The 110,173-nt window shown below is 42.5% G+C and overlaps 2 protein-coding genes and 1 long non-coding RNA gene across 6 annotated transcripts; 1 reads left to right on the forward strand and 2 right to left on the reverse strand.

Moving 5' to 3' along the window:
• Positions 1-12,501: 12,501 nt before the first annotated feature.
• On the reverse strand, positions 12,502-22,393 carry eaf2.S (ELL associated factor 2 S homeolog). 2 transcript variants are annotated; one of them, XM_018237247.2, is made up of 6 exons: positions 22,153-22,393; positions 17,253-17,347; positions 17,023-17,159; positions 16,030-16,178; positions 15,633-15,854; positions 12,502-13,672 (listed from the first exon to the last, which is right to left on the reverse strand). In XM_018237247.2, exons 1-6 carry the CDS (start codon positions 22,265-22,267, stop codon positions 13,626-13,628), a joined length of 765 nt encoding a protein of 254 aa, XP_018092736.1. In that variant the 5' UTR covers positions 22,268-22,393; the 3' UTR covers positions 12,502-13,625.
• An 83-nt stretch (positions 22,394-22,476) lies between these two features.
• iqcb1p.S lies at positions 22,477-24,603 on the forward strand. The gene is made up of 3 exons (XR_001933390.2): positions 22,477-22,642; positions 23,540-23,616; positions 24,418-24,603. It is a non-coding gene; the product is annotated as an IQ motif containing B1 pseudogene S homeolog (long non-coding RNA).
• Positions 24,604-32,778: 8,175 nt separating this feature from the next.
• Positions 32,779-95,044, reverse strand: adcy5.S (adenylate cyclase 5 S homeolog). 3 transcript variants are annotated; one of them, XM_041578503.1, is made up of 22 exons: positions 94,963-95,044; positions 92,337-94,110; positions 62,128-62,277; positions 56,387-56,508; positions 49,329-49,440; positions 48,170-48,297; positions 46,207-46,365; positions 45,292-45,433; positions 43,915-44,055; positions 43,126-43,148; positions 42,219-42,363; positions 41,780-41,877; positions 41,512-41,599; positions 41,189-41,305; positions 40,947-41,111; positions 38,743-38,918; positions 38,505-38,531; positions 35,808-35,940; positions 35,456-35,719; positions 34,967-35,171; positions 34,698-34,822; positions 32,779-33,410 (listed from the first exon to the last, which is right to left on the reverse strand). In XM_041578503.1, the coding sequence occupies exons 2-22, from the start codon at positions 93,270-93,272 to the stop codon at positions 33,282-33,284; spliced, it is 3,585 nt and encodes a 1,194-aa protein (XP_041434437.1). In that variant the 5' UTR covers positions 93,273-94,110; positions 94,963-95,044; the 3' UTR covers positions 32,779-33,281. The 3 variants fall into 3 exon arrangements, with proteins under 3 accessions (XP_041434437.1, XP_018094157.1, XP_041434438.1); XM_018238668.2 differs by lacking the exon at positions 94,963-95,044 and adding an exon at positions 94,646-94,952; XM_041578504.1 differs by lacking the exons at positions 38,505-38,531; positions 94,963-95,044 and adding an exon at positions 94,646-94,952.
• Between the last annotated feature and the right edge of the window lie 15,129 nt (positions 95,045-110,173).

Here is a 110,173-nt window from a genome sequence, read left to right on the forward strand (position 1 = left end):
CGTGGTAAACTTGTACTAGCCAATAGGGCAGCCATTCAAAGCTGAAAAAGTAGAAAAGGCAAGATACGCAACAGATAATAGATAAGCTCTGTAGTATTTAATGGGATTCTTCACAACTTATCGTTTATCTACTGTGTATCCTGTACATGAATGTCTGCCCCCATGGCTAAACAGCAGCTTTCTTATATAAACCATTGTAGAGTTTCTGAAGGAAACACGCCAGTTTTATCAGTACAGGGCACCGGTACATTAAAATACTTTTTTGGTTTTATTGTTCCTTTAATGGTACATCACCAGCAGGGTCGTATTGAGGAGCCAATAGTTGTTCTGATTACTAATCCATTGAATATTCAAATTAATCGCTTGCCATAAACTACGGATTGATTGCCATTAATTGTTACGATGTCAGAGCACTTCTCCTTTCTGCATTCAGCCTAATTAGCGGCCAGAGCTTCATTGCACATTGGAATTTGTGGTTTCGTTAATAAACTGTTACTTGTGAAGCAACTCAGGGACACCTTGCCAACGTGGTGACATTTTCCACTGGGGACTTTCCAATAAAGAGACCAACGTTTCCCTATTGATCCGCCAAGAGCCGACATCGATGAGATGAAATAGTCGGATTTACTATCTGCATGAATTAGCGGGCTATTAGCTGCAGTCCTGCTTTGCATAATGAGGTCCTTTGGAAGGAATGGTTTGTATTTGCATAGAATTAGCATAATCAGTAAGTGCTCACTGACCTGCTGACTGAGGCGAATGATACATATAATGCTGAGTCGGAATCAATCCATGCGCACGGTTTGAGCTGCACTACAGCCTCTATATTCGCTATATAAACAGCTGCTTCTTCTTATTCATTTGATTGATGACATCATTGGTCATTATTGCATGGGGGCAAAGTTGCATTGCAGTAGTAACGATAGGTGGTTTTGTGAGCTCTGCTTTAGCTGATCTTACTTCCCTTGGATTCTGCTTTAATTTATGAAGGTCTCTCCAGTCTCAAGAGCTATTTGTATCAGGTCTCGGCCTTTTGGCTAAGATCAAGTGTTGTATCTTCGGTGATCAGCGAAGGGGGGCATTCTAGCTAAGGAATGCCTGGTAAGAATCCCTTCACTGGTGGAGGTAGAGAAGCACTTGATCCTCAGGCCAAAAGGCTAGCATTTGATTGAGCCTGAGCTGCATCCTAGGCTGTGCAAACGTGTGGTGCCAGAAACCACTGGTGGAGAGGAAGACCAACGGCACAGGCACTTTACGGCACTCTTGCACTTTCATTTGCACATGCTCTTATGCCCTGGGCCTTTTGGCTAGGAGCTACAAATTTTTTAAATCCGGCCGATAGGCTGGGATGCACACAGCCACTTTTTTATGAATTTTACTCCCATCCCTTTTTTACTTTATAATTCTGTGCACCTGGCCTCTTGGGTTAAGCATGAATCTAGGGGAAGGATGTGTGGCCATCTGGTTCCTTCCTCCCCTGAACCCTGGCCCTACGAAGGCGCATTCAGTTTCGGGGCCTCTTTAGAGATCCATTGGTACCCTCTCACTCCCGGGATTTGGAAAAGAAATCCCCCTAGCCTTGCGGCGAAGGGAATCTGAAGACCCTTGCCCCCTGCCTATGCCTTTTGTGCCAAGGATCGGGGATAAATGGTCCCCCCCTAGCTTTGGTGAAGGAGAGTCCGAAGACTCTGGATCTTTTGTGCCTTTTGGCTGGGGACCCGGGAGTTTTTATTGGAATTTGTCTTTTTAAAGGAATTATTCAATTGTAAATAAATAGGCTGTGCAAAATAAAAAATGTTTCTAATATAGTTAGATAGGCAAAATGTAATGTATAAAGGCTGGAGTGACTGGGTGTCTAACATAATAGCCAGAACACTACTTCCTGCTTTTCAGCTCTCTTGATTTACACTGACTGGTTACCAGGCACAGGCCCGGATTTGCGGCAAGGCCGCATAGGCCCGGGCCTAGGGCGGCAAAAAAATAGGGGCGGCATGCCGCCCAGCCGCATTATGGGGACGCGTGCGTCCCCATTCATTTACAGCAGCTGCGCCGGCGTTTTTTCGCCGGCGCGCTGGGAAGGTGAGGTGAGGTGGGCGCTAGGACCACGCGGCCGCCTGGTCGGACCGCGCGGCCTAGGGGCGCGCCTCAGTGAAATCCGGCGCTGACCAGGCATTAACCAATCAGAGACTTGAGGAGGGGGCACATGGGTCATATATGTTACTTTTGAACAGCTGAATGCTGAGGATCAATTGCAAACTCACAGAACAGTTATGCACCATGTGGCCCCCCCCTTCAAGTCGCTGACTAGCTCAGATTTATAGAACTAAAAAGCAGGAAGTAGTGTTTTGACACTGAACTGTTTCTGTAAGATTTAGTCATTGCACACTTTGCACTTTTTTGCACTGGGTGAACGAAGCACATTGGGCTTCAAAAACAAAAGTTGTCCCCTATGCCTGTGGATGAACAGATCAGTCACCCTCTCCTTCACACCCCAGAGTGGGCTGTTTGGGTGCCATGAGGCATCACTCATGTAGTACTGCGCAAAACCAGGCAGCGTTCCCAGTTATTGGGATAATAGGAAATGAGCCAGGCACTGACATTGGCGCTGCTACGGGCAAACCATTTATAGAAAGAATAACAAATGAAGACACAGGGCACAAAGAAAATCTAGTCATTCGGTTTTTAGAGCCCACAATAAATTATTATCTTGCGAGCTAAAATTGCAGCACCCCCCAGAGTTCAATTTGCCTTTTCATGTCGTTACTGCGGCACATATGGAAAAAAAAAAGATCATATCATAGATTTTAATCTAAGTGGCCATCTGTCTCTAGTTACAGCCAAACTCACAGACTGGGGCCTCTCTGCCCCTCACCTTAATTATTCCCATGAATATGGAAACAAAGAGGGATTCTGTGAGGATCACAGGGCATCGCGGACAATGAGCATTGCTTTGCTATGGAGACATGCAGAAATCTGGAAGACAAGACAGTCCTCTGCTGTCCAGATGGGAAAACTGCACAGCGCTAAATTGATTTTGTCTGTATAGGAGGGTACAAAGGACAATGACATTTAACAGAAACTATTGGCCGTTTCAAAACATTTGAATATATGGAGGTCCTAAGTAGTTGGGATCAAAAAATACACATCCACCAAGTTCAGCCCATTCCTCAAGAAAATCCTTGGTAGCTTCTATCTACTGTACTCCGACGCTTTTGGTCTACAACTCAACTCCCATAATCACAGGGACAGCTGGAGCTAATCCCTCATGCTCAGCTCTCTGTACTTCTGGCACCTGCTCACTTTCCTTTGCTCATGTTTTACCAACTTCTTCTGTCTACCACCACCACCACTACGCAATGCCCACAGGCCCACCTGTAATTCTCACCTACTTATCACTTCTACCAACAGATCTTTATCTGGATATAGCTGGCCATGGATGCAAAGATCTGATCGTACGAATCATCGTACGATCGGACTTTCCCATCTCCCGACCCGCCACTAACCATTCAGATCAAAGTCTTACCAGTCAGATCAAATAAAGAATAGATCAGCAATGTTCTGCCCCTGACAGCAATCGTACGATATCTATGTCCAACCAAAGCTAGTGACAGTCTCCCACTGAAAATCGTACGATCTGCAATACACGCAGAGATATTATCGGCAGCCGACAGAAATCTTTTAACTTGTCCGATCGACCAAATGACCGATCTCCGCCGGACGAAAAATGACGGCACTCTCCACACACGGTTCGAATATCGTACGAATCCTCGATTCGTACGATCAGATCTTTGCGTCTATGGCCAGCTTTAGTCTTGGGGTGGGGAAATCGGATCCTGTCTGACCATGGGGAAAGAGTGCAGAGCAGGAGCATAAATACAGAGAATCCAAGTTTACACCAAGGTATGTATTTCGAGAGAGACTGGATTTAAAGGAGAAGGAAAGCCCCAGGGCGCAAAACCCCTCCCCCCCTCCCCTGTGTTGCCCCCCCTCCCTCCTCCCCCCTGGCCTACCTGTCCCCCTGGGCAAATGCCCCTAACTTGTTACTCACCCCTCTGCGCAGGTCCTGTCCACGGAGTTCGCAGTCGCCATCTTCTCCCACGCGCGTCTTCTTCCTGCTCTGACCGGCGTCTTCTGGCGCATGCGCAGTAGGAACAGGTACCGGTACAGCTCTATTGCGCATGCGCTGAATGTCACGAAGTTTTCCGATTTCACTTCGTGACATTCAGCGCATGCGCAATAGAGCTGTACCGGTACCTGTTCCTACTGCGCATGCGCCAGAAGACGCCGGTCAGAGCAGGAAGAAGACGCGCGTGGGAGAAGATGGCGACTGCGAACTCCGTGGACAGGACCTGCGCAGAGGGGTGAGTAACAAGTTAGGGGCATTTGCCCAGGGGGACAGGTAGGCCAGGGGGGAGGAGGGAGGGGGGGCATCACAGGGGAGGGGGGGAGGGGTTTTGCGCCCTGGGGCTTTCCTTCTCCTTTAAGCTCCCTGGGGGCAGATCCTGCCAGACATAGAAGAGAACGACAGACAGAAGAAATTGGTAAAACATGAGCACACAAAGATGGAATGATTTTCTTACAAAAACAAAAGGGGAGAGTAGCACTTGCGATTGTCTATTTATTGTCTTGCTGACTCTTGCAGAAAGGGTTGAGGTGGCCATAGATGTAACAATTACAATCTTTCTTGGAAAAGATCTTTCCAAGAAAGATCTTTCATTTCAATACACACGTTTAGAGCTGAATCATCAGATATACAGGGAAACAATAGAAATCTACCTGTAACTGACGATTCAGCACTAACAATGGCCGATGTTTGGGTGCCTTCAAAGGCACGCAATCAAAATTTTCTCGTGATCAACGAGCCGACCGATATCCAAATCTTCTGCCGATATCAGGCAGCTCTTTTCCCACCATACACGCACCGAATATCATACAAAAATTTGTTTCATACGATATTATCTGTGTGTATGGCCACCTTTAAGAAATGCACAATGGGAAAACAGCGGCACAACCTTAAAGTCAATTAAAGATGTGGCTCACCCGGTACAAAGTAGGACCTGGGTGTGCAAACCCCGGGTCTATCGTATTCGGGTGCAGCCTTAACCAGTATAAAGCATACGATTGTAAGTTACAAACTTCTTGCATAAAATAGCTTCCAAACTCACCGAAGATTCCGGGTGGCTCAGGTGCAGCACCCCGAACCCGTAGCAGGGGGAGTAATAGCAACAATCTGTGAAGAAGCACGCACTCCAGGAGCCAGCCGATGTGGTTAAAAAGCCTTTATTCCAAACAGCTATCTGAAGATACTTGCTCATAGGCAGAATCAGTGGTGTAACTAAATATCACTGGGACCCACAGCAAATAATTTTATAGGCCCCAAAAATGTCTAGAGATTGACCTGTTTTACCAAGTTGTATTGAATTTGTATATGAATTAGAGCCTCGTGGGGCCCCTATACCTTCTGGGCCCCCCTGCAGCCGCAGGGTCTGCTTCCTCTATAGTTACGCCCCTGGGCAGAATTTAAAACAGCCGTGACCAAAATTTAAACAAGTAAAAAAGCATGTGACGTACAAAGCCAATCATCCTAATATTAACCCCAAAACCCTAATATTTTAGCTAAAGTGAAAAAGTCGCTTTTTTTCTTAAATCTATAAACAATGGACAATTGAATGCTAAAGAATTTAACAGTAAAATATAACAGTAAAATTAGCGCTTACATACATATTAAATATTTGAAATGTTGTCAGTTTATCGCTCTAGAAACCAGAGAGCCAGAAAGCATAAAATGACAAAAAAATAACAAAAACTTAGAATAAAGTTAAATTATTCTAAATAAACAATATATGAAAAATTAAACATTAAATGTTATAAATGGTCAGAATATTACCCAGTCTTAAATCGATATGAAATACAATAGTGCTGGTATTAAGCAGTAACATAACTAAAACCAGTATATATTTAAATGCGAGGTTTAGCACGATGTTAATATTTCCAGTAAATGGGAACATGCTCCAAGAGAAATATATCACAGCTAACGTAAATCCAATATATTGCGAAACCTCCAGCAGACCAAATTCATTCAAATGTTCCAAACATGGATTAGACATTTAATTACGGGATACCCACCATAATGGATGTTTTTAAATGCTTTAAATATGTGCCTCAATTCATTTGATTAATCAATTATTTACTGTATTTTATATTGAACCTGCAACCATCCAGTACAAAAAAATCAAAAATGACACACGAAATTCTCCATTGCGCCTCTAAAAGAATTGCTGATATAGGATTCTCCATAGCGACATAGATCTAAATCAGTTGTCACAAATTATCATAAAAGACGTAAAATAACTTACATGATCTTCTTGGAGCATGTTCCCATTTTACTGGAAATATTAACATTGTGCTAAACCTTGCATTTAAATATATACTGGTTTTAGTTATGTTATTGCTTAATACCAGCACTATTGTATTTCATATCAATTTAAGAATGGGTAATATTCTGACCATTTATGACATTTAAAGGGATACTGTCATGGAAAACATGTTTTTTTCAAAATGCATCAGTTAATAGTGCTACTCCAGCAGAATTCTGCACTGAAATTCATTTCTCAAAAGAGCAAACAGATTTTTTTATATTCAATTTTGAAATCTGACAAAATCTTTTGAGAAATGGATTTCAGTGCAGAATTCTGCTGGAGCAGCACTATTAACTGATTCATTTTGAAAAATTTTTTTTTTTCCCATGACAGTATCCCTTTAATGTTTAATTTTTATTCTAAGTTTTTTTTTTGTTTTTTTTTGTTATTTTACGCTTTCTGGCACATCCTTTTTACTTGTTTAAATTTTTGTCACGGCTGTTTTAAATTATGCCTATGAGTAAGTTTATTCGGATACAAAGCGCGTAAGGAACATTTGTTTTAGCTGTTTGGAATAAAGGCTTTTTAACCACATCGGCTGGCTCCTGGAGTGCGTGCTTCTTCACAGATGGCACCTTTAAGAGAACCTGCATCCAATGTTAGAACGTCATTGACTTCTGAAAACATGGCCAGAGACCAATAAAGTACTCATCATATTCCCTTAATCCTTCTGTGAGCACAGCAGCTTGGAGATCAGGACAGATTGGCTTTTGGCTGGAGATTTTTAGAATCAGAAGATCTGTGACTGGGAACATTAAACTGATTTCCTGGGCAGGAGTCAATATCAGATTATACTCACCTGCCACTTGTAACTTGTTATGCACATTCCTTATGCACAGGGTCCAGATTATTATATGTACTAGAAGGTAAATAAACAATGCATTTGATTTGTATTAAACTCAAGCCCACTTACATGAGTACCCACCGGAACCTCCCTCTGGAAAATGAAGATGGTCTGCCCCTCTGAAATACTTATCATTGAACAGAGCTAAACACTTTTTGCTTTTTGGTTGCTCTTTCCCATGGTGAAATCACACCCTGTGCAAACGAATACATCCCCCAGTACTTACCCAGGTACAGATCTCGGTCTGTACTTCCTTCTCCTGGGCTGCTCTCTTTCCAATGGCCAAACAGAAGCTTCCCTCGGCAATTCCACTTATTCTCCAGGATTTATCCTGGTATACAGTACCTGGATTCTCCATACTCCCTGCTCCTGGTCTGTTGTCTTTACCATCGCCATGTATGAGCTGTGGTAAAACCCACCTCATTCATTTGCCAAGGGAAAGACAATATCAGTCAAAGCAACTTCCCAACATACATTAATTAGAAGGTGAATTTAATATTGGGTTAAACAGGAATTGCTGAAAATAATGCATCACTCTCAATGAATCAAATACCTTTCCCACAATGCATTGCAACTGCTATTCTCCTCAGTGTATCAAATACAGTGCATGGGGCAGTAAAAGGATCAGAGGAGATTTGATTACGGATATTGGCGGGTATCGCTTTTAAAGGAACAATAACACATAAAAATGAAAGTATTTTTAAATTAATTAAAATATGTATTGTTTCCCTGCACAGGTACAACTGGTGTGTTTGCGTTAGAAATGCTACTATTGTTTATATAAACAAGCTGCTGTGTAGCCATGGGGGCAGCCATTCAAAGAACAGGTTACATAACAGATACCAGATGCGTTCTGTAGAATCCCATGTATTCTATTAGAGGGCTTATCTGTTAAGTAACCTGTGCCTTTTCTCCTTTTTTATCTTAAATGGCTACCCCCATGGCTACACAATAGCCTGATTACTATAGTAGTCTTTCTGAAGCAAATTTACCTATGTTAGCAACAGTACAATATATTTGAATAACTTTAAAAGCTTTTTTTTGTGTAACTGTTCCTTTAAGGGGGTTTTCTCATCGCTTTGCAGTGTCTATACAAATCAACGCAACAGAGAATCAGAGCTATGTCCTGGGTAGATTAGATTCAAAGATTGCATTCACTCACCCATTGGGAGCATGAGGAGGATGTATGGAGAATCACAGCTCTGTTCCTGGGAAAGTAGAGGGGAGACTGAATTCAGTTTCCCAGAGGGAGGAGGTTCCTGTCTGACCATGCGAAAGAGAGCAGCCCAGGAGAAACTCTAGACTACAGACTAATATTAGGGTACATAGATGTCTCTAGGAGCAAAACCAAAAGTGTGAGTTCCTCCAAAAAAATTCAAAGTGTTTATTAGGACATGGCTTACCGCGTTTTGTGCCTGTTGGGGCAGTTACTCATAGAGCCTAAAACACGTCAGGCCATGTCCTAATAAACTTTTTGTATTTTTTTTAACTTGCGGTTTGATCATTTTTTTTTTGTTGGAACTCACACTTTTGGTTTTGCTCCTATGTGCATGCACCTTTGGACTGGGGTGAACAGAGTATGTCCTCCTATTTCATATTCTATTTTTTGAAATTGCATTGTAGTGCTTATATAGGCTGAATGCACCATCTCTTTTTGTAGTGGGCACAGAGTAGCTGGCACTGATGAGAGGCAGACTCTATAGGCACAAACGTTATTTATCGTGGAACGAGGGAGCCCATTTATCTTGCCTGACCGCAAACTCCTGAGAGAGTCTACATTGTGCCATCCAATCAAATGATTAATGAGCTCTGCCTTCATTTCTATACTGTAAGTTTAGATACTGTTTGTCACTGCTGAGCCCATTTGTAACTGCCAAGCTCGTTAGCATTATGCAAATAAGACTGAGTATTTTCTTATTTTCTGAGTATTTTCCATTTGGCACTCCACCCAGTGAAATAATAAGAAAAAATTTTGGTAAATAAAGGAGAACTTTGTGAGCCATAAACTGCTCTCTGCTGCAGGACCACGAAACGCACAGGCTAAATGTGCAGTTTACTGCTCCCCCATCTGAAACACAATACTTTCAGAAGTTATTATTGAAAAATAAAAGCGTGTTCTCCTATTTAGGGTAAGGACACACGAGGAGATTCAGGGAGATTTTGTCGCCTGGCTACTAATCTCCTTGTCTTTTGAGCAACTATCTCCCTGGACTGCCTCAGCGTTTTTCCCCATAGGCTACAATGAAAAGTTGCCTGCGCTAATGCACACAGGGCGATGCGTTTTCAATAGTTGCCTGAAATTGCCTCACTGAGGCAACTTTGGGCAACTATTGAAAACGCATCGCCACGTGTGCATTAGCGCAGGCAACTTTTCATTGTAGCCTATGGGGAAAAACGCTGAGGCAGTTCAGGGAGATAGTTGCTCAAAAGACAAGGAGATTAGTAGCCAGGCGACAAAATCTCCCTGAATCTCCTCGTGTGTCCTTACCCTTAAAGGACACTGCACCCCGGTCTCTGTGTCAAACTACCCTTGCCAGATTTAAAAGGGATATAAACATCAAATGACTAACTACTTACCAATATCCATTCATTCCTCATTCTCACTGGGTTTATAGTTACGTGTAAATGGTCATTGGTATTAAAAACAGTGACCATCTTTCTTTAATTATGAAGTAAACATAGATAAATTGCAATTTATCTTCAGAATAAAGGCAAGCAATCCAAAACCAGTAAAAAAAAAAAAAAAAAAAAAAAAACATTTTACAACTGCTTCCATTTATTTATTTCACTGATCCAACTGCTATGTGAACTAGCAGAGAAGTATAAGGATATTGTCATGGGCATTTATGGGGGTGTCACAATTATACTGGAATAGTTTGTTTTATAGCTCAAAGTCAAAAGATAGCAACACTCCCATCTTGTTAAGATAAAATGTTCTATTATATTTTCATACGGCAACTCCAGCTGGCTGGAGTCGCCGTATGAAATAATAAAGGCGGTTTTATCTTTACAAGATGGGAGTGCTGCTATCTTTTGACTTTGAGCTATAAGGTATGTGAATGTTAACATCTTTTGAGTGCACCCTCCAGAAGAAAATACATATAATGTTTGCTGGAAGATTGCCGTTTCTGGTGTATTGTTTGTTTTATACTCACTAAAAACTCCCCCAATTCGAAATGAACCCATCATATGCCCATATAATGGAATTTGATTATTTCTTCTCACTGCTCTTTCATTGCTCAGTGGGAGCTTGAGCACAGGCCATTCAGTGGTTTTCAGTCCACATTAATCCCTGTGGGCAAGGAAGTAATTTGGCCCATAGAAGAAAAAAAAAACTGCAGTGGTTGCAAAATCCAAGCTCCTGCTCAACTATAGGAAAGAGAGCAACCCAGGAGCAGGAGGAATCATAGCTCTATACCCGGGTGAGACTAAAAATACTTGTTCAGGGGAAAATGCGAGTCAGCTCAGTCCAAACTGAACCTTTTAAATGCAATTGTGGAAAGCACTTTACATTAGTTCCAGCAGGAGCTGGTGGTAACATTATGACACAAAGGCAGGTGATACAGTAAGATCACTGATATCGCATTGTATGATATCACTCATTCCTGATAGAAGCAATGGGAGGATAGTTTTAGCTGATCAATACTTAAGAGAAATGTCAAAGTTTACAAATTGTCTGGTACAGGAATAGTTGTGCAGAGGGTTGTTAATGGCATAATTGTAATAAAGGAAATACAGATATTACACTCACTTACTCAAGGGGAGGTTCCTGTCTAACAATGGCAAAGAGAACAAGATGGCAGCCCAACAACAGGTAATACGATATGTAGCCGAATAGTGGGGAAGGCTGGATTCACTCACCCAGATGAAGGTTCCTGCTTGGGCAGAGGAAAGAGAGCAGCCATGTACAGGAAGAACAAAGAATCAGAGCTCTCTGCTTGGGTAAGTAATGAAGGGGTTATTAGATTTACTTACCTAGGATAAGGTTTTGTCTCATTGTGGGAAAGAATGCAGGCCAGAAGCAGGAAGAACAGAATTTAGAGATCTGTACCTGGGTAAGTGTTATGGGAAAATTGCAAACACTTACTCCTGGGTGGGCCTAAATAAAAGAATGGTAAAGGTCCATCATTTTATTTAGTTGTGCTCAGAATAATAGAAGTCCGACATCACTAACCTGATCAATCACTGTTTTTGCTAAAAATGTTATTTCTGTATGGCAAATAATTTACTAGTAGGTGTAGTAGAGTAATAGAACCCAACAGGCCCAACAGTCAAGACATTCATTCTGCCGATTCTGTGTAACTGAATCATTAATTGAGGCTTGTTCCAAATAATAGCAGTGAAGCCCCCACAAAGTCCCATTGTTGAAAAAAAGACATGCTGAAGACAATTTGCCAAAGAACACACTGACTGGCCTAAAGAGAAATAATGCAACATTTTGTGGACTGATGAAAGCAAGATTGTTTTGGGTCTAGGGGCCACAGACAGTTTGTCTCGTGAGGCAATATCGGAAATCCAAATCGATCCCGCCGGCAATTAGTATTCTTGCTGGAGGAAAGGCAGTTCGGGGAAATTATTGGCCCCTCAGTAGAGGAGATTTGCTGCTGGGCGACTAATCTCCCCGTCTGCCACTACTCTAAATGAGCAACATCTTGGTTCCAGACCCACAAGATTGATGTTATGGAGTGGCCAGCCCAATCCCCAGACCTGAATTCAATAGAAAACTTTTGGGGTAAAATGCTGTGTTTGAGGCAAAACCAAGAAATACAGAAGAATTGTGGAATGTAACAGGTGCCAGAAGTTGGTCGACTCCATACAACACAGATGTGCAGCAGATCTCAGAAACACTGCTTATCCAATTAAATGTTATTAATTTGGAATAGAATATGCAGTGTTCCCGATGCATTTTGTGTATGGAAATAAAAGTATAAAAAGATTTTGAGCTTTATTCTGAACACAACTGTTGTTGATTTGCTCATTATTTATTCTTTGTTAAGGCGTGAGTCAGCAGGTCAGTGGGGTATGGGAGGGTCATTGGGATCAATGCTCTGGATTTAGCTCAGTCAAAACAAAATGTATCTGAATGTCGCAATAGGAAACAGCGCATAAACATTTCTAGAACTAGTAAATCTTGGCTCCAAGTGCTTCTCGTTACAGATTTACCCCATGGATTTATTCTCCAACTGAAGAACAGAGCAGCGATCCAGCGGTTCAGAAAGAAAATAAAGAGTTTGAGGGTAAATGTTAAATAGATTTATTTCTCTTCACATTTCTTTGCTCGTGGTACTGGGGGAAATCCAGTCGACAGTGAGGGTCCAAAGCACAAGGGGCCACAAGCGCCACAGTGAGACAAAGCCAAGTATCTGTCAGCTTTTACTATCCGTTACAATATTATTTGTTGAAAAATAACGCAATTGTTGCCAAAACAAAACAAAAAAAGCTTTACATAACAGCTATTCTGTAGCCAAATCTCTCATTCCTGGGCCCATCAATACTAGAATTCCTGTGATCTGAGTAAGCACTGCAAAGAGATGATCAGCTCTCCAAACAACTCACAGGCAAATAATGCAACTGGACTTTACTGGTTTGTGCCATTTATATTTAGTGAAAATCTTGCCTCTCAATAAAAACCACAAAAATGACTGCAAAACTGCATGGATTGGATCAGCATGTATCATAATAAAACTCAATTGAAAGGTACATTTCCCCTTTAAAATCTGTCATCATCTTTCTTTCCAGGTCTGGGTTAAAAGGGGCAAGCACAATTACGGCCAATCAGCAGATTACCGTAACTATCGCACTTTGGTTCAAGTTTATGAGGAATAAGGATGATGGCAGGTGTGTGCATGGGGAGGGGGGCAGTGACTATCACTTTATGTTTCACTTTGTTTCTACCTGCTACTTTCATTCGTTCAGTGTCTTAGTTAGGAGTACAAACCCCCACTACCATAATTGCATTAAGTTGCAAGGAACGTGTTAAGGTCACCTGAGTTTTGGAAAGTGAGTCAGCTAGCAAAGAGTTAATGGCTCCTGATTTAGTAGTGAAAGCTAAATAACAAAATGTATCTAAACATTCCAAAATCCCTGATCTGCCAGGCACTGAGGGAATTTCTTCTGGAGGAGGAAAAAGAAACATTTCGCTATTCGCTCACTGATAGGGCAGATTCGCTATAGAGAGTTGTGCTGTGGAACTAGGGCACCAATTGGCGACATGGTATTTGATACCCACGTATTTAGCAAATAAATTTGTCTTTTATCAAAAACCTGATAATCCTTTCCCTCCATCACATAGAAAAGTCAGTTCTAGTGCAAATGGGATGCTGGCTCGTTACTCCATGCTGCCAAATCCAACAGCCCAATCATCAGTTGTCACTATCGCTCCCAGATTCACTGAGCTGTAAGTCATTGCCTGAAAGAGAGAGGGGTAGTCAGTATGGAGGTCGGAGGCACTGACCAAAGTGACAAAGTAGCTCACCTTTAAACAAACTGTTAGCATGATGCACACAAGTTGCTATCATTTCCCCACCCTTTTTTTTAATTTTTTTTAACATAGCAGCAGTTGTCTGGTTGCTAGGGTCCAATTTACCATAGCAATCAGGAAGTGGTGTGAATAAGAGACTAGGTGATGAGATAAGGAATAAAAACATTGTAGCCTTATGGAGAAATTGTTTTACGGCTGCTGCCATATAGCAGCTTTTGCACGTGTCTTGGGTTATAGTAAATGACCCCTATTGGGTTTCTGTGAATTCCCCTGAGGGAAGTCAGTAGTACTGAATGCAGCCAGAATGCATTGGGATAGATCTTTGAGTGGCACAAGTAACTAGGCTTACACAGATGGGCCCGATCAAACCCAAAGTCAGACCAGACTGTTACAGTTCTATGATAAGGGCGTTGCCTCTGCTTCTATAGATACATGACAAAGCAGGGGATGCTTCATTATCTCTGCCCAGAGACTGCAAGCAACTGATAAACTGCCTCCCTATCCAGAAATGGGCACAGGTTGAAAAACACTTAGAGCGAGGCCTATGTAGGTGCCCCAAAGTGAAAGGCAACTGCAGAGATGAGATGTGGTAGCAAAGCGTGCACACAAGAAACTTTTTGCATATGTGACCTGCAAGAACTCAGCAGGAAGAATTAATGGCAGTTGGCAACAAAGTAGAACTGAATGCTGCTTAGGTCAAAGTATTCATACGGTCAGCCTTCCATCAATGCAGGGTCACATACACATCCATGAAAGTATACCATAGGGTGGACTGTCCCAGAAGTACCCTTTTGGGAGAAAGAGCTGCCACTGGTTGTCACAGACCAGAGCAAAAAAAAAAAGCCTTCCTGCAGGCTAGTGTGATGGCACTCAGAGCGCTTAGTATTCCGAAGTCGCCCGAAGTTTCCTTGTGAAGAAACTTCCATCAAACAGTGTGACTCGCTTAGCTCCTTAACTGCCTCCCAACAATTTTGTTGTGGTTAAATCAACATCATCTCAGACTGAACCTAGCTAAATGGAGCTCATGGTCTTCCAATCCAAACCTGGCACATTATCCTCTTAATCCCTGGCAGTGTGCCGAATTATCTTGAACCAGTCCCTTTTTTTTTTTTCTCTAACCTTAGTAATGTCACTGCCAAAACCATCTGCTTTTTCCTATGCAGTGTTGCTAAGATATGCCCAATTTTTTCACAGGTAACAGCTAAAACACAAATACATGCCCTTACCTTAGTTTAGACTACTGCAATCTCCTACTAACCCTATCCCAAACTCCCACTTCTCTTCCCTGCAATCAACCATAAACTCTGCTGCTAAAATCCTCCACTTCATCTGCTAGAATCCTCCAATTCATCCCCTGGTTAAATCCCTATCATTGCTGCCTGTTGAGCAAAGGACAGCACACGAAATCCTTGTGGAAACATCCACAGCCCTTCACTCCTGCACTTCTCATTACATTTCTTTACTGGTCTGGCTGTATGTTCCTGGATGTCTCAATCTCTCTTCTCAGAGCCAATATCTTTTTACACCATCCACACCTACTTGTCTAAAACCTTTCAACCAAGAAACTGCTTACGTCTGGAATTCTATCTAAGTCAGATCCAACCATTAGAGCATTGAAACATTGTCTTGTCTGATCCTGGCATGACACTTAATGGTCAGTTTTCCTTCCATTTGTTTCTGTATGTTATTCACTCGCTTACATTGGAAGCACTACAAAGCATAGAGCGCCTTCCTAACGTGTCTTCTAGCACTAAACAGAGATTATTTATTACATCCTAATTATTTATTTAGTATTTTTTATTATGCTTGTCCCCCCGTGTGTACTTTTACACTTGTTTAGCTATGCGTATTCATGCAGCCCTTTATAAACAGTTAAACATGTACTTACGCAAAGTACTCATCATCTGCCCTCCATTGTCCCGAGACTTGTGCATGCTCTCTGTGCTGGAGCCTGAGTGATGTCTCTGCAGTATCTGCTTGGAGTGGGACGACTTGTTTCCCTCGACCTCTGAATCACTGGAGCTGTCGTCGCTACTGGAGGAGCTTTTGGACTCCGAAGAACTGCCCGAACTGCTCATTTGGTCAATAACACTTGCTTCTGCCATCAGTTCTGGAGGACAAAATAAAACAAAAAATTCATAGCCAGTTAATGAAATGGTGCCATCCGAAAGTCGCATTTTCTATTGAACTATGGCACACTCAGCATGTTCTCTCATTAGTCCAAACCAGGAGATTTGTAGCCAGTTGTATCTGGCTTTAGCCTACTTATGGTAAAGTTCACTTACCCCTCTCTATATCATCCATTGGGGACGCTGGAGACATTTTCTCCATGGGTGAAGAAGAGTTTTTGGCGCTGTTGGGCGTTTTGCTGGCATTTCGCATTTGCTGTTGTTGCTGCTCCAGACGTGACTGGATCTTGCTGCTTCCTTCAGCCCTTGAAATAAAGTGTCATTATGTATCATATTTAGATTGTAAACTCTTTTGCCTAGGGCCTTCCTAAACTCTTGTACCAGTATTGGTCGTGATGTATGTAACTCTGTATGTTTTATGTATACAATTCATGTGATTTCTTTGTATTAACACATTCATCTTACAGCGCTGCACAATTTGTTGGTGCTCTAAAAATACATGTTAAGAATAATAATAATCATATCATTATGTATCAGCATGGAATACAGACAGCATCTGGCACAGAGATAAGCAACCTCCCGTCCTCCAACTTGATTTGTCTACAACTCCACAACCAGCATACAGACAATGGATTGTTTCAAACTGCCCTCATGTATAACAGTAGGATACAGAGACAGAGCGGAAAGTTTGATGAGATTGCCGTTTACGTAAGGGAAAGCCTCAAGTAACACTAAAAGGTCGAGGACTGGTCACTGCATACATATTCAGCTCAACTGAGAAAGCAAATGCACACCAACCGACAGCAACAAGCATTAGGGTTAGTAAGTGTTCAGTCAAATCCTTACACAGTAATATCTGCAGCCATTCAGAGTTACATTGTCTCTTAAATGGGATATTCACCTGTTGCAAACAACTTTGCAAAAGATGAACATTCCCTTTAAGAATTCTTCCTGCTGAATTGTGCTTAGTACAGAAGAATAACTATGCTGCCATAGTTTGATGGTATCTCTTGCTGAATTGTGCTTAGTACAGGGGAATTATTATGCATTATAGACACTCAAAGGTAAAATGTTCACAGATGACTGTTATTTAGGTGCTTGAAAAAAAAAATTGTTGAATATAACAATAAACATGTGTTGTGATAGTACCTGGTCTTTTTGACACTAATATTGCTGCTTAATTTCTCCAGCCGACATTCCCCTGTGTTGTGATTCACGATCAGGATACATTCTCTCAGGTATGGCCTTTTGGATCCTTTGAACACAGTAATCGGGGTGGTAGAACCCTGGTAGGACAGACAAACATTTAGTCCCAAGGCTGCCAGGGAACTCTGGGAGATGTAGTTTAAAACATCCCTGTGATAGCTGGATAAACTCACTTCAATGTTGGGGAGAGTGATGGTCACCTGTTCTCCTTTGCCCGCATCCAGGTTCCCCTCACAGGAGGTATCAATAGACGCCGGCTTGAAATCATCTACAGAAAGCAGTATATCTCTTTAAAATATCCATGTTGATTCTTTTCCATCTACCTCTATGCAGAGGTCTGTAATGAGACCCTCCCCCTTCTGATATATACAGACCCTAACATGCATAGGTCACTAACCTTGCTACACACAGGCTGCTTCTCTCAATGACACAACCACAAATCTAATGTATTGTTTCAACTTTGTACCGGCAGTGCTCACCTTATTCTCCTCATATAATTGCATTAAGTCCCAGCTCCTGGCCTAACACCACCGCAACCATCCCATTAAAGAGTGGGGTGCACAGTACATTCCTCAAGGAGGAAAGAGAGTGGAAAGGGAGAGATTAGTGAATATGTTGTCACATGAATGACAATGCCCTCACTTTAATGGACAGGAAGATATTTACATTGGGGTACAGGAGGCATATCTAACCCCCCCCCCCAGGCAAAACTGGACAACTTGGCAATACAATCCCAGGGTTGCTAAAGTGGCAGTTTTATTTTTTAAATATATGAAATTAGCAGAGAGGTCTGGATGACAATGAATATAGACTAAACCCTGCCCCTGTTACACTGGACTGCCACCTTGTCAGACTAATTTTTCACTCCCACTGCAGTAAAACAGCCTCAAAAATAGGAGGACATTTTATTTCTTCTGAAAAACAATCCATAATCATGCCACCCCAATAATCCTAGACACCACGTGTCTGAACAAGATTAAATACAGAGTCACATGGCAGTTGAGCCAGTCTGTCAGGAGTCTGAGACATGGAAATATCCGATCCACCCAAACAAACCCACGCTTCAGGAACTGTGCAGCCGTCACCAGAATGAACAGATATAGGCTTCCAAGGAGCAATATGGCACCTCCTTCCCATATGTATAAATTTAAATATACAGAGAAGGAATGTTCTGGGCACACATTAAGCTATGCCCTCATACTGCACTGTCTATGGGGAAACAATATGGCACCTCCTTCCCATATGCATAAATACAACTATACAGAAAAGGAATGTTCTGGGAAAACAATATGCTGTACCTTCATACTGAACCCCCTACCCATTAGTATAAAAACAAGAATGTTTTGGGTGATTAACAGTTAACACCCTTTACAGCTTGAAGACTACAATATAGCATCATATTACAGACTTTCAGATGTAATTCAGTGGGTTGAACAAAAATATTGCATAAAAATGCAAAAAATAAAAAAAGCCTTTTTCAACACTTCACTTCATTTCACAGGCTCAAACAAGTGAACAACACTCTCCAGGAGGTAGGCATATTGATATCCAAGTGTACCATAAAGAGAAGACTGCATGAAAGTAAATACAGAGGGTGCACTGCAAGGTGAAAGACACTCATAAGCATCAAGAATAGAAAGGCTAGATTGGACTTTGTAAAAAAAAAAAAAAACTTAAAAAAAATTTAAAATTCATTGTGGTAATGTACAGAACCAAAATTAGAAAAAAAAGTTGTCTCTGTCAAAATATTTATTGACCTCTGTGTATTTTATTTATATATATATATATATATATATATATATATAAGTATAATAAATGCTATTGCATATGTACCCAAAACAGGGGTTATTTTGTTACAAAGTTATGATCATAAAATTGATAAGCCACCATACCACGTCAAGGTAAACCCCGAATGGCGGTCCCTAACTTGTTTTATATTTTATGTGCATTTTAGCATTACCTGTAATCAATGTCCGTTGAACGCTGTTTTTTCAGCCCTCAGTGAAAAAACAGCGTTCAACGGACATTGATTACAGGTAATGCTAAAATGCACATAAAATATAAAACAAGTTAGGGACCGCCATTCGGGGTTTACCTTGACGTGGTATGGTGGCTTATCAATTTTATGATCATAACTTTGTAACAAAATAACCCCTGTTTTGGGTACATATGCAATAGCATTTATTATACTTATATATATACTTCAAAGCCTTTAGAGTGCTCCCACAACCCCCCTGTTTTGATATTGTATATATATATATATATAATACACAAAAGCCATGAATATCTTGTAAATAATATCTGTATAAACGGTGAGTTCTGATGTCATCAGTTATAAACGGTGACTCACTGAAACTTGTGTATTATAATAAATAAAGTACCCCCAGTTGCAAAATATGAGGATATTAGAAGTTCGGAGTTCCATGATATAGCCGTGGGTCGGCTGAAACGTCAGACCGTGTTTTAAAAATAAAACTTCAATTTTAATTAGTAAGACCTGTGAGTGTGGATTCTTCTGGATATAGATATAGATGATATAGATATAGATATATATATATATATATATATATATATTCCAAAAAAAGACCAGCAACACCAGGATTTCTGCAACTAACTAGCTGCTTTCAAAGCAGCTAGTAAGTTGCAGAAATCCTGGTGTTGCTGGTCTTTTTTTGAAGTATTTGGATTTTTTACCGTGCACCCAGGGAACACGACGTCAGCAGGGTGCTGCCCTAGTGAAGAGAGAGAGATAGATATATATATATATATATATACACACACACACAAAGTTGCCCAGGTAGTAAGGAAGGAAACAGCTGCTACATGAGACTGCACACACCTGACAGCAGAGCTATAAGGCAAATCTCAAGAGCTCAATGTCACAGGCTTGAGCCCATATTTAGTAAATCCCCTCTCTCTATGAATACAGCTATTTTGATTAGTACACAGGCTGTACTACATACATTTCAATTTGGCGCTCTGGGCACCTCAAACCCACAGCTGTTTCCTTCGGGGTCAACGAAGCGTTGAAAGTGTGAGGACTGTGAAACCAGGGTCACAGAACTGGCGCCAAAGCCTACGTGCAAGTCAGGGGCCAATTTATGGTGCCAATTCCCATCTCAGTGACGAGGAGCAGCAGCCAGAAAAGATTAGGTTAAAACATGTCAGTTTAAGGACGCCTAAGTGCAGTTCAAAGTGACATAACCTTAGTACCAGCAATACGTTCCCTCTGCTACTGGGCCCGTAGACCCCAGAACTGTGGGGCAGACTGTTTGTTGCTAGGGGCAAAAGGAATAGCAGCAAACAGAGCACAAAGAGAGGAGCTGGGTAAGGGTTTGCATGTTCTCACACATCTAGTTGAACTTCATCTGCACCATCTCCCTAGGGGCAATGTCTCCAAGTTACTTACTGACTTAATTGGGGCACATGTCTAGAGCTGGCTGCAGGGGCCCAAGGTTCCACACCAGGGAGCAGAGCAAAAGGGACACGAAGCAAAAGGGACACAAGAAGCACCAGGAGCCAAGTTTCCACACTGACAATAATAGGGTAAAAAGGGGCCCAATGGGCCACACTATGTGTCATAAGTACAGATGCCTCGGGTTCCACAGCACAGAGGACTCAAAAAAGATAGAGAAGAGGCACAAGGGGGGCTAAACTTACAGTGATAGGGGCTTAAGGGTATACACTATAACAGGAAAAAAACTGCGACCGAAGGGCCAACACTGACAGCAAAAGAGTAAAAACACAGGGGCCCCAAGGCCACACTAAAGGGGAGAGAAAGGAGGCCAGGGGCCACACTAACAGGAACAGAGGAGCGGCACAGGGGCCACACTAACAGGAACAGAGGAGCGGCACAGGGGCCACACTAACAGGAACAGAGGAGCGGCACAGGGGCCACACTAACAGGAACAGAGGAGCGGCACAGGGGCCACACTAACAGGAACAGAGGAGCGGCACAGGGGCCACACTAACAGGAACAGAGGAGCGGCACAGGGGCCACACTAACAGGAACAGAGGAGCGGCACAGGGGCCACACTAACAGGAACAGAGGAGCGGCACAGGGGCCACACTAACAGGAACAGAGGAGCGGCACAGGGGCCACACTAACAGGAACAGAGGAGCGGCACAGGGGCCACACTAACAGGGACAGAGGAGCGGCACAGGGGCCACACTAACAGGGACAGAGGAGCGGCACAGGGGCCACACTAACAGGGACAGAGAAGCGGCACAGGGGCCACACTAACAGGGACAGAGGAGCGGCACAGGGGCCACACTAACAGGGACAGAGAAGCGGCACAGGGGCCACACTAACAGGGACAGAGGAGCGGCACAGGGGCCACACTAACAGGGACAGAGGAGCGGCACAGGGGCCACACTAACAGGGACAGAGGAACAACACAGGGGCCACACTAACAGGGACAGAGGAACAACACAGGGGCCACACTAACAGGGACAGAGGAACAACACAGGGGCCACACTAACAGGGACAGAGGAACAACACAGGGGCCACACTAACAGGGACAGAGGAACAACACAGGGGCCACACTAACAGGGACAGAGGAACAACACAGGGGCCACACTAACAGGGACAGAGGAACAACACAGGGGCCACACTAACAGGGACAGAGGAACAATACAGGGGCCACACTAACAGGGACAGAGGAACAACACAGGGGCCACACTAACAGGGACAGAGGAACAACACAGGGGCCACACTAACAGGGACAGAGGAACAACACAGGGGCCACACTAACAGGGACAGAGGAACAACACAGGGGCCACACTAACAGGGACAGAGAACAACACAGGGGCCACACTAACAGGGACAGAGGAACAACACAGGGGCCACACTAACAGGGACAGAGGAACAACACAGGGGCCACACTAACAGGGACAGAGGAACAACACAGGGGCCACAATAACAGGGACAGAGGAACAACACAGGGGCCACAATAACAGGGACAGAGGAACAACACAGGGGCCACACTAAAAGGAAGGGGGAGGGGCGCCGGGTCCAAGGGCCACACTAATTGGTTTAGGGTAGAGACACGCGAGTCCCACACTTTCACTTACTGCCAGGGCCACTTACAGCGGATTGTGTGGTACCCGCTCCTTGGCTGCTTCTCGAAGCTCTCCCCGAGCACCAATGGCCTCTCCTTGGTATCAAACAGTGGACAAGCTGCTCCATTCATCCTGCCGGCCCTGCCACCGCCACCTCTCAACTACCCAGCACCTGCCCCGACCCAGCCTGGGACTCCCAACTCTGCCTGCCAGCCGGGGGCGGGATCAGCCTAGCGGGGCGCATTCCTATTGGTTGTTTCGAGCTATTCAGACACTGATTGAGCTAACAGAGTTGAGATCAAGCGCTTGGCCCACCCTCCAGAGCGAGAAGCCGGCAATCAATGGTCAATCAGCGAATAGGGAAGAAAGTCCCGCCCATAAGTGATGACGTTGCACTAAGTGGCGTCGTTTGACCCAATGTGCTTTGCGGTCCGGGCCTTGGCCAGTGAGGAGCCTTACTGGAGTAGCGTACGGTTGCTAGGCAACCTGTCAGGGTCAGATGGTACTGTTTGTGTGTGTGTTTGTACATCCGCCGACTGACTGTTGTGTTATGGGGCCCTCTGTAGTAACTAGTTACAGTTCTGCAGCCTTTCTGCCGCATTATCACTTTACTGCTCGGATAAATACACACACATATGTATGTATATTTTTATTTGTATAGCGCTCCTTGTGGGCAAAGCATTGTACAGCAAAACAATAAATCAGTAGTAACAAACAAGGGGTCATTGAACTAAAAAGTTACAATAGCTGCATTATTAGAAATACAATTCACATAAATATAAAATATAATTACAATACAGATTAAGTGCTCGGTGTCCAGGAAAGAAAAGGCTAGAGGACCCTACCCCGTAGGGTTTACAGTCTAAATGGAAGGGTAACATACAGACACAATTCAGAGGGGTATACCCATATAATACACAAAAGCCATGAATATCTTGTAAATTATATCCTTATAAATGGTGAGTTCTGATGTCATCAGTTATAAATGGTGAGTTCTGATGTCATTTCTGTCACATGACTCACTGAAACTTGAGTATTATAATAAATAAAGTACCCCCAGTTGCAAAATATGAGGATATTAGAAGTTACCTTGGAGTTCCATGACCTGTGTAAAAACAAACTCCTCAGTAACTTATAATATCCTTATATTTTACAAGAGGGGGTACTTCACTAGTTATACCTTCCTACATACACACCGACATCATTCTCTGTAGCTCTCTTCTCTCACCATGCCTGTTGCACTTTATTCTTCCTTCACCAGAGGCAGAGAGAGGTGCCAGTACATCAGATAGCTCTGTCTGTCCATTGGGGATTGTGTTGGACTGTAGGCTATTAATGCCCCCTCCCCCCACAAGGGAATTTGTTCTTTGTGTCTCATGTTTGTGTCTCCTCTGCACAGAAATTAAGAATCCTCTTTCAAATGGAACAGACACAAAAGTGAGAGTGTAACATACTCACTGCAGCCCTAACCTAATGGTAAATTCTAATTTAACAGAAAGCATTTCTATTACTGGCCAGCCAGTTGTGTGTCTGTGTGTGATAAGGCAGGAGCTTGTTCTAAGTCAGGGGTCCCTAACCTTTTTTACCCGTGAGCCACATTCAAATGTAAAAAGAGTTGGGGAGCAACACCAGCATGAAAAAGTTGCTGTGGGTGCCAAATAAGGGCAGTGATTGGCTATTTGGGAGCCCCTATGTGGATTGGCAGCCTACAGGAGGCTCTACTTGGAACTATACTTAGTTTTTATGCAATTAAAACTTGCTTTTAATCCAGGAATTCAAAAATAAGCACCTGTTTGAGGACCCTGAGAGCAACATCCAAGGGGTTGGAGCGCAACATGTTGCTTACAAGCTATTGGTTGGGAATCACTGTTCTAAGTGCAGTTTAATTCTGACTCTTACTAATAGTAAAGGTTAATCCACTTTCTAGGAAAATATGGCTGCTTAGTCTAAAGGAAAGAAATTGAGTTGCACTCGCACACCCTGGCCTTCAAATGTGATGATCCCTGGTAAACCTGATGAAAGGTTGGATAAACCAAAAGCCGAAACTCTATTGGCAACACATTTTTTTACACAAGGACATCAATTGTCCCAATTTAGATGGCAGGTTTTGGAGAAGTTTAATTTTAAACCAGGCATGGATAGGAAAAAACAATTATTGCAAAGGGAATGTTTTTGGATATGGGTGCTCCAATCACATCACCCTAAGGGGTTAAAGAAGAGTTTAATATGGCCTGTTTTTTGTAATTGCATTAATAAACATCCTTTTTTCTATTTTAGATGAGCAGTTTTCTGGAGCTGAATCAGGGACAGAATCCCTTTCCTGTTTAGGGTAAGATAGTGATCTAGATCAATTACCCATATTGCTACATTTATTTGTAAAATGTTTCTGTTTAAATGTTATCTCCTCACCTGGATACTTTGTTTAAGTAATATTTCCCCTCCTGGATACTTATAATAACACAATTTCTTATCTCCTCTCCTGGATACTTTTAATAACTAAATCTCATATCAAAGCTATTGCATTTGTATTGTTTTTATACAGGATGGTCCTTTTCTAATGGATTTTTCTAAAAGGAGTTTTCCAAAAAGACTCCTTCTATTGGACTTTTTTCTAATAATAATTTTTTCTAATGAAACTTTTTCTAATGAATTTTTATCTGATGGACATTGAATTTTTTCACTAATGTATTTCAAATTTTTTTTCACATTGATATACTCCACTGAATATGATATTTTACGATTAATCTATGTATTTATTGGCTAATGCACTTTATGTCTAGATTATTTTACCCTAACAAATTATTAATTAATTAATTGATTAATGTTAACCATGCCCTCACTTCAGGTCACGTTACCTTCTCACGCTTTAAATTGGTATGTGCATAATGTGTCTGTATGCTTGATAAAGGGGGTCACCCCAAAACGTTGCATGCTGCAAATCATTTAATAAATCTGCAAGGGTTTACCCTGCTAGCAGTACCTGTATGCCAGTGAATTCTGTTTGATCCGTTGCTTAGTCTAAAGGCACATGTTGTGTTTCCCTGCTGGCAAATAAATGTCTGACCCCACTGGCAATACCTACCATGCACTTTCTCAAGAGTTCCTTCCTGTCTGACCATAGGAAAGAGAGCAGTGAAGATGCAGGACGAGTCAGACCTCTGTACCAAAGTAGTATTGTGGGCTGATTGGATTTACTTACCATTCGCAGGTAATGACAGTTGTTAAAATATGCCTTTGGCTCCAAACAAAAGGATAGAGCTGAATAACCCACACATTTTCCCATTTCCTTTGCTCATGTTTTAACTGCAGCTGTGGGGTTCATGCAGGGGCCTCTTAATTCACAGGCAGAACAATGGCTGACACAGTGGATCCCAGGATACTGCAGCCAGCCTCTGAATATACAGAGAGCAGCAATGAGAAGACCCCTGAATTGCTGCTGCAGCTGAAAGGTACAAAACGGCAGACAGAATGTAATCATAATTTCTACTAACTGTTCCACCTGCTAGCCTATCCCTCAACGACACTTTGTATCCTTTTAGATATTGTAAAATCAGCCCTTGCCAGGAGCAAAGAACTGAGGAAAGTAACAAAAGACCTGCACCATTATAGCTTGTTTCAGTCCTGCTAGTAATTGTGCAATTATTGAAAAAATAATTGTGTAAATGTTGTTTTCCTTTAATTGCACCTGTAACTAATCAAGTGCTCTAATGAGCCATAATGTAGCAGAAAACAACTGGGCTATTTTCCTGTCTTGACCCATTACAGGTCTCAGAGCCCTCCCAAGCAAATAATGGACTGGGAAAGGCTTTGGGCAGGAGCTTGGGCAGCTTCTGGAAGTGCTGTACTTTTACCAGCAGAAGGTCCTGCAGGTAGCTAGTACATGAGATATGGGAATAACTATTAATAGAGTAAGTCCTGACTCGGTCTAGAAGTGGGACAGGATCAGAGCCATGTGCGAGAGGTTATTTAGCTGAAGAGACAGAGAGAGGAGGACGTTCTACTATGGCACCAGCTGCAGCTTCACAGGCTCCTGGCAATGAGAAGGTTCTTTGAGAAGCAACACATTCTCCTGGATATGGTGCATGCAGGTATTGGACTCCTAATGGTGCCACATGTGCATCTGTGCGCAAGTACTGATTGTGTATAACTACTAGGTAAACACTTTGTATGTACTGGATTTTTAATTGTGCAACAACTGTGCCAAAGTACTTTGTACCCATAACTGCTTGGGAAACAAAGTCTGTGCAGGTACTGGGTCTGTATGGTGGTGTAATGCTAGTTGGAGAAGCAAGTGGTAAACACATGAGGGGGTATAAGGAGCATATTAGTGCTCCCTCCTCATGTGCAAGTTTGCTTTCCCTTCGAATGGACTGTGTCCTGCAGGACAGATGGATAAACACTTGTGGAGAAGGCATCACTGACCATCCAGAAGAGCTGGTGCCTGGTGGGGGTACAAAGAGCAAAAGCAGAAGATCCATCTCACAAAGTACAAGGCGGCCATCTGCATCCAGAGAGCTGTGAGTTGTTTCATTGACAGGGAGAGCTGACCACTTGCGGTGGTGAGATTAATTAGTATATGGGTTCTTATAGCTCTGTGCCATTGTCTTGCTGCTGCCCCTGCTTTAGTGAAAGTGCTACACACTACATGCCTCCACAGAATACAGCAGAGATTGGATAACCTGCACTCTGTGAGTGATATCTGTGCATTTTCTTATATATGGGAGGACAAAGAGAATGTAGGTGGCAGGTCTGGCAATCCATGGATTCTGGTAAACTCCAGAGGGGCTGCTGTTAGATTCCATAGACTTTCACTATTTATTGTGTTGGTGTTGGAATCCTACTGGTGCCAAATGTTTGGGTTTCTGTGTACTGGAAATGTCAGGGCCTATTTTAATCCCAGACTGGGTTCAGTGGGGGTTTTGTTTCTTCCACCAGTGGGCCGGACAGAAATAAAATCAGAAAGTTTTCTTCCCTCCTTAATCAAGCCCCTGGGGAATTGTTTGGAAATGTATTAACTGTCTCAAGGCTGTTAGAGAGGCGATGCACCTGTGAGGCTACAAAGGAAACCTGCTGGGAGCTCTGAGTGTCCCTAGGGGGGGTTGTGTTGTTTCGGTAGAAGCAGCTGTCAAGGGCCACTTGGTTAATTTTCTAAATGAGCCTGTAAATTCCATCTCAGTGATTAACGGTTTCTTTATTTACTGTGCATATGGAGTGTTGCCTCTGGGAATGGCACTTCAGGCTATGTGTGTTTCTAGTCTAATCCTACAGTTCCAGCCCATAATGAATGCCACTGCTGTATTTTGGGGCTGTGCATATTCACTGGGGTCATGCAGAGCAGCAACTGCCTGTAGAATCGCTGGGCGATTTATCTCCCCGTCTGTCACCACAATAAGAAGTGGAGTAGGCTTACTATAAGCTTATGTTTACTTACCCACTGGTGGAATTAACAGAGAAAAGGCTCAAATCAATTCTAGGGCTTACTGTCCCTTTAATTCATGTGTAATGATCAAACAAACAATGGGAAATCTTTATTGCACCAACCACCCAATAAAATAACAGAACCAATGTGGTTTATTTGGGAGGAGTCGGCAGCAAGCAAGGTGTGCAGGTAGGTGGTTGGTTAAGTAGGTTGGCAGGGGACAGACTGAAATGAAGGCCAAGTGATAGGAAATGAAGTAACATTAATATTACAATTTAGAAACAAATGTGGACCGATATATATATATATATATATATATATAGGCAGGATCAAACGGCACTCACTATCCACAAGTATTCTCGCCAGGTGCTGACCAATAAATCAATAAAAGTTCAAAGAAAGCACTCACGGCATTGCCCATCGGATGTAATTCAAAGTGCATTTATTCGTGTATGGTGCATCAACGCGTTTCGGCTCTCACAGAGCCGTCGTCATGATGAAAAACAGGAAGTGAGACAATTCACTAAATAGTCATAATGTCCAATCAACACATCAATATGTAAAACACATAAAGTGAGTAACAAGTACCACCTGCCCACAAGTGTGTTAGTTAATAAATATGTTCACACCCCCTTGGGTGTCTAAAAACCCATATCATGTGACAATATCTTATAGAAAAAAATCATGTATCAAGATTAAAACATATTAGAGTATATTAAAAGAGATTTTTTTACAAAAATGTGTGCAGTGTGTCAAATATTAAAATACCTTGCTATAGCAAATCTACCCATATAGAGGAATAAATAAAAACATCATGATCAGGGAACAGTATAACAAAATAGCAACAATTATAGATTTCTTAATATCATACTGCGCTAACCCCAAGCCTTAAGGGGCTATATATTTCTACTCCAAAGTATCAATATCAGTCTAAAAGGGTCGATAGTTATATTCTACTAACAGAAAACCACTGAAATCGCCCATTTCAAGTTACAGGAAACTAGCTAAAGAGTACATTTCGTTAAGCCCTTTAGGGGCCACCGTGTCCAAAATCCGCATCCATTTGGCTTCTCGCTGTAATAGAAGTTTGGATCTATCTCCACCTCTATTCAGAGGGGGGATATGATCAATAAGGACTGCTCGTAGTGTAGGCAATGGATGTTTCTGTCCCAGAAAGTGTCTAGCCAGAGGGGTATCTGCCCTACCGGTAGCTAAAGCTGTATGTATAACAGAACGATGATGATGATTATTCATTCGCATCCGGAATGTTGTGATGCACTTACCTACATAATAGAGGCCACACGGGCATATTATGCAGTAAACGACAAATTCTGAGATGCAAGTCAACCTATATCCAATTCGAAATCGTTTCCCACTATGTGGGTGAGAAAAGGTTTCACCAGTAAGTAAGCACCCACAAGTTTTACACCCAGAGCACCTATAGCACCCATTCTTACTGCTCCTAAGCCAAGTACCAACATTCGGGTTCCTCATATCAGTTCTCATAAGTAAGTCCCTTAGAGACCGACCTCTTCAATATGCACATATTGGGGGCCGCATATGTGTAAAGGGTAGATTGGTGTCCATCTGTAAAATAGGCCAGTGTCTCTTCACTATCGTATTGATCTTTCGACTCGCAGGTGTATAATCCGAGACAAACACCATTTTCTCTTTATCAGACATTATGCCCTTCCCTGACTGTTCACCGTCAACTACCACTCTCTGTGCCCGATCGAGTTCAGCATTGAGGAAAGCTGCTTTATACCCTCTCTCCAAGAAACGATCCCGCATCTCAAGCGCCTGCTGTCTAGCCGTAATCACATTGATATTCAATCTAAACACCCTCAAAAATTGTGTGTAAGGTATGGAGTTCAAGGTGGAGGAGGGATGATAACTATGGGCATGTAAGATCGTATTCCGATCCGTATTTTTACAAAATAGCGTAGTGCCAATTCCCCTCTCAGTACGAAATATCCTTATATCCAAGAAGTCAACTTCATCCTTATCACAAGTCAGCGTGAATTTGACAGGGGTAGGTAAAGCATTCAACTCAGTTACAAACGCCTGGATTCCAGCGTGGTCCCCTCGCCAAATCATATATCTACAATACAATATAAGCTGTTCAGAATATTTGGAGTAGATATATGTCTTTTCAAACTGATCCATATACAAATTGGCATAAGAAGGGGCCACGTTGGAATCCATCGCTGTCCCTGTTTTCTGCAGGAAATAGGTTTGCTCAAATTGAAAATAGTTACATGTTAACAGCATCTCCAATAGTGTGCACAAAAATTCGGCAGGCGGATCCCCCTTGTGAAATTTACACAATGAGTCCCTACAAGCCGATATCTCCTCTTCAGTCGGAATAATAGTGTATAGGCTACATACATCAAGTGTAGCGAACACAGTATCATCAGGTAGAGGTCCTATGCGGCATAGGATGTCCAATAGTGATGGGGTGTCAACAATGTAAGATGGCATCTTGGCACATAGAGGTTGTAAGAAGCTATCCAAGAATATAGCCACATTGGAAAACAATGATCCTCTCGCCAAAATTATCGGGCAACCAGGTGGAGCAGTCGGACTCTTGTGTACCTTAGGAAGTGTGTATATAATTGGCCGTTTAGGGTATTCAGCCGTAAGGAATTGGAAACAATTCTCACTGATCCAACCCGAGTTAAGTGCCAAGGTCAACAGGGAATCAAGTTGTAATTTAAAACGTTCAGTTGGATCACTGGAAAGTCTTTCATACACACCAACCTCTGAGAGTTGTGACAGAAGTTCCTGTCTATAATATGAACGATCTAAAAGCACTATAGCACCACCCTTGTCCGCGGGGCGTATGATTAGTTCACTATCATCCTGTAGAGATTTAATTGCTTCTCTCTCAACTAGTGATAGATTAGAAAAATAGTTACTCAGCTGACGGAGTGTTTCAAAGCATTCATTTTGTACAATTCCACAATACGTTTTAATAGACACAGCAGTATTTGGTGGATCGAATGTGCTAACCGGACGAAAAGTCTCACTCTCCGTATTCTCACTATCCTTGAAGTGATCCTTCAATTTTAATTTCCGTTGGAATCTAAAGAGATCCACTTCTAAATTAAATGCATAGTTTTTATTGACTGGCACAAAGGAAAGACCACGTGAGAGTAGAGACACCTCGCCCTGCGTAAGCACATGCCCACTCAAATTAAAAATCACTGTGTCAGTTTCCTTGGTCTGCCTCTTCGGGCCCCCACCACCCCGCCTGGTATGTTTCCTTTTCCTACCCCCTAAAAAACGATCTTGTGTCCTCCAAATGGAGTAGAATCCTGAATAACACATTGTGTAGCTATCTGAGGGGACTCACCATCCGAGGAGGGAGAATCACCAGAACTATCAACAGTGGAAAACTTACTTGGTTGTTTGAATCTACGTCTATCTCTTCCCTCCGCAGTAGACTTGCCAATTAACCAACAGTATACCCTACGATCCTTATAGTCTTGATCTACCTTAATAACCTTGGCTTGTTTAAATGTAATCAATTCTTGTCTATACTGCTGTATACTCTTATCCAATTTCTGCAACCAATTATTAGATTGGTCAGATTTCAAAATTGACAACGATTGTTCTTCGAGTTCACTGATCTCAGTTCTAACCTTTTGCAATTCCCTTCCAGATTCCTCTATTACAAGCAGCATAAGATCAAGGGAACATTTGTTTAATATGCCACACCAGCGGCTGCAGAATTCTGCACTCGAACACCCTATCGTAGGGGTGTTCCGCACTCTAAAGCCCCTAGGGATCTTACGCTTCCTGTAATAGTCCGAGAGATAGGAACCATGCAACAAAAAATCAGTTTCCCTTTTTTTCAGTGTATTCAGTTGGTTAAACACATCTCTTGGCAATTTACCAGCTTGGAGTACAGCAGCTGAATCAGAAAATAAAATACGTGTAGCATCATCCTGGGTAAGTGCAAATTCACTTGTTACATTGACCTGAAAGCATGCTCAGCCATTAGTAATGATGTAATAGAAAATCAAGCAAATATGGCGTTAGTTCACACCCCCACAGCAAAAGGACCACCTGCATAGGTTATTTTTCAAAAGATAAGAGAGGCAATTCATATATATGGGAGCCACAGTGGAATCCTAGAGAAAAATTATGGTAATAACTATTTAATGGGCTCAACCTTTCAATATAAGTCCAAATTTAGTCTCATGGACTGTTTGAACCAGAGTACAGATGGTTAATTAACTCTTCTTAGATTGTCAATCAACGTCATTAATGTTCAAATGAAGAGTGTAGGTTGGAACACAAAAAGCCCATAGAATAGAATGCCCACCCTTCTATGGCAGCAGTTGATCATTTTATCAACAGGGTATAGAGCTTAACCTACAAGCCCCTGGTTATGGCGGTCACTCAGTTGCAGTTCCACTCTCCGACAGGGCAACAGCGCACAGTATCTCAGAAGAGAAGACATCCGCCCCCAACAGTGTAATAGTGATGATCAATCAGCCGTGAGTCCTCTCAGCAGCGTGATTTGTGCGCAGTGTAGCGTACAGGATGAGTCACTCACCGTACTTGTTACTCACTTTATGTGTTTTACATATTGATGTGTTGATTGGACATTATGACTATTTAGTGAATTGTCTCACTTCCTGTTTTTCATCCTGACGACAGCTCTATGAGAGCCGAAACGCGTTGATGCACCATGCACGAATAAATACACTTTGAATTACATCCGATGGGCAATGCCGTGAGTGCTTTCTTTGAACTGTTATATATATATATATATATATATATATATATATATATATATATATATATATATATCTCTCCCTATTACCATTACCATAGCTTGGCTGGTGTGCACCAAAGCAACATACAGCAGCTGTGCCATAAAACCCCAGGCCCTTATTCATACAGAGATCTGAGTAACAACCCTAAAGGCTGCCTGGGAATGCTGGGTGGTAAATTCCAACACTGGATGGAGAGAATGTGATCATGTAACCAGTTAGGCCTCTGTGATCACTTTCCTTTTAATCTAAGGGATTTTTCTTATTTTATTCAGAAATAGATGTATCCCCTTTTTGGCCATAGCTAGCAGAAATCAAACTATTAACTATTTAGCTGATCTGCCATGCTATATATTGCACAGTTGAAAACTGTCAAGTCTAGGTCATAGGTTGGTGGGTCACTCTAGTGTGCAACACTCCGCTCCCACCTGTATACAATGTACAAAATATAGAATCTGTGTATTCGTTGGATTCTCACTCAGATATTACAAAAAAAGATAAAATGTACAAAATAAAGCCGTGCGTTTGGTCTCTCTGAGTCTTGTGCTGCTAACGTGTCTCCATGTGGGCGGAATTGTACTGAAGTCCCACCATCGGGGTCACGAGTCCAGTCTGTTAACAGACACTTTATCCACAAGGCCACGTTACCATCAGTAAATATATAAATATCCTTGATACTGTGTGCAAAGTGCAGCCATAATACATTCCTTGGTTTCCTTTATGGAGGAATATATCAATAAATAAATTAAGTCCCAGCGTCCTCAATCCTTTAGTCCTCTCCTTTATCCACACAAGGTAGGTAGATGTTATATCTTTGGTCATTTAACGAATTGGCCACGCCCTCCCTTGGGTAGGTTTTGGCTGTTGGAATCCTTGTGGGCAGTGCTCGGCATGGCTAATACAAACCCCTCTTGCTCGGCATAGTCTCTCCTTGTCGGCTAACTGATGGAGGGCCCGCTGTTTAGGAAATAGGTCATCATTTCCCCCTTGCCCTTCACTTTAACCACTCCCCTGCACTCCAGCTTGTAATTATTGGCCACCAGGACCTGATGGAGATCTGCCGTCACCTGATCGGGCAAAAAGTAAAAAGAAAGTCTGTAAGAAAAGTGATGGAAAGTTTGGGCTTTGCAGCTCCTCTGGTTGCTAAACTCACTAACCTAGCAACCAGCCACTGCTCAGAAAGAGGGTCTGAGACACAAATAAGTTGAACAAACAGTAAGAAGAATTATGACAACTGAAGTGCTTAAAGGGTTTGTTTACTTTTAGATTAACTTTTAGTATGATATATAGAGAATGATATATTCTGAGACAATTTGCAACTGGTTTTCATTTTTTATTATTGAGTTATTTAACTTTTTATTCAGCAGCTCTCCAGTTTTCAATTTCAGCAATCTGTTTGCTAAGGTACAGATTGCCCTAGCAACCATGCACTGATTTGAATAAAAGACTGGAATATGAATAGGAAAGGGTCTGAATAGAAAGACTTGTAATAAAATATAGAAATAACAATACATTTGTAGCCTTACAGAGCAATTGTATTTCGATGGAGTCAGTGACCCATATTTGAAAACTGAAAAGAGTCAGAAGAAGAAGGCAAATGATCCAAAAACTATAAAAAAAATTGAAGGCTAGTTGAATAGTTGCTTAGAATTAGCCATTCTATAACATACTAAAACGTAACCTAAAGGTGTACACCTTTAAATCCAAAAACAGCATTTTTTCCATACACTGCAACAGTCCCATAATCCCTGACTCTTGTGTGAGTGCCTTAGCTGAGACACGCAGTACCACAACTCGCATATAATCCTCAGGACATATTTTTCCTTTAAAGGAATTGTTCATAAAAATAAAAGCTGGGTTTATGTTTCTTATACAGTTAGTTAGCCAAAAATTTAATGTATAACGGCTGGAGTGACCGGATGTGTAACATAATAGCCAGAACACTACTTCCTGCTTTGAAGCTCTCTTGGTTTCCACTGATTGGTTACCAGGCAATAACAAATCACTGACTTGAGGGGGGGCATAACTGTTGCTTTTGAATCTGAGCTGAATGCTAACGATCAATTGCAAACTCACTGAACAGTTATGTCCCTTGGGGCCCCCCTTCAAGTTGCTGACTAAGTTAGAGAGCTGAAAAGCAGGAAGTTGTGTTCTGGCTATTATGTTAGACATCCAGTCACTCCAGTCTTCATACATTTAATTTTTGGCTAACTAACTATATTAGAAACATTTTTTTTTTCATTTTGCACAGCCTATCTATTTAACCAGTTTTATTTTTACACTGAAATGTTCCTTTAACAATTCACGCTCCTCTTGCAGGGAAAGGGTGTTAATATTTCAGGTAGCCCCCTTACTTGGATTCGTTCTGGCACCCCGGTACTGTCCATCCTACTGGCCACATTAACAGTGTTTCCCCAAATGTCATATTGTGGCTTCTTTGCTCCAATAACTCCTGCGACTACCGGTCCGATGTTCAGCCCTGCAGAAAGGAGACACAGATTTATTTGTTCTATGTTTTGGTGTGGGCAGATCCAAGGGCCCATTATCCAGAATCCTTTGTTATATATCTGATTTAGTGGTGAATTTCCACAATGTGATCGGCCGTTTTCGCAGGAATACTCACCGATCTTCATCTGGAAGTTGTTGAAGGAATGCTCATTTATGTATTTCATCTGATCCATCATTCTCATTGCATAATCCGCCAGAGCTTTAATGTGCGACTTCCCCACCTTGTCGTACGTTGAGTCGTTGAGCCCTGAGGCCGCCATGTACGTGCTGCCAATTGTCTTGATCTTCTCCAACTGCCGGAAATCATCCTCGCTGATGATCTGTAGGTAGAAGTTAGAATGGAATAGAGAGGCAACAGCTAACCCAGGTGCAACTGCCATACAGCAAAAAAGCGGTTCTAATTCTAACTCTAAACCAAATCTCACCCTAATAACTGACAACCAACCAGGACTTTTAGGTTATCTAGGGAAGCATACTGTATAAGCAGTCTCGTCAAATTTCACCCTAACTGGCCTTTAGGCTAAGCACCCCTGTCATTTCTCCAGGTCCCATAGAGCATCTGGCACCAGTTTAGGGACCACTGATCTAGACCCTACAATCTCACCTCATCAAAGTCAGCAATGATCTCGTTAAGGAGTCGCAGACACTCCACACCCTCGTTGTTGGCCTCAAGTTCCACGTAGAACTCTGAGAAGTTGCTGATGGAGGCGAACATGACGGCCACGCACTCACAGGACTGGTAATAGAGCTCATCATTGCGTCGTTCCCGCGCCAGGAAATGAGCCGCCACATCCTTCGGAAGGATATTGTGAAGCAGCCGCCTGTTGTAGGCCTGAAGTTCCTCCATCTCTTCCTTTTCCTCCGTGGCCTAAAAGGTTCACCCCAATTGACATTGTTAGATTCTTCTCGGTACACAGTCCTGTTTCCCCAAAATACCATTAGCCGGTGATACCTACCTGCAGCTTCCATAGGAAGTCTAGCCGTGCGGTGGATTCCACCTGCTGAGCATGGAGATACAGCGCCAGCACAAACACTGTTAGGATTATGGGGGTGACAATCTTCAGGGGCACCCTGGTGATCCCTCCTGTGCTACGGAGACACAAAGGGGCAAAGTGTTTGTTTATTTTTTGGCTGATTGCGATCACAGATCTCAAACCTTGAATATTACCCAAGCAGTGTAGGCAATAATCCTACATTTTGCTGTTCTGATTGGCTAGCGCAGGGAAAACAGTCACAATGACCTGTTATATCACAGAGCTTATGTCTTACACCCCTCTGACTAGTGAAAATAAAGGAGCCCAAAAAAAAAATTAAGAAAAAAGCTCAAAACCCTAATTTTCTAAACAGAAAATTGGATTTGGTTATTATGGTCGAAGTCCCTACTAGGGGAAAGAGAGCAGCCCAGAAGCAGAAAGTAGAGAAAATCAAAGCTCTCTACCTGTGTGGCTATTTAATTTGGTAACTCGGGTGGGATGTTTCTGCCCTATAATGGGAAAGTGAGCTGCCCAGAAATAGAGAGTACACAAAATCAAAGCTCTGTACCTGCTTAGTTATATCATTTGGTTTCTCTGATGAGGCCCCTGCCACGGGAAAGAGAGCAGCCCAGGGGCAGGGACTACAGAAAATCAAAGCTCTCTACCTGTGTGACTATTTGATTTGGTTACTCAGGAGGGAGGTTTCTGCCTTATAATTGGAAAGAGAGCTGCTCAGAAGCAAAGAGTACAGAAAACCAAAGCTCTGTACCTGTGTGGCTATTTGATCTGGTTACTTGGGAGAGGTTTCCACAAGAGATTGCTATATTTCTCAAAAGACCACAAGGTTTTGAGGGGGAATATAACAGATAAAATATATATAGTATTTCAAAGTAAATATTATATTTTTGGTGAACTTGCTGTGTTCAGATATACCCGCATGTGGATAATTATACTTCAAGATCATGCACCACCATCAGGAGTTAAAATTTAACCAGTATAAAAAGTCTGTGACTTAAGTGGTGCTAGAGGTGTTTTGTTTATTTATTTTTTGACACCCGTGATGTTAGAGTTATAGTTGCACATAAGCCCACACTCCGGTCCTAGTGTGTCCGTCAGGTGTTTATACTTACAAGAAGTAAGTTGATACAGGCATGTATAATTTGAGCATTAGCTTGATAAAAGGCCGCATGGGCTGAAACGTTACTGTGATGCCCTAAGCTGAAATAAAGGCTTTTTAAACAAAAAGATTTACAGTCTGGTGCTGTTCTGCAAACAAAGGTTAATTTGAGCATCCCAGCCTGCTTTCAATCTTCTTAATTCTTTAGTGGGTAAAAAAGAAAGTAACGTGTGTGGAAGCGTTATAAAAATTGTAAAATAATTCAAAATTGTACTCACAAGAATTCCTCCAATAAAATCGCTTTAAAACCAATGTGGCATTCCGGTCTATTGTAGTGTAGTTTCCTCTTGTCACCGGCTGCCGCTTCCACACTCTCGTCTTATCGCTGAGTGTGGAAGCGGCAGCCGGTGACCCGAGGAAACTACACTGGACTAAGGAAAACGCATCGGACGGTTCAGTTACGCAAAGGACTCGGAACAATAGACCGGAATGCGGTTTTAAAGCGATTTTATTGGAGGAATGCTTGTGAGTGCAATTTTAAATTATTTATTACAATTTTTATAATGCTTCAACACGTTACTTCCTTTTTACCTGATGTGGTGCATGATCTTGAAGTATAATTATCCACATGCGGGTATATTTGAACACAGCAAGTTCACTAAAAATATCATATTTACTTTGAAATACTGCACTATATATTTTTTATCTGTTTTATTCCCCCTCAAAACCTTGTGGTCTTTTGAGAAATACAGCAATCTCTTGTGGAAATTGTCTTTTTTGAGGGCGGAGGAGAGCCCTGCTGATTGCCGGACTGGGGAAACACCTTACGTTCTAGAGGATCAACTTAACTACTTGAAAGAGGTATCTGACTCATTATGACAAAGTGAGCAGCCCAGAAGCAAGTAGAAGAGAGTCAAAGATAATCAAGTAATCAGACTGGCAGTTTATTAATGTTCTCCTACTTGCAAGAACACACATAATATTTACCAAAATGTTATAGTTGTGCTAAGAAAAAATAAATCCTACATATAGTGCTAAAAAACAAATCCTACATAAAGTGCTAAGAAAAAATAAATCCTACATATAGTGCTAAGAAAAAAATAAATCCTACATATAGTGCTAAGAAAAAAATAAATCCTACATATAGTGCTAAGAAAAAATAAATCCTGCATATAGTGCTAAGAAAAAAAATAAATCCTACATATAGTGCTAAGAAAAAAATAAATCCTACATATAGTGCTAAGAAAAAAATTAATCCTACATATAGTGCTAAAAAACATAAATCCTACATAAAGTGCTAAGAAAAAATAAATCCTACATATAGTGCTAAAAAACATAAATCCTACATAAAGTGCTAAGAAAACATAAATCCTACATAAAGTGCTAAGAAAAAATAAATCCTACATATTGTGCTAAGAAAAAATAAATCCTACATATAGTGCTAAGAAAAAATAAATCCTACATATAGTGCTAAGAAAAAATAAATCCTACATATAGTGCTAAGAAAAAATAAATCCTACATATAGTGCTAAGAAAAAATAAATCCTACATATAGTGCTTACCAGTTAACTGCGGAACCAGCCCACTGGCTGCAAGAGAAAGGAGACAAACCATCAATATACAGGTTTCCAGCTCATAGAAAAGCCGCTAATACAATAATGTAATTCATACACCAGGTGGCACTACAGGATTATAACAATAATAGCCCTGGATCTGAAAATGGGATTTAGTAGTCTTCCCTTCATTTTTCTTCAGACAATCTGTAAAGTATTAGGTTGTGGCCAGCATTAAATCACTTACATATCATAGGCAGCCACAAGCAAATCCGCATTATCAAAGAGTGTGACCTGCGGAATCTCCACAATAAGGACGTAGATCAGCTCAATGATGAACATGATTATGAGCTTCCCAATACTGCTGATCTGAAGGAACACAGAGCAGGCAAGGAGGCTCAACAGGATGCAATAGGTGAAATACTGCAAGGGAAGAAAAAACAAAAGACTTGTAGTTCAACAGCAGATGAAAATGTTAAAGAGAGCAGTCCAGGAACAGAAAGAGTATCAAAATTCTGTGTGGCATTTGGGGGAGAGAACATGCGCAAAGAACACATTTACACCAGGTGAAGTTCAGTTGGAATCTTGCCACACAATACTAATGTACTAAAAGGGAATTATATGACAGCTCTGTACCAGGTGTAGCAGTGATTTGCACAGCGGGACGAGAAATGTGGTGTTGAGAGAGGCAGAATATGTAGAACAATAGAACAAGGGTTTCTATTAATGGCATCAGTCTCTCATGTACAATAAAACTGCTGTTTCTGTAGCTCTTGCAGTTTATTCAGGAACAGGACTAAATGTAAAGGCTGCTCTTATCAACTTACCCTGTAGGTGCCTTAAAGGGGAAGTAAAGTCTAAAATAGAATAAGGCTAGAAATGCTGTATTTTGTATAAATATAGCAAATATAAACATGAACTTACTGCACCACAAGCCTAATCAAACAAATACATTATGCTTTCAAAGTTGGCCACAGGGGGTCACCATCTTGTAACTTTGTTAAACATCTTTGTAAGACCAAGACTATGCACATGCTCAGTGTAGTCTGGGCTGCTTAGGGATCGTCATAAATGATCAAAACAGCACAAGTCAAATAATATCTGCCAGAAGCTGATACAGCAAGACTGATTAATAATCACAATATGCAGACTGCACTGGGTCCTGTGATGTCATGTAATTTAATGTGGATTTTATAGTTTTTGTATTGTTTAATACAAACTTTTCCCAACTCTGCAGAACCAGTGGCTGCAGCAAAATAATCCTCCAAATAGAATCCCAGTTTATCTGTTTAAATCTAGCTCCATGATCTTTGTCCCTGCAGCTGGAGTTGGAAACAGTAAAGAGGATGTAAAGGCAAAAATAAAATCCAATACAAATCTCTAAACAGTCGCCAACTGCTCTACAGGGAAAAAAACAAAGCTGCTTGAGTTCTGCACAGCTGGGAAGTAAGGTGGTGGCACCCCCTGCTGTTTATAAGTATGATTGTTTCCCTGCAGAGCAGTTAGGGACTGTCTGACAATTCCTATCCACAGCAATAAATGAAGGGATTTCACTGCCTACAGTCAGGTTTCTTATAAAAACGGTACACATTTTTTAATTAAAGTATATTGGAGATAGGTTTCTTTTTCATTAAAGAAAGTAAAAATGGGATTTTATTTTTTTGCCTTTACATGCCCTTTAAAGGAGACATAAAGGACAAATGAAAAAACCCTAATTTTGTAGGCAATTATGAGTAATATATTGTGTTGCTTTTACATGGAGCTAAAAATGTTTTTTAATTATTTTTAATTAAAATAGCCCCTTTATTGGAGCTCCCTATAGATGTTTACTGGTCCCTGTTTCAAATCAGGGTGGGCATGTCCTAAAGTTCCTTGCCAGAGGCACAGTAGGAGGGGGACAGTCAATCACAGCCCTGCAGTCACACAAGCAAAGACAGGCGTCAGTTCCCTATCAGGTCCTGCTAGCTGCTGATTGGTTCCTATCCTACAGTGCAGTGAGCTGAGTGCCGCCGGCACCCCTGCACAGCCTGGGAATTCAGGGAGCAGGAAGTGGAAGAGAAGGGAGGGATTATTAGGGCTTTTGCAGAAATATTCAATAAATCAGCATGAAACACTACTTTTTTAAGCACAATTCTTCTATATCTAAATGAGTTTAACGCACTGGTACCTTCTTATTTTTTAAATAAAATGCAACATAGTAAGTTAGGTTGAAAAAAGACACACGCCCATCAAGTTCAACCTTATAACTTTTTTTTAACCTGCCTAACTGCCAGTTGATCCAGAGGAAGGCAAAAAACCCCATCTGAAGCCTCTCCAATTTGCCTCAGAGGGAAAAAAAATCCTTCCTAACTCTAAAATTGCTTTAAAGACCACTATCCCCCCTATCAGGGACTGGTGCAAATAAACAGCCCCCATCTGTTCAGTTTTTAGGTTCTCAAAATAGTTCAGTACCTCTGGGAAGATGCAGTTTGGAGCTGGATCCCCACAGAACCCACTTGGAGTGGCCAGGCTGTAGTTCAGGGACAGATTCCTAAGCAGACAAGGTGTCACGTTGGCCACAGGGATACTGTATTCAGAGGCGACACAGTTGCACAGATTCACAGTGCTGCACAGGAACTGCAGGGACACCATCAAAACCATTTAATCTTCTGCCATGGCATATCCAGAGCAGGCACAGTATATATGCTCCTTACCATGTTAATAAAGGAGGAGAGAAAGACCAGGATGATGGCAAAGATTCCCACGGCTGTGCTGTTGGCTCTGGACTGGACAATCTTTCTGGACAATGTCTGAAGGGGGGATGGAAAAAGCTGCAGTGGAAACAAGAGAGAGTGAATACTGGCCCAGTCCTAGCAGGGGGGCATTAGACAAAACAGGGTCCCGCTCCAACCCTCTCCTCTGGGATACCAAGTAATAACCAGCTACACTGCACATGATCTGAAGTGTGGCACAAGGAAGCCACCCAACCCATCTATGAATAGACCCTGAAATTTCAGTTTTAGGGTAGGACTCTCACCTTGATGCAGGTGTAGATAAGAGAGACGGCCAGGACTGTAGTAAGAATCAGGAAACAGGCCAGATAAAAGCCCAGCATGAAGGTGGAACTGAAATACAACCAGCAAACAGCAGGTTACACATTGACTGTATTATTTGGGTACATTTATAGCCCCACATTTTGTTATTCTGGGTGGAAATAAGAAAGGGAAACAATACAGGGGAGGAAAGAAGGGAACATAGGAGAAGAGACAAGGGGAATGGGAATGTTAAGGGAATGAATTACTCACTGTGGCACAATGGTGATCTGAACAAAGCAGATAAAGAGGAAGACAAGGAAAGCGCAAGCGACATATGCTCCAAAACGATCGTCCACCTGTTTGGAATACTGAAATGGGATAAATCCAGGGTTAGATTTTAAGCTCCCAAACCCAAACTATTGCTGTTCTGTTCCCACTTCCTGCTGTGGATACAAAGTAACCCTAAAAGATTTCACAGCCCATAGGAATCCAAGAGAACAGCAAAGCTTCACTGACTGCAGTATTCACTGTTATTCAGCAAAGCAGGAGGCATTATAGGGAGGATCATACAGACTAATAGAAGGTACAATAAGGTCTGTAGTGGTAGCTATATAGACTACAGATATACAGAGCAGCCATAGGTTCCATAGAAAAGTACATATGAGGATATCACCAGTTAGATGGAAAGCAGGAGACATGGATTAATTACCTTTTTCTCCAGGTCGGGTTCCCGGAAAGTGAGAAGAAATTTTCGCACATGCTCTGAGCGCAGACGGTCAATGCTCCGTGCATCAATAGCTCGACCCAAAAATTCATCCACCTCGTCTTCTGGGTTTATGTTCTCCTGTGTGTTCCTGAAACAAACCCAAGATTTCCCTTTGTATATTCTCTGATTTGTCCCTGAACCAGAACTGCACACAGATCCAGATGCACATCTCCATTCTGAGACTGTATAGACTGACCCTAACATGCACCAGCGATGACTCTAGGTGATTCCCAAGATGTTAAGCTACCTCCCCCAAGACAGAACTATGACTACTGAGGTTGAAAACGTCTGGCAGATATAAATAAAGGAACAGTAACACAAAAACTGCAATATAAAAGATTTGATATTTAGCCAAGCAAGTGCCAGATCCATATATCAGCCTCTCTGAGAAAGAGGAAACCAAGAAATCCTAAGTACCTACAGAACAGCAGTGGCACTTGCAACATTGTATATCCATCTACATTAGAAAACTGTGACACATCAAACAGGACCATAAATGTATTACTTCAAAAAATCCCCACTCTTTAAATAAAAAATATAATTTTATTAAATCATTAAAATATCACACATGGAGCCCAACGCGTTTCATGCTTACTTAGCACTTGGTCATAGGTAAACTAGGTAAGCATGAAATGAATTGGGCTCCATGTGGGGAGTTCTTGATATTTTAATATGATTCAATAAAATTATATATTTTTGTATTTTTTATTTAAAGAGCATGCAGGTGGGGATTTTTTTGAAGTAATATGTTATACCTCTGTTTGGTCACTAGAGGACCCTAGCATGCTATTATTGGTTTATTATAATGTGGATAGGTCTATCGCCAAGAAACCATATATGTATCACTTACTTGTCTTTAGGGTCTTCGAATCCCTGCAAAAAAAGAAAATATGTTTCCACTAGGGGTCACCACTGATACAAATAACACTGGACATAAATGTGAAATGAGGATCATGGGCACGAAAGACCTGTAAAGTTCTTGGGAATTGGCAAAATCCCTCTATGCTTCAGCCTTGTGACATATACAGACGCGTAAGTAAGAAAGGTTTTGGTGCCTTATCAATAGGTGTGGGAATTCATGGGCTAAGGTTCGGCACATGACATAGAACAGTCCAACATGTGCAGAACCGTAGCCCATTAATTCCCACACCTTTTAGTATGTTACCAACACACATTCTGGCAAAGCTAGAGTTTTAGCACAAAAGTTGCACATTAAATTACCCACACATGCACAGCAAACATGCAGCAAAGTACAATACGGAGAAAGTAAGGCACAGAACGGAGATAGTGAGGCACAGTAGGGACATAGTGAGGCACAGTACGGAGATAGTGAGGCACAGTACGGAGATAGTGAGGCACAGTACGGAGATAGTGAGGCACAGTACGGAGATAGTGAGGCACAGTACGGAGATAGTGAGGCACAGTACGGAGATAGTGAGGCACAGTACGGAGATAGTGGAGCACAGTAAGGAGATAGTGAGGCACAGTACGGAGATAGTGAGGCACAGTACGGAGATAGTGGAGCACAGTAAGGAGATAGTGAGGCACAGTAAGGAGATAGTGAGGCACAGTAAGGAGATAGTGGAGCACAGTAAGCAGAACACAAGGCACAGGGATCAAGAGACAAAGTATCACATACCATCCTTTTCATTTCTTTGGAGACTTGATTTGATCCAATGTGGTTGTAGAATGGGCGGTCCATGCCCCAGTGGGCTGGATTTTGGCCTAGGGAGTTAGTACGCTGTCGGCTCATCTTTGCAATCATGGCCTTTTCTTCTATCTAAAATCAATTGAACAGACTGATAAAGTAATTAAATAGAGTCCTCAGTATACAGAATGTAAGCAGATATTTCTTCCATTTGCAATGAGATTTGTTCGTGCTCAACACGGCAGCACAAATATTAAATACAAAATGAAATAGTTAAATAGAATGTCACACTGATTAAATAAACAACAACCCAGGAAATGTTTGTCCTCTCACACTTCCCGGGGGGGGGGGGGAATGTGAGCTCTATATTACAGAATATTTTAACAAATGTGCCAGAGCTATTGGCTTTTCTGGGACCATAGCCAATAAGACATTATTTGGCTGCTTAGCTGACTGGTTGGGTAACAATGGCATGTATCTGCAAATCGGGGGGAAGAGACATTTAGCTCCAGCAATGTATCCTTGGGAGGCAAAACACCAACTACAGCTCGTGCTCACCTCTATCACCCTACTATAAATGCCGGCTTTGACAGGCCCCATTTTTATTTGCCTGATTAGTATCTGATAACTCTCAGCTTCCACGGTTACTTGGCAACCTGCAGATCCGCATACAGGGAAAAGCCTGATTATACTGCCGAGGAGGCTCTTGATTAAATGGGAATGAGTGAGGGGTGAATCTAGGACACTTAGAAATGAGTTGAGCAGTTGCTGTAATATTTACTGTACAGTCATTACTATACAACAGTTACTGCATACCATTTACTGTATATAGGAGTTTCTTTAAAGGGAATAGTGTGACCCATTCCTTCAACTCCTGATAACAGTTAATCTAATCTATCAGGTGCAGGGAAAACAGAATCTGCTGAGTGACATTGCTCACATTTCTATTTATACCTCCACCATATATTTTGGTACGGGAGGGGGGGGAATTAAGTGCCCGGAATGTTCAGTTCAGGAGGTGTAAATGTGAAATAAAAAATGGCTGAAGAAAGAACTATAACTATTTATAGAATTCTCCGTAACCCCTTCAGTGTCAGGGTCATAGATCAAAAGAGAATCTGGAACCATATAATCCCCAGCGTTGGTATGACTGGTACTTTTATGCCAGTTACATAGATTAGGGTTATGGGTTAGTGCTGCAATACATGGGCCAATTACAGGCATTTAGTCCCTGACCAATTAGTAGTTGAAAGGGTGGGCAACAAAATTGTGTCCAGTAAGGGAACCCCCTGCGCCAGTGACAGTAAAACAAAAATTGGGTTCCTCCGAGAACACCCACGGTAAAGAGAGAAAAGGAAGCTAACCTACCCGTTTCTGGCTGCAGCGCACTATCAAGAAGGTCTCTATGTTGTGTTTCTTTAAGTACATGTTCCTGTCCCCTCCAGTACCTGGTTCCACCTCATAGTCTCCATTCAGATAGTTTAGTGTTGCCTCTGTGATGTGAATGCGACTGCAGAACAAAATGATTGCAAATAAAAACTTATGTAGATGAAAAGCAAGGGGTCAATCTCTAGGATTCTCATTGTGTCCAGGGGCAGAATTAACAGCTTTAGTGGCAAGCGGTAAAATACTTTGGCCCTTATTTATCTGCCTGTTCCTTGGGTTAAATAAACAGAAACTACTCCCACTGGTAAACTATATACAAGAGCTGTACCCTCTCCATATCCTTCCCCTGGGCTACCCTATGCCCTAGCCATGGGCAGGAGGGCAGATCAATGGTAAGAATGCATTACTTTGATTATGTTCACCCCTGCATTAATTTCTATGGGAGAAAGAAAAGTTATGTATAGCTGACTACTGGCCACTAGAGGGAGATGATGTATCATTACAAATACTGCTTTACTTCATCTTCACCCCAAGTGGCCCCTTACCTGTCACAACACTGGATATAACACAGGGGAAATGTGCAGAGTCCCTTTAAGTATTAAAATGTATGTATGGGGCAATTTAAAATTTGGAATCTCAGAATTAGATCATTATTCATTAAGAATGCATATAAAGGATCATTCCAGGGCAATTAATATGCAAAATGAACAATCTTTCTTTCTAATATAATTTATGGGAACTTTGCCCCCTCCTGCCCTACTGTGCATCCTTAGTAAGTGACAATTAGATCCTAATCTGGCTCACAATGGCAGTTTTATAATGGCCCTGTAGGGAATTTCAGTGCCCTTTAGTAATAATAGGGTTACATTTACATAGGCAGGGGGTATCTGCATTTACCCTGCTTTGCCTCCAGCTTCCATCTGATTGGCTAGTGTCACATCGTTCGACCAAACGTCAAACTGCCACTTAAGCAGCCCCAAGACGCCACAATGAACGCGGCCGCTGTGAATACCTACTCGCATATTTACGTTCACCCCGGTCACTTCTCGAACAAGCCTGAAGGGCAGAAAATAGGAAAGCCTCATAACTCAAAGGTTGGGGCAAAATCATACAGTTTATCACTCTAGTGCTAATCAACCATAACTAACCACACAGTTCCCTTAAAGGAAAACTATACCCCCCAAACAATGTAGGTCTCTATTAAAAGATATTGCATAAAACAGCTCATATGTAAAATCCTGCTTCATGTAAATAAACCATTTTCATAATAATATACTTTTCTAGTAGTATGTGCCATTGGGTATTTATAAATAGAAAATTGCCATTTTAAAAAATCGTAGGATTCACTGTACTCACAAACATACCAACAAACCATACATGTTAGGTCACATGAGCCAATTAACAGACAGAGTTGTGTCTTTTGCTTCCACACTTCTTCCTGTTACAGTTAGAGTTGTAGTATTTCTGGTCAGGTGATCTCTGAGGCAGCACACAGACCATCACAAAATGGTGGCTCAAGGCAATAGATGTAAAAGGGCAAGATTTACTTAAATATATATTCCAGTTTGGTAAGATTCTTTAATATGCCACTTAATATGATATGAACTTTCTGTTGCTTAAGTGTTCATTTTGGGGGTATAGTTTTCCTTTAATATTTCCCATGATTTAAAGGGTAAATGCATGCCTTTGGGTGGGATAAAGTGCAATTACAGAAAAAATTAACTTAGCATACATGTTATAAGAAAACTTAGGGGGCTGTTCCTGCTGAATTGTGCTTAAAGGGATCCTGTCATCGGAAAACATGTTTTTTTAAAAACGCATCAGTTTATAGTGCTACTCCAGCAGAATTCTGCACTGAAATCCATTTCTCAAAAGAGCAAACAGAATTTTTTATATTCAATTATGAAATCTGACATGGGGCTAGACATTTTGTCAATTTCCCAGCTGCCCCTCCCTGGTCATGTGACTTGTGCCTGCACTTTAGGAGAGAAATGCTTTCTGGCAGGCTGCTGTTTTTCCTTCTCAATGTAACTGAATGTGTCTCAGTGAGACATGGGTTTTTACTATTGAGTGTTGTTCTTAGATCTACCAGGCAGCTGTTATCTTGTGTTAGGGAGCTGTTATCTGGTTAGCTTCCCATTGTTCTTTTGTTTGGCTGCTGGGGGGGAAAAGGGAGGGGGTGATATCACTCCAACATGCAGTACAGCAGTAAAGAGTGATTGAAGTTTATCAGAGCACTAGTCACATGACTTGGGGCAGCTGGGAAATTGACAATATGTCTAGCCTCATGTCAGATTTCAAAATTGAATATAAAAAAATCTGTTTGCTCTTTTGAGAAATGGATTTCAGTGCAGAATTCTGCTGGAGCAGCACTATTAACTGATTCATTTTGAAAACATTTTTTTTCCCATGACAGTATCCCTTTAACACAGGGTATACCTATGCTGCCATCGTTTTATGGTATTTTTTTGTACAAACTATGAGCAAATTTAGGAGTTGCTTAGTACAGGGGAATATATATGCTGCCATAATTTACAGTATCTATGGTATCTATGGTATGTCTCTGTAGAGTATAGAGAAAAGTTAGTACAGTTCATACATCTCTCATTTAGACAAATACAATGAAAAAAAATAAATTATGGTTTTCTTGCCCTTTGGGAAGACTGGAAATAAACTGGTAATTTGAAATCAAGTCAGTTATGAAATGAAAATTTCTGAGTCAGTTGATTGTAAGTTAAACACAAAAAGACATGGTTGCTACTAAGTCTCCTCTCATTATATAACTATATTGGCTTCCAGAGTGTGTAAAGTTTCCTTAAACACAGAGACATCAGCAGCAAGAATTATATATATCACTTACGATATTGCCTCTATCATATCCAGTCCCATCTCCACACAGCAATGAGCGTGGTCTGCACGTGCTTCCGGTAATCCTGATACACAGTAATAACAGTCCCCCAAAATCTTTATCCGTAAGCAGTGATTCTCCTGCAGAGAGAATGGACAGTAATCTGTAAATGTGTATAGTACAGTGTGGCAAGACCTTGGGGTCCCATTACCTGTAAAATGGCACTTTATATGGCCACAGAACCCCTCAGTGACTTCTAATATCCTTATGATACACAAGTGATACTCAAATAATTTCCTGTACAGGTATGAGATCTGTTATCTGGAAACCTGTTATCCAGAAAGATGGAATGCCTGTCTCTCATAGACTCCATTATAATCAAATTTCTTCCTTTTTCCTCTGTATAATTAAAACAATATCTTGTACTTAATCCAAACTATGATATAATTAATCCTTAATGGAGATATAACAAGCTTAGATTTTCTAGTAGACTAAGATCCGTTATCCGGAAAACCCCAGGTCCCGAGCATTCTGGATAACAGGTCCCATACCTGTACAACTTAGCCTGCAGCCTGGTGCCTTTATATGGTCACAGAAACCCTCACTAGTGATGAGCCAAGTTTTGTCTCTAAAATGACACCCACAAACTCTAATGGGTTAAAAAAAAATTATAGAGCGTCAAAATTTTATTGCATCATTTGTCGCACATCAAAAATGTTGTCTCCCATAGACATTTAGGCAAATTTATGCCGTTTCTCAAATTTTTGCCAAAACAAAACTACCCATCACTACCCCTCAGCAATTTTTAAATTGCCTGTAATTTACAGAAGGGGATATATTATCCCTTATAATCCATGAGTGATACTCAAGAGTTCCCTGTATAACTCAACCTACAGCCTTGTACTTTTATATGGTCACAGAACCCATCAGTGACTTCTAATATCCTTATAATTTACAGTAGGGGGCATATTATCCCTTATAATCCATGAGTGATACTCAGAGTTCCCTGTATAAATCAGCCTGCAGCCTTGTGCTTTTATATGGTCACAGAACCCTTTTAGTGACTTCTAATATCCTTGTAAATTACAGTAGGGGGTACATCATATTAAAATTGAAGGCAGAAAAATCAAGTTGAAATGTACATAACAAAATCAGATTTCCAAGCACTCACAGCTGCCAGTTTGTCAAATCGGGCAAAGAGTTCATTTAGAGTCATGACCAGTTCCTGTGCGGTGCACTGAGATGCCAGGCTTGTGAATCCCTCTATATCAGCAAATAGGATGCTGGGAAAAAAAGAAGAAATCCACAGAGAATGGAAACAGTGAATGGGATAAAATAACAGTGTGTCAGGGTTTTTATCAAACTGCCCCTGCTAACATTCGCTGACCAGTTCATTGTATGAAGTCAGTCACAAAGAGAGCTCATTCCTCACTTTTGTGCCCTTTTTATGGGATCCATGAACATATGAAGAATTGGCTAAAGGCAAAGTTCTAGTCAACTTTTTGCTTTAGCCCTGTAGCTGTTCTAATGACTCTAATAGACAAAGGTTTAATTCCGGCCTCACTCACTATAAAACCTTAGAAAAAGCAGTTCCAATAGGAGCAAAGGTTACAGTAAATTACTTTTTGATAATTAGGTGCAATTTATACTGCAATATCTGCCAGTAAACCGGCCTCAACGCTCCCAATGTGTAGCCACTCACTGATTAACTCCTTTATTGCAATGGCAGAATGGATTGTGCAGGAGATGTTCACTGGGAAAACTGTAACTATAACAGGGGTGGCATGTGAAAGCTGGAGCGCAGCACAATCTCATCAGCAGAAGGATTTAATGATGGCAGTATGTGAGTCCAGGTAGGTCCCCGTCATTTCACAGATCTGTCACTGCCTAAATGTGTTCCCTTTGCTCTGATGGTAAATCATTAACCCTTGTTCTGCTGACAACTCACTGACCGAAGGGGCTTGTAAAAGAGGAAAAGACATGAAACATCGCATAAAAATTGCAAAGCTTGGAAAAAGAGGTCGTTGAACTTCCTACTAGGATGCACTGAATAAAGATTCAGTTTGTAAGACGGCCAAATCGACACTTGCTCACAAAATGTCTTGAAGTCCACAATCCTGCTACACGTTAATTTTAATGTACAATCCCCTTTAATGGAACAGGGAGTTCTGCGTGGATCCTGGAACCATCACAGGCCCTCTTAACTTGGCTCGGAACCCACAATCCCCTGTTGCTGATACGAGAGGCCCAGATGCAGGGATACAGATGCTGTAAATAACACTAGAATGTTTCCTGTAAGGTTCTTTCTATAATCCCCCAGGAGGCAGCGATGAGCACGTCCTGCACTCATTCAGCCATTCTGGCACAATCAGATACTTTCCGACTGATGTTATTAAGGATCTGGGTCCCTCTGTTCTGAAACTTTCCCTGCAGGGAATTCTGCACCGCCAGGAAGCAGATATATGAGCGCACACCCCATGTACAAATAACAGGGCAAATGCAGATGGATGGGTATGAATAAGTGTCCCCACTGCTATATGCAATCCATATTCATCTCTACTCTGCATTGTACATCAAAGTGCTCAGCCCTACCACCTAGGGAAACTCCCACCCTAATAAACAAATCCCCTCTTATAATATAGTGTATATTATTTCTATGAAATATAGGAATACTGATCCATGGGGATGCACAGGAAATGCTATGTATCAGAAGATACTGATGTGAGAGATATAAAGATGTAGCTATGTTAACAGTGAAAGCATTCATACTGGGTTACAGATAAGGTAGGGTTCCTTGACCTTAGGCAACATCAGAGCACACCAAACATGGCTGCCTTTCTTTATAGAGAATCCTCAGGAAGATATTGATTACAACATTTTCTAAATCCTCTAACCACAGTAATGGAGCAGGAGTCTTCCATGCTGAGCCCAGATATAATGATGGAATAGAATAATGTGCATGCCTTAGGGTCCCTCTCCCTGGGGAGAGAACTGGGGGAGATGGTGGCAAAGATGAAACTCCAGGTAATTCTACTACTGACAGGAGCAAGCGCAGGGTCTTACCCAAAGGGATACCATTCCAACTCCCTGTCACTATATATATATATATATATATATATATATATATATATATATATATATATATATATATATATATACACACATACACACAAACAGTGCCTGCATTATACATTCATAAATATGTATATTTATACAGTATATATGGAGAAGCGCTCACCAAACAAAAAACAGCATGGCTGGATTTTTTTTGTTTGTTTAATAAAGTTAGTTACTCTAACTGGGCCTGCTGAGTGCAGTACTTTTTTGTTGCTTTATATATTATTGTATTAAGTTGTTAATAAACCCAGACTGTGGGTGACACAGAAACCAGTAGTGGGTGCTGTGCAGGTATCACAGTAACAAAATGGGACCAATTGCCCCCTTTATGTAACTATGCCTTATTGCCAGGCCACATTATGTCTCTCAGTATGATAAAGGAAACAAACAGCTACTCCTCCTACACCTGCTTCATTTTATGGCTGGATAATGTGTAAGCCTTGGAATGCCAAGGTCATCACGTGGGCAAATAACTCCAGCGCCCAGGAAAAACAAACACTTGGGAGCAACTCATGAGGCTTTGGAGAGACTTGGGTCAGGTTTACAGTCCAGTTATTGTCAGCAAGGGGGTTTGGGGGTCACATTCAGAGTAAGAGGGCCTATGGCTTCTTGGAGGGTTTATAAATCAGATTAAAGAACAAAGGGATTTAGGAGAAATAGAAAATTCAAGGGCATTCACCTAAATGGACACATGGCTGAATATGCGTTAACCAGGTCTTTAGATGATCCTAGAAACTTGCAGCGAGCGACTCTAGCACAGCTAAGGTTGTCACCTTTTGTGGAAAAAAATACCAGCCTTCCTATATATTTATCATTTTCCCCTATTCATAATATTGGGGTCAAGCATCAGGCCAGAAGGAAACCCTGCCTCCAGTCTGCTCTGATGGATTGAGCACAAAAACACGTTTGCTATAGAGCCCTGAAATTAAACTTAGCTCAAACCTGCTGGTGATTAAAGAGTCACAAGTTTTTGCTGCCCTGATTCTCAGTAGCCCAGTGGGGGCAATATTTATTATGATCGGCTAATTACCCCTTTGAGTATTGAGTAATTACAGCAATTTCTGCCTACAAGGCATCATTGAGGAATTATGGGTAAAGGTCAGCCGACAAAATTGTCATAGTACTAATTTAAGGATTTGTGCCTGGGATTTAAAAAAAAACAAAGCCGCGATCAGATCCCCATGAGGCTCAGATGGGAATTCATGATTAAATTCAGAATCCTGCAAGAATATCCTGAATTTGAATGCATCCAGAACCTAAACCCAGATTGGTTACATTCCAACTTGGTGCTATTCTGTGCAGCTCCTCTTGGACTGTACTTGGGGGTGCTGTGTGCCCACTTCTCAGACTCATACCTTATTTGCATAGACCATACTTGTAGTGATGCACAATGCCTGCCTCGTGCCCAACCAGCTCAAAGTTTTACTTGCATTTTTTTACCTGTTAGCTTTGGGCTGCCCAGGGCATTACTAAAACATGGACATTATAGCAAGGACTGTGGGCTTTCCCCTCTCAGACTTCCATATCTGCATCTCCCACTATCCCCTACAACTCCTCCCACCATTCCATATAATAGATCAGCAGGTTGCCCATATAGTACCCCCTCTCTCACAACCACTGAAGGCCTTTGTCTAGCTATGGGAGCCATTATATCAATTCTCATACACCATCCTTCCTCACTGCATCTCACTGTAAACAAACAACCTGCCACCCCTTCAATAAAGTAGTAGTGGGCAGCTGGGCCATGACTTTCCAGTAACCAGGGGCAGTTCTCTTCCAGCTATTTGCCCTTAATCCATGTACTCTCCCTCTCCACTGTAAGCACACTCGTTATGCCTGTGCACAAAGTCCCAGGACTGCTCTTCAGGGGCCAAATCCAGTTGTACACGGAGTCCCAGTACTGCTCTACTGGGGGTTAATATCCTACTACTAATGTCCTACTACTATTATCAAAACAGCACAAGTCAAATAATATCTGCCAGAAGCTGATACAGCAAGATTGATTAATAATCAGAATATACAGACTGCACTGGGTCCTGTGATGTCATGTAATCTAATGTGGATTTTATGGTTTTTGTATTGTTTAATACAAACTTTCTCCAACTCTGCAGAACCAGTGGCCTCACAGCCTCAGAGGCTTGATAAAGGGTCCTGTGAGACCCAAAACATTGCCACTCTTTGTCTGCTCATATGTTTTGAGCCAATAAATTCACCTTGCTGAAAAGTTATTCACTCGACAGTGTGCTGCAGTATATTGGACTATTGCATATGATTTCCTTGACCCGTGGCAGGTTGTATTTATTATTCTCTGCACTGCTGGTTCTGAAGTCAGAACCAGAGAAGATTAAGATTAGACAGTGATAAACAATAGCTATGACAGTTACACATAACTATATAACTGCCCGGCCGAACCAAATATGAATCCTAATTTGCATATGCAAATGTATATGGGAAATCATGTGACTTTTTGTCACAAAACAAGGAAGTAAAAAATGTTATTCCCTTCCCACGACTAATTTGCATATGCAAATTAGGATTCGAATTCACAAAGGATTCAGGGGTTTGTGAGTAGATTGCGTGCCCTTGGTGACAGCCTCTGTCATTAACCCTCGCTAATTCTCTAATCCTTTGTCTCCCACTGTTCTGTGTTATTGCCCTACAGGCTGTTTTGCTGTGGTTTTGGGCAGTTACTAAGAGCAGGTCAAGTCTGTGGTATTCCCCTCAGGCCCAGTCAGTGAGGCTGTTCCCACCCTTGGGAATCCCGGTGAATGTGAAGTAATTTGTCTCCTATGTTGCCGAGGAGGAAGTGCTGGTGTTTATTCAGAATTAACAGGAAGCTGCATTTCAATAGTGAGGGTGGGCTCGGCACAACACAATGACCAGCTGCTGGATGCAATTTATTCTCAGACTGGAGATCCAAAAATACCCACAGGGTGAAAAGAGAAGTATTTATAGGCCAGCTGCCGAAGGACTGCCACGCACTAGCTCTGGCTACTAACGAGCTGGCCAGGAACATGGAATTTACAGTCAAAGATATTGCAAATTCTGCCCTCAGGCCCCTAAGCCTTTAGTTACTCAACTATCTAAATTCCTTTACACACGATCAATTACAATTCTGGCGCTTCTAATCCCTATTGTAGGAGATACTGGTTGCCTCTATGGCACCCCTCTTACTACTGTGAAGGTAGTTGGTTTCCCATGGGTGAACAGGAGCAGCTTTTCACACTGTGCCTGTAGCTACATGTTCTACATGGGAGTACAAATAATTGATTTTCCTGTATTTATACAGAACAACATATCCTGCAGTGCTGTACAGTTATTATACACTCCCATTTGTCCCAGCCCCAGTGAGATTACAGTCTAAGGACCCTATCATATTCTCATCAATCCCTGCCCCAGTTGAGGTTACAATCTTAGGACCCTATCACATTCTTATCATTCCCTGCCCCAGCGAGTTTACAATCTAAGAACCCTTTCACATTCTTATCAGTCCCTGCCTCAGTGAGTTTACAATCTAAGGACCCTATCACATGCCCATCAGTCCTTCCCCCAGTGATTTTACAATCTATGCCCCTATCACACTCACAAGCCAATTTCATCAGGAGCCAATTAACCTGCCTGTATGCATTTGTAGTGTGGGAGAAAAATGGGGTACCTGGAGGTACCCAGTACCCCAAATTCATTTCCCATGAATGTTTTCGGTATGATTATATAAAGTGTTTTTCTCCCCCCCCCGTTCTCCCCCCCCACACAAACGGGGGGGGGGGAGAAAAACACTTTATATAATCATACCGAAAACATTCATGGGAAATGAATTTGGGGTACTGGGTTAACCCTTCAATGCAGGCTTGTATAAATGTATCATTGCCTAGAAGACTGTGAATGGAATCAGTTACAGTTATTGCCACCAAAATGAATGGATTTAACAGGTTTATTTCTTAGGCACAGCTGCGGCCCTTTGTTTCTGGCCAGAGGTGGTCGAATTTCTCCTGTGCGGGCAGCACAGATGTTAGGATTTATTGGAGAAAGAAATTATCATTAACCTTTTAGCTCCTCTTTGGATTCATTTAAATGTCCTAGAGTAGGAAGTTCCATGACATTTTGGCCCTGGATCACAAAGCGAACAAGATAAAGTACAGTCATGACGACTTCCTTAATTACTAAATTATACAAAAAATAATACATGTTAATAATAATAATAATAAACTGTGGTGATATAATTTTTGACTTTTAACAAATCTTTGGTTCACCCTAGTGGATAACGACATATTAATATTCCAATGGCTACCAAAGGTATGGATAACCTTTAAATTTACTTCTAATATGAAGCTTTGGCAATATTGTGATGGAATTTCAATTGGTCTTCATTTCTAATCATCGAATCAGGAATTCTCCAATTTGGAATTTTAGCAGCTATATGGATGCTAGGGTCCAGTTTCTCCTGGCCACCAGGCAGTGGTTTGAATGAGAGACTGGAAGATGAATAGGAGAGGCCTAAATAGAAAGATAAGTAATTAAAAAAAAATACATAATTGAAACTTTACAATAAATAGTTTGGCTACCAGGGTTAGTATCCCCCATTTGAAAGTGGCAGAGGAGGAAGGCGAATTTCGACCATCAAATGGCTATACTTTGACTTCGAATATCGAATCGAACGATTCAAAGGATTTCATCCATCGATCAAACGATTTTTCTTCGACTTCAAAATGCGTAGAAAACTGCTCTAGAATATCCCCATAGGCTAACATAGCACTTCAGCAGGTTTAATTTGGCGAAGTATTGAAGTCGAAGTTTCTTTAAAGAGACAGTACTTAGATTATCAAATGGTCGAATATTCAAACGATTTTACTTTGAATCGAAGTCAAAGTCGTAGTATCCTATTCGATGGTGGAAGTATCCAAAAAATTACTTTGAATTTCAAATTTTTTTATTTAGAAAATTCCCTCGAATTCACTTCGACCCTTGATAAATCTGCCCCCAACAGTTACCTCATTAGTTGAGCTTCCCTTTTAATATTGTCTCACAGAGTCTCTAGAAGTCGGATCAGCAGTGGCAGTGAGACTTATTCTAGGTGTTGCCATGGAGCTCTGTCTCCCACCAAGGGATACCTACCTCACATTGTCATGCTTCTGGATGTAAATCTTGTGGAACATCATGTCTTCCTGCTTGGCGTTAATGTCGGCCTTCATCTCCATAGCAACATGTCGTGGAAGCACGGACAACAAGAGTCGCTCCTGGGGTACAATGAGTAAAGGAAACACTATGAGACCATGCCCCACACCGGGTTTACATGACAGGAACTTATATGTTTGTGTATGTATGGCTGGAATTAAACCTTCACTGGAAGGCAGAAGTGCTAATCACTGCAGCACAATGCTGACAATGGGGTGGGCGGGGCATAGTTGGTGCAGGAGGGTAGAAATATAGAGTATTAGAAAATGGCAGGATTATCATTTGATAGAGAAATGTCCTTTGTATGTATGTATATTCTCAGTACAGCAGAACAATAAATAAATAGAACAAACAGATGGCATTACAATGACATAAACAAATAAATACAATGTACAGTTAACTTTTAGTACGATGTAGAGAGAACTATTCTCAATTACAATTTACAATTGGTCTTCATTTTTTGTTTGTTTGTGGTTTTATGAGTTATTTTGCTTTTTATTCTTCTTCGTGCTACTAATCTCTTTATGCTACTAATCTCTTCATGCTACTAATCTCCCCGATCTGCCTTTCTGATGGCTAGAATGTCAAGATGGGAGTTTGGGAGGCCAGTTAGTAGAAGGTTACAGTTGTCTAGTTAGAATAGGATTCAAAAGAAAAAGTGACAAGTTTTGACAGTGGTATCAACATGGTCAGAGTTGTACCGCCAGACAACATGCTGAGGTGACAGGGTTAATGAGCACTTGTAAGGCACTAGGACTTAACTTCTCAACTATGCTCAATGACTGAGGGGTTGGCACTCACTGGCATACAAGGCACTTTCAGTAGGGTGCTCCCTTCAGTATTTTATTGTGGAAAGTGCAAAGCTTCAAGGCAACTTATTGTAGAAAACAACACAGGAGCCAGGAGGCAAGCAGTAGATGGAAGACAGGACGGTATTAGGAGAGACATGCTAGGTCAAGTGTGGCCCTTTAACTAGGGATGCACAGAATCCACTATTTGGGATTCGGCCGAATCCTTGATGAAAGATTCGGCCGAATCCTTGATGAAAGATTCGGCCGAATCCTTGATGAAAGATTCGGCCGAATCCTTGATGAAACATTTGGCCGATTACCGAACCAAATCTGAATCCTAATTTGCATATTCAAATTAGGGGCAAGGAAGGAAAAAGTGATGAAAAGTCACATTATTTCCCTACCCACCCCTAATTTACAAATGCAAATTAGGATTTGGTTCAGCCAGTCACAAGGATAAGGCCGAATCCAAAACCTGCTGAAAAAGGCCAAATCCTGGCCGAATCCCGAACCAAATCCTGTATTCGGTGCATCCCTACTTTTAACAGTGAGGGTTCCAGAGGGCAGTTAAAGGGGTTGTTTACCTTCCAAACACTTTTTAACATTATCAATTACTTTCCATCTTTTATTTTTTACAGTTTTCCCAAAATTGAAGTGTAAAGTTAATGGTCCTTTCAGTCAGGCAGCTCAGTGAGCCAGGAGCATCTGAACTGTTACAAGTTGATACATCCAATTGATACTTTTAGTTGATACATCTCTCAGCAGTATCTGTGGAATATTAGCAACTATTGTATCAAACAGCTGCCTTAAATGAAGCTCAGAGATTCTGCTCAGATAACATTCTGCTCTGCAAAATTAACAAATCTATCAACTAAATGTATCAATTTAGAACAGTATAAGAGCCGTTGAACCCCCTGCTCACAAATTTAGTTTAGGTGAAAAATTCAACTTTACACTTCAATATTAGAAAAACTGTCACAAATAGAAAATGGAAAGTAATTGAAAAAAGTCTTTATTTCTGGTGATTTATCTGAAACCAACTAAAGTTAAGAAAAAAGTGTTTGAAGATGAACAACCCCTTTAAGAATTGAAGATATGAATAAGAGCTGGAGTAAGCTCAGCAGCACAGTGAGTAAAGGTAGCCATACATACTGAAATCTGCTTGTTTGGCAAGGTCGCCAGGCAAGCGGATCCCTCCCCAATATGCCCATCTTGAAGTGGGCAATATCGGGCTGATCCGATTGCGGGCCCTAGGGCCAGGGGTGCTTCGCCCTAGGGCCCAACAATCAGATCACAATGAGGAGAATACGGGCAGTCAAATTGTGGACCGCATCGACGAACTGTTGAGGTCCTTCTGCTGATGGGATTTTTAAACCTGCATGATCGATATCTGGCCAGATATCTATTAGGGAAGCCCATATGGGGGGCCCCATACACTGTCCAATAAGCTGCCAACTTAATCTGTCACCAGTTTATATCGGCCTGTGTATGGGGACCTTAAATGAGAACTAAAGCTTAACTAAAGAAGTAGGCAAGACATTTTGTTTATCAGGTTTTGGGGTTCTGTACTTCTATTAACATATATTAATATAGTGCCAACATATTTCGTAGCGCTGTACCAGCCCAAGGCAACCACAGACCTTTAGCAGGGAAGATTTGTGCCTCTGAAGATGCCCCAGTAGCTCCCCATCTTCTTTTCTGCTGATTCACTTCGCTCTGTGCTGCTGTCCCTTACTGACCTTAGGAACCTACTCACAATATACAGCACACAGAATATAAATGTCACACTATGAGGCTGATTAGAAATTAATACAGATAATTACTACATGGCAGCACAGAAACCAGTGCAACTAGCATCAGAATTTAATAATCAGCCCTGTAGCAACAGCTTATATTACAGGCCAACCTCATTTTTTGCTTGATAATTTGCAACAACCCCTAAGCTTACTTCTCAAGCTGCTCAGAACCCACTGAGCATGTGAGTGTCGCAGACACTTTCCAAGATGGTGACCCCCCTGTGACAAGTTTGAAGTCCTGGATCATTGCTGCTATTGAGAAGCTGAAACTGGTGCAATAAGTTCATTATATAAAATATGGCATGTTTAACCATATTCATTTTTAGGGTTTAGTTCTCCTTTAGGTGCCAAGGACTGTGTGTGTGATATTGTTGATGAGGGATGCAGAAGGGTATTGAACAGAGAAAACTGTTGTGAATTGTGAATTGGATTTGTTATTGTTTATGAGAGTACTGTAGTACTCTTGCTTGGCCTTTGATAAGGCAGAATTGAAGCATTACATTCAAAATTTATGATGGATAAAACCAGGTTGCGTTCTGCAAATCTCTTATAATAGAGTAAGAATCTCATTTTTGAGTTCATTCAGGGATGTGGGTTTTGAGCATGAACATGCTTAGCCTGTAAGGGTGCAAATGAGACAGTGGTTATGGATAGAATAAGGTTATCCTATATACTAACCGAAGGCCTATCTATGTCCCGAGTGGAGGGGAGGCAGATGCGCACGCAACTTCGGTTAGGATCTATGAGATGCGCGCGCAACTTCAGCCGAAAGACATAGATGCGGCCTTCGATTAGCAGATGTGCTGGAAGGTTAGGATCAGAACAGGTTAGGATCGGGGAGGCAGATGCGCTGGAAGGTTAGGATCTAGGGAGGCAGATGCGCTCACCGTCTCCTTCTGCCTCCCGCCGCCTCTTCTTTCCTGCTCACTCAGGCGGCGACCGCTGGAAGGTTAGGATCTAGGGAGGCAGATGCGCTCACCGTCACACTAGGGGAACCGGTTGCGTACCTGCACGAAAGTCTGTATAAGCGTCGGCCATCTTGCTACTCCTCTGCGACTTTGTCATCCGCCCACTGCCAAATCCGCCCACTAAAGTCTGTATAAGCGTCGGCCATCTTGCTACTCCTCTGCGAGTTTGTCATCCGCCCACTAAAGTCTGTATAAGCATCGGCCATCTTGCTACTCCTTTGCAAGTTTGTCTAATGGCGGCGCTAGCGTCACTCTAGGAGGGGAACCGGTTGCGTACCTGCACGAAAGTCTGTATAAGCGTCGGCCATCTTGCTACTCCTCTGCGACTTTGTCATCCGCCCACTGCCAAATCCGCCCACTAAAGTCTGTATAAGCGTCGGCCATCTTGCTACTCCTCTGCGAGTTTGTCATCCGCCCACTAAAGTCTGTATAAGCGTCGGCCATCTTGCTACTCCTTTGCAAGTTTGTCTAATGGCGGCGCTAGCGTCACTCTAGGAGGGGAACCGGTTGCGTACCTGCGTGGGTGGCCATTTTTAGCAAAACGGGCTATATTATCTCCAAAAAATATTGATGTTGACATGATAAACAACCAAGTGATTGCATTACTTCCTGGACAAAGCTGTGTCTTTCTGAGTACTGACTGTATTGATTCTGAAGACGAAAGTGAGAAACTTAACTTCCCATTAGAATATTTAAACACTATCAACAATGCTGGATTACCACAACACAATCTTATACTCAAAGTAGGAACAATAGTCATGCTGTTAAGAAACCTTAAGGGTAGGGGCACACGGCGCGATTTCGCCGCGATTCTGCGCTAAGCGAGTTGTCGCTGCGTTTTTTAAGCCGAAATAGCTTTGCTAACTTTGGCGCTGGCGTCAATGCAAATCGCGGCAAAATCGCTGCGCTAATTCACACGCGGCGATTCGTTTTCTATTGTCGTCCGAAGTTGCCTCGCTGAGCGTTTCCGGGCGACAGTAGAAAAGAATCGCCGCGTGTGAATTAGCGCAGCGATTTCGCCGCGATTTGCATTGACGCCAGCGCCAAAGTTAGCAAAGCTATTTCGGCTTAAAAAACGCAGCGACAACTCGCCCAGCGCAGAATCGCGGCGAAATCGCGCCGTGTGCCCCTACCCTAACACTAAGCAAGGTTTATGTAACGGTACACGGTTGGTTGTGAAGAGCATGAGACAAAATGTTATCAAGGCAGAAGTGCTTACAGGATCCCATAGCGGTGATACTGTTTTGATTCCCAGAATTGACCTTACCAGTTCTGACCAGGAATTACCTTTTAAACTTAAACGACGACAATTCCCCATTAAGGCTGCATTTGCCATGACAATCAACAAATCACAAGGACAAACATTGGATAAAGTCGGCATTTACCTATCTGAGCCTGTGTTTGGTCATGGTCAACTTTATGTTGCATTTTCAAGAGTGCAGCATTCATCTGATGTTAAAGTCAAGATTTTAAGTACAGCTCACCAGGGAGAACTCATTCAAGGACAGGAGAACATTTTCACAAAAAATGTTGTTTATAAAGAAATTTTTCAGTAACACTTTACTACCAATAAACTCAAAATTTAAGAATTCTAATAGCAGATAGGTAATAACAAGCAATAGGCACAGATTCACTCTACATCCCCACAAATTAGCGTCGCCAGTTGCTGCCTGGGGATGCCGAGTGAATCAGCACCCATCGCATTTTGCTGCCTCACTGTTGTTACCATTCTTTCATTAACGATTCTTTAGAGAATCGGGGGTTTACTGGTACTCACTAACTAGGATATCCGGATAAGACATATCCCTGATGGAGGAGAGAATGGACCTGAGAGATGAGCTAAGGCTGGGAGGTCTATATGATGAACTATGTATTCGAGTATTTCGAATTAGGACAGTAAGTGAAGGAGTAGGTGGGGGAAGGAGAGTGTGAGACAGAAATTATAAACAGAGGATGATCACAAAGGGGGAAAGGGGTCACTGTTAAAATCAGAAAGAGACAGATTTTTGGTAAAGACTACACTCAGAAAGTGGCCATCCTTGTTATCTGGGGTGTCTGAGGCATTATATGAGTGTTAACAGTGAGACATGATGGAAGTTGTTGTCGTGATTGGCCATGGGCCCTACCTGTTGCTGGTTCTCGCTCTGTGAGTGCAGTCGGGCTTGAATACACTCTCGGGTCTCTTGGAATGCTTGTCTTTGGGAAACCTCTGCAGGGTAGTGCGTGCAGATCCCCACAATGTTTGTGCAGGAGAAGATGAGGATGTTGGAAGCCAGCTGCATACATAGGAGAAGAGATCTCAGATTATTTGGCTCAATATTCATAAAATTCCCTTACTAACGCCGCACACATCAGTACAGACAAGCTGATTCTAATTTCTGTTGCTAAGAAGACATTGTGCTGTTTATCCCCTACAGGAAAGCTAGTACTGAGACCCCTGCCACAGGCCTGAGAAAGGCTGTTCTCCTCCAAGGGGCTGTCATCTTATGTATCAGAGCCTTGGGAGGTACAAACAGGGATGACTGGGCTAGCCAGAATAATAAGGCGAGATGGAGGCAGTGGAATAAGGTGGGGACATCTGGGAAATATGGAGACAATTAGGACGAGATTGTGATAGCTGACTGTGGGTAGCTGGTGATGGGCACCATACTTCAACAACAGCTGATGGTCTGTACGTCAGAAAATTCTACTTCATATAAGCAATGGGGCCCATGAAGACCATTGTGATGCAGTAAAAACATGGCGGAATGATTTCCATTCTGCATCACTGATTCTCTAGTTCAGTTCAGAAGCACAAGTGCTACAGGGAGAAGAACAGGCTCTGAGTTTGATTCTGGTTACACCCCCATCACATTCCACTTAGTAACGGCTTTCTCGTGGGTGATATTAAAAGCAGAGACTGACAGCTGAGTGCCAATTGGAATGCTCCAAACCGGCCCATGCCAGGGCCGCTTTAGACATGGGCTTGGTTATAACCCGTGTGCAAGCTCACCCACAGTGCCAAGTGCCTAGATCTATTTCTGTGAGAGACTAAGTATGTAAAGCAGCAAATGAATTCAGCCCACGCAGCAATAAAAAAGACTCCAGCAACAAGCAATACGGAATCAATTAGAAAGTGAATCCATGGAGCCTTTATAGCTGTGCCACGGCTTCACTATCAACTGCCAAAGCAAATAAGTAAAGTGTTACATTGCCGGCCCACCCAGTATCAGCGCCAGGGCAAGCATACAAATATTCACTGCCCAGATAAGTCTTCCTCTGTGCTCACTTGTGTTCTCCAAAAATGATAGCAGCTTATACATTGAATTTCAGGGAGACTGTAAAGCTGCAATGTAATTTTTCCTACCGCACACCTGTAGTTCACTAGTCCTGTAATGGTGGTGCACTCTTCCATTGACCCGGCAGGGTCCCCCAGCAACACATACGCATAGAAATGGAACCACAAACACTCAAGTTAATGTAGTCGGGGAGTATCCCCTTTTATTTAGCCACCAAACATTCAACGTTTTGGGGGGGAACAAGGGAGGGTCTTCGGGAGGGTCTTCCCCCCCGAAACGTTGAATGTTTGGTGGAAAAATAAAAGGGGATACTCCCCGACTACATTAACTTGAGTGTGTGTGGATCCGTTTCTATATGTATGTGAGACTGTAAAGCTGGGCACACTGGAACATCTACTCATTTGATGATATTGGCAATATTTTGCCACCCACATGGTGGGCCAAATTGGCTGATTACATTTTTTGGCTCAAAAGCCAACAATCAGATGATGATCTTTCACATAAGTTTCCTGTTTTATAACCTGGCAATAGACATCTTGATTATTTTCAGACACATAGATGGGCCAATAAACTGACCGACAAGCTGCCAACACTGAAGGCAGTGTATTACCAGCTTAACTCAAGTAGTGGGTTAGACTAGAACACTCTGAAGTCAGTTTACTCACAAAGGGACAGGGAATCTGTAACTCAAGCAGTGGGTTAGACTAGAATACACTTATGTCAGCCTACACACAAAGGGGAAGGGAATCTGCATCTCAAGCATAGAGTGAGAATTAAATATGAAGCTTAAATGACCACATACAAGCTCTAAACTTGCTATATACCCAGCCTGGTTGGCACATCCTATATAACGGCTCAGTCTGGTTGGCACTTCCTACACATTACATGCCTGTACAGCCGAAACATACCCTGCACAGATACCTCTGCTGCTACTGTGAGTATAGCACAAGATCATGTGATAGGTTCCCAGCAGTGAGACACTAGACACTTTAATTAGCACTGCAGTATTATCAGTCCAACCTGAGAAGTGCGTGCCAGGCTATTTCTATCCATTCCACAGATGCCATCAATGCTATCACAGAAAAACAAATGATGCAGACACTTAGGTATTTGCTTAAGTGCCTCTGAGATACAATCCTGCTACCACTGGGTCACAGAATATTCATGTATGCCAACCATGGGTTCAACTTGATGTCACTGCCAACCCCCAAGTCAGACTAAAGGTGGCCATACATGTAGAGATCCGCTCGTTTGGCGATGTTGCCAAACGAGCAGATCTCTCCCTGATATGCCCCCATTGAGGGCAGTCGGATTGCGGGACTGCATCAATGAACAGATGCGGCCACGATTTGGCCAGATATCTATCGGGGAAGCCCATCAGATGGCCCCACAAATGGGCCAATAAGCTGCAGACTCGGTCTGTCTGGCCACCATTAGGAAAATGACACACAGAGCTACTTGGTTGTGGCTACAAAATAGACAATACTGATAATGGTCTTAGCTAAGACACTATGGGGCAAATTCACTAACCTCCGTAAATTTGCCAGTGACGGCTTCGCTCGCATCGCAACACTTCGCCAGAAGTATATTCGCCAGGACAACGCTAATTCACTAAAATCCGAACTTGCGGCCAGGGCGCTAAACTCTGTTGAAGTTGCGCTAGCGTTACTGCGCCAAGCGAAGCAAAGTTGCGCTAGCGTTGGCTAATTTGCATACGGCGGGAAGTTAAAGTTGAATGGACGTATATATTGCAGCAAATACATTACACTACACAAGCCCAGGGAAACCTTAATACAATGAAATAGAGTTATTATAATGTCCTACACATGTGCCCAGTGTATAGTTTATGAACCATATGGTAGGAAATGTATGGGGGAGCTTGGGTACCCAAAAAAATTTTTACAGACTTTTGCAGCCTTAAAAGTATAAGACACCAGTGTTTTTTGGGACTTAGAAAATTTTTCAACTAAAAATTGAAGAAGCCCTATACATTCCATTGCACTTCGCCTGTCTGAGAGGAACAGGTAACGTTCAGTAAAATGCCAGCGCCCGTTAGTAAATCGGCGAAGTAACTAAATGACGTCACTCTGGCCAATTCACTTCGAACTTTAGTAAATTTGCCCCTATGTGTGCTTTAGACGAGACAATACTCAGTATTTCCTAACGCAGGGTATTTTCTAGTGTTGTGTAGTTTGCTACAAGTAGCACTGTGTGGCATAGCTCTAAAGATCCCACTGCTACAATATCACAGCCTCTGAGCTTTGTCTGGAAGAGACTCATTTCAAATGTGATTAAAACAGATCAGTGTTATTTGTAGCCCTCCAGCCAGAAATGATATGATAAACAAGAATAAATTTCAAATTAGACTCCAGTCACACTCCAAATAAACTTCCCTTTTGATACTGTTCCTGCTGATGCCCATGAGACTGTTGTTTGAAGTCCTTTTACCCTAAATGGGTTTAATTTTTCTCTCAAATAAACCAACGTTATTATAGGCTTTCTTAGCAGACACATGGCGGTGACATGCCTTATGGGGCTATTTTTTCTTGCTGCTTTTTTTGGGTCTGTTATTATTATGTGAATATGCACAGATTTGACCTCATGGAAAAAGGGTTAGAAAGGCAGCATTCTGCAATGGCAGAAAACCGTTATTTTTCGCAGCAGATAAACTCATTTTGTTGTACATACATACCACTTTCTTAATTATTCCCAGTTACAATCACTGCATGTGATTATCACTGAGGGACAGCACTGTGCCTAACATCAAGCATGTGACACACAGCTCCCTTTTTTTCTTATAATGTTGGTAACACACCAAAAAAAACAAATGGTTGGTGCTCACAGCAGGAATATCACTCATATGTGAAAAATGTAAGTCATATTAAGACATAGCCTTAAATCCATATGCCTCATCCTCCCCTGTGGATAACGCAGCACCCCCCCCCCCACACACACACACAGCACATGATTAAAGACCTTAGGTGCCCCTAATACTAATTTTCAATTGCTAACAAACCCTCAGAACAAATACCAGGCTTATGTTCCACAGGCAGAGCAGGGCACACACAGGCAGAGTATTAAAGTCAATAGAAGGGCCACACTTACACTACTCCGCTGCGTTGAAGCGTTGGGTGCACATCTGTGTGCCTCTCTGCACTGGTAAATGGCACAACAGAAATAATAACTCCAGCAGAACAGAGCAGGAGACAGGAAAACCTATCAGGACCAGAATGCTCTGTTATACAGATAGCTAGAATCTCAGCCGTAAAGTAGGACAGGACTGCTGCTTACAATGGGTATCAGATAGAATCTGTGCCACTGTGACAGAATGCTCTGTTATACAGATAGCTAGAATCTCAGCCATTAAGTAGGGCAGGACTGCTTCTCATTGCATTCAGCGCATCTATACTAATAGATGCGCTGAATTATATTAGTATATCATTGGGCACTCATTTTTTTTTTTTAAATGGGGTACTATCAAATTCTAATGAAATCTTCTCCTTGCTTGGCCAGGCTTGACTGCACAGACAGGAGACTCATCGCATGGCATCAAACAGTTCCTCAGACCCACAGGCGCTTCCTGAGATCCATTTTTAGATGTTAAAGAACTTCAGATACTGGGTCGCTGCCCCTGTGATCACATTTTGGCCTTTTTTGGTGATGGTTCGGTTGCTCCCTGAAAGGGCGGCAGGAAGGATAAACAGCGAGCAGAGAGACAACATTTTTGTGACGAGACCTGCACTAACCCTGATTCACCTCCTATTAATCAATAACAGACAAATACATTTCATTCTGATGTCGGCAACAAAACAGCTGCTCCCACCAGTGGCTTGGAAAGGCCCCAACTCAAAGGAGGGGGGCCCCCCTGTGTTTATAGAACTCACATATAGCCATCTCTCAGCAGCTGTAAAGGTGCAAGCATGTCCAAACTCTGTGTGCTCCTGGTGTACAGACCAACACATTCCCCCCAGAGCAGAACCAACACCCAGATACCAGATATTAACCATAATCTGCTTCACCACCATAGGACTCTGCTACGTCTCCATCCCTCTTACCCATCATTCTATGTGTATGGGTCACATCAGGTTTGGACTGAGATTCAAGGTAGGCCCTAGCATTTCAAATACACAGACACCCAAACACCCCCCCCCCCCCACCGGTCAAATAACTAGCGACTGTCCATGACATGCAACAGAAGTCCCTCTGGTATTCGTCAGAACTTATAGATTGCCAGCCTGGCTCAGTTTGCATGGTATAATTGAATTGGTGCAGCCCTTGGTCCCATTTCCAGTATTCTACACAACTAAATATCTGTTGCTATTTTATCCCTGAAGTCAGACTCCATATCACTCCACCTCCCCCCAATATTTTTACATTGGCTCACAAATGCCCTCAGCTGATCACTATTCCCTTGTAACTGCTCCAAGTTCATTGATCTTCATCGCACTTTTCTGCGGGCCCTTGAAGATGAAAGGGAAAGCCCACATCAAAGATGACTAATGCCCAGCCACTTGGCCCTCAAATGCAGTCAAAATCAAATGCAGTGAGTGGGTGAGTATCTGGAAATAAGGCAATTCTTAAAGGGGCCAATGGAGAGGGATTTGGGGAATCTGGGCACTGTGTATTTGGGATAAAAAAACACAATGGTCATAATAACAAACCTGTTACCCTCCTGAATTGTGCCACCCATATTTATAACCCTGCTGGAGGTGGAGCAAAGTATGCATGCAAAGGGGTGGCCAAAAATACAGGTCAGCAGGTCTTCAATCCCAGGTCTTTTTGAGACTTTAGTTCACGTTCCCATTTAGAGTGAAGGGAAATTCAGACAGGACTGGATCACTTTCACCTGTGGAGTCTTGTGCATCTTGATGCTCGGTCACTTCTAAAGTCCCTGCATGTTGTTTCTGTTCCGGATCAATGTGTTTCTAATAATGGGAAATATTCTAAACACACAGATATATCCGGCGGCTATGGACTCTCACGGTACATAAACAGCTTATTAATAGGTTGTGTCACTTCCAGGAGCCCCATAATGGAATCCTCATGGATTATCTCAGAGCTCTGCACCATGGAAACCCCTGAACTCTCTTGGTTGTGACCACGTCAGATACACACTGATATCTTCTGCCCACTAGCACCTGCTCAGCACACATGTGCATGCAACTTTAAGTCGCTTTCTAATTGTTTTTTCAGTTGCTTTCTGTTCATAGAATTTTGTTGCTGGAGATCGAGAGGTTAAATATGACAGCACAAAGAATGAAATTAGATTTAAGGGTCAAGATGTTTTATCCTGCATACCAGGAAATCCAATCTTAACATTTCCAATGAAATTTAACCCTTTGAGCCCTGGTTGCGGCAACTAAGCAGAATTTCAGTAGAATTTCACCAATAGATCTCACACTGTCGCCGACCCAAACAAGTGCTTATATTAAAGAGGGGAAACTTGCCATAAGGAACCTGTTTAGAAATAAAGCCATCACTGTACTGTTTGCAACTTTGTCTCCAACTGTTGATAAAACTACAAGTTCCAGCATTACCTGTACTTTCTACCTTGATAATGGCCATTTTTATAGTGGAATTGTTCATGGTCAGGATCACCATCAGTCGGGTGGGACAGGTAGGACTCCTTTCTAGTAAAAAAAATGGGATGGTATTCAATAGTAAGCAAGTGTGTGACAATTCAGGGGTATGGTTTAATGGACTAAGTCCAAAAAGGTGTGCGTCTTTCAAGAAAGCAGGCACGGTCTAGAGCGGTTTAGAAGCACGGCATACTTGGGCATGGCCTAATTTTTTAATATGTAATTTGAGTAATGGATGATTCTTATTACTGACAAGCCGTAAAGAGTGAGATACAGGAGTTGGGAACCCCAACGTTTTTGTGACTCTGAAAACCAATATTTGGAATTTTAATTGGTCCCACTGGAAAAAAACTGTTAGACTACAACTCCTAGCATAGCATGCACTGCAAATTTGTATTGTAGACATAATTTTACATTTTGTCTACCAGACTGATCCTCTGTTAATTACTGATGGTTATTCCTCCTTATTATGATTCAGGTGTGGATGGGGGGAGGAGCCTCTTACAATAAACAGATGTATCCATCATCAGCTGCCAGGGGGGCTTCCTAAGGCATCGATCTGAAACTCAATTTACAGGAACATTAATGTGTCCTCTGGTACTAAGCAAATATCCCTGAAGTGCAGATGCAGAGGTAGACAGAACACAATCCTCTTTTCACTGCACCCAATTATAGTCCTATTATCGAAAGGCTTTCCAAATGCCCACCTATGTTTCTTTATTAGCAGAGTTTACACTGAGCTACAGACAATCCAGACCAACTGCAAGTCACCTTGGAATAGCATGATCTACAGAATACCAACTATGAATTCAAAGGTGATTGACCCCATAGATGTCACACAGCACCTTTCTCTTCAGTAGTGAACTGGTTAATTCTGAAGGCTGCCAGGCCCACAATTGCATTGCTGATGGCACTACCCAAGTGTTATCTAAAGCACTGGGGAATCTCCAGATTCCACTGTATAACTGATGCCACACTCTGCTCCCCACTCCGCAATCACAGCTGCACAGCAACCCACCTTTCTATTTCCAAACATTTGCAGATCCTTCCGTTGCCTGGATACAGAATTAAAGAGAAAGTATTAGCCCTGAGCACCTCCTTTGGGAAAAGGTTAATACATTTGTGCGCTTTCTGCAATGTTCTCCTTAACTTCTTGTTGCCCAAACATCACATCACATTTTGTACTACCACCTGACACCCCAGGTGTATAAAGGGCCTGATGGGACATTTGCAGATTTACATCACCAAAATGGCCCTAAAAAGCTTTTGCTGTGGGGCCCAGGAAGGTCATGGATTAAACCCGAATTGCAGGACAAGTCACCCACCCACCCAACCAATACAAAAGGTCTTTCTCGGCACATAAAGGATTAAACTCTGCACAGAGCAGCTGTTAAATCATTATCTTTGCTGCCCCAGGTTACGGGTCCCCAAGCTAATGTGTCAATGTTGTCATGGCAACAGCACTTTTAATTTTATAGAGGTGATGAAAAAAACAATGGGCAACTAATTTGCCACGACTGTAAGGAAATAGAGGATTAGGCGCTTAATCATCCTGCACTGAATCGGACACTCTGAGGTGGGGAGCAAACTGGGGCCACAAAAGCCCCTTAGAATGGACATGTTCCCTTTGCATCAGTTACCAAGATTCAAAAAATATCTAACCTCTTCCTAAACAGCTGCTCTCCATGGTAACCTCTGTACCTGGTAGTTACAGGTTGGCTTGATCAGCGCAGGTACTAGACCCATGACCATAAATCTGTGCCAACTTCCAACCCAGCCATAGAATGAACTAAAAGTGTGTGAGCATTTCGACCGCAGCCAGTTATTGTTAGATGCCAACTATCATCAAGGCTTGAGAGTCTAAAGAATAATACCTTTTGCATAATACCCTTTTAGTGTTTTGTGCTGTCATCAATTACAATTGGTTGTAAAATACGAGGATGTGATGTTTTCATCACGTAATTTTTTGAATTACTTATATTAGATATGTCACCTTAGAGTTACCTGTGTAACCCTGCCTGCAGCTTTGTGTCTTTATATCATAACAATATCCCTCACTTCTAAAATCCTTATCATTTACAGTTGGGGGGTAGATTATCCCTTATAATACATGAGTGATACTAGAGCATATATTATTTCCTATATAGTACTAACACAATTATGCATCTAGTTTCTGGATCCTGTGGATGTACAGTAATGCTCAAAATGATACTAGTTGTCTGTGAATGATAAGGCAGCTACTTTTTTTATGGCATTCCAACATTTGTTTATGTAACTTCCCTATTAATAACCATGGCATTAAGTGCTACAACATCAAACCAGAGACAGCAGAGTGGGGTTAGCCTTTACTGTTATTGCTTTAGCTAAAACATCCATCATAGACTTCCATAGAACTAGTACAGGTATTGTTCAATTACACACAGGCTAGTAAACTGTGGCAAGTAATAGGGCAGTGGCACTATATATACATATATAGAGAAGGAATCTCCGGGCACACAATAAACCCTAACTTATTATGTGACACTATTTAAGCAAAAACCAGAGCTGTGGAGTCAGAGTTGAAGGAAATTTTGGGTATCTGGAGTTGGAGTCACCAAAAATGTTCTGACTCCTAACAACTTTAAATTGCTATAAAAAATACAATACACAATGGCCTATTTCACATATAATAATCAAAATAAAGTACTTCTCTGCTGTAAGTCCAGTGTGTGGCTGTTTCACTAGTGTGAAGTCCAGCTGAACACTCATGCAACCTGACATGTATACATCATTTTCATCTGGAGTATACAAGCACTGAAAACAACCAAATCAGATATAACTAATCTCCCCGAATCTCCATGTGTGTCTCTGCCCTTACGATTTGAATGGTTGCCGCAATTGCTACACAGCAGCTTGTTTATATAAACTATAGTTGTGTTTCTGAAGCAAACACGCCAGTTTTACCAGTGCAGGGCAACAGTACATTATATTTTATTTACTTTGATATACTTTAATTTTTTGGTATTACTGTTTATTTAAAAACAGAGGTGTTGGAGTCGAAAGTACCATAAACTGGGGGTTCAGAGTTTAAGGATGAACTGAATCCACAGCCCTAGAAAAAACAGCAAGTAAATGTTATTTATTGGACATATTAAAATTTCATTTAGCGCCTGCCCCAGGAGGGACTCATTACTTTGCAATTGGATGAAGCACAACAGAGTAAATATATATATCCTAAGTGTTCAATATTTCAGAGATTAAGTATTCCCATGGTGGGGGGCCTCAGGCTGCAGTCTTCCAAGTAAATGAAAATATTTGTTTATTTCCTGCCTTCACCACCAGCAGTGATGTTGCATCACAAGCTGTATCTGGGGCTTATTATTATTATTCATAAAGGTCACATTACATTTAAATAGTATGGAATAATTACTGCTTGTAATTTTATTTCAGATTCCACATACCTAAAAATAATATTATTTTTATTATTAATAATAATAGGGGTGCACCAAATCCTTCTTTTCTGGGTTTCATCGAATCCCTGTATCCTTGGGTATTATTGTGGCGAATACTGAACTAAATTGAAACCCTTGTGTTGGGTGGGAACTTGCCAACACACGAGCAGAAAAATTTATGTATGTCCGAAATGTGCATCACAAATTTTTTCCATTATATAGGGTTTGGAGTCAGTTCCGTAAGGTTTTTGGATTTGGCCAAACCCTAATCCTGCAAAAATGGCCATATTCTGCAAAATCCTGAACAAAGTCCGGGATTTGGTGCATCTCTATTATTATTATTATTAATAATAATAATAGTAACACCAACATATTCCATGGCAATTGATACTACATGCATATCTAGGTGGGTTTTGCCCTCACTGATTCAGTTAAAACCATGTGACACACACAAGCACATTGAATGATGGTTATGTTGGTGGGCTCTGTAACATGGAGTTATAAGGGGTGTTCCACACTTTTTTTTGGTTATACAGCACACTATCACATTGGTCTCGGGAAACACACTCCCCATATGCAAAGGAAGTAGAGACCATCACATGGGTACCAGGAAATACACTTCCACATGCAAAGAATTGGAGCTCGGGGGATTCTGGAAAAATGGAAATTTTTGCAGATCCAGCAGATGTGCCGTCACACGCATGTGCTGAACCTTTCCTGAAGCCAATGATTTTTCACTGCACGTGCGCACGTCATTCCGCTGTCCGGAAATCATCAGAAATCACAGAAAGTCATCAAAAATTGGGGGAGTTCTTAAAAGTGACAGGAAACCAGGGGACAGAGCCTAAAATTTGGTAACGCCCCCAAAAAACCGGAGGGCTGACAGCTCTGTGAGACAGAAACATGTGTATCATGAAATAAACTCCCTCATGCAAAAAAGTAGAGAAGTCACATGAGTTGTGCCTGTGATGTCGAGGGCGGGGTTACAACGCGGCAATCGCCGATTGGTTGATCGCTACTCCGTTCATTTAAAAGACCTGTCTGGATTTCCTGATTTCGAAAACTGGACAGGCAGTTTACATCTGGACAGCCCTCCCGAAAAACCAGGATGTCCGGTTGAAAACCAGACAAATCTCAACCCTAGTCACACAAGTAGCAGAATATACACCACCCCTTGCAAAAAGAGACACATGAGTAGAAAAAGCAATTAAGCAGTAAATCATTATTCGCTAGTAGCAATACATTGTATAGAATAACATAAAATCAGATGAATAAAGGAAACACATTTTATCTAAATGGCAGAGAATGTGTAATCTGCAGCCTGGTGACTGTCAACTCTCTTCACAGGCCTCATAGTGAGTTTCAATATGCCACCCCACAGGTACTGACCACACAATAAGTTCTCCTCAGAAAAATTCCCACAGCAACATAGAATCTCCCCCCAGGGGCAGCTGAAAATGTTACGAGACAGATACAGCTCTCATTCACCAAATGTTCTCATTTATAATTTACTCTCCGTTAGGATCCTATTGTGAGTTGTGAGTTGGGCAGCACTGGATGTGCCGGGGGAGAGATCAGTGCTCAGTGCAATATAAAAGCCACGCAATCCTGTTCCAGCCATGAACAAATGGATAGAAGACCCTAAACAAAACAAATACTCAGATTATTTTACTTCTCTTACTGAATCTTAATCTGCTTTTCTTGAGCTCATTGAGGAGCCAATCACAGCCCTTATTATCAGCAACACCTTCCTGTTTTTCTTTAATTAATCTAATTCCAGTACTTATTAGAGCAAAGTAACATTTATTTGTCTTCAAGCCAAATAGGAAAACGATATGAAAAAGGTTTAAATTATTTAAAATAATACCTAGCTCTGTATGAAGAGCATGAGGCTGAAGCCAGCATTTCCAGCCCCTCTGTGGGCTTCTATACATTCATTCTTTTTTACTTTCCCTGTGGATTGGCAAAATGGAAATATGTAGATTTACCGTATATATACTCGAGTATAAGCCGACCCAAGTATAAGCCGAGGTACCTAATTTTACCTACAAAAACTTGTAAAACGTATTGACTCGAATATAAGCCTAGGAGTGAGAAATGCATTTTAGGACATCTTCAGCAGAACACACGCTCCTGTGCGCGCTCTGCTAGGGAACAACTCGCCTCTTACTTACTGATCCGAAGAGGCTGCAGTCACACCTCTGTGCTGCCCACACTTGCTGTTGTAAGGGTATGCATACATTACATACATATACATACAAACATACAGTAAGGGTCGGGCCAGTGCTGCACCATACGCACCACGCTAGCGTTTCCTGGTTTTCTGTTGGCTTCCTCCCTCTCCTTCACTATCCCACCCCTAAGGGCTCTGGCGTAAGTGAGGGTGCTGCTGATGCTATGGACTGGGCTTTGGACCGCCTGTGCAAGTGAGACCGCCAGCCTCCTATGGATGGGAGTGTGAGCGGGCACACTGTGCGGGTGTGTGATAGCGGAGCCTAGGTGCACAGGGTCAGCGCTTCCCTTTTAGTGCTCCTTTACACACAGCTGCTGGCGCGTCACTTTTCTAGCAGTTTCTGTCACCCCAAGCCCCGCTCCACCCGAGTGAGAAAGCGGCAGTGCAAGGAACCCCCCATTGTGCTACAGTTTCTATTCCCCCACAACACAAAAAAAAATTAATGAGCTCCCCAATACCAACCAGTCATACCTCCCCACGTTATAATGCCACACACAGTTGCCCAGCAATACTAACTCGGATCTTTGCGTCTGTGGCCAGCTTAACATTATTACTGGCTCAACCTACATTTCAGCCCTTTCTAAAGCAGACATTATTTCACAAGCACACACAAGCTCCACCCCCATAAAAAAAATTCTAGTGCAAATGCACAAAAAATAATACAGTATTTTCAATAGTTAACCCTAATACTAATAATATCCACGATTGCCCTATCAGTTCCCACGGGTGCTCCTTCTGCTCTTAAAGGGGTCGGAACTTTTTTCATTTGAGTTGGTTTTAGATTGTTCGCCAGAAATAAAGACTTTTTCCAATTACTTTCTATTTGTGGCTGCAGGGTCGGACTGGCGCAGTTGGGGCCCACCGGGTTCTGAAGCTCGGGGGCCCCGTGCGCATGCACAAAAGCTTGTGTGTCTGTGTAAGTGGCAGACTCACTGCACGCATGACAGGTCCACCGCGCGCATGCGTGAACGTCCGGCCCACCGCGCGCATGGGCGAACGGGGAGCATACATCGGCGCACAACTTTTTTTCCATTTGGGGGGCCAATGTAGGACCGGGTCTGGAAAGGGGAGGGTCATCGTCTCTTTAACTGTTTTAAATGGATACATTTATTTGATACATTTATTATCTTTAACCTTGTTGAGCAGAATTCCTGAGTTTCATTAAAGGCAATGGTTGCTAATATTCCACAGATATTGCTGAGAAATGTATCAACTAATATAATTAAATAACTAATATCAATTAAATGTAGCAATTTGTAAGAGTTTAGAATGCTCCTGGATCACTGAGCTGCCAAACTGAAACTGAAAGAGACAGGAACATTAAACTTTAAACATACATTTTGGAAAAACTGTAAAAAATAAAAGATGGAAATCAATTTAAAATTTTTTTTTTTTATGGTGAACAATCTGAAAACAATTCAACTGAAAAAAGTTTTGGAAGTTGAACAACCGCTTTAAACTCATTTTATTCCCAACAATAGAAAATGTTTTCTTAACCGTAACCAAACAATGGGCCTTGCTGTGGGTTCCCAATTATATTGCGTTATTGATGACATGATAGTGGTACTGATATCCTCAAGCTTAGCCTACTACAAGGCAAATGATGTGCAGTGTTCCCTTGTACAGTCATTGTTGGCATAGTAACTACATGTTTCCCAAAAAATGTGCCCGTCTTCTCTGCTTGCTGAAGACAAGATTTGCACAGTGCAGAAGTGGGTGCAGCAGAGCAGTGAGTAGATTATGCAGCTTGTTAGCACCTACGCCTTTGCTGGAAGTGGTGACTCACCAGGCTGATTGTAGTTTTTTGGATAAAACAGTGACTCCCAAATAAATAAATCTTAAATGAAATAATCTGGGTGTGTGAAATCACCCATGGGTGCTTATTACACATTTGGGGGAAGGCATCAAACTATCTGAATACAATTGCCCTTTTTCAGCTGTTGGCAGTAGGTAGGAAGTTGGTGTATGAGAATCAGTTTTGCCATGGAAGGAAAGCCTGCTGGCGAACAGTTCAACAAATGCCGGGAGACTCCACACACGGTCCGTAAATCGTACGAATCGAGGATTTGTACGACCGGATCTTGGCGTCTATGGCCAGCATCTCCAACTAACTTAAAATGCTATTTAGCACTTTGCTATTAACCCTGTCCCTGCCAGCACTGTGGAATTAAATTTTGCACCCATTCCCAAGAAAGGCTCCTCTAATTAGCAGCTGAGTGAAGCACATCCCTCCAAGGGACTCTCCTCATTAATCATTACTACAAATGAAGGGAGAGATAATTGAATCCCCAGAACAAGCAAGAGCTGACTCTGCTTCCCTGCAATCAGCCTGCATGGATTATAAATAGAAAGATACGAATCAAATAAGCCCTTGAGTCATAGTTGACCAGACTGTATCTTCCGCTCTCTCTATCCCACCCACACACCAAGGCTGAAACTAGTGAGGTCTGTGTGCACCCTGAGGAGTTGTAGATAATAAGCAGGAGATATTGGATAAAGTAGGGACAAAAGGGCAGTATGGAGACAGTAGGACAAGATGGAGACAGAAGATCAAGACAGAGAAGAAAGATGGAGACAGAAGAGCAAGACGGAAACAGTAGGGCATGAGGGAGACAGTAGAGCAAGATGGAGAAAATCTGATAAGATGGAGAATATATAGTAAAATGGAGACAGTAAGGCAAAATGGAAAGTGCAAGATGTATACAGATGGACAAGATGGAGAAAATAGAGTAAGATGGAGACATTAGGGCAAGGTAGAGACTGTAGGGCAAAATGGAAACAGGAAAGCAAGATGAAGACAGAAAAGCAAGAATAAGAAAGTACGACATGATGGAGACAGTAGGGCAAGATGGAGAGTATAGGGAAAAGTGAGCATATACATAGAGCAAAATGAAGACAGTGACACTTTACATTATCCTGCAACTCTTGAGTTGCCCCCGAAATACAATTCTGACAGCCAATGACTATTAGGGGGGGGATGGAAGATGTAGTTTGACAAAAGCAGTGCTGGGGCTTGGGTAGTGGGCACCCAAGGCAAGCACTGGTCCCAAAATGTCTCCCCCACACTGTGCACACACATTAGCATACCTCCTAACGTATGAGTGTACGTTGTTGCGTGATTGAGAGATGTCCCGAAACTAGAGTAAGGCAGGCAGAAGAAGTATAAACCCACCAACCCCACCCCCACCGTTGTGCCCTAGATAAAAGCCTCTTCTGCCTATCCCTAGTTCTGGCCCTGAGCTGTAACTGTTGCACAGTGACATCAAAATAATAGCCACAAAGTCTGTTTTTGTTCCAAACCCATAACTAGTAGAAATGCCTAGCCCCAGGCTGTTAGTACTGGGCACAGCAGAAAATGTGGGTATGCCAAACAGACTCTGGTAGACAGATGTGCTTGAATTCAGTGTTGCACCCTCCCTGCACCCACTCTTTACAGTTTCACAAAGCAGAGAGCACAACTTCCCCTTTTGCTATCAGATAATACAGAAGCAGCGTCCGTCCTGTTATTGCTCCCATCATTCCCAGGGTCTGTCAGGTGATCCCTGCACTGCCCAATTAAAAAAGGCAAACATTTAAGAGTTGCATCCATCATAAGACAACTTGCAGGTATTTAATCCCAATATGAATACAGAGAACCCTGCCAGGCTTACTGATTGATACATCCTATGGGATCCGTTATCTGGAAACCCATTATACAGAAAGCTCAGAATTACGGAAAGGCTGTCTCCCATAGACTCCATTTTATCCAAATAATCCAGATACCTTGTACTTGATCCAAACTGAGATATAATTAATCCCTTTTGGAATCAAAACCAGCCGATTGGGTTTATTTAATGTTTTAATGATTTTCTAGTAGACTAAAGGTATGAAGATCCAAATTATTGAAAGATCCATTATCCGGAAAACCCCCCAGGTCCCAAGCATTCTGGATAACAGGCTCCTTACCTGTACATCACTGCATTGTACAACACTACACATACAACAGCACTACATGATACACACCCATGCACATATACACTTACCCATCAAGTGAGATAGTGAAGGCCACATCTACCAATCTACCAATCTACACCCCCCCCCCTTGTTTTTTAAAGGCTGCTGGGAGAACCTCCTGCGGGGATTTGAAACTTTATTGAATGAAAGTAAATATTTTTAAACTAGATTAATAATGCAGCCATCTTTGAGCAGGGGGATTAAAGCACAAGATGTCACATGGGAGTGAGTGGCCACACTGATTTATTGTTCATTTCGAGCTGATCAAATATTTAACCTCAAGGTTTTGTGTACTGTTAATAATAGGAATGGCACTGGTAACTGTTTATAATAGGAATGGCACAGATAACTATTTGTAATAGGAATGGCACTGATAACTGTTTATAATAGGAATAGCATAGATAACTATTTGTAATAGGAATGGCACTGATAACTGTTTATAATAGGAAAGGAACAGATAACTGTTTATAATAGGAATGGCACGGATAACTGTTTATAATAGGAAATGCACAGATAACTGTTTATAATAGGAATGGCACAGATAACTGTTTATAATAGGAATGGCACGGATAACAGGCATCCAATTTGGCCCCCAGGACAAATAGCCAAATAAGGAATGTAAAAAGTGCAACTAATTATAACCTGGTTGGACAATAAAGGTTAATCCTCAATGAGTTTCAACTTTGAGGTGACACACTGTGTACCGACACCAGCATCCCTGGCTGCCACTTCTCTCAGCTGCACTCACATCACTAACTGCCACAAAATTAAAACACTTCTCAATGAGCCCGATGTCTATCAGATGCCAGTAAGTGCTCATTAGAAACAAGAGACTCATGAGGAAAAACACAGGCAGCACGTAGTGTAACGTGTGGGTGGATTTGGGGGGCACAACATCCTCCCCAAAGGATTAGGGGAATGGGCGCTAGGAAATCGATGTGTGTCATAGGAAACCAGGGGCGGCACATATACGGGTGTCTCGCATATACACCCTAAACATTAAGAGACCAACATGATTCATTAAGGACTCTGCAACAGACCCTCACCCATTTTACCAGTTTCGGCCCTCTAATTTAAGAACAAAACAAAACCCTAAAGAGAGGAGACCTTTCACCCGACAGTTTGGATCAGCGTGGGTTTCCCATGCCATAAAGCTGTAGTGGAGCCATCAGATTTCTCCTCAGGGAGTGGCTAAAGATAGCAGCTAAAATATCTAACTCCCAGTCGTCCCAACAAGGCCATAAAAAGAAAACTGTCTGCTCTGAATCCCCCTGTCCCACAGTCACTGATTCTAACCCCTTCACTACCAGGCCAACATTTTGGAAGATTATTTAGTCTATATAAATAATAGGAAAGGAATAGGAAAGGAATAAAAGATTTCACTAATCTGCCTTTAAGGTAACCAACAGCCAAGATTTACTTTACCATGGGACTGTTAATTTAGGGGGTACCGTACATACAACACTGACGAGCACAGCAGTGCCTCAATTACACAAAACAAACAAAAATAATTCAGTCACTGGTCAGACCGGAGCTAAGCACTGAAATGTGATCTTTAGTTATCTAAGAACCAAAAATTGACCTCTGATCTCAAGAGCTTACAATCTAAAAAGACAAGACTTTGAGAGTGTCAAAGCAGCTCATGGTTCTGACAGATGGAACAGCAGCAAAGGACAGAAAGCTGGATGCCTTAGGAGAACAAAGAAGCACCAATATTCTCATTAATCATCTCTCAATATTACCATTGCATCCCTTTCACTCACAGCACAAATGGATTAAAGGGGAAGTTCACCTAAACGTGTTATCTAATTAACTGAACAATTGAGTTGTATTTGTCCAGAAATTGGATTATTTCCATTTCCCATCTTGCCATTTTATATAACACCTGGTTACTCTGGTAACCAAAAAGCAGTTTCAGAGTGATTATTCTTTTGTCAATTATCATTCAATAAATACCAAACCAGAAAACTAATCCATTAAAAATCCGCTGCTAAATGTTCATGTGGAGTTTTGTTTGTAAATTTCAATGGAGCAGGCACTCAGAATAAGGCAATCTTCCACAGGTTGTTCAAATAAAGTAGAAAAGATTTATTGTGTCCATAGCCTTACACGTTTCGTGTAAACTAAGCGTTTGGAACATGAAACGCGTAAGGCTGTGGACACAATAAATCTTTTCTACTTTATTTGAACAACCTGGTGGAGGGACAGTCCCTTTTTCGACAGCTCAATCTGCAGTCCCTCATTTGTCATGGAAAGTTCCGTTTTTCTCTGCACTGAACAGCCAGAAAAAGAAACAAAGTTTCTAACTTAATTGTCTTTTGGCAGAGAGTCCAGAACAGCCACAGCTGCAGATAATATACTTTTGTAACAATTTTGTAACAGTATAAGATAACAGGTACCTTGGCAGAAGTTAGACTTACAGCTTAAAGGGCAATTCACCTTCATTAGCAAAACTGTAATAACTGGAAAAAAAACACAGAAATATGTTCAAACTTTCATAGCCTGACAAATTTTGTAAAATGAACATGGTAATTAGGGGGTGTGGCCACAAAAAACGGGTGTGGTCAAAAAATGTTGCCACGCTACACACAGCAAACTTTTTGTCCCTCTTTTTATTTCCAAAATGTTGGGAGGTATGCATACAGGCTCCAGCCTGAGTGCAAGATTTTGTTTTTGGTTTTCTACACATACACTGAAATGATGCAAGTATCTATCAATGGGGCCCTTAAACTTCTGGGCCCCATAGCAGCTTCCGACTTGATTGACTGCATGCATGAAAGCAAGCCAGCATCAAGGCCACATTCCCTAAAAGCACCTGCTCTTCTGCATTTCTTCCAAGAAAGGTGCTTACTGATAAATAGATTTGATTTTTACAGAGATTAGAGGTGCCGGTGGATCTGGGCATTTTTAAGAGGACAGGTGCACCTGCCTTGCATCTCTTCCTTTGAGCACAAATACAGACACAGCACCTCCATAATCTCCTGCAAGGACAGCAGGGGAATAATAAATATATTGTTTTGTACTTTAACCAATAAAATGTCTTTCAGGTGTATATGAAGCAGTGATGGGCAACTTGCTACTTTCCAGATGCTGCTGAACTATCACTACTACTAACAGAATCAAGAAGCATCCATGTAATTATGTTACAAACTAACAAAATAAGAACATACCGTAGTTAATTCTTTCCTTACTTAAAGGACAAGTAAAGTCTTAATACTTTTTTCTGTAGGTTTTAATTTTGCATTTCAATTTTCCAACAGTACCAAGGGGGAGCCCCCTTGATTAAGAGAGGTATAGAAGTAGGAAAGGATACAAGAAGAGGAAAGAGGCAAGCTGGGGGGTGAGGTTACTGAGCTGAGTAAATTACATATATATTTCTACTGCATTCACCATCCTTCTTTTTTTATTTATTTTTCCCTGTTTCTTAGGGTACTACTAAAGCAATGCGTTTGTTTCAAGCTATGTTCCCCAGATGGCTTCAAATTTATCCGAGCATCTGTGGGCCTGGTATACCAACTGCCTGGGGAAAGAGTCATTGGGGCTCATTTATCAACACTGGGCAAATTTGCCCATGGGCTGTTACCTATAGCAACCAATCAGTGATTAGCTTTTTAAAGCCAGCTGCAAGAAGAACAATGAATGCAGCAATCTGATTGGTTGCTATAGGTAACAGCCCATGGGCAATTTTGCCCAGTGTTGATAAATGAGCCCCATTGAGTTTTTTCTCCATGAAGGTGGCCCCATGGATTTCCAGTGTAGCAGTATTGCCTTTTTTTTTGCATAATAAAACAGTTGTAAGTAGCACATTTTGGCAGAGGGTCTCATTTGTAGTGTTTTCGTGATACCTAAAAGACAAAGTTTGGGTGACATAATATTGGGGACAGCTAAACCCTGGATTATTGGACATTCCCAGAAGACGTGGAAGAATGTACCTACAGCACTGAGGCACTTGGGACATTGATCTGAAACTCCGGGGTACCGTATATACTCGAGTATAAGCCGTCCCGAGTATAAGCCGAGGTACCTAATTTTACCTCCAAAAACTGGGAAAGCTTATTGACTCGAGTATAAGCCTAGGGTGAGAAATGCAGCAGCTTCTGGTAAGTTTCAATCAAAAAATTAAGGGTTTCTGCTCCCATTGGAGGTGCCAGCGACCATTCTTGGACGCTGGCGAATATTCTTGGAGACTATTCTTGGATGCCGGCGACTATTCTTGGACGCCGGCGACTATTCTTAGAAGCCGGCGACCGTTTTTGCGCTTGACCCGAGTATAAGCCGAGGTAGAGTTTTTCAGCATATTTTGGGGGCTGAAAAACTCGGCTTATACTCGAGTATATACGGTAGATCCTGGCTAATCGCTGTGGAGTAAGGTACATTCTGTTAAGGAAATGGGTCTGTATATATCTGTCCCTGCTAGAGATAGTGTGCTGGATTACTAAAGCTAGGGCATCTTTCCACATCTCCTCTAGGTCTGGAATATCTTCACACCAGTGTTGTTTGACTTTATTTAGTTGGGTTGTATTCAATTGCATCAATGTGACGTACGTGTAGGTTAATACTTCTGGTCGGTGGAAGGCATGCTTTAACTGAAGGTATCTAAATAACATATTTGCTGGTAGTTGGAATTCATTTTGGAGTGCATTGAATTGTTTACAGTCCCCATCAGCTGTGATATCTCCTAACGTTTTGATTCCAGCAGCCGCCCACCTAGCAACATCTGTCACCGAAGTAAAGTGTGGGAGATGTTTATTGAGCCAAAGAGGGGTCCATTTTGCCCAGGCTGGCTGTTTATTTTGGGCGATTCTGAGTGCCACCTGAAACAGTCCAAAATATTTAAGGGAGCAACTACCCCATCCAAAAACTCTCCCCGTGCTTCACGTGTTAACCTGACCCCCACAGGTATATGAAGTATACGCAAAGTCCAATCACACACGGAACAAAAAACAGGGGAGAATAAGTAATAAATAAAATATCACCTTTAATGGTCCATCTTTAAAAATCCATGGTAATTCCAACTCATCCCAACATTATGGATCACACGCTCAACGTGTTTCGTGGCTTCTAGCACGTGTGCATTAACCTATTTGTGATTGTTTAACCATGAAACTCCTTATTAACAAACATGGAAAAGCCCTACAATGTATCTATTTTCAGCGAAGTGTTGATATTTTCCCTCTAAATCTTTGATTGGCAACTTGGAAGCAAGTGGTTACATATTCCATGAGCCAATGTGATCTCACTGAATGTCGGTACCTGTAGGGAGCAAGCAGCTCAGCTATGGGACATTCCCACTGACACCCCTGAAACATAATGTGTACTGTCTCTGCATGATACAATGTATCACTCTGGGGAGAACACTGTTTCCTATTGATTCAAGCTGTCACATGGATTCTACAGCGTCCTGACCAGCGACACCACAGAGCAAAATAGCAGTTAGCTAGAATGAGTCAGTGATTAGCTTTTTGAAACCTGCTGCAAGTAGAACAATGAATGAAGTAATCTGATTGGTTGCCATGGGTTACTGCCCATGGGCAAATTTGTCCAGTGTTGATAAATGACCTCCATTGTACCATTGTTCCAAGAAAGGTGCTTACTGATAAATAGATTTGATTTTTACAGAGATTAGAGGTGCCGGTGGATCTGGACATTTTTAAGAGGACAGGTGCACCTGCCTTGCATCTCTTCCTTTGAGCACAAATACAGACACAGCACCTCCATAATCTCCTGCAAGGACAGCAGGGGAATAATAAATATATTGTTTTGTACTTTAACCAATAAAATGTCTTTCAGGTGTATATGAAGCAGTGATGGGCAACTTGCTACTTTCCAGATGCTGCTGAACTATCACTACTACTAACAGAATCAAGAAGCATCCAAGTAATTATGTTACAAACAAACAAAATAAGAACATAGTCAATTCTTTCCTGACTTAAAGGGCAAGTAAAGTCTAAATACTTTTTTCTGTAGGTTTTTATTTTGCATTTCAATTTTCCAACAGTACTGAGGAGGAGGGGCCCTTGGTTAAGAGAGGTATAGAAATAGGAAAGGATACAAGAAGAGGAAAGAGGCAAGCTGGGGGGTGAGGTTACTGAGCTGAGTACATTACATATATATTTCTACTGCATTCACCATCCTTCTTTTTTTATTTCTTTTTCCCTGTTTCTTAGGGTACTACTAAGAAACAGGGAAACCTGCTGCAAGTAGAACAATGAATGCAGTAATCTGATTGGTTGCCATGGGTTACTGCCCATGGGCAAATTTGCCCAGTGTTGATAAATGACCCCCATTGTACCCCCCCACCATAAATGATATGGATATAAGAAGATAAGAAGTCACAGGTGGGTTCTGTGACCATATAAAGGCACAAGGCTACAGGCTGAGATATACAGGGAACTCTGAGTATCACTCAGGTATTATAAGGGGTAATGTACCCCCTACTGTAAATTATAAGGATATTAGAAGTCACTGATGGGGTTTGTGTCCATATAAAGAGACAATGCTGGAGGCTGAGTTATACAGGGAACTCTGAGTATCACTCATGTATTATGAGGAATAATGTACCCCCTACTGTAAATTATAAGGATATCAGAAGTCACTGAGAGGTTCTGTGACCATATAAAGGCACAAGTTATACAGGGAACTTTAAGATGACTTCTAAAATGATCATGCTATTTACAAGAGAGTCTCCCTGAGTTTTTTTTTTAATTACATATGCAAACCATTTCAGTCATGTGACTGCACGGGATTTATTATTGTTTTTAATACTCCAGTTTGCAGTTCATTCAGTTGATGTGAATGCCTCGGTTAATGACCTTGTTGGGCAAAAGCACACTCTGTTGAAAATGTTTTTATTGTTTTCCACGTTAAACAAGCAGGAATTTCAACAAAAGATCAAAGCAGAACAATAAGGACAAAACCACATTCATACATTTTAAATGACATTCCCTCATGTTGAGAAAAAAGGGAACCCCACAGTTCCCAAGTCCATGCCAGATGGCAACCTGTGTAATTGGTGCAGCACAGATCACTTAAAGGAGAAGGAAACCTAGTTGGCGCAAAAACCCTCCCCCCCTCCCGTGTGTTGCCCACCCTCACTCCTCCCCCCTGGCCTACCCGTCCCACTGGGCAAATGCCCCTAACTTGTTACTTACCCTTCTGCGCAGGTCCAGTCCAGGGAGTTCACAGGCACCATCTTCTTCCACGCGATCTTCTTCCTGCTTTGAACGGCGTTTTTGGCGCATGCGCAGTAGGAGCATTTCGCTGGTACGGATCTACTGCGCATACAGTCTTCGTGACTTTTGGCGCATGCGCAGTAGATCGTACCGGCAAAATGTTCCTACTGCGCATGCGCCGGTCAAAGCAGGAAGAAGATCGCTTGGAAGAAGATGGAGTCGGTGAACTCCGTAGACTGGTCCTGCGCAGAAGGGTAAGTAACAAGTTGGGGGCATTTGCCCAGCGGGACGGGTAGGCCGGGGGGGGAGGAGGGAGGGTGGGCAACACATGGGAGGGTTTTTGCGCCGACTAGGTTTCCTTCTCCTTTAAACCAACGTTCCTCCAAGATGAGCTCCGGGCTAGAATAAAATGAAGCCAGCAAGAGCATTAGCATGGTGCCAGGGCTGGGCCAACCTATTGTCAATCAGTGCTTTAGAATACTAACAGGGCTAGACCAACCTGAATGCAGAATCCATAGTTCTTAAACCTTTTCCCCAAGCCCCCAATACAGATGCTCCTCTTCCCACTACAGTTCTGAACAATATTTTTCTGGTTACTTTGTGTCTTAAAAACCCCAATCTAAATGGCTGCTTTGCCGCAAGATCTCACTTTATGCTGCAAGTGAAGCTCCGAGGATTTTGCTCAGCAGCCCCTTCTAGGGCGTATCCCTATTCCCTAATCCCAGAAAATCTCATTCCATTGAGCCTGTTCCCTTACAAGGATATTGCACTGGAAACGAGGATTATCCACCATATAAATAAACAAATTAGGAGAGGACGCACTTTCCCAGCCCAGCTGGACTCCTCCAGAGGTACAGAGACATCATGTATTTATTTTCCTTACTCACTCACTGATCTTAATGGATAATTCAATAATTTCATGATTCCTAAAATAAATTAATTATAGTTCTGATATTAGCAAACTTTACTTTTATAGCTGAAGTTTAGCTAATTTTAAACAAGAAATATTATGTCCCTCCATTTTTCCTTTTCCTAATGCTTTCCATTAGTGTTCGGAACCTCACACACCCTCACACTTTTCATGCAAAGAAGTGCACACACAGATGCAGTGACAATGTGGCGGGTGTTGAGGTGAGGGTAACTGATGAGTGGGCAGTGGGGGGAAGAAGGCCTAGACTAGGGGTAGGCAGTTGGAAGAGGTATGTGCCTAGCACCTCCCACCAAAAACTATTGTGCCCTAGGCTCTTCATGAATACTGATGTCGTTTTCTGTATCAATGAACAACTGAAGGGGCTGCTTGAGGATAACAGGCTGGACAGGCCCAGGCCTAATTAAAATTAAAGGGACCCCAGCACCCAGCATATACAGACACAGTAAAAGATAACGAATGAAAATCCATTTAACAGGTAGCAACAGGAGAGGTATAAAAATAACGTCACTGCCTTTAACTTTTTATATGTCAGAGATATTTACAACATGAATGTTTATAACTTATAAAAATATTTTATGGCGCCTATAAACCTGAGCAGTATGATTGTGTCAGGATTGAGTGTGGTAGCATGTAAAGACAGTGTGTCTGTAGCAAACACCCACCTTTTAACATATTTAAAGGAACAGTAACACCAAAAAATGAACGTGTTTTAAAGTAATGAAAATATAATGTACTGTTGCCCTGCACTGGTTAAACTGATTGTTTCAGAAACACTACCATAGTTCATATAAACAAGCAGCTGTTTAGCAATGGCGGAAATTGAAAAAAGGCTATATGGCACAGGTTAAATAGTGGATAACAGATAACACCATTATCTTCTACAGAGCTTATCTGCTGTGTAACCAGCAGCTTATTTATATAAACAACAGTAGTGTTTCTGAAGCAAACACACCAGTTTTACCAGTGCAAGGCAACACTGTATTATATTTGTATTGTTTTAAAAAACACTTTCATTTTTTGATGTTACTATTCCTTTAATGGTGTATTACTGAGATCACCAAACCTAAGATTTCATTTCCTGCTGCAAATACTTCAGAGTTAGACTAAAGCTTTCCATAGACGCAAAGATTTGATCGTACAAATCTCTGTTTCGTATGATTTTCGGGCCATGTGAGATGGCGATTAGGTTACAAAATTTCTGTTGGATACCTATAATATCTCTGCATGTGTTGCTAATCTGACGATATCAGTGGGAGACTGTCACTAGCTTTTGTCGGACATAACTTTCGTACGATTGCTGTCAGGGGAAGAACATCGTCTGATCTGTTCTTTTACTACTTTATTTGATCTGAATGGTTAGTGGTAAGACGGGAGATGACACCAAACGATCATTCGTCCGATATGGCTTGGCTATGGCCAGCTTAAGAAAGCATTTGCATTTTGTTGAGGAGGCTAACACATAAATCTGTGTCTTTATCTCTGCACTCAAATGTTCCAGTGAAGGCTGTGTACTGGGTTTGGCTACTGAGTCATAACCAGAAGGAAACCTATAGCATACAGCCAGCTCATACTATTGTTCCCAATAAAGAAGTGTGCTATTTCTACCCGCATTTATTCTTTTCCCTGGGCCCACTGGGTGGGGACCAAAGGTGCCTGGCTGTTCAGAACCCGTCTACTTATCCTGAAGGGGAGGCAAATTGGCCCTTTATCTCTGTTAGGTACAAGGAGGAAGCAAGGGCGCTCTAGGCAGCGGATGGAAGGGATTTCCAGCCTTACCTTCTGTTCCCATTGATTTTGTGATACTTCCGAGATAACTTTATTTCACAGAATTGATTTTGTCACCTCCTTTAACACATTCTGAACACACAATTGATTTTTGTGACACATCAAATAAGCATATGGAGTAGGCTAGACACATGGCCTTTAATATATTTTAAGATTACGTTATTTTAAACCCCCTCTAAATATTATCCAGTGAAAATTTGGTCACATTCAGCCCCACTCGAACTGCCTTAGTTGTAACAATGATTGGTTTGGTGTGTGACAGTTATTTCCAAGAATACCTATCAGCCCCTTCTGCACAGAAAAGTAGCAAGGGCCAAGACCTGATCTTTTTAAGTAATGAATGGGTTACAATGAGGAGTAATATATCACAGCCCTGCTGATATGGCACAGAGGGCGAGGGAAAGGCGTATCGCCATAGAAACAGGCTACAGATAAAATCGAGGCTCTGGAGAGGATGTGGCTGTGTGTGTGATGGGATCAGAACCGCAATATCTTTTGGGAGCGTGCCCACGTTCGGCACTCACACATACACATTCATACATACATATTTACACACACACATTCAAACACAGATATACACAAAGATGAAACACCCTATAAGGAAGGGTAAAGGATGTTTGTTGTAAACAGGTGCCCGTTAAATTCTACCTGCTGATTGGTTGCCATAAGCGAATAGCAAAATGTGTACCTTTTATTACATAACCATTTAAAAATAGTTATAGGCAGTTTCACTTCACTGAAAATTCGCAAAACAGAGAAAATTGGCCAAAATGCATTAAAGTCTATGGACAACACATTTTTTTGACGTGAGACAAATTGCGCAACAAATTGTGACGCACAAACATTTTTTCATGCATTAAGAGTCTATGCCCATCATTTTCGTATCCAAGCTTGCAGAAACATTTCGCTCATCAGTAGTTATAGGGTGTGTTCGATTGGGTAACAAGAGGTTTTATAGGGAGGGTTAATAGAAAGTAGTAGAAAGAGTTATAGGTAGGGTTATATGGGGCAGTGGTAGACGTTATACGGAGGGGTAATATGGAGCAGCAGAAGGAGTTATAGAGAGGGTTTATTGAGCAGTAGCATGAGTTATAGGAAATTTTAAATGGAGCAGAATGAGGAGTTCTGGGTAAGGTTATATGAGGCAATATAAGGAGTTATAGTTAGGATTATATGAAGCAGTATGAAGAGTTACAGGTAGGGTTATATGGGGCAGTATAAGGAGTTATAGTTAGAGTTATATGAAGCAGTATGAGGAGTTATAGGGTTATATGAAGCAATATGAGGAGTTACAGGTAGGGTTATATGGGGCAGTATAAGGAGTTATAGTTAGAGTTATATGAAGCAGTTCGAGGAGTTATAGGGTTATATGGGGCAGTATGAGGAGTTACAGGTAGGGTTATATGGGGCAGTATGAGGAGTTATAGGTAGGGTTATATACGGCAGTATGAGGAGTTATAGGTAGGGTTATATGAAGCAGGTATAGGTAGGGTTATATGAAGCAGGTATAGGTAGGGTTATATGAAGCAGTATGAGGAGTTATAAGTAGGGTTATATGGGGCAGTAGGAGGAGTCATATGGAGGGGTACTAATGGAGCAGTAGGTGGAGTCATAGAGAGATGTAATAAGGAGCTGTAGGAGGAGTTATAGGAAGGAGTAAAATAAAGCTTTAGGAGGAATAATAGAGAGAGTTATATGGGGCAGTAGAAAACGTTATTGGGAGAGTTATATGGGGTAACAAGAGGAATTATCAGAATAACATTACATATCTATATGCAAGAAGGTGGTGCATTATTGGTACTATATGTATAATAGACGGGAGAATGAGAATGAAACCAGTGTGTATCTGGGATCCATTATTAGAGCCATGAATGTCCACTATAAGCTGCATGCTCGTGCACACATACACATTATTAGGCCAATGTAAACAACAGATTGTGGTGCTCACAAACACATCATTTTGTGCTTATTCTGAGCCACTTCACACAATATTAGAAAGATAATTTAATTTCTGTACATAGTCATAAACAAATTATAGGGAACATTGTCCCATAACCTCCTTAATCACTGATTTGCCAAGTGAATCCAACATCCCTATCTTATTTGGCTCCATGGTTCTGTTTGTAGTAGGGGAATGATTTACTATGCTGGGTGTAGGACTAGGTGCCACAATGCCATGTGCAAATTACACTGTGTGGGAATAAACAACCAAATTAATTTTCTTCAGCTTTCTGCACAAAATATACACTGGCTCCTGCAGGAATACAGACTGGGGTGTCTGTGGGCCCCCACCCCAGTCGCAAGTGCCACCACCACCCCCACCCCCAATCGCAAGTTAAACCAACCCCACCCGCACACAACACATACCTTATGCGTGATGAGATCGTACATGCGCGCAGATTTTAACTTTCACCCGTTGGTAAATACTCTTTTAACAAACCCATCGAAATGAATGAGAGAGTGGCGGAATTTCACTCTAAAGGACTACAGTCATCTCTTATTCCACTCTTTGATAAATACCTCTATGTGTATTTTAGCAGAGGCAATGCTCATTATAGCGGATTTCACCACCAGCATAGGAAGGGTTTTTTTTAGTGTAAGGGCATTCTCTACCAAAAGAGAATTAATATGTGCTTCCTTGGTGGGGAGGAAAGGAGAATTCACCATCAGCATAGGAAGGGTTTCTTTAGTTTAAGTGCAGAACTCCACAGACGATTCCGGTGCGTTCCGACGTACTGTGCAAAAACGCAGGCGTCACGGATAAGGTAAGTAATTCTATTGTCGGATTGTGTCGCTGCACACTGCGTCTGCATCCGACAGTCGTGTCTGATCAACAATGCGACACGATTCGACAATAGCATTACTTACCTTATTTCTGTTGCATCCAACGTGATTCCGGCGTTTTTGCGCATCGCGTCGGATCGCGCCGGAATCGTCCGTGGAGTCCTTCCTTAAAGGCAATCAGGTTACAGAACACCATTGGATACCTTTGACTCAATTCACATTTTGAGTTCTTTAAGGATATTACCCCCTCTGAGGCTGGATTGGCAGTTGACTTGCTCAGGACTTGGTTTGTATTACAATGTAACCTATCTGGTGGTGGCACTGTTCTTCTGCTGTCTATTAAAATATTTGCTGCCAGAAACCGGTAAAAAGTGATACAGCAAGTGATATACAATTAAACTGTAGTTATTGTTTCAAAATATCTATTAATGATTTGCTCCCAAATGATATTTCCCCTTTATGGGGTTATTTGAATGGAACTACACTTATATACTGTACGTTATGAAGTGATTTATGTTTAACTCATGTGACCATAACAACTGCATTTATAATGAGAACTAGTAAGTCTTATTAGTTAATTATCTGTGCACCCAGGGAAAAGTTTAGAGCTGCCCAAGGAAGTATTCAGTCTGTGCTATCAACTCACACCCACAAGGGCAGTGCTGGTAAATTACATGCCATTCAAAAAGTTCCATCAGTTGATGCCCATTATATTCTGTTTATAAGCACCAGATTATGTGAAGCCTGCGTATAAACCAAGCAAAGCAATTAATGGCGTGACACAGAACCTCTATAGTCAGCAGTGCTGGGGACCCTATTTCAGTCCTGACCTGGGCAAAATCTGCAAAGCATTTGTATGTTCTCACTGACTCTGTGTGGGTTTCCTCCAGGTACTTCTGTTTCCTTCCACACCCCAAATACATACAGGCAGGTTTATTGGCTCCTGATAACATTGGCCCAAGTGTGCAGGGACTGTGAAAAGGACCATTATTATTATCATCCCTTATTTATATAGGGGCTGATATATTGAGGACACATTATACACCATTCCCATCAATCTCTGCCATAGTGGAGCTTACAATCTCATTCTTTGTCATGTTCCTAAATATACAATAAGCAGTTTATTACAGGGAATAAAACATTACCCACCTGCTTGAATAAGAACTCATCGCTGTCATTGGTCTTGATGGAAATGGCAAGGTGGATGACTGATAAAATAATCCCACTGATCACAGCAGCCCTCATGCGGACAGGTAATAATGTGTAGATTGTGTAGATAAAGAATACGGTCCACCAAATTCCATCGGAGGCGCTGCGGGGTCTCAGCAGTAGAACCCCAACGATTTGTACCATAAAGAGCACCAGGATGACAGTGTAGCAGCCGATCCACATGTAGTCCTGGTGGAAACTGTTGCGGTTGCAAATGGCTATGAGTACAATGATGATGAGGATAGCCACAGACAGGACCACCACATAAGCGACATGGTACTCCTCCAGGATGCAGTGAAAAGATAACATGACCAGGCAGACCAGAATGAGCACAGACATGAGCATGGTGAGGCTACTCTGGTTCAGACGGAAGAAGTAGCGTTGGTAGAGCCTCTCTAGTTTGTCAGAATGAAATTTCTTGGACCTGAAGATCTGTAGGATGCTGCCGCAGCACACCCCCACTGAGAAATGGAATTCAGACCCATCGTCCACCAATTCCTCTTTAAACTTACCCTTTTTTTCATCCAAGCCAAGTTCCACAGATTTGGGCCGTAACTCTGTGTCCTGAGGCTTCTGGCTCTGTGGGTCTGGTTTGTTGTTGTTACGAACCTCCTCCTCTTGAGCTTGCCAAGCAGACTTGGACTTGAATTTCACCTTGCTGTCCCGTGAAGAGTGGTTCCCCTGCTGTGGCTCATAGTCTTCATCGCTCTGCCACGAACCCATCATCCGAGAGGTTTTTTTTCTGGAGGATCTGCTGGAATACTGATACCCATTAGCCCTGGACTCCAATTCTCCCCAGGCTGATCTGTGGTCTGTGCCTGCTCGGAGCACAGGGACGCCAAACTCTGGCGGGCTCACACTGTTAGACCTAGACATGTTCAAATCCTGTGCCACCCACTTCCTCTTTGCTTGGGTTACATAGTGGAACAGTAAATCCTAGCCAAAGGTAAAACCATATCCATCCCATCCTATGGAGCCAAAAGCACATCCAATTTGTAATCCAAAAGATCTGGTCAGTCAGTTTTTTGGGTCTTCATTTCTATGTATGTAGGGTCCAGCAGCAACTTAAACATCCCGCCTATTCTAGTCCCAGATACTGAAGCAAGGTGCACAGCATTCCTGGATGTTACATGGGAGATGTATGAATTCTGAAACAGACCCAAAAAAATACCACTCCCTTCCAAAGCATATGGCAGACGTCAGCTAAATCCTGGCAGGAATTATATCCACGTTTCAATCAGTTATCAGCCTAGTGGGGTATTGGCAACAAATCCTTTAATTAGAAAAATGAAATAGAATTTGGCAAATACAGGAAAAGGGGAACAATTACTGTAGTTTTAGCCCAGAATTTGTCTGAGGCAGGAAAGGGGGGTCCACAGCCCACCAATAGGGCAGAGAAATAACCCAAGAATACATGCCAAGTCCAAATAAACAGCAGATGTCCCACTTGGAGGAAGAAGAGGAGACAGTGGCATTAACTCTGTATTTCCAGGAGAGTCTGGGAGTAATTGATAACAAAGAGGAGGAAGAGCTGGGAGCCCCCTATGTCAGCAGTGTAAACAGTGTGTGATGCTGAAGGGGCCGAGCCTCGGAAGAGATGCTGAGAAGCATGGGGATGGGGTCAGCAGAAGACATGATCTGTCCGTCATTTCCCAGCATTGCTGTGCCCAGCTGCTGAGTCCCTCGTAGGAACAAGTCAGATGTCCGATCCAATCTGGGGGGGGGGGAGAAAGATGGGGAAAGAGAATCACCAAAAACACTCACTAGTGGGGGAGGGAGGGGTAAAGATGTTACCACAAACCCTCCTGGCCAAGTGGGGGCCCCCTAAAAGCAGGGCACTTGGGCCTCCTACAAGAAATATATTGAACAATTTTGAATTTTTCAGATTTGGTTCCCAGAAATGATGGACTCAGTATAGCTGTAACATCCCACCCCCGGCACTCACTCACTCTCACAGCAAATATTTGGGGTGCAGTAATAGGGCCCATCCTGTGGGCACATTGTGCATAGACCTGCTACCTAGAAATGCCCCTGCGTGCACCCATTATTTACCAGCACCTAACACAGCATGTACCCTATATTACCCACTATATCACCCCTATAGATGGCTATGTGTACCCTCTGGCTATAAGTGTCCCTGCATGCACCCAATAAGTGTCCCCTGCCTGTTCCTACACCACCTGCCTTGTACTTTACTGGACTGGCAAACTACATCTGTAACTACCCTTGTTTGCCTTCTTTATCCTTACCCTCTCCTGCCTGCTCCATATCTGTACCGAATACTGTCCCAGCACTGCTGCCTTTTGCTCCAGCATTCATCGTGGACTCACCTGCCCTTCCCTAACAATGTATCTGCCCCACAACCTGAAACTACCCATAAATGCTCCAGTCCAGGTATCCTTCCCGCCAGCCACCGAGCCCCGCAGGCATATTTCACCGCCCCAGCATCACACAGATTATATCCCCCCCGCTGCCCAAAACGCTTATCTGGTACATAAGGTGAGGGCTGAATCCACCCTTCTCATCCCCAAGCCCAACACTAATTGCCCTGCGACCCCATCTCTACCTTCCCCACCGCTCCTCTTTGTACTCTCATTCAGCCGAAGTGCAGGATTGGAACCGCCTCTCCGCCCGCTCATTGGACTAATTCGCCTGTCACGAATTTCCCACGGGCACTGATTGGCTGAGCTGTGATTTGATGCCTCGCGATGGTGGAACACAGAGGTGATGTGCAGAGCTAGGGAAGGGGGTCTGTGTAGTTATGTTATGGGGGCAGCATACTGTGTGTCTGGTGGGGGGGGGGGATTGGGGCGCAGGGTATTTTTCATTGATGGACAACAGTGTAAATTTTTTTCCATGACAACATTTTAGCTAAATACTCAAAACATTTGGCCAAATCGGGGTCCTAATTAGCACGTTCACTCTTATGACTATAAGAGCTCCGTTAAGCAATACAGGGTTAGTTCCCCTTTAAAATGACCTCTTAGTGCAATGTAGCTGTCAGTGTTCTGATGTGATTTGCAGTTGGTCTTCATTTTTACCAGGGATGCACTGAATCCACTATTTTGGATTCGGCCGAACCCTGGATACCAAACTGAATCCGAATCCTAATTTGCATATGCAAATCAGGGGTGGGAAGGGGGAAACATTTTTACTTCCATGTTTTGTGAGATTTCCCTCCCCAATATGCAAATTAGGATTCAGATTAGGTTCGGCCAGGCAGAAAGATTCGGTCGAATTCGAATCCTGCTGAAAAAGGCCGAATCCCGAACCAAATCCTGGATTCGGTGCATCACTAATTTTTACTAGAATATTGTAGCTGTAATTAGCAGGGGCCACTTTACCTTTGCTCTGTTGCTGTATCCCCCTTCTTTTGTAGAGCACTACAGCATATGTTGGTGCTTTATAAATAAGTATTAATAATATCAATAACTTGTTGCCTTTTGACCCGCTCTGCCTTTCTTCAATTCTCCCAAAAAAAATACATAAACAGCAGTGCTGTCATCAGTAAATATCACTCCTTAATGGTGTGATTAAAATACAGTCAACCAGGACTGTGGTTCTCTGCTCTGGTCCATCAGAGGAAAGGCAGTTGTTTTGGGGCACAGTTGCTTATGGGGGCAACAATGAAAGAGGGCTTGTTGAGTGGGGCCAGCGTATTGAGAGTAGAGTGACAAGAAGGCCCAAAAAATGTGCCAGTGGTAGACAGAGTCTTGCAACAAACCACCCAAAACCACTGCTTTCTGTCCCATATAATGTACTCACAAACCTACCCATAATAACTGGCCCATTCTTAAGATTCTCTGTCTCTCTCCAGCTGCTCTTTCTCTCTGCTAATAATGTTAGTTACAGAGCAATGTACAAATACAGTGCAGAACCCCTTGGCCAACCCCCCAGAAATCTACATCTGCCATGTTGTTGCTCTCCTATAAATAGATTAGGTTGTTATCTGCTGCTTGGTAGGGATGTAGCGAACGTCGGAAAAAAAGTTCGCGAACATATTCGCGAACTTGCGCAAAAATGCGAGCGGTTCGCGAACGGTTCGCGAACCCCATAGACTTCAATGGGAAGGCGAACTTTAACATCTAGAAAAGACATTTCTGGCCAGAAAAATGATTTTAAAGTTGTTTAAAGGGTGCAACGACCTGGACAGTGGCATGCCAGAGGGGGATCAAGGGCAAAAATGTATCTGAAAAATCTGCCTGTGTGTGCTTGGAAGAGATAGTGTAGGGGGAGAGCTGTTAGTGATTTCAGGGACAGATGATAGTAAGTTTGCTGGCTAGTAATCTGCTTGATACTGCTCTGTATTGGAGGGACAGAAGTCTGCAGGGATTTGAGGGACATTTTAGCTTAGGTAGCTTTGCTGGCTAGTAATCTACTGTTCTCTTTAAACAACTGCCATACGTTGACCTTGTAGGCATTGTTTGCCCAGTTTTTTTGGACGCAGCCACTGAAGCACAGTTGCCAGAAAAAATATGCCATATAAATGCTGAAAATAGTCATTTTTCGCCATACGTTGACCTTGTAGACATTGTTTGCCCAGTTTTTTTGGACGCAGCCACTGAAGCACAGTTGCCAGAAAAAATATGCCATATAAATGCTGAAAATAGTAATTTTTCGCCATACGTTGACCTTGTAGACATTGTTTGCCCAGTTTTTTTGGTTGCAGCCACTGAAGCACAGTTGCCAGAAAAAATATGCCACATAAATGCTGAAAATAGTCATTTTTTGCCATATACGTTGAGTCAACGTATGGCAAAAAATGACTATTTTCAGCATTTATATGGCATATTTTTTCTGGCCTCTGTGCTTCAGTGGCTGTGGCCAAAAAAACTGGGCAAACAATGCCTACAAGGTCAACGTCGTTGACCTTGTAGGCATTGTTTGCCCAGTTTTTTTGGCCACAGCCACTGAAGCACAGAGGCCAGAAAAAATATGCCATATAAATGCTGAAAATAGTCATTTTTTTGGTCGCAGCCACTGAAGCACAGTTGCCAGAAAAATTATGCCATATAAATGCTGAAAATATAAATTTTTTTGGTTGCAGCCACTGAAGCACAGAGGCCAGAAAAATTATGCCATATAAATGCAGAAAATATGCATTTTTTTGGTCGCAGCCACTGAAGCACAGTTGACAGAAAAATTATGCCATATAAATGCTGAAAATATAAATTTTTTTGGTTGCAGCCACTGAAGCACAGAGGCCAGAAAAATTATGCCATATAAATGCAGAAAATATGCATTTTTTTGGTCGCAGCCACTGAAGCACAGTTGCCAGAAAAATTATGCCATATAAATGCTGAAAATAGTAATTTTTTTGGTTGCAGCCACTGAAGCACAGAGGCCAGAAAAATTATGCCATATAAATGCAGAAAATATGCATTTTTTTGGTCGCAGCCACTGAAGCACAGTTGACAGAAAAATTATGCCATATAAATGCTGAAAATATAAATTTTTTTGGTTGCAGCCACTGAAGCACAGAGGCCAGAAAAATTATGTCATATAAATGCAGAAAATAGGCATTTTTTTGGTCGCAGCCACTGAAGCACAGAGGCCAGAAAAAATTAAACCAGTAGGGTTTGCACCCTAGTTTGTAACGGTGGCGGAGGGAGGAGGAGGACGCTAAAGGACAGCTGTGTGTGGAGTCATGAGGCTTGAAGAGAAGGACAGCTGCATAGAAGTCAGAACAAGTCTTCCGGCGTGCAGTAACCCTCCGAGATCCACCCCTCATTCATTTTAATAAAGGTCAGGTAATCGACACTTTTGTGACCTAGGCGAGTTCTCTTCTCAGTTACAATCCCTCCTGCTGCACTGAAGGTCCTTTCTGAGAGCACACTTGAGGCTGGGCAAGACAAGAGGTTCATGGCAAATTGTGACAGCTCTGGCCACAGATCAAGCCTGCGCACCCAGTAGTCCAGGGGTTCATCGCTCCTCAGAGTGTCGATATCTGCAGTTAATGCCAGGTAGTCCGCTACCTGCCGGTCGAGGCGTTCTTTGAGGGTGGATCCAGAAGGGTTGTGGCGCTGCCTTGGACAGAAAAACATTTGCATGTCTGACGTTACAGACTGGCCAAAGGGCTTTGTCCTTGCAGGTGTGCTCGTGGCAGGATTACTGGCACCTCTGCCCCTGGAATGTTGATGAGTTCCTGAAGTGACATCACCCTTAAAAGCATTGTACAACATGTTTTGCAGGCTGGTTTGTAAATGCCGCATCTTTTCGGACTTGTGGTATGTTGGTAACATTTCTGACACTTTATGCTTGTACCGAGGGTCTAGTAGCGTTGCGACCCAGTAAAGGTCCTTCTCCTTAAGCCTCTTGATACGGGGGTCCTTCAACAGGCATGACAGCATGAAAGACCCCATTCTCACAAGGTTGGATGCAGAGCTATCCATCTCCGCTTCCTCATTATCAAGGACTGCATCATCCACGGTCTCCTCCCCCCAGCCACGTACAAGACCAGGGGTCCCCAAAAGGTCACCACTAGCCCCCTGGGAAGCCTGCTCCTGTTGGTCCTCCTCCTCCTCCTCCACAAAGCCACCTTCCTCCTCTGACTCCACTTCTGGCACCTCTCCCTGCGTTGCAGCATGTGCCTGGGTTCGTTCTGGTGATTCCGACCAGAAATCGTGCGCTTCCAGCTCCTCGTCACGCTGGTCTACAGCCTCATCTGTCACTCGTCGCACGGCACGCTCCAGGAATAAAGCGAAGGGTATTAGGTCGCTGATGGTGCCTTCGGTGCGACTGACCATATTTGTCACCTCTTCAAAAGGTCGCATGAGCCTGCAGGCATCGCGCATAAGCACCCAGTAACGGGGGAAAAAAATCCCCAGCTGTGCAGATCCAGTCCTACCACCCAGTTCAAAAAGGTACTCGTTGACGGCCCTTTGTTGTTGCAGCAGACGTTCCAACATAAGGAGCGTTGAATTCCAGCGAGTCTGGCTGTCAGAAATCAAACGCCTGACTGGCATGTTGTAGCGCTGCTGAATGTCAGCAAGGCGTGCCATGGCTGTGTAGGAACGTCTGAAATGGGCCGACACCTTTCTGGACTGGGTGAGAACGTCCTGGAATCCTGGGTACTTGGAGACAAAACGTTGGACTATTAAATTTAACACATGTGCCATACAGGGCACATGTGTTAAATTGCCTAGTCTCAACGCTGCCAACAGATTGCTTCCATTGTCACACACCACTTTTCCGATCTGCAGTTGGTGTGGGGTCAGCCACCGATCGGCCTGTGACTGCAGAGATGACAGGAGTACAGATCCGTTATGGTTTTTGCTTTCCAGGCACGTCATCCCCAAGACAGCGTGACAACGGCGTACCTGGCACGTCGAATAGCCTAGGGGGAGCTGGGGGTGCACAGGTGTGGAGGAGGAGAAGGAGGACCCAGCAGCAGAGTAAGAAGAAGAAGAAGACGAGGTAGAGAGCGATGGAGGAGTAGAGGTGGTGGCAGAACCGCGTGCAATCCGTGGCGGTGACACCAACTCCACTGTTGTTGTTGAGCTACCCATTCCCTGCTTCCCAGCCATTACCAAGTTCACCCAGTGGGCAGTGTAGGTGACATACCTGCCCTGACCATGCTTGGAGGACCATGCGTCAGTAGTCATATGGACCTTTGGCCCAACACTAAGTGACAGAGATGCGGTAACTTGGCTCTGCACATGTTGGTACAGGTGTGGTATTCCCTTTTTAGAAAAAAAATTGCGGCTGGGTACCTTCCACTGCGGTGTCCCAATTGCTACAAATTTGCGGAAGGCCTCAGAGTCCACCAGCTGGTATGGTAAAAGCTGGCGGGCTAAGAGTGCAGACAAGCCAGCTGTCAGACGCCGGGCAAGGGGGTGACAGTCAGACATTGGCTTCTTACGCTCAAACATGGCCTTCACAGAAACTTGGCTGGTGGCAGATGACTGGGAATGGGAACAGGTGGTCAAGGTGGAAGGCGGAGTGGAGGGTGGTTCAGACGGGTCAAGGAGAGCAGAGGTAGAGCAGTAAGATGCTGGACCAGAAGGAGTGTGGCTTTTAGTTTGCCTGTTGCCTTTGAGGTGTTGCTCCCAAAGTGCTTTGTGCTTGCCGCTCATGTGCCTTCGCATAGAAGTTGTACCTATGTGGCTGTTGGGCTTACCAAGGCTCAGTTTCTGACTGCACTCATTGCAAATTACAATGCTTTTGTCAGAGGCACACACATTAAAAAAATCCCACACTGCTGACTTTTTGGAAGTGTGCGATCTGGCGGTAACAGTAGAAGTTGGCGGAGTTGGCGGTATTGGCGGCAATGGCGGGTGCGTTGGCCGGCTGAACACAGGTGCCGATACATGTTGTTGCCCTACTGATCCCTGCGGGCTGTCCTCCCTGCTTCTTCTAAGTCTTATTCTCCTACTGCCTCTCTGACTCTCCGTCTCTCCATCTGAACTACCCTCCTCTTGCTCTCTTCTACTAGGCACCCACAAAACATCAATCTCCTCATCATCATTCTCCTCAGATGCATCAATTTCTTCTGACACATCACAGAAGGAAGCAGCAGCGGGGACCTCCTCCTCATCACTCATTATGTCCATCTCTATCGTGTTCTCTGCCAGAATTAAATCTGGTGTAAGGTCCTCATCTCCTTCATCTTCTTCTGGCAATAATGGTTGCGCATTACTCAGTTCAAGAAACTCATGGGAAAATAACTCCTCTGACCCCAGTGAAGAAGGGGCACCGGTGGTGGAGGAAGTGTTACGTGGGGTGGCCATAGCAGTGGAGGATGAGGAGGATGTTGTGGTAAAGTTAGAAACGGTAGAGGATGGGGTGTGCTGTGTAAGCCAGTCAACTACCTCTTCAGCATTTTGGGAGTTCAGGGTCATTGGCTTTTTAAAACTGGGCAATTTGCTAGGGCCACAGGATTGCATAGCAGCACGGCCCCTAGCACGGCCTCTGCGTGGCGGCCTGCCTTTGCCTGGCATTATTTTTAAAAAAACAACAACAACAACAAAAACTCAGTTGGTTTTTCTGGAAACGATAATACACACAGCTAGATGGCGGGTTGAAGAAAACACTGTGCAAATAATGCCTACAAAGTCAACGTATACACTACTACAGCGGTGGATACGGATTACGTAAAATATATGAATGCTGCTTGAAAAAAAGTAACTCAAGTGGTTTTTCTAGAGACGATAATATTATCAATATTTAGACAAAATGTGAACAAGGTCACACAGCTCGATGGCGGGTTGAAGAAAACAGTGTGCAAATAATGCCTACAAGGTCAACGTATACACTACTACAGCGGTGGATACGGATTACGTAAAATATATGAATGCTGCTTGAAAAAAAGTAACTCAAGTGGTTTTTCTAGAGACGATAATATTATCAATATTTAGACAAAATGTGAACAAGCTCACACAGCTCGATGGCGGGTTGAAGAAAACACTGTGCAAATAATGCCTACAAGGTCAACGTATACACTACTACAGCGGTGGATACGGATTACGTAAAATATATGAATGCTGCTTGAAAAAGTGACTCCGGTGTTTTTTCTGGAGACGGTAATATTATGGATATTTAGACAGAATGGGAACAAGGTCACACAGCTCGATGGCGGGTTGAAGAAAACAGTGTGCAAATAATGCCTACAAGGCCAACGTATACACTACTACAGCGGTGGATACGGATTACGTAAAATATATTATGGCTGCTTGAAAAAAGTGACTCCGGTGTTTTTTCTGGAGACGGTAATATTATGGATATTTAGACAGAATGTGAACAAGGTCACACAGCTCGATGGCGGGTTGAAGAAAACAGTGTGCAAATAATGCCTACAAGGCCAACGTATACACTACTACAGCGGTGGATACGGATTACGTAAAATATATTATGGCTGCTTGAAAAAAGTGACTCCGGTGTTTTTTCTGGAGACGGTAATATTATGGATATTTAGACAGAATGGGAACAAGGTCACACAGCTCGATGGCGGGTTGAAGAAAACAGTGTGCAAATAATGCCTACAGGGCAAATAATGCCTAAAAGGTCAACTTATACACTACTACAGCGGTAATAAAAAAAGTAAAATAAAAAAAAAATGAATATTAAAAAAAAAAATTAAAGTTGGTGCTGCTGAACTACTAGGAGCAGCAGATTAGCACACCAGTCCCACTCCCCAACACTGCTAGACTAATAGCACTGGGCTCTTATAGTAGTAGTAGTAGTAGTAGTAGTAAAACAACAAAAAAATAAATAAAAGCAGTCCTTACAAGGACTACTGTTATTGCAGCAGTCAGCAGATGAGATCAGAAGCAGGACAGCTGCCCACTGCAGCTACATACAGAGCACTGCAGTAGAAGGTAGATTACTAGCCAGCAAAGCTACCTAAGCTTAAATGTCCCTCAAACCCCTGCAGACTTCTGTCCCTCCAATAACAGAGCAGTATCAAAACGATTACTAGCCAGCAAACTTTCAACTGTCCCTGAAATCACTAACAGGCAGCAGCTCTCTCCCTACACTATCTCTTCAGCACACACAGGCAGAGTGAAAAAACGCTGCAGGGCTTCGGTTTTTATAGGGAAGGGGAGTGGTCCAGGGGAGAGCTTCCTGATTGGCTGCCATGTACCTGCTGGTCTGGGGTGAGAGGGCAAAAAAAGCGCCAACAATGGCGAACCCAAAATGGCGAACGTCGCGCGACGTTCGCGAACTTCCGGCGAGCGCGAACACCCGATGTTCGCGCGAACAAGTTCGCCGGCGAACAGTTCGCGACATCTCTACTGCTTGGTAGTTCTCTTTCCCTGGTGGTGTGTGTAGGAATAGACTGTGTGTATCATTAGTGACTGTATCATGTGTAAGCACCAAATGGCACTATAATGCAATTAGCTTGGTGACTTGGGGCAAGTGCCTGGGGCATACACATTATCTCTGTAGCATGGATTCCTGTGATGCTCCCTGTACTTACTAATTAAAGGTGGCCATACACGGGCCGATAAAAGCTGCCGACAGACCATGTATGTTTGCCCGTGTATGGGGCCCTGCGACGGGCTTCACCGATCGAGATCTGGCCGAAAGTCGGCCAGATCTCGATCGGATGGGACAGAAAATCCCGTCGGATCGCTGCCTCATCTATTCGTTGATGCGGTCCGGCGATCCGACCGCCCGTTTGGGCATCGTTAGGATCCGATCGTTGGGCCCTAGGGCCCACGATCGGATCAGCCGATATTGCCTACCTCAAGGTGGGCATAATGGAGGGAGATCCGCTCGTTTGGCGACATCGCCAAACGAGCGGATCTCTCCATGTATGGCCACCTTAAGCCTGCACTGCTCATTCTAACTAGCTGCCCTATCAATGACCATATTATCTACCCAAGTACTGCCCATACTCATGGTCTGGCCAGTACCACCAATGATCCCTAACTGCCCCTGCCCAGCATTGCCCCAGTACTACCCATAATTACTAAATGTCCAAGTTGTGCCTACACTCATTAACTGCCACAGTATAACCAATACTTGCCAACTGTCCCATATACACCCAGAACACTGCCCATACACACAGGCTATTGGTCTTTAGTTGATATGAAGTTGCTGCCGGGAAAATCCATACCACACATTACTCAGAGTTGGGTGGGGGCTGTACCTCGCAGTGTATCTGTACACAAACCCCCAGATCTGCAATTTTCTGTATCCAGACTGTTAAGTCATTTATATCTCCGCTTATTATGGTTGCATTGTAATTATAATTGCATTGGTTGTTATGGTCAGCTGCCTTAGTAACCACAGACAAAAAGAAAAGCACAAAAGTTCAAGTGAGACTATTGTACATTTCAATATAAGGAATAATGTGCTTCTCTCAGTCTGACAAACTTGTAGACGAATGTTGCCCAGTGAAAGCAGCCACCCCTTTACCCTACCACACACACACACTCCAGACTGTGACATGAGGCAGCGGAACTGACCCCCTGTGCTCACTGATGGGAGATAATTTAGCAAATGAATGTTCCCTAGTCAGCAGATCTGTGGGTTAGCCGAGAGCCACACATTCCAGTTGTGTAACACATAATGGGGGTATTTAGAAAATTCTGATCACTGATACTGAGGGGCATGTCAAGAAGCCTGATATAATCAGGGTGGTCGCAAGCGCCTGACACACAGGATATTTTTAGTGCAGTCATGTTCAACATAGGGGCCTCCAAACAATGTGCAGTACTACTACAGTCTCCAGCAGCCCATTCACATCCATGTATCCCCCATACATGGGCCAATAAAAGCTGCCGACAGACTGAGTCAGCAGCTTATTGGCCAGTGTGTGGGGCCATCCGATGGGTTCCCCGATCGATATCTGCCCGAAAGTTGGCCAGATCTCAATCAGGCAGGTTAAAAAATCCCATCGGATGGCCGCATCTGGGCGTGTATGCGGTCCTGCGATCCGACCCCCCGTATCGGATGCATTATGATCAGCCCGATATCGCCCACTTCAATGTGGGCATATCGGGGATAGATCCGCTTGTTTGGCGACATCGGCAAACAATCAGATCTCTATGTCTATGGCCACCTTTAAAGAGTTATGCTGATGAAGGGATGAAGGTTGTCTTTTTGGGATAGTAGTAGATCTGGCATCTTTTTTTATGGTCACAAAGTGCATTGGTCTTCTTGTTAGCTAAACATATCTCAACATTTCCACTTCAGCTCATAATTAACAAATAAAACCGCTAAGGATTCTTGACTTTTCTACAGCCCTTGTGTTGCTCCTGAACTTATAAGGCCAGTATATCGGACATAACTTTCGTATGATTGCTGTCAGGGGTAGAACATCGTCTGATCTGTTCTTTTACTGCTTTATTTGATCTGTAGGGTTAGTGGCAGGTCTGGAGATGGCACCGAACGATCGATCGTTGAAGGCTATGGCTGCACGTCTATGGCCAGCTTTAGTGTATGTATAATACATGTAGAGGCTGTGTTATACTGCCATCTGGTGACCAAAATCCCGTTGTGTATTCAATAAAAGCACCTTGCAGCAGTACACCTGCGCTGATTGGTTTCTTTACCCATCTACTTGGATTGATTGACCAAAGTCCTATGTGCATGTAGTGATTTACTGCATTATCTGGAGCCCCTCAAATCTTTGTGTAGGAGTTGTAAGCAGTAGTATTGCAATGAGATAACACACACACTGTCCACTGCAGCAATTCATAAATCCAAGCCTTACCTGGCATTTCTTTTTTCTCCACCCATTACTGGTGGGGCTTTGGACAGCTACAAGAGGTTGTGGGAGCGGCCAGGTGGTGGCAAATTCAGCTTGCCAAACACCTCTGGGGCAATTGGTTGGTCCAATCCCGCCCAACCCATGGGTACTGTGAGTTTCAGGCCACATATTACTAGTACACAGGTCTGCCATCGGAGGTGTAACCACATATATGTAGACATTTTAATTTGTTGGCATGGCCCAGTGCCAGGGGGCTCAGGTGAATGGTGGGCTAATAATTAAGGTGCTCTGGGAGAGTGCCCAGCTAACGTAGTAGTATGGGGCTCCATGATTAATCTGATCAAGTATACTATTACCAACCTCCACTACAGTCCCTGTCCCTTATATGTTAGGCGTTTCTGGAGGGGAATCAAATTCTCCTTTTGCCTCAACACTCTCATCTGTCAGATCATTTGGAAACTGCATCAGTGAATGCCAAGCATCTTGGTGGGATTGGCTACTGTGGTTGGGATCTGCTCTTCACAATTTTTGGGAGTCTCAGGGAGCAATAAGCCATTATTACAGCTTCTGGAGTCACAATATAAAATCTGCTGGGCTTGGACATGACATTGATGGGTAAGTCATGCTTGACTGACACCCCATGTGAATGACCCCCTCTTCACCCTCTTATTTCTCTGCCTTGACAATTGATATTAAAAGGCCAGTTGGCCGCAGTCATATGATACATAGAAAAGAATTTCCCTAAGTGAACTTGCAATAATAATCACTGCGTGAAGCCTTAATTCTCTGTATGTCCCTAATTCCCCCCATGCTGATCTGGCAGCCAAATGAGTCACCTGATTATTCAAGTAATTGCCAATTAAAGTGTGCACTTATCGTTTTAAAAGTAACAGGTCATCCCTGCATGAGCTGCCTTACTTTGTGACGCTAATGATCCTTATTCTGTAACTGGGATTAAAAGACCAGAAGCACCAAATTAAAATGATCAACTGCTATGAAGCTATGAGTTGAAATATGTATATAAATATATATATATATACAGTATATATATATATATATATATATATATATATATATATATATAAAATTTACAATTTGTATTCTGTATAATACAATGGATTTAGTACTTATGTAGAAAGATAAACACATACAAACTTTTTTGTTTTCCCTGTGTTGCCCTCTGCTGAGCAATAAGTAGGGATGCACCGAATCCAGGATTCGGCCTTTTTCAGCACAATTCGGATTCGGCCGAATCCTTCTGCCCAGCCGAACCGAATCCTAATTTGCATATGCAAATTAGGGGCGGGGAGGGAAAACGCGTGACTTTTTGTCAGAAAACAAGGAAGTAAAAAATGTTTTCCCCTTCCCACCCCTAATTTGCATATGCAAATTAGGGTTCGGTTCGGTATTCTGCTGAATCTTTCACAAAGGATTCGGGGGTTTGGCTGAATCCAAAATAGTGGATTCGGTGCATCCCTAGCAATACGCATATCTAACACAGTGTTTTTTTCTTGTAATAATGAGAATATGGTTACCATTTTCTTTATAGCCATGCTACCCTTTTCTGTTGGAAGGGATAAAAAGAGCATTTCATTAACCCTAAACACGCCAGTCATATTACTGCAGATAACCGATTCACAGCATTGCCCAGGCATGTCAGTAAGATCACCGCAGAAAATTTATGTTACATGTCAGGGATTTAGGCAATGCTCTGATTTTTATTTTTCCATAATGCCTGGGATTAATGCAATGCTCTGAACCGATTATCCTCAGTGATCTTACTGGCATGTCTGGGGTTAATGCAATGCTCTGAATCCATTATCAGTGATCTTACTGGCATGTCTGGAGTTATTGCAATGCCGATATTGAGGTTGTGGTAAAGTGGGTTGCGCCTAATGCATTTTCAGTTGTTGGCTACACTTGGTAGAGTCCTGCAGCGGTACCCGCGGTTTACCCGCAAAAAAAAGCGGGTACCCTGCGGAATGAGGGTAGACTTTTCAGGTGTGGGATAGATGTGGGTCTCATTTTAATTTCTTATCTTATATTATATTGTCTATATTTTACTCCTTTTAAAGTTTTATAAAACTTGTTTCTGTATCGCCCACTTTTGATGATGTTAATTCCGGTTTGCAGCAACATCAATTCCTGTTTGATGGTGGTCGGCGGGTTGCAGATAAGGCAGTTGTGGGTCCGGGTCGGGTAGCGGATCAAAGTGGGTAAATATGCGGATTGTGGTTTGGGCTGTGGGTTCCGCGCAGGATTCTAAAACGTTGCACATTTTTCCGACCTTAGTAGAAGAAATGGAAATGCAGAGACAGAGCTTATAGAAAGCATGCTGTGTGATACCTTTACTTATAAAGTGAGCAACTACATCAGTCGCATTGTTGTCTCCCCAAAATTCTTATACAAACTGACACAAAACTCTTATACAAACTGACAAGAAAAGGAAGAATTGTGCATTTTCAATAACATACATCAGAAAAAGACATAATAATAATAGTCAAGCAAATTTAGTGACATCTGTACACGTAAAAACATTTCCATATACAGAGTCGTGTCCATTTCATAGGGGTAGAGCTTATCTGCACAAGAGGATGGGGAGGAATGGGCAGAATATGCCTTAGACCTGGGATTTAACTCCTTGTTGTTCTCTGACACCTGACCAGCTATATAAAAAAATGATCATTCTTATCTGGGGTTGAAAATGTCAGATTAGATAAAAAATACTAAGAAATCAAGAAAGATTCTCATTGGACTGCCATAGGCTGTTACATGGGAATCCATCTCCACATTTAAAAAGGGAAAGTTCACCTAATGGTTTAGTCATTTCATCGGTTTGTCTTATTTGCCTTTTTTGCTACCTGTCTCTCATGTAAAATGTCATCCAGTTGTCCGGTTGCAAGGGTGAATGATAGCAGCAACCAGAAAGAAAAGGCTACATATAATATTATTTATAACTTGTTTTTTAGGCCTCACTGCCTGGTTGCTAGGGTCAGTGGCACTGTCAATAAATGATTGGAGAGTAGAATAAACAGTTAAATAGGACAAATATTGAATGGAACTTGCCTTAGCGCTCCACTTTCACACACAACAATCACTGACTTTTTTAAAAATTAAAATGGGGAAATGACAATTATACCCTAGTCGGAGGAACTTGCTTTTCACAGCATATCAATTTTGGCCTTTAAAAAGTACTATATGTATTTGGGGATTTATTGACTGGGTTTGGATGCAGTTGTGGGATAACTGGAAGAATGTAACCTTTAACCTGAGGATTATATTGCAACAGAACTTTTCAATCTCTCTACCATCACCCAATTTATGCCTCCCGCTTTGAGATTTCCAGCATCCTGTTACTGTACAGTTTATCCTGAAAGGAACAGTGCCCCCCCAGGCAATGCTTTTGACACACATACGAACAAAGACACATGTACACATATCATGGCACACGGGCCGAGCGGAACGCCTCACCCCCCCGCAGACACCAGGCGTGCCCTCTGAAACAAAGAAAACAAAGTGCTTATAATGTGAAGGGAAGACACATCGCTAGGGCTCCCAGGGTATGGTTAAAATCTGCACCCATCCGTGCTTTACAAGTTTCCTTCTGCCAACATCTCCCACACCAGCAGCCAGAACCGGGACTGTGAGATGCTGCTGGCCGAGACGCAATCGCTGCACTCGTAAACAAAAGCGAGGAAAGCGTGCGGGTGTTAGCACCAGGCTAAAGGCTAACCCGGTCCAACCAGCGCTACCGTCAATCCTGCTCTCAAACATTCGCTCCTTGGACAACGAGGCTCCAGCATTCAAGCCAGCGAGAAATAAAGGACTGTTGCATCTTTATTTTCACGGAAACATGGCTAAACACAAACATCGCTGACTCGGCTATCCAGCTAGCTGAGCTAGCTTACTACCGAGCCGACAGAAATGCTGCATTGTCAGGCAAGAGCTGAGGTGGCGGTTTGTGCGTCTATATCAACAAATCTCGCCACTGCTCACCAGAAGTGGAGTTTCTAATTGTTAAATGACGGCCTTTCTATCAGCGGAGGGAATTTACCGCAGTACTAGTGGTAGCCGTGTACTTGCCGCCTAGCTCAAATGTTAACCTGGCGCTAGGAGAGCTGTACGAGGCTATCAACAAGCTTCAAACAACGCACCCAGATGGATTTATCGTTTTCAACCACGCAAACCTGAAGTCAGTGCTTCCCAAATTCTTTCAACATGTGAACTTTGCCACAAGGGGAGAGAACTGTTTGGACAAAGTCTACACAAACCTTCGCGCCCACATAGGTTCATCTGACCACCGGACAGTGATGCTATCACCCACATACACATCGCTGCTCAAACACACAAAACCAGCCAGAAAAACCATCACAGTCTGGCCGAGCGGAGCTGTTGAAGCACTTCAGGACTGTTTCTGCACAGATTGGAACTTTTTCAGCAGCAGCAGCAGCGACGAAGATGCCAGTTCACAGAGGAACTGAACAAGTTCTACGCACGGTTTGACACGCTAAACAAAGAGCATTTGACGAAACCTACGCCTCCTCTCACTGACCAAGTCATCTGTCTACCCACGGCCGACGTGAGGCGAACCTTTACCAAGGTCAATCCTTGAAAAAGG

The sequence above is a fragment of the Xenopus laevis genome, chromosome 9_10S, assembly GCF_017654675.1.
Source record: "Xenopus laevis strain J_2021 chromosome 9_10S, Xenopus_laevis_v10.1, whole genome shotgun sequence".
In the NCBI taxonomy this organism is placed as follows: domain Eukaryota; kingdom Metazoa; phylum Chordata; class Amphibia; order Anura; family Pipidae; genus Xenopus; species Xenopus laevis.

Coding starts and splice junctions, on each gene's coding strand:
- eaf2.S (XM_018237247.2), bottom strand. CDS start 22,267: ATGGAGCAGCTTGTCCACTGTTTGATACCAAGGAGAGGCCATTGGTGC. Junction 17,160..17,252: donor TCACTCTCCCCAACATTGAA/GTGAGTTTATCC, acceptor CTGTCCTACCAG/GGTTCTACCACCCCGATTAC. Junction 16,179..17,022: donor ATTAGTGTCAAAAAGACCAG/GTACTATCACAA, acceptor CTTTATTTCAAG/GGCTGAAGGAAGCAGCAAGA.
- adcy5.S (XM_041578503.1), bottom strand. CDS start 93,272: ATGTCTAGGTCTAACAGTGTGAGCCCGCCAGAGTTTGGCGTCCCTGTG. Junction 43,149..43,914: donor CCAAAGAAATGAAAAGGATG/GTATGTGATACT, acceptor CTTTTTTTGCAG/GGATTCGAAGACCCTAAAGA. Junction 41,306..41,511: donor TTATCTACACCTGCATCAAG/GTGAGAGTCCTA, acceptor TTTCCACTGCAG/CTTTTTCCATCCCCCCTTCA.